This window comes from Geotrypetes seraphini, chromosome 1 (assembly GCF_902459505.1).
Source record: "Geotrypetes seraphini chromosome 1, aGeoSer1.1, whole genome shotgun sequence".
Classification (NCBI taxonomy): domain Eukaryota; kingdom Metazoa; phylum Chordata; class Amphibia; order Gymnophiona; family Dermophiidae; genus Geotrypetes; species Geotrypetes seraphini.
In genome coordinates this window covers 423,130,354-423,274,532 of record NC_047084.1, presented here as the reverse complement: position 1 = coordinate 423,274,532, position 144,179 = coordinate 423,130,354, and the positions used below count along the sequence as shown (strand labels likewise).

Genomic DNA, 144,179 nt, shown 5'->3' with positions numbered 1-144,179 from the left:
AGCGCCATCTCCGGATCAGACCTTCGGTCCATCAAGTCCGGCGATCCGCACACGCGGAGGCCCTGCTAGGTATTCGCCTGGCTTATTTTATAGCCAACCATATCTTTATATGCCTATCTCAAGGAGATATGCATCTAGTTTGCTTTTGAAACCTAGGACTGTCGATTCCGCAATAATCTCCCCTGGGAGAGTATTCCAGATGTCAACCACTCTCTGTGTGAAGCAGAACTTCCTGACATTGGTCCTGAACTTGCCCCCCCTTAGCTTCATTTCATGTCCTCTTGTCCGTGTCAAATTGGACATTGTAAATAATCTTCTCTGCTCTATTTTGTCAATTCCTTTCAGTATTTTGAAGGTCTCGATCATATCCCCACGCAGTCTCCTTTTCTCAAGGGAGAACAATCCCAGTGTTTTAAGTCGATCCTCATATTCCAGTTTCTCCATACCCTTCACTAGTTTAGTTGCTCGTCTCTGCACCCTCTCCAGCAGTTTTATATCCTTCTTTAGGTAGGGAGACCAATGTTGGACGCAGTATTCCAAGTGGGGTCTGACCATTGCCCTATAAAGCGGCATTATAACTTTCTCCGATCTACTCGAGATTCCTTTCTTTATCATGCCCAACATTCTATTTGCCTTATTTGCCGCTGCCACGCATTGTGCCGACGGCTTCAGGGTCCTATCTATCAGTACACCCAGATCTCTTTCTTGTTCACTTTTCCCCAGAGTTGCACCTGACATTCTGTACTCGTATTCCTTATTTTTACTGCCTAAATGCATTACCTTGCATTTCTCCACGTTGAACTTCATCTGCCATTTCTCCGCCCATTTTTCTAACCGACACAAATCGCTCTGGAGTTCCTCACTGTCCTCCTGCGATCTGATTGCCCGGCAGAGTTTTGTGTCGTCTGCAAACTTGATGATCTCACTGGATGTTCCGTTTTCCAGGTCATTGATATAAATATTAAAAAGGATCGGCCCAAGTACCGAGCCCTGGGGCACACCACTAGTCACTCTCTCCCAGTCGGAGAACTTCCCATTTATGCCCACTCTCTGCTTTCGGTTTTCCAGCCATTTGCCTATCCATCTTTGTATATCTCCCTCTATGCCATGGCTTTGTAGCTTCCTGAGAAGTCTTTCGTGTGGAACTTTGTCAAATGCTTTCTGGAAGTCCAAGTATATTATGTCCACCGGCTTTCCACTATCAATTTGCTCGTTCACCGGTCTCAAAGAATTGGAGTAAATTCGTCAGACACGATTTCCCTTTCCTGAATCCATGTTGACTGGGTTTCATCAAGTCGTGTGTGTCCAAGTGCTGAACTATGCTATCCTTGATCAGTGATTCAATCATCTTGCCGGGGACAGACGTAAGACTCACAGGTCTATAGTTGCCCGGTTCTCCTCTCGATCCTTTTTTGAAAATTGGCGTGACGTTCGCTTTCCTCCAGTCGTCTGGTATCTGACCAGTTCTGATTGACAGGTTTGCAAGTTTTTGCAATAACTCTCCAATTTCAATCTTCAATTCCTTCAAGACTCTCGGGTGAATTTCATCCGGTCCAGGTGATTTGTCACTTTTAAGTTTGTCGATCTGATAGTATATCTGGGCTAAGTCCACTTCAACTGTGGTGAGGCTGTCTTCTATTTCTCCTGCAAACACTTTCTCCGCTTCAGGTATTGTTGAGGTGTCCTCCTTCGTAAAAACGGACGCAAAGAATGAATTTAGTTTGTCTGCGATTTGTTTATCTTCCTTGATGTACCCTTTTCTTCCCTTGTCGTCCAGGGGTCCCACTGCCTCTTTTGCAGGTTTTTTCCCTTTCACGTATCTAAAGAAGGGCTTGAAGTTTTTGGCCTCCCGGGCTATTTTTTCCTCATAGTCCTGTTTTGCTTCCCTCACCGCCTTGTGACATTTCTCCCTAGTTTCCGATACCATTTCTGCATCCATCTATTCATCTTAGTCAGGCAAATGGTTGTACACCCCTATCACTATCCTTTCCACCTTTACACATGGAATTTCTACCCATAGGGATTCCAAGGTATGTTTTGGTTCCTGTAGAATTTTTAGTCAGTCAACGCATGGATGAGGCTCCGGTGTGAGGAAGAAGGATTCTACTTTGCGCACAACTGGATGACGTTCTGGGGGAAGAGCAAGCTATACAGGAAGGATTGATTCCACCTCAGCAGAGACGGAACGAGGCTACTTGCAAGCAACATCAAGCGAGAAATTGAAAAAAGTTTTTAAACTAGGAAGAAGGGGAAAGCCACAGTCGACCAAGAGTCAATGGTTCGGGAAACGGTATACCCAGAGGATACTATGCAGGAAGATTACGGGGAAGACTCACTGGATCATAGGCAAGACAGAAATCCTGACAGATCAAAAGGGACACAAGAGGGAAGGAAATGTAAGAAAGTAACAGGCCACAAACTCAAGTGTATGTACACAAATACAAGGAGCCTAAGGAATAAGATGGGGGAATTGGAAGCTTTGACACAAAAAGATAACCTTGACCTCATTGGCCTTGACCTAGAGCTAACACCCCTAGTTTTAGAAGTAAAAATTCTTGAAGACGTCTCTGGGTATCACGAGCTAAATGTATTTATTTATTTGTTCACTTTTATTGCCCGTCCTCCCCAAAAGCCCAGAACGGGTTACAATAAAATATAAATTAAGTACTTGGAACTTCCCTAACTGTCCCGAAGGCTCACAATCTAGCTAAAGTACCTGAGAAAACAATTGTGAAATAGTAAAGATATAACAATTCAAATAATAAAAAAAAATAAAAGAATAACATTAAAATAAATCAAAACCTCAAAGACCCAAAGCAGTCCAAGCAAGACAGAGTAGAAGTCCAATTGGGCTTTATTCAGTGTAAGGCTGAAGATTGCAGGTAGAAAGGAGAAGGCAGGTCACAACTGATATTGAAGTCCACTATAAAAATCACTGCCAGAGTAGGGACAGCCGCAGGCCCAACGGACAGCAGGGCCGATTCGTTGGGATCTCTGGCTATGTGATGTCTCAAGGCCACGCAGATATCCTTCCTCATCAAAGCTGATCCTCCAGAATGCCTCACAGCTCCACCTGCGATCTCCCGACATCTCCAGCTCCGCTGAACTAGACTCTGCCAGATTCAGTCCACAAGAAATAACAACAGCAAGTTCAGGCCATGTGAAGCGGGAAGGCCAAGATCAAACGCTGAAGACAAGAAGGCAGGTTGGCCACAGCAGATCCACAGATGCCAAATCTCATAGTCTCTAGCAAACCGTCTACACCTCAGAAGAAAGGTGCACAGCAGGTCCAGGACTCCCGGTGGCAGGGGAGGGATCTGCGCCAAAACAACCGCTGTCTCAGGGCCCAGCAGCCAGTCGCCTCCAACAGGGCTAACCGCTACACTCGTCTCTGGATACATTTGTATTTTTAGACCCAAGAAATCTTTCTGTTTATTTTTAAAGAAAAGTTTCAGTAACCAATTTTTATCTAGCGCTAAAGCAACCATCAGAATTAAAGTTGATGGTATCACTTGTTCTTTATCAGAAAGTGATGATGCTGAAATGTTATCAGAAATTAGGGAGGCTACCAAACTGGGCAACATGATAACGAGTGATTTTAATTACCCTGATATATTCTGGGTAAATGTAACATCAGGGCATGCTAAGGAGGTAAAATTCCTTGATGAAATCAAGGACTTCTTTATGGGGGCAACTGGATCAGGAACCGACAAGAGACAAATCAATTCTAGATCTACCCACCTCCCCCCTTTTACAAAACTGCAAAAGCCGTTTTTAACGCCAGCTGACACGCTGGATGCTCTGCGCTGTTCCCAACACTCTTAGAATTTCTATGAGCGTCGGGAGCAGGGTAGAGCATGGTGTGCCGGCCCGCGCTATAATCTGCTTTTGTGGTTTTCTAAAAGGGGGGGGGATTAGTTATTAGTAGACACATGAATTGGTGCAAGATGTAGTGATGTTGAGCCAATTAACAGTGACCATAACATGATCAGATTTGATATGATCTCTGGGGAAAGTACATGCAGGAAATTCAATATGATAGCATTTAACTTTTTAAAAAAGGAGACTATGATAACATGACGTGAATGGCAAAAAAGAAACTTAGAAGAACAGCTGCAAAGGTCAAAAATTTACATCAGCCATGAATGTTATTCAAAAAGCAAAACAAAGGGGGAGACCCATGGTGTTCAAAGTTTTTATTTACTCATTACCTGAAATGTACGTGTTTCGGCCTTGAAGCCTGCCTCAAGGGTCTTTTCCTCATTGTAGACTACTTTCTGTGATTGTCCTCTTATAATATGCAAACAATATCTGATTCAACGATGAGTGATTCAGTAAGATGACTTTTTTTTTTTTAAACCAAACTGCTGTATGCAGGAGCAATGTCTTGTGTAATCCCTATATGTCCTGTTTGTCTGTCCAATCAGATTGTTAGCTTTTCTGAGCAGGGACTGTCTATTGCATGTTGATTGTACAGTGCTGTGTATCCTTTTCAGTGCTACAGAAATAGTAAATAGTAATAGTAGCAGATTAGAACCATAAGTTCACTCATGGGTGGGGAAGAGAGAAGACTCAGAGCATAGTCTGCCCTGAAGAAACAGAGCCAGCTGGCAAATATACTTGCAATGTCCTCAACATATTATTACCTTTAAAAAAACAATATTGCTTCTCATCTGTTTTAAAGAATCTAAGTTAGCCATTCTGTTTTCTTTATATCTGAATTACACGCATTCCCTTGAAAATGTAAGTGGGTAAAAAAAAAAAAAAAAGGCAAGAAGCAGGATTCAAAAGCTCTCAAAAAGAGACCAGTTACTAAAAGATATCAATAATTGTATACCCCACTCCTCCTACAGACTGCATTTTTCTGGCCAAAGTGTTGTGGAAGAATGCCAGCCCTGTGGCACTAGGGGAATATTCTTTGTTGTTCATACAGAACTCAGATACATTTTAAACACTGCAGCCTTTGAGGAAAGTGGGAAGATGGATCTTGAACATGATTTATGATTACATTTTATGCATTCGGGCCTAATAATTATGTTCTTGGGCCTCTTTATGTGCATGATTTTTTTTAATGAGGAAAGCTTGTGGAGGGGCTGCTGCACCCAGACAACTGGATGATTTAAACTTGCATTGAAAGAAATAATTGGCACCAGTACTAGGCTGTGCAGTGCTTTACCAGTATTGTTATTAAACATGTTTGTTAAAATAAAGAACACAGCTTGTAGATCTGAGAAATCAGTCATACAAAGTAATGTTTGACATGATTTTGTTTAGTGTGTGCTAAAAGGATAAAATAAAACAGTCTAATGCACACCAGTGTGCCTCCTGAGATTTCTGATGTGCCGCGAAACACTGGCGAGGAGGAGAGTCGTCCACGCCGACTGCCTGCCCACAGGACGTGCCTCTCGCGGCGAGAGGCACGTCCTGTAGGAAGTCAGCCGGCATGGACGACTCTCCTCCTGGCTGGCGTCTCTCCTCTTCTCCCTGCACTTCCCGGACATCAATGCAATGATGTCACACATGCGTGTGATGTCATCGTTTCAACATCTGGGTGCCTTCTGGCCGGGCACTGCATTTAGTGTGCCGCCGGCCGGAAAAGTTTGCCGGACACTGGTCTAGTGGTTAGAGTGGCCTGGATTCAGAGCCCACTTCATTCTCCTCAGTTACAAACTATCTATAAGTCTTTTGGGGATAGGAAAAAACCTACCTTACTTAAATGTAATTCATTTTGAGCTACCAATGAAAAGATGTGAACATGAGAACATAAGAATAGCCTTACTGGGTCAGATCAATGGTCCATCAAGCCCAGTAGCCTGTTCTCATGGTGGCCAATCCAGGTCACTAGTACCTGGCCAAAACCCAAGGAGTAGCAATATTCCATGCTACCGATACAGGGCAGGCATAGAATATATATACGAGTCCCTTCTACTAAAGCAGTGGTTCCCAAACCTGTCCTGGGGACCCCCAGCCAGTCAGGTTTTCAAGATATCCCTAATGAATATGCATGAGAGAGATTTGCATACCTGTCACTTCCATTATATGCAAATCTCTCTTATGCATATTCATTAGGGATATCTTGAAAACCTGACTGGCTGGGGGTCCCCCAGGACAGGTTTGGGAACCACTGTACTAAAGGGTGTTAACCACTTATACGTCCTTTTAAAAAGCTACATGAAAAGTGGCCTTAGCGTGCCCTTATGCAGGTCTTTCAAATGCACTAAGGCCATTTCTTCCCACAGCCAGAAAATGGTCAATTTCCAATTTCCAGCATTAATGGCTCTGTGCTAATGCTAGAGAATCAAAAAAACAAAAACAAACAAAAAAACACTGTGGAGTGACGATGTTCCTGAGATGGACTTTATTAAAAATATCAAAGTTCCAATTAAACAATTAAACAATCTACATGAAAATAAAATGATCCACATAAAAACCTATAGGACCTAGTTCACTGAAAGCGTAGGACCCAACACGGTCCGAGTTTCAACAAGATAGTCTTCTTCAGGGCTCCCTGAAAGTCCTATGGTGGTAGATACGTGGAAAAACTGATATGTGGAGAGTCGTAAGGAGAACGCTGCTAGAAACCAAAGCAATAAGGTTTATATGTGGATCATTTTATTTTCATGTGGATTATTTAACTGTACCTTTGGAACTTTGATATTGTCAATAAAGTCCATCTCAGGAACATCGTCACTCCACAGTGTTTTTTTGGTTTTTCTTGGACTCTTTTCTCTGTGGATTTCATGGGGTCAATTCTCTCTGGTTTTCCTGTGCTAATGCTGCCATTAGCATGAGGCCGTTAGCCCTTTATTTGGCATTGTTGCTCAGAACCAACATGTGTCTTCTATGGCTCTTATGGGAGATCTGCATCTCCAAATGCCTGTTGCTCTCATTTAACATCAAGTTACGTAAAGCAGCTGTTTCACCATCTGCCAATTAAAGTCTTAAAAGAGAAGTGTGTGTGTGAGCCCTTACCACCGCTTATTTTGTGGATGACATGAGCTCACGCGCTTATCATGTGCTAGTGAGTTAACATATCAGTATTATTGATGCACTAACTGGTTAGCATAGAAATGCCCACTCTTCACCCACGACATGCCCTCTTCATGAAAAAAAAGCATTTTTTTAACACATGGTGCAAATCTACCATGGGACACCTCAGCACATCCTTTGTTGCTAGGTGCCATTTATAGAATCACACCTATCAGCACCTAAGCATTCTTAGACACTGGTAAGTGTTAAAATATTAGGCGCATTATCTTTTAGGCCAGGGTTTTCTTGGCCTTAGTGCACGTAAGGTAGGTACCTACTGGCATCTATGTGAAACCATGCATATCCACCCCAAATCTGCCCCTAACCATGGCAACTTGTCAGTAGGCACCTAAGTGTAGATGACTACCCCAAATTGGTAGGCGCCTATCTAATTTTTAAAATTTCTTTGTAATTTTAGTTGCAATTATCAGTGCTGATTAAACCAATAAAAAAAATTAAGCTAGGCACCTTGATCAGCTAGGCGTGCCTAACTTTAGGTATCATTTATAGAATCAGGGTTTAATTGACTAACACAGAACTGTACACATGAACCAGGGATAAATTAAATAAGTAAATATTTATTAAAATCTTAATACAAAAATCTCTGTAATATATTCACTGAATGTTGTGGACACCACTGGTGTCCACAACATTCAGTGAATATATTAGTGACTTTTATATTAAGATTGCTAACACCATGATCTTTAGGAAATATTTGAATATTTCCTAATTAAGGAAATTAATATTAGGAAATTATGTCCCTGACACCAGAATTCCTTGGTAAGAGTTTCCTATTTTAGGCAATTCCCCATCTGTACTGTATGGCCTTTAAGCATTATTAATGCAAAAACATATACAGTACTGAGGAATGAAGCCAACTACAGCTACCATACCTATGAAGGAGTATAACAAAACTCTTAGGCCTCCTTTTACGAAACTGCAATAGCAGTTTCTAGCACAGGGAGCCGCGCTGCTCCTGATGCTCATTGAGTTCCTATGAGAGTCAGGAGCAGTGTGGGCCATTCAACGCTGCTCCCTATGCTAGAAACTGTTATCGCAGTTTCGTAAAAGAGGGAGTTAGTAGAAAATCATCCAATAATATTCGCAGCATTGTATACCTAAACAGAGTGACATCCAATCTATTCAAAAAATGATATTTGGGCATCCTTACTTGTTTTCTTTTTTGTTTTTGGGTGAGTATAACAAAATACATTTCTTTAGTTGGTTAGTTTTATATCCCATCCACCCCAAAGAGCTCAGAATGGGTTAGTTTACAATCACAGTTTTCCAATATACGAGTAGAGCTACATTCATAGGGCCTCTTTTACGAAAACGTTTAGTGCAGGCCGCTGTGGTAAAGGCCCCAAAGCCCATAGAGATTTAAAGGGTCTGGGGCTGTTGCCGTGCGGCAGCCACTAGTGCAATTTTGTAAAAGAGGGGGATAGTGTTACAACATTGCATAGTTTTAGGTCAGTGGTCTCAAACTCAAACCCTTTGCAGGGCCACATTTTGGATTTTTAGGTACTTGGAGGGTCTCAGAAAAAATAGTTAATGTCTTATTAAAGAAATGACAATTTTGTATGAGGTAAAACTCTTTATAGTTTATAAATCTTTCCTTTTGGCTAAGTCTTAATAATAATAATACAGTCAAACCTCAATTTGCGAGTGTTTTGCAAGATGAGCAAAACACTCTCGCAAATCTTGCCTCACAAACCGAGCGTTGACTCGATTTGCGAACCCCCACCCCTGCAAACCAGCATCGCCCCCCCGTGAACCGGCATTGCCCCCCGCCAAAACCCATACTGTGGGTTGGTGCAGCGTGCCGGTGCCCAAAGAGCCTACCACTTGCCGCTGATTCTGCTGGGCCTCGAGCATCTGCGCATGCTCAAGGCCTTCTGGCTCCCACTTTCTCCGAGATTGTAATGAGATTCTTTGTGTGTCTAATCATTTAGCCATAGTCCACTAAAAGTATCACTGGGATAATAACGAAAGATAGAGTGGGGTTACATGTATCTAATCTTCATTATTATTTCAGGTTAGGTACAGGTCAATCAATTTATACCACATCTATGTCTCATCTAAACCAATGATTTCTTGGTATTTAAAGTTGTTGAACTAGGATGGATTGACCTTAACTTGGTTTAATTTGACTGTTTTGGTACAATAAACTTACAATTGCAGAAAAAACAGTAGAATTGTCCTGATCAGAATGATGTGCACAAATAAAGTGTCCTTCCACTCATCAAATATCTTTATTCATCCAATAGCTCAATAATTCTTCCAATGGCTCAATGACTCAACATATACATGTTTCGGCTAAACAGGCCTGCCTCAGGAGTCTTGAGAGTCTTCAACAATCTAATCAAATAGCGTTATGTATGAATCTACAGTCACTCATACGGTTGCTACCAAATCAGAGCATGTGGAACAGCGCACGGAGCCCAGGAAACATGCTGGGCATTCTGCAATAAACTTATAACCATATTCGGGAAAGCCTTATAGATTGCAATATAAGGGTCACTAAAATATAATCAAACCAATATATAAAATAGGTTATTCTCCTGTTTTACTTAAATTTTATGTAAAACCGCTTTGAATTTAGATATGGCAGAACATCAAATTTTAATAATTAATAAACTTGGAAACTTTTATGGGGGATGGGCGAGGACATAGGAGATTCTTTGCGGGGTCGGTGGGGATGGAGGGGATTCCTCACGAGGACTGAGGGGATTCTGGCGGGGACGGGTGGGATACAAGTGGGAATGGGTGGGATTTCTGTCCCTGCGCAATTCTCTAGTATAGCATTATAGTTAAGGAGGGTCTTGAGTAGAATGGACTAAAAATTCTACAGGAGTATGAACAAACCTTGGAATCTTTGTGTTGATCTTCACCAAGGAAGATGTGGGGAGCTCCGGTGGTTTAAGTGGTATTCAATTCTAATGAGCCAGAGAAACTGAATCAAATCTCTATAATACTGGAGTATGTAATGGATCAGTTTGACAAACTGAACAGTAGCAAATCATTTGGACCGGATGGTATACATCCTAGAGTGCTGATAGAATTGAAAAATGAACTTGCAGAGCTATTGTTAGTAATTTGTAATGTTTCTTTAAAATCAAGCATAATACCAGAAGACTGAAGGGTGGTCAACGTGACTGTGGCAGGGTGAAGTTCCTCTCCCAGGCCAGCAGAGGGAGCTTGGGTAGAGAATGACATGGTGACAACATTTATCACCGTTCCTGTTCCCACTGATAACCGCGGGAAACCATTTCCATGTCATTTTTTAAGGAGAAAGGGAAGAATCAGAGTATGAATGGTAGAGACTAATAAAGAACAAATGACAGAACATTTGCATAAGCATGGATTAATGAGAGAAACCCAACATAGATTTAGTCAAAGGACATCTTGCTTCACCAATCTACTGCATTTCTTTGAAGGGGTGAATGAACATGTGGATAAAAGTGAGCCAGTTGATATTGTGTATTTGGATTTTCAAAAGGCATTTGACAAAGTACCTCTTGAAAGGCTTCTGAGGAAATTAGAAGGTCATGGGATAGACTAGAATGTGCATAGGTCTCATCTTGCCTGAAGATCTCAAAAATTAAAAAACTTACATTTCCCTCTGTCAGTGGTAAAAACAGAACCTTCAAGAGATTTAGTCATTCTTTTGCTTTTAAATTAATCAAATTCTGGAATGCTTTACCACTTACATTAAGAAGTTTAGGGTCTTTTGCTTTATTCTGGAAAGCTCTGAAAACCTTTTTGTTTGCTAAACATTTTGGAAACTAACTATTCTAGTCTACTTTCCTTGTCAAGTTTATGTTTTATGTATTACGTTACTGTTAACTGAGTTGAGCTCCTCTTGGTTGATGACCCGGTCTATAAAACAAAGTTTTAGTTTAGTTTAGGTAATGTCCCATTATGGATTAAGAACTGATTGAAAGACAGAAAATGGTAGATATAGATGATCAATATTCTCAATGGAGAAGGTTAAATAGTGGGGTTCCCCGGGGGGTCTGTGCTGAGACTGCTGCTTTTTAACATATTTATCAATGATCTAGAGATAGGAATAACTAATGAGATAATTAAATTTGCTGAAGACACAAAGTTGTTGTTAAATTGCAAGAGGACCCTTTATGGGAATTCTTATGTTCTTATGATAAAAGGACCCTCAGAATGCTGTTTGAAAATATGTGAAGATGTGATGCTCAAGAGCTTTGCCCTGATACACTGTTTGGCGAAACCTGCATGTCGGCAGTAGTTGGAACTTGGCAATAGTTAGCATTGCGGCAGAATTGAAATATCTTCAGAATCATTAAGATAAGTGTTGTGAATATGGACACGAATATTTTTGGTTATGAATATTTGGAGTAACAAGATTATTTTTATGTTAAAAGGAGTACGTGACATGTTACGAACATAGGGAAGTTCTTCTTCACCCAGAGAGTGGTAGAAACTGGAACGCTCTTCCAGAGTCTGTCATAGGGGAAAACACCCTCCAGGGATTCAAGACAATGTTAGACAAGTTCATGCTGAACCAGAACGTACGCAGGTAGGGCTAGTCTCAGTTAGGGTGCTGGTCTTTGACCAGAGGGTCGCCACGTGAGCGGACTGCTGGGCACGATGGATCACTGGTCTGACCTAGCAGTGGCAATTCTTATGTTCTTATGTTATAAGACCAATGAGGAAGCTAGCGGTAGAAATTGCCATAGGTGATAGTTTGCCCTATGCTTGGAACCACTTCTGAAAATCTATCAAGAATGATTATGAAAAACAACTTTGGTATCATTATGATCATTTATGTGTTGGTTTGATTATATTTTGGTTATCCTAATATTGCATATCATTTGAGACATTTTTTGATTTATAGACAGCAATGTCATGCATTAAACATGACAAAATAGGTAGCAATAACGTCAATGCTTTAAAAGTGCCATTAATGAAATGTGTATGCAAATCTTGATTATTTTGTACATTTCTATATTTTAATGTAACACTATCAAGGAGGTCCTAGAGAATTTACTGCTGGATAAATAATCTCATTCTCTAACAAACAGCCAAGCCAAAACCTTGCAAGAATTTCAGTATTTTTTCCAAAATACATATCCTAAGAGATAACAGTCCTGGCAAGATTCAAGTCAGGCAAACTAGAAGCAGCCGTCAAAGCATTAAAAGGTCTACACATGAAAGAACTGCAGAATTATATTGATTCTCTTTCAGAAAAGGAAAGGGAGACTTGGTGATTATTACGTATACAAAAAGGAGATAGAGAAAACCAGAGTGATAGTGAGTTTCATATACTGTATTCCCAGCTAAGAGACTACTTGGTGATTTCAAGTATGCACTCTGGTTAGAATTGCAAACAAATGTACTTGTATATGGGTTCTGGTTTAGAGCTGGATGAAGTGCAGAGAGCCATGGGTACCTAACAAGAAGAATTACTGTGAGGTGGCTCCCATGAAATTTGAAATCTTCAGGTTTGCAGACATGTTTGTTGGTGGGGACTATGAGCCTGATTCTGTTTAGGACACCTTGTCTCAGCATCTGCCTAAGCGGCTTTTGAGAATCACACACGGGCATTCTATAAAAAAATAGTGTCTGTCCTAATGGACAGGTGCCTAACCCTGCCTAACCACCCAGATTAACTGGTGCCCATGTCACAGGCGCCATTTAGAGAATCGTGTTGCCGCTCAGTTGATTGTGGTAGAGAGATTCCCTTGCCGCAATCAGCTCAGTGGCAACACAATTGGTTGCTGAGGAATAGGCCATAGAACCCTAAAACCAAGCCTGGTTGAACCGAAATAAGACTGTGTTTGAGTGGAAGGGGGGATACCCATTCCCTCCCGCTGCCACCTGCGAACCCCCCCATATTTTAGACAGGTACTTATTCTGTATATTATAATTATAATAAGTGCCAATTAACATCAATAATTGTTAGCACCCAGTTATTAGCCCGTTTATTTGCTTGCACATCTTGGCAGAATGCCCAAATTTGGCCACCATATATAAAATCCGAGGGAATGTAGATAAGAACCAAACACGTTGCAAGTCAGGTAGGGCAGTACAATAAGGTGGAAGGAATATTTTGAAATGCGACTTAAGAAAATGATATGAATTTGTAATAGCTAAGAAGAAAAAAAAATTAAAAACTTTAAATTGAATCAGGTTGGGCAGACTGGATGGACCATTCGGGTTTTTATCTGCCGTCATCTATTATGTTACTATGTTATTTTTTTTTCAGTGTAATTGCTGCTCCCATCCTCCCGGAAGCTCAGAACGGGTTACAAAAGGACATAGCAAAATGAGAAACTCTTGCAAACTGTAGCTGTCTGGTGCACATTGCGTCTCCTAATGGTTATTGAAATGACAGCATTTCTTATAAAATAAATCAAAGCAGTATTTATTTTAAAAATCCTTTACCCTTTTTCCTCTCGTAACTTCCCATTACTTTCTTTCCTATCAAGATATTGTAATTCCTCCCGGACCTTTTACCCTACCGTATCTTTGTTTTTGTTATGTTAACCTCTAAATTTATGTGATTTTTATGTATTTTATGCAAATTCCTGGCCAACTAACTATAGCTGAATATTGGCCAGCAAGTCTTATAGAATAATTCCCAGATTTATGCACAAATTTTAATAAGTGCCAATTAGAACCCAGTTCTTTTTTTTTTCTCCCCACTTTGTTTGCAAACCACTTAGGGGTCCTTTTACTAAGGTGCACTAGCCAATTTAGCGCGTGCTAAACGCTAACACGTCCATTATATTCCATAACCGCATTAGTGTTTAGCGCATGCTAAATTGGCTAGTGCTCCTTGGTAAAAGGACCCCTAATTTTTAATAAGCAGCATATCAAAACCTTCTTGCAAACTTAAGCATGCAGAGTAATTTTAAGGACATGACTGGTTGCAAAACAAGGAGCACATAGAAGGCAGGATATATTGTCACCGGGCATGGCTGCACCTAAGCGGGTATAACCAAAACTGCTCGGCACATACAGCGCTGACCGAGCGGAGTTCAGCTTTTTGGAATGGTGTATCATGTAGCACAATGAGTTGCACAGTTTCTTTGGAATTCAATTGAAATAGTTGTTTTTTTTTATTATTATTATCAAAAGGGAAAAAGGCAAAACATTCCCAGCAGTTCAAACATATACATTGCAAAAACTGTTCATCCAAAATCTTAAGAAATCCTAGTCCAAAATTTCCCCAACATGAGACTTCCTCCACACAGGTTTCTCAATAGTCAGTAACACAAAACTCCTTTCAATGCTTTTATCAGTGTCAGGATTCAATATCAGAACCTCCAACCGTACCACAAAGTGAAAATCAAAACCAAAACAAAATGGCTTCCACTTTAGGCCTGGACCTACCCAATTCTCTTTTCCTCCAACTGGGCAACAGTTTCTCCAGACTGGGGACACCTTCATTTAGGGGTCCTTTTATTAAGGTGCACTAACCAATTTAGTGTGTGCTTAAGATTAGAATATAATGGATGCCTTAGCATTTAGTACGATAAATCGTTTAGTGTGCCTTAATAAGAGGACCCCTTAATTTCCACAAACATCCAATTTGTGTACTCTTTCTTCTGCCTCACTGTGCTTTCTTTAGTTAGCTAAACTCAGAGGCAGAAATGGACCTCCATCCACAATGACTGCTGGCTGTGGTTGCTCCCTAAATAGGACCCCAAAACCAGTAACACAATTAAAGGTCACTGCCCTGTTGTGCAATACTAACTGATACAGCTTCAAGAAAAAGAAAAGGAAATCCCCCCCACAAAATGTCTTCTTTATTTTCTCACTACAACTGTGGGTGTATTCAAAAGGTATTATAGTTCTAGCAAAAAAAATAAATAAATAAAACAATAGAACACAGAACTAAATTCTTTAGGCAGCATGCCACAGTCAATCCGATAGAGAAACAACTTAGTATTCCTGCCCAAACTTTGGGATACTTTAAATGCAACTTGACTTTTCTTTCAAGGTTTTAGAACAGTCTTAGCTCAAGCATACTCTGTCTCCATTAAATATTCCATTGAATCCCCATTAGCTTTCTCAGGCTCCATGCCTTCTGGCCACAGATTTTCATTGCTTTCTGATAAATTAGCCAGATAATCATCAGTCATTTCAGTGTCAGGAAAATAATTGCCAACATTAGAATGAAACCTGACCTGTGCTTGGATTCTGGGTTCCTCCTTGTTCTAGGAATAGGTTTCTCCTCTGCATTCCATTCTAAACCAAGACTGTAGCTGTTCTGTGGCTGCCTCCTTTCTGTTTCACCTGGCCTGCTCTTATTGGGACTCAGGAGATAAGAACCAATAAACTTCTTCCTTCAATGTTAGGTAATCTTCTTCTGTTACCCGAATATATTGTTATTCTTCACTGTATCCTGTAAGTACTCAAATCTTTACTATGTAATTCCATCGGATAAATTCAGATATCTTCTAATTTGTAATTCTCAACTGTATCATGGAATGTACATGAATCATTGTTATATAATTCTCTCGGTAATGTCCAGATATCTTCTAATTTGTAATCCGCTTAGAACCGCAAGGCACAAGCGGAATAGAAATCACTAATGTAATGTAATGTAACCAGGTGTGAATTGTTCCCTAATGAACTGTTGTGTGTGCTGATCCAAACCGGTCTCCCACTTACTATCATGTGTAACATGCTGAGCACCACCCCTGGGAATAGTCACTCCAGACCTCTTGGTTCCTTCCACTTTTTGATCACCCTTTCTCTACCCAGGACTAGAGGAATACAAATGGGATCCCTGCTGCTCACAGCTATAACTTGTATCTTTATTTCTGGCTCTAGGTTGAGGTACAATATGGCAGCTTAGAAAATGGTTTTATTTCTCCATGCCTAATTCTAGGAACAGACTTCTTTGTGCTGGCATCCACAGGCACAGGAGCTTCCCTGTAACAATATAGAGGAGTCTGCCTGCTGGTGTCAGTTTCATATTCCTGGGTAGTTCAAAACGTTTTTAATCAAACACAGTGAGTTAAATTGCTGCTTTTGCAAACATACTATGAACAGAAAGTACAGTGTGCTTCGGTCCACACCCCTTGATCCCAAAGGGACATTCAACATAATGTCAGTGCTCACTTGGCATACAATATCTTTGATTTAAAAAAAGAACAAGACTTTATTTAGTGGTTTCCTTAACATCAGTGGCTTAGAAAATTAGCAGAGAGAATTGGCAGGCTTTCTGAATCCTCTGAAATATCTCAGTTAAAAGAATGTGGATTATTGTCATTAGCTGGTGGTTTCTTAAACAACACAATTTATTCATAAACTTTTCCAGCCAAAATCATCCCACCATTGAATGTGTTCCACAGTTCCTTGAGGGAAAAAATATTTTAATCTAAACTGTACGCAGTATTTTCATCACATTGAATTCATGCTACAAAATGCATGCACGGTCCCTCTGGCTGCAGTTAATTATAACCTGTGCTCTAGAGCAAGATGGTTAAGTGATCTCATACAGGAAAAAGTATATGAGGATACTGGGGAAATTTCTAAAGAATCTTTCTCTTGAAGACCTGTGAAACTAGTAGGATTAAGTATCTCTGAAGAATCGGGAAGGTATTTGGAGATTTTGATACTCCAACAACCCTATTAATCTTTCCAGTAGGACCCTAGAATAGTTGCTGTGAGCAAGATCTATTTAAGTCTTGGCGTCCCTGAAGTGCCACTCAATATGGTCATATGAAAATCTCTCCTAAGAGTTTTAGCATGATGGTCAGATGGTAGCATGTTTCTGGATCTATCCTTGTGGACTGGGCATAGATAGACTTTATTGTCATAAACCAGTGTCTTTCAAACTGTGTGCCATGAAAAGATTCTGGATGTACCTCGAGAGATTCCAGAATTTTGCTTTATTTTTACAGATTTTCTTCATAAGTATACACTAGAATAGATGACATGTACATCACGAAGGCAAGAGTCTGTAAATGTTACAAGTGTCTGTCTGTGTGCGTAAGGATACAACTGCTCAGACAAGCATCATTCTTTGACGTGATTAGTGCTTGAAAACTAATGGCAAGTAATTTTATATGCAGTAGTTATCCTAACTTGAGCAACAAAGCAATCAAGACTTTGTTAACGTTTGGATCTTCTTATCTTTGCAAGCTTGGATTTTCAGCTTGGACAGAAATTAAATCAAAATAAAGAGAACAGCTACAGACTGGAGGATGATGGTTTGCTTGTCAACTATCAGGCTGCATTTTGAGTCAATTTGCACTGAAAAGCAAGCACATCCATCACATTGATTAGCAATTCTATTCTATCTACTTTAATTTCACCATTAATACTATTGCCTATACATGCATAGCTTAAAGAACTCTAAATAAATGACTCTCAAATTTAATTTTTTGTTGGTTTTTCAATTTTATAATTTCAATTATAATGTGCTGCACTTAGGGCTCCTTTTACAAAGCTGCGTTAGCGGCTTTATTGCACGGGACTTTTCATCACGCGCTAACCCCTATGCTAGCCGAAAAACTACCACCTGCTCAAGAGGAGAAGGTAGTGGCCGGCAGTTTAGCGTGCGCTATTACATGTGTTAAACCGCTACCGCAGCTTCGTAAAAGGAGCCCTTAGTGTGCCGGAGCTAAAAAGGTTTGAGAGACACTGTCGTATACTAAAATATTTCCCCTATGACTTTGAAAGCTCCATCCAACATTCTAGCTTAAAAGGCCAGTAGCTGGTTTCTGAGGAGCTGGGGATGAGAAGGCATCTATATGAAGAGAAAAGGCTCATAGGCTCTAGTTTCTTTCCTATGTGAATATCTGCAGCTGCTTTACCTCAAAAATAAATCCAGGCGGTGTGTGGATTTTAAAACTTATTTTGGGCAAAAGACCAGATGCTTTTGTGCCATGGCCTACTACTGACAGTTGAAAACCATCCATGGTCTTAGCCTCAGTTCTATGTTGTACTGAGGAATATACATATGTCATATGTCCCAAACCTGACCCTCAGTCCATTTTCTCACTGATTACACAGGGAAATGGTGACATGTCTAAAGGCTTCCTCTAGAGCAGGGGTGTCAAAGTCCCTCCTCGAGGGCTGCAGTCTAGTCGGGTTTTCAGGATTTCCCCAATGAATATGCATGAGCTCTATTAGCATACAATGAAAGCAGTGCATGCAAATAGATCTTATGCATGTTCATTGGGGGAATCCTGAAAACCCAACTGGATTGCAGCCCTTGAGGAGGGACTTTGACGCCCCTGCTCTAGAGTTACCCCTAAACAGTTACAATTCACCCACTATCTCTTACTACTTTGTTAGTTTTTCACCTCTAAGCTTTTACCCACTACTTCCATTGTATACTGGAAAAATTATTTTGCTGCTTGCCCAGATACTGTAATTGGTTCCTTTTGCACTTCCTTAGGTGTTAATATCAAAGCTCCTGTCATTTTCCCTCACCACCTGCCTTGATGATTTTTGTTACTCCACTACTGTGGTATTTACTATCAGTTACATTTGATATGGAGTATGATGCCCATTATAGACTGCATAACCAAGCAATCTAGTCTAGATCTTTGCCACTGTCTATATAGCAGCCTAGCGCGATCTTAAAATATGAGCCATGGAGCAGAATTTTAGAAAGGATGTCCAAATCCATGGCTATACATCAGATATGGATGCCTCATCTATATTCAAAAACAACAAGTCTCCCCTGACCCAAAATAAGGGTGGAGGGCAGAGGCCGCTGAACCAAAACCAACCTACCACAAATTGTTAAATATGAATGGGAAGCCCTCAGTCTCACAGCTTGCAGTGGGAACACATCCCTAATGCACCAGCTGTCACAGTCATACACCCAAAAACATCCCTGGGCTGCCCAATTGAATTAAAATAGTGCACAAGTGTGCTAAAAGTGAAATAAATATCAATAATATCACAAAAAAACTCTCAAAAAATACTGTGAATTGGTTCAACTGTCTCTGTCCCCCATCCGGAGGTCAAGTGGCATCCAAAATCAGCCGGGCTGGCTCAATCACGAGCAAGTCAAAAATATAATTGAAAGTACTTAGCTTCTCCGTGAAAAACCAGAGTACCGGGTAACCAGCTTGGAATGAACCTGTCCAACGGGGCTCCGTTTCAAGGGAAAACTCCCCTTCCTCAGGAACCAGCTGTGAATAGAAATGCTCTCAAGTAACCAGCCAGAGAATGGAAAGTCCGGATTGAAAATGGCCAGCTGGTACATTAGGGACTTGTTCTCACTGCAAGCTGTGAGACTGAGGGCTTCCCATTCACACTTAATTTGTGGTAGGTTGGTTTTGGTTCAGCGGTCTCTGCCCTCCACTCTTCTTTTGGGTCAGGGGAGACTTGTTGTTTTTGACATATTTGTAGTACTCCCCTTTTTTGGGTTTTTGTATTGTTCATCTATATTCAAACATAATCTACTGACCTATAGCCTATTCTAAAACACAAACTGGAATGCCCAAACTTGGAATAGGGCAAAACAAAGGGCATGGACCTCTATGTGGCAGCAGAGGAACATCCATATTATAAAATGCAATGGAGTAACTTAATGGTTAGAGGACCCTGCTTAGAATCAGGGCAGAGATCTAGAGATTGTAATTTTTATATCTCTTTTTTTTTTTTTTTTTAACTGTGAGCTGTCCAAGTACAGAAAAATATTTACTGTGACTTATGGCGTAAAGGAAGTCACAGTAAATATTTTTCTATACCTGGAGGGCTTTACTCCATTTACTGGAGAACTGCTCAATCAGAGCACTCTTCTGTAACCTGGATGTGCCAATTACTATGCCTAAATAACATTGTTCATCTTTTTGAGCATGGACATCCCTTCCCCTACTGCAATCAAAGCTAGATGGCCATTTTGAGGTCCTATCCTAGCTTTACCCAAATCACTTCCAGATCACTCCCCCTTGCCATATGGGTATATAGCAGTTATAGACATCAATATTATGACTTTATAAAATTGGTATTTGGATGTCCATGTAATATGAATGTCTAAATGTAGATAGTGCTTCTAAAATAAACACCTTAAATGATAGTAAAGGCATATCATGGCCTATTAACACCCTCAAAGATAAGTACAAATTAAAAAGGTAAGGGTCAGAAGGAGAAAAGTGTTAAACCAACTCCCATCTGCCAGTTTAAATTTTGGAAAGCAAGTTTGGCCTTAGGGAAGATGGGGAAAAGTTGAATACTTTCTCTTTGGGCTTAGGAATATGGTGGATTCAATAGAGAATGACACAGGGACAAACTTTGTCCCCGCCCCTGCGGGCTCTGTCCCTATTTCCGCTCCATCCCCGCAGCCTCTGTCCTCATCTGCACAAACCTCGAACATGTATGATTTTATATTTTAATATTTTAATTTAAATAATAAAAAAGGGGGCAATATTCTGTACAACTGTTGTTTGTAAATCACAAATAGGGCCTTTCATTTCAATCTGGTTTTGGTACAACATTCCCAAAGTTTTGGTTGCCTGTGTTTTTACATCTTCTGGGAAGATAAATGGATTGTCTTTCAGACATGGTTGTAGAAGAGAACCAACACTGGAAAATAAATGTCTATTAAACGTTGGAAATGTTCCTTGATGCCAGCAATGATGGATGAATCTGTTGCAGCTACAGTAAGATGCTTGAGCAACTGGGCATGTGATGGAAGGGGGGAAGACAGAAGAGGGCCATGGAGAGACAGTTAGGGAGAGGGAAAGGGGGCTGCTTTGGGGGGAGTTGTGTGCTGGGGGCAGCCAGCTTTGCTCGGGGGGGGGAGACAGAAGGATACAGACAGTGTCCAAGGAGACAGAGATAAAGAAACACAGACAGACAGACACATCTATTCTAGCACCCGTTAATGTAACGGGCTTAAAGACTAGTATATTATATTTGCATAGGGACTATGGAATACATTCTTGGCTTTCCTTAAGTAAAGAATGTGCCAGTAAGAGTGTATGGACTTTGTGAAGAAGCACTGCTGTTAAGATCTACAAACTGTAAATGTTCATGCTTATTTTAAATTGATATTAAAAAAGACCTGTTTCAAGAACTCAGAGTCCAGGCTTGGTAACATTTAGGTTATAAGCCCAAAGAGTTAAACTGTTTGACTAGCATTCAGGGTGTTGGCAGGTCAAGAAAGATTTCAAAACTTTTTTGTTTTGAAAGTTTAATCTTTGTAGTTAACAGGATAGCATCCTCCCTCACTATAATTTGTACATCCTAGATTTACGAATCTAGTCTCTTTGTGTGTTACTTATTTTGAACTAATTGTTGACTATAGCAGAGTATAAATGATTTTACTGTAACTATATGAGCTAGTGATCTCTGAGTTGGAGGGCACCTGTATTGCAATAGGAAATATCCTGCTTCTTGGGAGTCTGGGTCTAACCAGCCCATTCCTAGCTGTGTCTTATATTTCTGGTAATCCTAGTTCCCGTTTCCTGATTTTGCATTAGTTGCAATCTCTTTGGTTGACTTTGGGGTAAACCTGAAACTAAGGAGTTGCAATAATCAAGATGTGACTATACCAGTGAGTGGGTAACAAGTCAGAGGAACTAAGTATCAAGTACTACCCAAATCTGTCTAAGGGAAAAGAGAGACTTACCAATTGTAAATTGTGAGGTGAAAAAGACAGGTGACTGTCAAGCGTTACCTCAAGGATGCCAGATTAAGTCTCTGGTGAGACCTCATTTAGAATATTGTATACAATTCTGGAGACCACCCCTTCAAAAAGATATAAAAAGGATGGAGTCGGACCAGAGGAAGGCTACTAAAATGGTGCATAGTCTTTATTATAAGGCACATAGGGACAGACTTAAAGATCTCAATATGCATACTTTGAAGGAAAAGTGGGAAAGGGGAGATATGATAGAAACGTTTAAATACCTATGTGGTGTAAATGCGCATGAGTCGAGTCTCTTTCATTTGAAAGGAAGCTCTGAAATGAGAGGGCATAGAATGAAGTTAAAAGGTGATAGGCTCAGGAGTAATCTAAGGAAATACCTTTTTACAGAAAGGGTGGTAGATGCGTGGAACAGCCTCCTGTAAGAAGTGGTGGAGACAGAGACTGTGTCTGAATTCAAGAAGGCGTGGGATCTCTTAGAGAGAGGAAGAGATAATGGTTACTATGGATGGGCAGACAAAATGGGCCATGTGGCCTTTATCTGCTTTAGAATATAAGTTCAACATGAGGGCTGACCAAGAAGTCTTTCTCCTGGAAATGGGTAACTTGGCAGCTGTGCATTAGAAAATTTCCTAATGAACTGCTTCAAGTGGTTCAGGGCATACCTAAAGGAGTTTCTTACAGAAGTGACCCAGGAGAGCTTTACTTGTTTTCTCCTCAAAGAAAAAACCTTACACCGTGCAACTCCTCTGTTGGATGAAAACAGTTCATTTTTGTGCAAACCAAAAGACTTTGTAACTGCTACCAAGATTCCAGCTCTTAGTATTCCAGTCCAGGGGCTACAGCTACCTTTGCTTCAGTGTAGTAGGGTTGACAACAAAGGGGGCATCAAACCTATCCAACAATATTAGATTGTTTCTATAAATGGTGGGAGCTAGAACAGATTGGTGCTAAGCACAATTCTGTAAAGGACAATGAGATCAATGTTTAGGAATGCCACTGAGACACCCATGCCCCTGCCCCCTTTTGAGTTGTGCCCTATAGGATTTAGATACCTAGCATTATAGAATAGAATGCAGCCAGGTGCATGTGCAGAGCACAATTGGTGTCAATTGGTTTTTAGCAGTGGCATAGTAAGAGGGTGGGGGGTGGTTCGCCCTGGGCACTTTCTTGGTGGGGGCACCAGCACCTGTCCTCCTTTGTGCCCCCCTGCTCCTTCCTGCACCCCTCCGCCATGTGCGTGCACTCCTTCCCTTCCCTCATACTCCTTTAATTTTCCCGGAGTGAGCAGTATCATTAACTTGCTGCCCGCGTCGGTGTCGGTTCTCTCTGATGTCACTTCTGGGTCCAGCGCCTAGGAAGTGACATCAAATGGAGAGCCGACAAGGTGTGGGCAGCAAGCTTGTGATGCTGCTTGCACCAGGAAAATTAAAGAGGTACGGGGGGGGAAGGGAAGACGGGGTGCGCGTAAGGCAGGGGTGGGTGCGGGAAGGAGCAGGGACTAGAGAAGAGGGTGGGGAAGGGGCACCACTGCTCCGAGTGCCTCTCACCCTCGCTGTGCCACTGGTTGTTAGCATCCAGTTATTGCTCGTTCATGGCTCATTAGCCAATTAAGATGCCTTTGTAGCTCAACAGTGCATCCAAATTTGGGTGCCATATATAGAATCCAGGGGTACACCACCAATGATACTCCTGGTATGTGCTGAGGCAATCAGCTGTCTCTCTAGTAATGGGGTGGGGATACATTGCCTAATCCTAGTACCACGAGGGGCTGGAGGGTGTCAATGGCAGGTTGGGTGATACTCAGGGTTGGAGGGGTTATCACTGGGGGGTTGGTTTGTGATCAGGAGGGTTGGGTGGTTTATCACAAATGGTTTTAGCTGCCAATGCCCGTCTCTTAATTAACAAAATTGTCCTGAAACAAACATGTACAAAAACACAATGATAGGTAGGTAGATAGGTAGGGGAGGGTCATTGGGATGGGCAGATTAGATGGGCCGTGGCCCTTATCTGCCGTCTATTTCTATGTTTCTATGTAAAGCAAAAACACCTGCAAATGACACAGGAAACTAAACAAAGTAAAAAAAATTGTTTTTACTCATAAATCTCTATCACAGAATACTAGAGAATGTGGTGTTTATCAGTTCAATTCTAAAACCAGAAAGCCTATTTATAAAATTACTCTTATACTCATTCTCTTTAACTTGTATTTGGCGAAGACGTTCCAAGCTACATGTTAAAAGCAGGGACATCATCAATTTGCATACTTTTCCATTTTTCTAAATAAGGCTCATTGTTTTAGGTGAGTGAAGTATCTATGCAAAAATAAGAGGTGAAAAATGAGTGGCCACTTTTTCTTTAGATCAAAATTACTGGAAAGTCCATGAGGGAAAATTACCTTGCGACTTTGAAATTATATGGAGCATGAGCATAGCTTTCAAAGGGAACCAGTCACCCAAGACCTGCAGCTTTCATGTCAACTGATTCATAGAACAGTTCTGTTTCCAAAATGGAAAGCACACTGGACAACTTTCATTTGAGGCCGAGGCTGTCCTAGGAATCATACATGCAGTTCAGTCATTAAGGGCTCCTTTTATTAAGCCGCATTTGGGCTTTAACGCACGGAATAGCGCGCGCTACATTGCTGCACGCGCTAGACCTTAACGCCAGCATTGAGCTGGCGTTAGTTCTAGAAGCATAGCGCGCGGTAATTTCCTGCGTGCCCTAAAAACGCTAGCACACCTTAGTAAAAGGAGCCCAGTAAAAGGAGCCCTAAATATTTTAAAATTTCTGTGGAAGTTGTGGTGCATAGTCTGTGGTATATTGAATTAAGTGTCCTTGTTTTTAGAAAACTACTGTATTACTAGCTGTATGCAGATGTTCTTGAATTATAATTCTATTCCCAATGAATTATTGCAATTTTGGCATTAAATACATATTTCAGCCTTGTATCCATTTATTTGCAATTTATAATTTGTAATTTATTCATTTATATTCCGCTTTATACAAAGCGGGTCATAATGAATGCATACACAGTATAAAAATACAGTAAATAAATCAGCAGCCAATGCTCATATATATATACACACACAAAAAAAAACAACAACCCAAAAACAAAACCTTAGATTCCATACTTCATCTTCCAAAATAAATGTCATTTCAATAATCGCTTAAAATTGCACAGATGGCCACAAGGCTTCTAAATTGCATTTTTCAGCTTTAACGTATTAGTGAAATGGTACCACCAAATTTTGGTCTCAAGAAATGAGCAAGTTTATTGCTGACTGTTCAATTTTTTTTAAATGACTTGTGTAGGCTGTGCAAATATGTTTATCTAAAAACTGAATCTGAGCATATGAATATTGAATTACATGAAGCGGAAGTGTTTGATGTTCTCAGAGCATTGCCTGAATGCAGGAATGCAGTCGTGGGTTCTTAGCAGTGTCCACACTGCTCCTTCATCTGGAGTTTGCAGAGCTGCCTCCCATTCGAAAGTCAGAAGAGTGAGTGAGATTCTGTGGAGAAAATAAGGAGTTAGCTCAGTCTCCCACTGAAAATCGATATTCAGCTGGTATGGTGACCGTACTAAGGTAAACGCTGGCATCCGTGCTTAACTTAGGGCTCCTTTTATCAAGCCGCGCTAGCGGGGTTAGCGCGTTGGACATTTCATCACGCGCTAACCCCCACGGCAAGCCAAAACACTAACGCCTCGTCAATGGAGGCGTTAGTGACTAGCGCGGCAGGCGGTTTAACCCGTGGTATTCCGCGCGTTAAACCTCTACCGCACCTTGATAAAAGGAGCCCTTAATATATTCAGTACAATTATTTGTATAGGCATACGTATAAGTGCAGGATTTTCCTACTTCTAGACAACACCGCAGCCAAGATGTGTCAGTTAGGGCTCCTTTTACGAAGGTGCAATAGCGGTTTTATCACACGTGCTATAGCGCTGAAAATCTACCGCCTGCTCAAAAGGAGGCAGTAGCGGCAAGTGTGCATGGCAATTTTGCACACGCTATTCCGCGCATTAAGGCCTTAGCTCGCCTTTGTAAAAGGAGCCCTTAATTTCTGGCCAACCAAAATCAACACTAGCACTTCACCTTTCACATCACTATTGTGAACATTTTCAGTTAAATCTCTTTCTTCTGCCTGTGCAGGATTCTATATCAGATACCCAATTCCAGATTAAGCCTCAGTGCCTCCTCCCCACCTCATAAGCTCTGCCATTCCATGAATGTAATATTATTATTATTATTTACATACAGTGATACTCCTCCTTCTTTTCTTCCTACCTTCTCCTTCCTAAATACAGTCGATTACATTGTTTGCGTCTGTGCAGCCACGGAGCTCCAGTAGCAATCACAGATTCCTACTATATTTTAGAACTGCCATTTTATTTTGCGCTATAAAGTATTTTTCCTTCTGATGATAGGTGTTTCAGCACCATCTATTGGATTTTCATCTATACCCCTGAGGCAGGTTTCGTTTCTGAAGTCAGAACACAGACCAAGGAAAAACTGGTTATCATATGTGTTCTATGACTCAAAAGATGATTGTATTTAATAAACTCGCTTTTATCTCAGGTTGATGTGTACAGTCCTTTCCCCCATGATTCTCTGGATACCATGTCTGTCTCTGTATCATTATATCCACATTTTGACTATTGCAATTCTTTGCTAATGGGTGCTCCTAAGAAATATTTGAGATCTTTACAGGCTGCTCAGAACTCTGTGGAACTTCTAGATTTGAACACATTGCTTCTGTTCTTAAAGAATTGCACTGGTGTCAATTCACTATCGTATTCGTTATAAATTGATGCTACTTGTTTTTAAAACATTGGCTGGCAGGAAATCTTCAGTTTTGTAGACTCCCTGTATATTTATCGACAAACACGGAACTTACATTCCTTTAACAGTAACTGGTGGTCCCATCGGTTTATGAAATTCACAAGGAATATAGGAAATCTGCATTCTATGTGCATGGACCACAGTTTTGGAACCAATTACCTGAGCAACTGCGACGGCTTGGTGATGTTGACTGTTTCTTGATTCTGTTGAAAATGTTTTTGTTTAGGGAAGAATATCAATGCTGATTTTCTAGATTTTTAAAGTGTTTTGAATTTTATTAAGTAACTAGTCTTTAAGCCCGTTACATTAACGGGTGCTAGAATAGATGTGTCTGTCTGTCTGTGTTTCTTTATCTCTCGCTCCTTGGCCGCTGTCTGTATCCTTCTGTCTCCCCCTCCCCCCTGAGCAAAGCGGTCTGCCCCCAGCACATACCTCCCCCCCAAATGTCTCTCCATGGCCCTCTTCTGTCTTCCCCCCAGAGCAAAGCTGTCTGACCCCAGCACACCTCCCCCCAAAGCAGCCCCCTTTCCCTCTCCCTATCTCTCCATGGCCCCTTCTGTCTCTCCCCAGCACACCCCTTCCCCCAAAGCAACCCCCTTTCCCTCTCCCTGTCTCTCCATGGCCCCGTCTTCCCCCCCAGAGCAAAGCTGTCTGTCCCCAGCACATCCCTCCCCCAAAGCAGCCCCCTTTCCCTCTTCCTGTCTCTCCATGGCCCCTTCTGTCTTCCCCCCAGAGCAAAGCTGTCTGTCCCCAGCACACCTCCCCCCAAAGCAGCCCCCTTTCCCTCTCCCTGTCTCTCCATGGCCCCATCTTCCCCCCCCCCAGAGCAAAGCTGTCTGTCCCCAGCACATCCCTCCCCCCAAAGCAGTCCCCTTTCTCTCTCCCGCTGACTCTCTCTCTCTCCATGGCCCCCTTTCTTTGCCTGTCTTTCTGTCCCTCTCCCTGTGTCTTTCTTTCTTTCTGTCTCCCTCCCTCCCACTGTCTGTCTGTCATTTTTCCCCATTTCTCTGTGCAGCAGCAACAGCATTTCCCTCCTATCCCCCCCCCCCCTTTCCTGTGCAGAAGCAGTAGCGGTATTTCCCTTCCTCTCCAAGTCCCTGTGTAGCAGTAGCAGCATTTCCCCCATTCCCCTATCCCTTCTCTTCCCTTCCCCTTCCCTGCTCCGTTCGGCCCCTCCCCCTTCTTTTACTGCTGTTGTCCTGCTTGATCTGGCCTGCTCCTCACCCTCCCACCGCCGACAAACCTCCGGGCTCCAGCCGCGTAGGCAGCACTATAAACACGCTGCTTCGCGGCCTTCTACTGCTAATTTCCTCTGCCTCGTCTGTCTCCGATGATGTCATCAGAGACGCGACAGAGGAAATCGGCAGTAGAAGGGTGCGAAGCAGCGTGTTTATAGTGCTGCCTACGCTGCTGTAGCCTGGAAGTTTGTGGAGGGTCAACGGCCAGAGCGGGGCTGCTGTCCACCACTCGGTTGCTGCTACTGGTGCTGCCTACGCCGCTGGAGCCGAGAGGTTTGGAGAGAGCACAGTCGCGCGCCTTCAGCCACCGCAAATAGAATACTGCCACAGAAGCACACCTCACGGCGTCAGGAATCACGAATTTTCAAGAGCGCATGTGCGCTCTAGGGTTTTATTATTATAGATTGTTGTTTTAAGGTATTTGTTATAAATTATGTATGTTTGTTGGAATCCGCTTAGAAATTTTGATAGAGCGGAATATATAATTTTTTAAAATAAATAAATATCCAAGGGCTCCTTTAATCAAGTGGTTTAACGCGCGTAATACCGCGTGTTAAACTGCCGGCCGCGCTAGCCGCTAACACCTCCCTTGAGCAGGCGGTAATTTTTAGGCCAGTGCGGGGGTTAATGCGTGATGAAAAGTCGCACACGTTAACCCCGCTAGTGCGGCTTGATAAAAGGAGCCCCAAGTCAGCCTCTTCCATTCTAGTCACTAGATCTTGAACTTTACATCCCAAAATGCGAGCATGAGTATGAATAGATCTCAAGATGTTGCCATGTCCCCTTTTCTATAGAATTATATAGTGTTTTCTGCAAGTGTATACCTCTGATTCTCCAGAGCAAACACATAATATATTGTATTTTCAGTCTTGGACATGGCTTAATCCAAGCGAGTGCAACATCAGCAGATGTACAGACTGGAGAAAGTTATAATGGCAAAGTGAAAATAGAACCCAACAATTTAGAGAAGTATATTTGCTTTTTTTTTTTAATTGTATTTTGTATGCCAGAATTAGGAACCTACAAGTTTATATTAAAGATATATGGAATACTAGACAGGTATAAATCATGTCTGCTTCCTTTGTTATTACTATAAAGGGTCTATGTTATTAAAACTGACAAAACAGAGAAAATAGACCAATCATATGATAAACATAATTTGATACTGTAATTTGCAGTGGTTTGCTCATCAAATCACAGGCTTACAAAATTCACAAAGTGCATGCAAAACTTTCCAACATATACTGAAACTACAAGCATTGTGAACCTGCTCACATTGCAGGATTACATTTTGTGTAACATTCCGAATTTCCAAGAATGGGGACCTTCGGTTAAGACATTCTATGGGCACAAGTCTTTGGGATTCATACATTAGACAAGTCAGAGTCAATCAAAGATAATCATAAATATGGACTCTTCCTAGAAACTAAAGCCCCAACACATTCGGTTAGGTGAAATGTGGACAGGGCTTTAAACGAGAAGAAATTTAACATGTTCAAATGCAAACATGCACATAGATAAAAATAATTCCAACCATAGATGTTCAACACTGGATTCTATATTAGAATTTACTGCACAGAAAATGGATCTTGAAACCATTGTAGACAATATAGTGAAATTATCAGCATAGTGGGTGGTGATGGGGAAAAATAACAAATAGAATATTAAAGAAAATCTAGAAAGGAACAGGAGGACAATTTTGGATATATACTACTTATGGTGTGACTACACCATAACTAGTGCATGCAGTTCTAGTCAATCCCTTTCAAAAAAAAAAAAAAGAAAGAGACATAGTGGAAGATACAGAGGGGATCCTTTTCCTAAGCTGCAGTAAAAAGTGGCCTTGTACCATTATACAGTTCTTTCCCCGCACACTAAGGGCATTTCTACCACAACAGGAAAATCGCTGCACCACACACTCCCATACTGGGACAGACCGAAGGTTCATCAAGCCCAGTATCCTGTTTCCAACAGTGGCCAACCCAGATCCCAAATACCTAGCTAGGTCCCAAGTAGTAAAACAGATTTAATGCTGCTTATCCTAGGAATAAACAGTGGATTTCCTCAAGCCATCTCAATAATGGCCTATGGACTTCTCTTTTAGGAAATTATCCAAACCTTTTTTAAGCCCCTTTAAGCTGATTTCTCCACATTCTCTGGCCACAAATTTCAGAGTTTAATTACATGTCGTGTGAAGAAATATTTTCTCTGGCTTGTTTTAAATCTACTACTTAGTAGCTTCATTGCATGACCCCTAGTCCTAGTATTTTTGGAAAGAGTGAACAAGTGATTCACATCTACCCTTTCCACTCCTCTCATTATTTTATAGGCCTCTATTATATCACCCCTGAGCCATCTCTTCTCCAAGCTGAAGAGCCCTAGCTGCTTTAGCCTTTCCTCATAAGGAAGTTGTCCCATCCCTTTTATCATTTTTGTCGCCCTTCTCTGTACCTTTTCTAATTTCGCTATATCTTTTTTGAGATATGGCAACCAGAACTGCACACAGTATTCAAGGTGCGGCCGTACCTCGAATACAAAGTGATACAAAGGCATTATAACATTATCACAGTGGCGTACCAAAGGGGGGTGGGGGGGGGGGAGGTCCGCCCCGGGTGCAAGCCATGAGGGGGGTGCTCCCAGCCTTGGAGTCATGGCCCGGGAACTTCCCTTCTCATGGCCCGACTCCAAGGTTATCGATAGCCCCCCGACCATGGTCCAGCCTTGCCTTCTCTGTATCTTACCGTTCATTCTGTTCCCCCACGACCACACAACCCGTCGGAGCTTGTTGCGCTCTAATATCGGGCGCGCTTTAGTCACCGGCTTTCACGCCTGTCAATCAATGGCCGACTTCCTGTTTCCGGTAGGTGGATCGCGGCAGAGGCAGAAGCAGGAAAGGAGCCGCGTGCGAGACCAAATAGCAGTTTTTCAACTGAACCGAACAAGGTAAGTATTGCTATTTTGTTCGGTATTGGTGGTGTTTTTGCTAGTGCTGCCCGCCCCAAAAATTCTCCTCCCGAGTCCCGATTCACCATCTGACCCTCTCCCCCTAAAGCAGGATCGGCAGCGCTGCTGCTCCTGCTTTAGAGAGCGAGGGCGGAGGGTCAGTCGGGAAGTGCTGCAGGGTCTGGCTTCTCCTCTGGCCTCCTGCACCTCCCTTTACCTGATTACAACAGAGACAGTCCTGGGGAGGGGAGGTGCAGTCCTTTGGGGGGGCAGGGCTTCAGGTGGGGGTGCAGGCCTTCAGGGATGGGGTGTACCCCCCGAAGGTCTGTCCCCCTGAAGGCCTACACCCCAACCCTGAAGGCCTGCCCCCCCTTGAAGGACTATACCTACCCCCCCAAACTTCTGTACCCCATCCCTGAAGGCCTGCACCCCCACCTGAAGGCCTACATCGTGTAGGCCTTCAGGGCAGGTGCAGGCCTTCAGGGGGAACAGACCTTCGGGGGGGTTGCAGGCCTTCAGGGGTGACAGACCTTCGGGGGGGGTTGCAGGCCTTCAGGGCGGGGAAAGACCTTCAGGGGAGGGAGTCCTGGTGTAGAAGTACACGGAGGGGGGAAGGGGGTGTTAAGATACGTGCATATGCCAGACTTTGGGGGGAAGAAATAATGGGTCTAAAAACAGAGGAGTGGGAGAGAGATGGTGGAAAATGGGATTTAGGGAGGGAAGGAACAGAAAGGGAGAGAAGTTGGACACAAGGGATGGTGTGGAGGGGGGATAGAGATACTGGATAGGAGGATAGTTGGGGAGAGATGGCGGACCCTGGAGTGGTGGGGAAAGAGGAAGAGATGCTGGATGAAAGGATAGTTGAGAAAAGGTTAATCTGTGGATGGAGACGAAAAAAGGAAAGATGCCAGACCTGCGGGGGAGGGAAGAAAAACAGAAGGGGAGGACAGAGAGGGCAGATGGATAGTTAGCACGGAGAAAGAAGGAGACCCTGGCAAGCAAGACAACCAGAGCCTGGGACCAACAAAATTTGAATATTGACCAGACAACAAAAGGTAGAAAAAATAATTTTATTTTCTGTTTTGTTATTACAATATTTCAGATTTGAAAAGTGTATCCTGCCAGAACTGGTGTTAGACTGCAAACGTGAACTAGGATTTAACAGAGAGAGGAAAAGTCCTTTTTGTTTCTTTATTTTGTTTACGCCACAATGCCAGTGTGGTTAGGAGAAACCAAAGGGGGTGAAAAAGCTTTAAAATAAACCCACCAAGATGTTTGAAAAAAACACCCAATTGGGCAGGAAAATCAAATCGAATTGTAAAACCAATTCAATAGGCTGAATCGAATCAAAATTTTTTTTTCCTGAATCGGGCAGCACTAGTTTGCGCTACTGTCTTAGACTTTAGGACCTGGGAATGGGGAGAAATGACATCCTCAGTACTTTATAATGCAAGTGAAATGAGGATTTGGTCAGACTTTTGAAGGGTCTGCAGAAGAAAAATATTGTATAGGCCGGGGGAAATGGGAACTTTCCTTCCTTCTATTTTTGTGAATGGCAAGGCTGAGGATGTCAGAGAGTTCAGTTAAAATATGTACTATATAAGAAAATATAATAATGTGTTTTATAAAGTTTATAAGCATTGCTGGCCTACCCAGTGAGGTGTTCCTAGTGGTGGTGGTGGTGGCAGCATGTCAATGTGTTGAGAGGAAGAGGTGGTCTGGGAAATTCTGCTGAGCAAACTCCAGGCCCATTTCCACCCCCCAGTTAGTCCACTCCACTCAACTGGTTCACAGACTGAATGGGTCTTTGGGTGTTGTGCCTTGGTAGTTGTTTTGGGATCTCTTCCAGTGGTTTGTCAGTATCTCCTTGTGGTTGAAGGAAGGAAACTTTGTTAACCTTAGCATTGACCTTCAGAATATGTTTGTAACAGCGCTACTTGTGTGGCATTAGGCTATATAGTGATCGAAAGAAAAAGCCAGACCTTTGCACATTTTTGCACTATATGGTGGGTGTATGAGGAGATTCACATTTCCTGCACAGCTAAGTCTGTGTGAAGTTACCTTGTGCTGTATTTGACATCTAGCAAGGTCTCTGTTTGGAAGGAAAGATCTCAGCTATTTTTAAGAGAAGAAAAGGAATTTGGAAAATTTAAAAGTAACTTAAAAACATTTCTCTTCAAGGACGCCTTTGCAAACTAATTTTATTATCCTACAACCCCTTTCTATTTTATTTTATTTTATTTTATTATATTTTGTTATTTTGTTAACCTTCTGTATTTTCCCTTAATGTTTTCTCTTTACTTTAAAGATTTGTATTTCATTTCTCCTTACCTAATGTTATGAATATGTTAAATTGAGTGTAATTCTGTCCGTTTTTTAAGTATTTTTATTTATTGTATTGTCACCTAACAAATGTAAATTTTAAACTGTACACCGCTTAGAAGTATGATTAAGCGATTAATCAAGAAACCTAATAAACTTGAAACTTAAACTTGAAGTGGCCAGAAGTTATGGTAAAAGCAGATAGCTTAGCTGGTTTTAAAAAAGGTTTGGACAAATTCCTGGAGAAAAAGTCCATAGTCTGTTATTAAGACATGGGGTAAGTGTCTGCTTGCCCTGGATCGGTAGCATGGAATGTTGCTACTCTTTGGGTTTTGACAAGGTACTAGTGACCTGGATTGGCTACCATGAGAATGGGCTACTGGGCATGATGGACCATTGGTCTGACCCAGTTAGGCTATTCTTATGTTATGTTCTCATCTGTAGGGGCCTTTGTTTTCACTTCTTATTTTAAGGTATTTTTTTTTCTGGGAACTTATCAGTGTTTTTTTTTATAATGGGAACAAAAATGAAAGAGAATTAATGTGTGTGGAATGGGGGGGGGGGTAACTAATTTCTTCAGCTAAATAATTCAATCCACCTCAACCAGACATAGGAGAACTCAAGCACCATTCACACACCCTCCAACCAAAAACGTCAAAAGAAAAAAAACTGTTCGACAACCTCCTAACACTCGACCCCTAACTCTACAACCTATTGACCTCAACCACAGACTGCAAAACCTTCAAAAAGAAATAAAAACCCTTCTATTCAAAAAACACATAAAACCGAACTAACACAATCAGAACTGTCCCAAGCATCACCTGCAACTACTCCATATGTACTTCTGATGTCATGACAATTCAGACATAATTTATGTTATGTTTGGATTAATGGTTACATATATGAGGTTCAATAAAAGAAAATTTTCACTGCCTGTTTCTATTATGACCATTTATTCCGTTTCATGGTTATAACAAAAAATATTTTTTTACATGGGGGGGGGGGGGTGTCAAAAAAGGATGGGCCACATACCCTAGGTACGCCACTGCATTATCATCTTTGTTTTTCATTCCTTTCCTCATAATTCCTAACATTCTATTTGCTTACTTAGCTGTCACCACACATTGAGCTGAGGGTTTCAACGTATTATCAATATCGACCCCTAGCAACTTTTCCTGGGTAGTGACTCCTAACACAGAGCCCAGCCCACATGCTTTGATAATAAGTTGCACTGATTGTAGCCCTGATTGTTGAATCAGCTTCAGCTTGTCCAGTATACGTTTGCTTGTATTTTGATGGACCTTAAACTTAATATCATATTACACCAGCTCTTGAATAGTAATACCGACTGCCAGTTTCTGCAAGCGCTAATTCTTTACCCATCATGTACCGCCAACATGCTAAAACAATTACAAACAGTCCAAAATACAGCCATAAGACTAATATAGTCGCTGAAAAAATACAACCACATTACCTCAGCTTTCCAAGACTCACACTGGCTCCCAATACAAGCGCTCATACAACACAAATTCTACTGCACCCTATTCAAAGCCCTAAATGGAAATGGACCAAGCTATCTGTACAACCGACTAATCAGGAAAAACACATCCAAATCAAGGAGAACTCAAGCACACTTTACCCACCCCCCCAATCAAAGGCATGCAAAGCAAAAAAATGTGACGGTCTACTAGCTGTCAGAGCAGCAAAAATAGACCACCACCTCTCAAATCTGCTGACCACAACGCCCAACTACAAAACATTCAGGAAAGAACTGAAAACCGTACTATTCAAGAAATTTGTCAAATGATCTAACCAAATCGTATCGATCATTCCCAGATCCCGACGCATACTATAGCTATCAACCTTGTAATCTCCCTGGGAATGCCCAGGTTAATTTCTTGTTGTAAACCGCCTAGAACTGAAAGGTATTGGCGGGATAGAAGACATCAATGTAATGCAATGTAATAATTTTAAAGTTCTTATGCTGCTTTTAAAAGCTTGTTTTCTGCAGCTCCAGGGTGACAGCCAATGTTTTCCACACAGGGTTCCTTGAACATTGGAATAAATGGAATCAAAATCATACTCATGATTAAATAGTGGCATTTATATTTGTCTATTATAAATGCCAGTTTCAGAGAGCCACTGTTTACACATAGAGATACTGCACTGCAATATCAAGGGAATGTGGTTTGGGTAAGGCTAAAATCTGCATATGTATTCTCAGTTTTACAAAAGGAATTCACATTTATGGAGGAAAAAAAAAATCTCCACATCAGGTTTTATACCAGCCCAAAGGCATGAATCCATTTACAGTCTTTTTAGAAAGACCTCATCAGTAGCGTAGCAAGGGTGAGCGGCACCCCTTCCTTGTCCCTTCCCTGATCCCCCCCTGCCTTGCGCAAGCCCCCTTCCCTTCCCTCGTATTTCTAACTAGCTGATGCCCTGGCGTTGCACGGGTATTTAATTATAGCAATAACACTGTAAATGGATTCAAATAAAGATACTTTATAGTGGTGAATGAAATTATTTTTTACAGCTTTATAAAAAGTACAATATTCAAATTATAATGTGAAATATTTGACAAAATGAATACAATACAACTAACACAAAACTTGATTATAAACAACATTTTTAGTTTCACCTCCAGGAGCAAGAACATATAAATTCTTGGGTGAACCCACCCTTGAGCAAGCAACATAGAGTTGTCCATGGGAAAAACAGGGGGATCCTAAATCCACTCCACAGTATGTAATAGTCTGTCCCTGTGATTTGTTCATTGTGATAGAGAATGCAAGTCTCACTGGAATTTGCAAGCTCTTAAACTGAAAAGGAAGATGTGTTGCAAGTTTCATTCAAATCGGGCAAGCCGTTTTTGCGTTGGCAGCTTTTTACATTTTTTCCATTGATATGAATAGGTGAAATCTGATTTTCTGTTTGTAGCTCCGCCCACGTATGCAGGAGGGCCGTGAGACCCACAGAACATATCACCCCAGGTAGTGAGGGTTCTGCATACCAAGTTTCGTTCAAATCGGGCAAGCCGTTTTTGCGTTGGCAGCTTTTTACATTTTTGCCATTGACATGAATGGGTGAAATCTGATTTTCAGGTTGTAGCTCCGCCCACGTGTGCAGGAGGGCCGCGAGACCCACAGAACATATCACCCCAGGTAGTGAGGGATCAGCATACCAAGTTTCGTCCAAATTGGTCACAGTGAGAATGGCAGCTTTTTACATTTTTTCCATTGACATGAATGGGTGAAATCTGATTTTCTGTTTGTAGCTCCGCCCACGTGTGCAGGAGGGCCGCGAGACCCCCAGAACATATCACCCCAGGTAGTGAGGGATCTGTATACCAAGTTTCGTTCAAATCGGTCAAGCCGTTTGTGAATTACTGTGAGATTGGCAGCTTTTTACATTTTTTCATTGACATGAATGGGTGAAATCTGATTTTCTGTTTGTAGCTCCGCCCACGTGTGCAGGTGGGCCGCGAGACCCCCAGAACATATCACCCAATGTAGTGAGGGATCTGTATACCAAGTTTCGTCCAAATTGGTCACAGTGAGAATGGCAGCTTTTTACATTTTTTCCATTGACATGAATGGGTGAAATCTGATGTTCTGTTTGTAGCTCCGCCCACGTGTGCAGGTGGGCCGCGAGACCCCCAGAACATATCACCCCAGGTAGTTGGAATTACTGTGAGAATGGCAGTTTTTTACATTTTTTCCATTGACATGAATGGGTGAAATCTGATTTTCTGTTTGTAGCTCCACCCATGTGTGCAGGTGGGCCGCGAGACCCCCAGAACATATCACCCCAGGTAGTGAGGGATCAGCATACCAAGTTTAGTTCAAATCGGTCCCACAGCTTTTTACATTTTTCCCATTGACCTGAATGGGTGAAATCTGAAGTTATGTTTGTAGCTCCGGCCACGTGTGCAGTTGGGCCGCGAGACCCCCAGAACATATCATCTCTGGTAGTGAGGGATCCGCATACCAAGTTTCGTTCAAATCGGGCAAGCCGGTTTTGCGGAGGCAGTTTTTACATTTTTTCCATTGACATGAATGGGTGAAATCTGATTTTCTGTTTGTAGCTCCGCCCAGGTGTGCAGGTTGGCCGCGATACCCCCAGAACATATCACCCCAGGTAGTGAGGGATCTGCATACCAAGTTTCGTTCAAATCGGGCAAGCCGTTTTTGCGTTGGCAGCTGTTTTACATTTTTTCCATTGACATGAATGGGTGAAATCTGATTTTATGTTTGTAGCTCCGCCCAGGTGTGCAGGTTGGCCGCGATACCTCCAGAACATATCACCCCAGGTAGTTAGGGATCTGCATACCAAGTTTCGTTCAAATCGGGCAAGCCGTTTTTGCGTTGGCAGCTGTTTTACATTTTTTCCATTGACATGAATGGGTGAAATCTGATTTTATGTTTGTAGCTCCGCCCACATGTGCAGGTGGGCCGTGGGACCCCCAGAACATATCACCCCAGGTAGTGAGGGATCGGCATACCAAGTTTCGTTCAAATCGGGCAAGCCGTTTTTGTGTTGGCAGCTCTTTACATTTTTTCCATTGACATGAATGGGTGAAATCCGATTATCTGTTTGTAGCTCCGCCCATGTGTGCAGGTGGGCCGCGAGACCCCCAGAACATATCATCCCGGGTAGTGAGGGATCTGCATACCAAGTTTCGTTCAAATCGGTCAAGCCGTTTTTGCGTGATCGCGGCACATACATACATACATCCGATTTTATATATATAGATTATTCACAGCGGTGAGCAACAAGAACTTCAATGTGCTCCTTGCAAGCTCATTGCCTCTTCCTCTGATGTCACTTCCTATATGCTAACAAATGAAAGAACCTCCCTCACCCCAAGAAGTCTACAAAGATTAGGGAAAAGAGATGAAGTCCAACTCCAAACTAAGCAGAAAATGAAAATAATTCTATAATTTAATTTAAGAGCATTAACCGGACAAGCCCTCAGTCACACAGCAACCTCTGGAAACTCCAGGGAAAAGCTGTCGCGAATTTACACCCAGAAAGGTGTTAACTGCGAAACATCCCCGGGCTTGCTCCGGATAATGTTTGTGGTGCTTAACTAGTGCAAAATGTGCAATGTGTGAAAAAACTCAAATGAAAAAAACACACATTATCAAAATAAAGAAGGAATTCATCTCTTACCCCTAAGCTGGGGGCCAAACTGGAAAGTTAGTGTCCAAATCCAACCAAGCTCAAAAATACACAGGCTGTAAGGACTTAGCTTCTCCGTGTGTAATGGAAATGGTGATCCATAAGCAGTAAATGAAGTGAATGTCCAACGGACTCCGTTTCGGGGGTAAACCCCCTTCCTCAGGAACCGCACTGCTCGATGACTCTCAAGTTCGTGAATGAAGCAGGAAAGAAATGGCACTGGTTTGGAGAGGACGCCCTCTTTTTAACTCGCAGAAACAGAAACAGGTGAAATGAAAGAGTCAGGTGATCAAGCACCTGACCAAAGCAGCTTGCAAAGGAACTTGAGGCAAATCCTTTAAAGAAACATTCACACTTAATAAGTGTGTTGCCACTCTATATAGTCATTCAGACCATTAGGGGTTAAAGATTGAAGCTCGAATATCCAAAATTGTTCTCTGTGTTGAAGTCGAGTCAGTCTGTCTCCCTGGAAATCCTCAAAAACTTGCTCCATAACAAACCACCTGAGATCTTGAAAAGAGTGGTCGGCTAGTATGCAATGAGGGACCATGGGAGCAGTCATGGACCTCGTGTGTATCCGTGACCTGTGTTCTATGAGACAGGTCCTAATCGGTCTCTGGGTGCGCCCAACGTATAGCATGTCACAAGGGCACAGAATGACATATATCACCCAGTTAGACCTGCAGGTTGTTGACGATTTAAAACTGTAGCACTTTTTAGTTCTCGGGTGCTGCCAACTCTTTCCTTCTAAAGTAGAAGTGCAGATGTCACAAGTTGCACTGCATTTAATGTGTTGAGCTGTCACCGTGTCGATGTTCCTTGTGGTGTTGCTGGAATAACTGGAATGGACCAAATGGTCCGCCAAATTTCTGGCTCGGGAATAAGCAATCCTGGGAAGATCTTGAAAAGTGGAATGCAGTTGGAGAACGTGCCAGTGCTTACGGATGCTCCGTGCAACCCTGTTGGCATGGTTGGAGAATCTCAAGACGCAAGTGATACCAGACTCCTCTTGTGAGGAACCCGTGGGGGATAATAATAGTTCCCTATTGGCATACAGAGCCCGGTGATAGGCCCTCTGTAAAACCGAATAAGGATAACCCCTTTCCTGAAATCTGGTAAACAGTTCGCGTGCTTGTCTGCGAAATTCTGTTGTATCAGTGCACAGCCGTCTAACCCGTAGGAACTGGCTGATAGGGAGAGATTGTTTCAACCTGGTCGGATGGCAACTTGTATAGTCCAAGTAGTTGTTAACCTCAACAGACTTTCTGTACACAGTGGTCACTAAGGTGTGTTGGGACTTAATAACTGTCACATCTAAAAATGATATTTGACTGGCATTAGACTCCATGGTAAATCTCAGATTGCAATCTAAAGAGTTAAGCCAGTTGAGAAAATGCGGCAGTAATTCAGTTGGACCCGTCCAGACACAAAAGACGTCATCAATAAAGCGGCGCCACATCTTAACATAAGTGAACCAGATAGAGTCGTACAGATAGCGTTCCTCAAAACTAGAGACATACAGGTTTGCAATGCTGGGGGCAACAGCAGTGCCCATCGCTACACCATGTTTCTGTAGGTAAAACTGGTGGTCAAACTGAAAATAATTGTGATTGAGTACCAGTTGGGCTAGTTGTATAAGAAAATCAGCCCTCACCCGATCATGGTGAACATCCTGCATGAAAATCCTGGAAATTAGTTCCAATGCTGCTGACTGGGGTATGTTTGAATAAAGTGATTCCAGGTCCATGGTGACTAGGATATGAGAGTCCTGTATATCTGTCAGTTGTTCTATGCTGGTCAAAAAATGAGTGGTGTCTTTAAGGTAGGACCTAGCACTGCTTACTTGGGGTTTAAGGAACCAGTCAAGGAACTTGGACAAAGGCTCCAGCACAGTGCCCCTAAGGGACACAATATGCCTGCCTGGAGGAGGTTTTATCATTTTGTGGATCTTAGGCAAGATATGAAAAGTGGGACGTCTCGGAGAAGTAGATTTGAGAAATTTGGCTTCAGCTTTGGTTAACTGGCCCTCATCGTAGGCCATATCTACTATAGTCGCTATGGTGGAAATCAAGGTCTCAGTGGTGCCTATATGCGGCACCTGGAAGTGACATCAGCAGGAGAGATGACATAGTCGCGAGGAGCACGTTGAAGTTGTTGCTCGTGGCGATGAACAACTAAAGGTAGGGGAAAGAGGAGGCACACGGCGAGGGGAGGAGTGAGAAGAGGCGGGAGTACGGAGATGAAGAGGGGTGCTGGCACCCCCACCAACATGGCGCCCAAGGTGGACCAGCCCCATGGCCCCCCTCTACACCAGTGGACCTCATTTTGTCCAGGATTTTACACGAGTTAAGAGAGTCAGTCACCTTAACTCCACGTAAGTTTATGTCTACCTCCAAAATGAAATTGAGTCAAAATCTATTTATTTAATTTTTGTATTTAAATACCACTTACAGTCTAAGTGGTTTACATTCAGGTACTCAAGCATGTTTCCCCATTTATCCCAGTGGGCTCACACTCTATCTAATGTATCTGGGGCAATGGGGGATTAAGTGACTTGCCCAGGGTACCTTTACTGAACCCTTTATTGGAGTCTCTTTACTTAATTGGCATCACTTGCACATCTAGGCTTGTATAATGGGGTGCATTTATATTTAAAAGTTGTAAATCCATCTACAATCCAAGCACAGGGAAAGTATCCTACACTGCATGGCAGGTACAACCCTAACAACCTTTCTGTGCAGTTTCTAAGAACCTTGTTGGGGGGTTTTCTCTGCTGTCATTTACTATGTCGCTGTGTTAAGTGCTGACAGGTTCATGCTTTTTAGTTCCCTAGCATGTCTGTTTCTAAATTATGCTCCCATAACATATGCAAATGCACATGGACTCCTGCAGAGTGCTTTAGAAAAGACTCTACTCCGTATTCTATACAGGTCACCCAATGCTGAGTGTACAAATCTGTGCATGGAACCCAGATGGTGGAATTTGTCAATTAATGGATAATTGGAGTAAATTGGCACTTAATTTGCCGTACATAAGAATATCCTTACTGGGTCAGACCGATGGTGCATCAAGCCCCGTAGCCCATTCTCACGGTGGCCAATCCAGTTCACTAGTACCTGGCCAAAACCCGAGTAGCAATAGTCCATGCTACCGATCCAGGGCAAGTAGTGGCTTCCCCCCATGTCTTTCTCAATAACAGACTATGGACTTTTCCTCCAGGACCATCATTTCTTAAAACCAGCTATGCTGTCATCTCTTACCACAACCTCTGGCAACGTGTTCCAGAGTTTAAGTATTCGCTGAGTGAAAAAATATTTCCTATTTGTTTTAAAAATATTTCTCTGAGTGTAATTTTTGATGGCGTGAAAAATCGATCCACTTGTACCCGTTTGACTCCACTCAGGATTTTGTAGACTTCACACATCTGCCCTATATACTGTTCTATAACATGTATGTCAAAATTTTAAAACATGCTAGTCCAAGATGGAGGTGGGAATCCACACTAAGAGTTATTCTATAAAGGTGGCTTAGCATTAAGGCCTGGATTCTCTAAATGGCACCATTGTCAGCGGCTGTCAATCATGTGAAGGTTCCAAAACAATGATCTTATTTTTACTTTTAAGTATACTTGGAAGTCTTTCAAAACACAATAAAAGTCTTAACTCCTTCAAGTGTGCATTACTTCACTTTATATTTTGAAAATATTCTCTTCAGGCCTCAGCACCACCACTCCAGTGCACTAATAATTTCTCATAGTGGGAAGAATTACGTGTAGAATCATCACTGGCCCTTTAGTTCATATTTTTTAAAACTATTTCTTTACAAAACTAGCATTTCTAAATGTGCATTTTAATATTTTTTTTGATGAACCACTTATTTTTAGTTATTCGCTTTCAATTAATTCGACCCAGGAGAGGTAGACCCGACATGTTTCGCAAGTGGGAGTTGGATGACAAAAGTGGCCGTGGGGTTACCCTTGAAAAAGCATTTGTCAGTTGGTAAATGTATAACTTTGAATATTAGGCTTATGTTGATATTTGTGTTATAAATATTGCTTGCTAGACTGTTCTTGCAAGACAAAGTTATATCAAATAAAGAAAATAAAATAAAAATCCATCACAGGGCTGGTGTAGACTTCCATCAAGCCATTTGCTTTGTTGGCATCTTTGGTTGCTTCAATAACTCGAGAACATGGGTGGGAAGGAAGAGACCCCACCCAAAGAAAGAGCATGCCTTTGTTGAGCCTAGAGAATGACATGGTGGCGGTTTACCCGCGGCCACCGCATTTTAGCCGCGGGTCACCCACCGAAACGGGGAACGAAAACTAGCAGTCGCTTCGGTGACGGGGACAAGGCCATTCACCGCCCATGGGGCGGTGAATGGTCTTGTCCCCGCAGTGAGGCATGAAGGATTGCGTGGTCCCTGCAGCACACACCTGCCTGCCCAATCGATCCTAGTGTTTAGCCAGCTCTCTCCCTTCTCCTCACCTTAGTTTGTAGGTTTTCTTTTTTCGGCGACCCGCACGCTATCAGAGAGCCGCGCACCCGCCGCTGCTCAGTTTTGATCTTTTGCTCTGACGCAACCGGAAACAGGAAGATGTAGCAGAGCAGAAGATTGAACACTGAGCAGCCGCGCGTGCGCGGCTCTTTGGGAAAGCGTGCATGTCGCCGAGAAACAAAACCTACAAACTAAGGTGAGGAGAAGGGAGAGAGCTGGCTAAACAGTAGGATCCATTGGGCAGGCGAGTGGTGGCTGCGGGGACCGTGCGATCGCTCGTGTTCCCGGCTCAAATTGGAAGGAGGGAGTGAAAGTGAAAAGGATTCTGGGCCAAGGGGATGAAGACGGAAAGAAAAATCCACAGCAGGAAAGAAAGGGAAGGACAGGCAGGTGAGCCAGATGCTAGAAGCAAGGGGGGGGGGGAGGGGAAGAAAGAGGGAAAAAAGCTAGATGGGGTTGAAAAGAAGAGACACACTGGTATGGAAGAGGAAGATAGGGGAAATCTGGACACAGGAAGGTAACAGAAAGAGGGGAAATTATGTGCATGGGGCATAGGGACAGTGACATAAAGGGCTCATGCCATGGGGATGGTATATGGACACAGGGGGGGGGGGCAATGGCAGATACATAGGGGAGATATTAGAAATGGGGAAAATAGCACAGAAGCGAGATGGTTTGTGGGGATGGGACAGGGACCGAGCTTGCAGGCTCCAGTGGCTTGCACAAATTACATTGTAACGTGCCATGAAAATAAGAGGGAGGAAGGTAGATAGATAGGCCACGTGAGAGGAGCTGAAGGGTAGTAGAAAGGAACAGATGGTAAAGGAGGGAGGGAAGGGTGGTGGTGGAAAGGAATAGGACAGACATTGAAGGAGGGTGGAGAGGAACAGACCCCGAAGGGAAATGTGGAAGACAGAGTGGGAAGAAGACAGATGCCAGACTATGGGGGAGCGGAGGGAAGAAGATGGGTGCTAGACCAATTGGAGGGGGTGGGGGGTGAAGGGAGAGACACAGTAACAGCAAGTGGAAGACGCAGAGAGAAGACACACAGTGGATGGAAGGAATTGAATGAGAAGATGTGGAAAGCAGAAACCAGACAACAAAGGTAGAAAAAAAAATTATATTTATTTATTTATTTTTTGCTTTAGGATAAAATAGTATATTAGTTGTGTTGATAAAAATTTATAAACAAAGCCCTGCCAGCTGAACATCTCTTTCTCTAGTTCAGCAGCAGGAACTTTGATTTATAAGAAAGGAATAAGCTAAATATTACAGTACTAAGGCTTATATGGATGCAGCGGGGACGGTGACGGGGCGGTGAATGGGATGGCAGTGGCGGTGACGGGGCGGTGAAAGGGATGGCGGTGACGGGGCAGTGAAGGGAATGGCGGTGACGGGGCGGTGCAGAGGATGGTGGGCCGGTGATGGGGACAGATTTTTTTCCCCGTGTCATTCTCTAGTTGAGCCTAAAACAATGCAAGATCCCGCCTAAGCTGATGACTGAACCAGCTGTGTCTAACAAACAGGAAGTTGTTGATACAGCTGGCACTGAAATAGCCTCAAGCTTGGGAAGGTTTTTCCTGCAGTGCACCTGAGCTGAAGCAGGAAAAACAGGACACTGAATTGAACTTCTCAAAAGAAGGTTGCAGAAAATCAGAGGGGATAACTTTGGAAGAAATCTGGTAAGCGACTGGAGATTTGGAACATTTGGTTTTGATGAAATTGGATAAGATTGTGGAAGGTTCGAATTCCTTTCATGTCCAGGTAAAACAAAACTGTACGAGCAGCATAATAAAAAAAAAGTTTAAGTTCATTATGGGCCTAGGGCGCTAATCGGCCAAAGTTGGCAGCTTCTAAAGTCCATTCTTGAAAAATACGTCCAAAATACTTTTTTTTCGAGAATTGTCTAATTAAACATCCAGCTGTTTGATCACCCAGACCGCCAAGTTGTCTATCTTTATATTACATTCACGTCCCAAAAAATCATCCAAGTCCAAAACATCCAGAACAAGACCTTTTGGACGTGGGATGGGTCAGCAAAGTGATGGACTGGCCACCCAGACATGGCAACAGAGTAGTGGGGCACCTTACAGGGCAATGCTGTGAACTTTACAAATAGGGTACCACATAAACATCTCACCAGAACTCCCTTGCAAGTCATGGTGAGCCCCCCAAATGCTTGACTCAAGTTTCACTAAAAACAAGCGTCCCCTCCTGAGGAAGCTTAAGAACATAAGCATCTTGCCCAGAAGTCCGCTCACCCGGCGGCCCAACAGGTCCAGGACCTGAGCAGTAATCCTCTATTTATACCCTTCTATTCCCTTTTCCAGCAGGAAATTGTCCAATCCTTTCTTAAATCCCAGTACCGTACTCTGCCTTATAACGTCCTCTGGAAGTGCATTCCAGGTGTCCACCACACGTTGGGTAAAGAAGAACTTCCTGGCATTTGTATTGAATCTGTCCCCTTTCAACTTTTCTGAATGCCCTCTTGTTCTTTTATTTTTTGAAAGTTTGAAGAATCTGTTGTTTTTAGCAACTCAATATCTGGTGCTGGGGATCAACATTGGGTATTAGAATGATTGCCGATTTAAAAGCACAGGCACAGCGTTATAGACAACGGTACATCAAGATGAAACCTAAAGAGATAAGTTACTAAGGGCTAGATTCACTAAGCCCACCGATTGTGTTTGCGATCATGTACTGACCCGATTCACTAACCTCTGTGCGATCATCCTCCGATCCGATCTGTGCATGCAAATGAGGGGAAACGGCATGCAAAGTAAGAAGGCAGTGATTCACTAACCAAAATATGGAATACCGATCAACAAAGAAGCGACTGCTGGGGACCAGTCGCTCACATCCTTTCTGACTGCCGTCCTTCAAAAGTTTCTTTAATACTGACCAATAACACTGTTTCCCATGCATCAAAATCTCAAAGCACAAGCAACAAATATGCCTTTTAAAAAAATTAGTTTTGTCTTTCCAGCTATAGCGTCTTCCTTTTATATCCATGATCAATATTTTCTTGCTCCTTTAGCACACTTCTTGACTGCCGCCCTGCTCTCTGCCCCGACTCTCCTATTGCTGCCTTGCTCTCTGCCCCAACTCTCCTCTTGCCATCCGACTTTTCTCTTGTTGCCCTGCTCTTTGCCCCAACTCTCCTCTTGCTGCTCCGCTCTCTGCCCTGACTCTCCTGCTCGCCCTTCCCCGCAGTACGAGACCGTGGTTTTAACCCGCGGGTTAAAACGACGGGCTTGCGAAGTAGTAAAAAAAGTTTACAGTTCTGTAAGAATGCACAGACCATCTACAGGCAAAGAAGATGGTCTGCACGTGTTAGGATCGCTCTCTAGCAATCCATGTTGCTTCTGTGTGTGTGTGTGTGGGGGGGGTTGGTGTGCCTACGATAGGCCTACTTTGCATGCTGGCACGTTGAGAATCGGTCGCTCGGCCTTGGATCACCCATGGATCGGATCTATGGGCTTAGTGAATCTAGCCCTAAATGCAGATGATTTATGTCTGTAGTGTGAAATTTAAATTTCTCTTGGTGGAATGTGATTGAGAAATGCTATGATGGTCCCTGTAGCAGCCTGTGCTTGTTTTTAATTGTCTGAACTTGTGGTTCCTCTCGTACTGAGCAGGATTACTATCACAACGACGCATCATCAGTAGTGTAAAACTAACCTACTGTTCCGTTTAGGGGGGATTCTAACTTAGAGGCGTTCAGTCACAATCCCACAGATGGTACTACTCAGCCAAGCACATTCACCAATGTGTGTATGCGTGTATGTGCTTGGCTGAGGAGCCAATAGGGCAAAGCTATCATCTGTGAGATTATGACTGAACACCTCTAAATCAGAATCCCCCCTAAATGGAATGATAGGTTAGTTTTGATGATGCATCATTGCGATAGTAATCCTACTCAGTACGAGAGGAACCACAGGTTCAGACATTTGGTGTATGCGCTTGGCTGAGGAGCCAATGGGGCGAAGCTACCATATGTGGGATTATGACTGAATGCCTCTAAGTCAGAATCCCCCTTAACGGAACGATAGGTTAGTTTTACCCTACTGATGATGCATCCTTGTTTTTAATTGAGCATGAAGGTTGGTGGTCTGAGTACTTCGCTTGACATAAGATATTAAGTTTGTAGAAATTGATTATTATGGTGATTCAAGTGATATCCTGTGAAAGTTGAGGACCGATATGTTGTATACAGTTGTTTGATGTGGGATTGAATGGTAGGAAAATTCACTTGAAACATATTGTCAACAATAAAATATTTAGGAGGGTTTTTTTGTATTCAGTATGGTGATGATGCTGGAGGATCTCTCCAGAGTAGCATAGAACAGGTTTCTTTTTAGATCCGCAAATCATCAAATTGCTAGGACTTGAACACGAGTCGATGTCACCTAACGATATCATGCAAATGAACATTGTTTAGTAGGTGTGTCACAACAGAAAATGACAAATGCATAACACAATTCATTTTCCTCTTCCAGTCCTCAAAGAATAATGCTGCTTGTGAGGTAGAATGCATGTATGCTATGCATTTGGCATGAGTTATTTCTCTGAGGCTAGTGCCTCCTGTGGCAAATTAAGCTGCATAAAAATGCAATATCCTACCATAATAATATAGTAGATGATGGCAGATAAAGACCTGAATGGTCCATCCAGTCTGCCCAACCTGATTCAGCTTCACAGCACTGAGTCTGGAGGTGCATTATATTTTTCCACAACCACATGGTATTGGAAACCAGATATTTAGGATGTATCATATCAAGGACTAAAGACAAGAGTGATATCCAATCCAATCTGGGACAAAGAAGCTGGATGTACAGACCTTGGAGGAAGATTTTGATCCTATGGAAATGTCCTATATCTCTGGGTTTTGTAGAACTACAATTCAGGGTATTCTCAGGGCATATTAAACCTCCATGAGATTGAGTCCAATGGATACGTCATGACTCAATTTATACTGGAGACAATGTGGAAAATATTCAGTGCTATTTAACAGGCCCAAAATGACACCTGTATGTTAAATAGCACTTAGCTGACTAAATCTAATGTGAGCTGGCCGCTGAATAGTAATGCTTAGCAGCTAGCTGACTAAACATAAAATTTAAAGGGCTGGCTGGCTAAGTTTAGCAGCCAAATAGGGTAGCTTAAATGGCTAGTCCAGGGGTCTCCAAAGTCCCTCCTCAAGGGCCGAATCCAGTCAGGTTTTTGGGATGTCCCCAATGAATATGCATGATATCTATGTGCATGTACTGCTTTCAATGCATATTCATTGGGGACATCCTGAAAACCTGACTGGATTCGGCCCTCGAGGACTTTGGAGACCCCTGGGCTAGTCTATGTTTGGCCGCCATAAACTTATCCGGTCAGCACTTAATATTGGTTTAGTTGGTTAAATTTATAGCAGCAAAAAATAGACAAGTTTTTCAATGCTGGTCACCAGAAACAGCCTGGCACTGAATATCTGGGCTTAGCGCTGACCACAGGAGTCATCCTGGCAAACTCCCCCATCTGAATATCAGGCCCATTGTCTAAAGTGAATATTAACAGCAGATAGGGGGTTACATTTTAACACAAATTAGAAAACATTCTGTAGTGTACTATTATTTGGATTGAGCTCTTTTCTGCAGTAGCTCAAGGTGTTATATTCAGGCAGAGTAGATTTTTTTCCTTTTCCCATGGGGCTTAAAATCTAAATTTGTACTTAAGACAATGAAGAATTAAGTGACTTGCCCAAGATCACAAGAAATCTTCTCTATAAGTTGTGCAGGAATCTTCCACCTACAATCCTGTTAGTAAGGATGCTGTTTTGATATTACATTTTCTATAGAAAGGAAGAGGCAAATCTCTAGCAAATGAAAATATAGTACTTATCTTTTGTTTTGGTATTACTCCTGATGGTAATGTTGAATGGGGAGGGAATTTTATTTTTTGTATAGATTCTGATTGTTTATAAGAACATGGACAGTATTCAATACACCTAAAAAGAAGAAGAAAATATAGTACTTAAGCACCCCCACCCCCCACCCCCAGCAGCAGTATGGTAGCAGGATTAAAGGAAGCATTGATCAAGGAACAGGAGTAGGAGTAGGATTTTAACCAGATTTCCTTGGTTGTCAACAACATGCACTAACCATTAGATTACTCCTCCTCTCCAAAAGGTTGATCGTGATTGACCAGTAGATTGCAAAGGCAACGCAAGTCGATTGCGGATAGACTGGCGTTGCCTTTGCATTCTGTTCTCCCTGCTTCCCCGACGCCAGGCCTGGTGCGTACAAGCGCCAGGTCCACAGCCTTTCCCCCCTTCCCGACGTCAATTCTGATATCAGAGAGGAAGTTTGAGGCAGCCAGCGATTGGCTGGCCCGGAACTTCCTTTCCGATGTCAGAATTGACATCTGGGGGGAGGGGGTGTGGGAGCTTGTGGGCTCGGCACTTGCACGGGCCTGATTTTTGCGGTGTCGGGGAAGCAGGCTTAAATTGAAAGCGGTGGCTTGGGGGGCAGGGAGAGAGACAGAAAGAAAGAGGGGCAGAGAGAGGGAAAGAAAGAAAGGGGAGGGGGCAGGGAGAAAGGAAGAAAAATTTGGATTCATGGAGGGACAGAGAGATGTTGGCTGGGGAATGGAATGAGGTCTGGAGAGGAAGCATGCAGGAGGCAGAAAGAAAGAAAGACTGGATGCACAGTCAGAAGGAACTGCAATCAGATACTCATGAAATCACCAGACAGCAAAGGTAAGAAAGATGATTTTATTTTAAATTTAGTGATCAAAATGTGTCTGAATTTTCTTTAAATCAAAATGTGTCAGAATTTATATCTGCTGTCTATATTTTGCACTAAGGCACCCTTGTATTAAGCTACGATAGCGGTTTTTAGTGCAGGGAGCCTATGAGCGTCAGGAGCAGTGCGGGGCATTCAGCGCAGCTCCCTGTGCTAAAAAACGCTATCATGGTTTAGTAAAAGGGGAGGGTAGTATATTTGTCTATTTTTGTATAGTTGTTACTGAGGTGACATTGCATATTTTAAAGTCATCTGCCTTGACCTCTTTGGAAAAAACCTGAATATAAATGATAATTAACATTTTCTCTGCGTACAGTGTGCTTTGTGTTTTTTTAATTTTATTGTTGGTAGATCATTTTGACTTGGTCATTTTAAAAGTAGCTCGCAAGCCAAAAAAGTAAGGGCACCCCTGATCTACAGGAACAGGTGAAGGAAATTAGCATTTAGATATAACAATATAAAAAAAAAATCTGGGCGGGGAGTTGGTGAACCTGGAACCAAATTAAATTATCAACTATGCTCTAGGAAATAGAGCAAATTATTAGATTTACATTTGCTGTTGGGAAAAGGAAAAAGGTTACATTTGTAGAAATCAAAAGTTGTTAGGATTTTCTAGAAATTCAACAACTAGGCTCTAAGATTAAACTATGGTAGTTCAAGCATGTTGGCTATATCAAGATCCTGGGGTTGGGAGAGAGGGGAAAATTAGGATGTAGTTTTGTATTGAAAGTTAGGTTTACATTGAGGTATTGGGTTGGGGGAGTAGAGGGAAGACATCTTGGCCTGGATTCTCTATATGGTGCTGATATCGGTGGCCGCTTTATCGTATATCAATTACATGATGTCGCCATGTAGAGATTTGTGTTTCCTGGAAAGATAGGTTCTGGATATGCAGACCAGGATTTTCCAGGCCTACATTTCTGCCGCCTATCTTTGTCATAAAATCATACTTTATGGCACTTTATGATGCCTAATACCACTTCTGGAATTAGCCACACCCACAGTAGCATTAAGTGCTGTAAAGCACCTAAATAGGCACGATCCCGATGCCTTTTATTTAGGCACCAGTAGGTACTTTAACTTTAAGGGGGGGGGGGTTGCCATTTTAAATGCTGTTTCTCAATTAATTTTGGTACCGGTAGAGTGCCCAAGGGCTCCTTTTATCAAGCCGCGCTAGAGATTTAACGCGCGTAATAGCGCGTTAAACCGCTAGCCACTATGCCTCCTCTTGAGCAGGCGGTAGTTTTTAGGCCAGTGCAGGGGTTAGCGCGTGAAGAAAAGTTGTGCACGTTAACTTCGCTAGCGCGGCTTGATAAAAGGAGCCCTAAGTTTAAGCGCCGTTTATAAAATTTCCCCCTTTATGTACTACACAAGGGGTTTGGTCCCATGTAATTTGTGGGGATAGATCATATCATTTGCTTAGGTTCTGCATGTATTTTTGTCAGTGGAAAGTGATAATAATTACAATCATTACAAAAGTTGAATTGTCTGTGCTCTGCATTGTATTACTATTTATTTATTGTAAAAAACCTTTAATTCTATACAATCTGAAATTCTTGGCAGATCTCATATAAAATATAACAAACACATTAAAAAAACCCAAAAACAAACCACAGCGTATTAAATGAATGAGAACCGCAAGATCCAGGTATTTCAGGCAGTTTTATTGTCAAACAGAACGATGGCAATTTTTCTTTGTAAAGGAATCCCTGATGCTTTAGAAATGATGCTTGTTTTAACATTTTTGGGGGGGAACTGCAGTATGACATTTTAAAATAAAGGAAATAATTACAACAATAAATTAAGAAAAAAAAATATACAGAAGAAAAAAAAACACCCAGAATAAGAAAACCAAAGGACAGTAGTAAAGCTCCCCAGGGGCTTCACAATATGTTCTCCTCAGAGGTACCTTCTTTTGATCGTATATTTATATATAAAAGAAGAGTTTTGATTAATAACCTTTTTTTATCAAGTTTATCTAAGAACTTCCAAATTATCAGCAGATGAAAATATATGCCTTCCAGAAGATTTTCTTTAAACAACTTGCAAATTGATTGAACTCAAGCCACAAAGCACATAGTAGCAGCAGGAATGGGAGCAAGTACAAATTATATGCCTGCAAAATCCATTTTGTTTGTTAACCAAAGCAGTAATATTCATCTGAATCATTTTTGCTATGCTTGTGAAAGGACTGACTACCTATGGAATCTCCAATATGACGGGTATCATCAAACTGGTCCAAATCAGAAGGGGTGCAATGGCCAGGAACATCATCGGCCAAAGTATCCAGGTAACTCCCCACTGATATTCCGTCCATCCCATCACTGCAGTCCTGTAAACTGTTATAGCTCCCATGCAATGAGGTGTCTTGACTCTCCAATAAGCTACACAGACTGCCACTTATACTGCTTCCCCGGCTTGTAACTATGCTCTTCTCTTCAATCATCCACTTGATAGACTCAATGCTTTCGTTGATGATGAGGAGCTGGCGCATCAGTTTGACGTCGGTGGCTCTCAGATGAACCTGTGTACAAGACAAATATGATTCAATGATGTTTGCCCTCGTTTATTATACCCCAGTAAACAATGAGGGTAAAACCAAAAATAGAAGTTGATCAGCCAAAGAAAACATTTTCAAAAGCGGTACAGAAAAATTTCACTGAAAGTACCATGAGGACTACTAACATTCCATTCATCATGGTCTATACATTAGGTGTTGCTAGTCTAAAAAGAGCAATTTCTATTGTATGTCCCCTTTTCCTGAACATTTTAGCATACATGTCATATCAATAAAAAATTATAAATCTGTTTTTTCAAGTGCAACACACTAATAACTCCTAAAAATAGGCTAATGCTAGATCACGTATGTCTCTACAGAAGATTTTTTTTGGGTGGAGACTATGGATCCCAAGTGCCCGCAGCTATTAAAAATTAAAGAGATATTTGGAAAATTCAAAAATTTAAAATTAAAAAGAGGTATTTGGACCGATGATAGCCCAGACTGGTTCTAACGGCAAATAGCTGTGGGCACTTGAGATCCATAGTCTCCACCCAAAAAAATCTTCTGTAAAGACATACTTGAGCTAGCATTAGCCTATTTTTATTATTAATATCAATAAAATAAAATTAATTTTATTATTAAATTTTATTTTAAATAAATTTTATTATTAATATCAATAAAAAAGCCAATGAGCGCTCATATCTTGAACAATATAAGGAATGAAACAAAATGGAAATATTTGAACTGCTCTTCTTTAATGTGAATGCCAATCTGCATGGAACCTAACCATTCTACATCTTGTGCTTTGGCATGCACTACAGAAATGGTTCACCAACTAGTCAGCCTTATCTGTATGCACATTATATATTTTGCATCTATATGTAGCTACATATATAGATATACACCTGTGCCTAACTTTTGGGTACTGGACTTACGCCTGCTGAAACCTGGTGTAAATGTCGGTGCCCAACTTAGACGCATTCAATAACTGCAATATAGCTTCTTGGAACAACCCTGACACACCAATAACCACATCCCATTTTCAGATACACAGTATGATAGGCACCAATCATTATAGAACAGAGCATAGCCAGATGCACACATAAATCCTAACTGAGGTTGATTAACTGCAATAACTATTTGCTAATGCCCCATTATTGCTAGTTAAGTCCTTGTTAATCAATTAAGTTGTGCATGCTAGAGAATGACACAGGGAGAAATTTTCCCTGTCCTCGAGGAATCTCTCTATCCTCGTTCCGTCCCCACGAGCTCTGTCCCTGTCCCATTCCTGAAAGCTCTGTCCTCGTCTGCACAAACCTCAAACACTTTAAAAATCTTAAGTGTTCAAGGCTTGTACAGTTAAGGCAGAGCTTACAGCAATGGGACAAATTTGTCCCTGTGTCATTCGCATCGTGGGCATGTGCCTCAGGGCAACCCCATCAAAATTTTTTGTTTTCACACATAGAACAAACAAATTAACCCCTCAGGAAAATCCCCAAACCAGAATCTCATCATTCACCCGTACAAACACACCATCCTCACACACAGACATACTCTACAACCAAACCCCCATCAGCCAGACCCCCCCCCCCCCTAAACCCTCCTCGCTGGAAACTATAGGCAGATGTAGAAAAGCCTGCCATAAGGCCAGGTAGGCTAGTACCTCAATATTTGTAGAGTGCTTGTAGTAACTAAGCTCAAAGCGGGCTAACTCATGCATTTGATGTATCCAACAATCCAGGGGTATGGCCCCCGTCTGGGTCCAATATTGTAAGATCAATCGTTTGACTGTCAACAGCGTCAGGTAGATAAAGCGCCTCTGAGGAATCGTGAGGCCCTGGTCCTCTTAACAGAGTCTGATCTCCGAGCAATAATGTCTTATAATCCCACTCAATAGTGCGCTGGAGAACCAGCCTAAGCTACGCAAAGGAAAAATTCCACAAAGAAAGCTCGGGACATTCCAAAAAGGAATGAAGGAATGTCCCCGGGGCCCCACTGCATTTAAGACATGTGGGTGTCTCCCAAAGACCCATTCTAGCACCCCGGGCTGCAGTAATGTAAGCTCTATGAAGGATTTTAAATTGGGTCTCCTGCCAGGCCGCAGACTTCACGAAGGCATGAAGAGTGTGAAACAGTGTCAAGAAAGTGTCAGGGGTATAGTGGGAAGCCATATCCTGGTTCCAAGCATCGCACAACAAAGTCAAGTGCCCCTGTGACGCCGACGAACGCACCACCTGATACCAGAGTGCAAGTGAGCTCAAAGCAGACGGTGTGCGTAATAGGTATACATCCAGGCGTCCACAAGACCACTCCGCTCCATAGTGTGAGCAAAGACTCTGAAAGTAATGGCGGGCCTGTAAATAGGCAAAGAAGTGAGTTTTGGGTACATCCCACTTATCCTGAAATTGTGCAAAAGAATCAAATACCCCCGTGTCTGTATCCATCAGATGCGAGAGCGTTAGAGCCCCCCGCACTGCCCAATCAACAAATGGGGATCTCCCTGCTCCCGGTAAGAACTCCGGATTGCCTTGCAGTTGCAGGAAAGGCGATGCCCAGGGAGATTTCGACTGCGCTCGTCGCCACCACTGCCAAGCCTGGCGGAGAGGGTGCAAGAACCGAAGTTTAAAAGACATGTCCCCCCGCAATCCCCCCGGGGAATGCAGAAGGTTCAAGAAAGTGTAAGGTGCACTCCACCCCTCCAGCCAGCTCCGTGGAGAAAATCTGGCCGACCCTGTCACTCCCTCATGAATAAAGCGCATTAAAGCTGCCACGTTGTATGCCCGGATGTCAGGAAGCCCTAGCCCTCCCTCCGACTTAAAAAGGGTCAATTTAACATAAGCAATACGGGCAGTCCGACCGCGCCAGAGAAATACAGAAAAAAGAGAGCGAAGCCGTCGGATATCGCGCTGTAAGATCCAAAAGGGCACCGTTTGAATAGGGTACAGGATCTTAGGCAGTAAGATCATTTTGATGAGCGCCGCTCTCCCCACAAGGGACAGTGGAAGATCCCGCCACGCGTGACACAAAGCCTGAATCTTATCAAGTACTGCCAAGATATTACTCTGGTACATCACCCCAGGGTCTGGGTGCAGATAGATACCCAAATACCGCATGGGGGCGGTCACTGGAGGTATCTGCAAGCCAGAGTGCCACGGTTCCCACCCCAACCCCGTCAGAGGCAACAATTCCGATTTCGCGCAGTTCACTCGGAGACCAGAGAGGACACCGAACGCCGATACCAGCTGCAACGCCACCGGCAGATGAATGGGGGCCTGGTCCAAGAAGAGTAAAATATCATCCGCAAATAAAGTAATACGGCACTCCGATCCACCTATGCAGATGCCCCGTAGGGCAGGGCTGGTTCGAATCTTAATAGCAAGTGGTTCTATAGCTAGGACGAACAGTAGGGGAGAGAGGGGACAACCCTGGCGAGTGCCCCGGCAAAGTGGAAAGGACTGCGAAAGGCTGCCATTAATAATAAGCCGAGCTTGCGGCTCCATATAGAGTCCTCGGATCCAGGCAAGGAAAGTCCCACCCACACCATACTCCTGCAACACCCAAAAAAGATACTGCCAAGAAATGCTGTCAAAAGCCTTTTCCATATCAAGCCCGACAATCGCGGATGTACCCCCGCTCCCCCTATGCTCATGTATGGCGGTCAACGCTTTCAGGAGATTCATCGATGCATAACGCTGAGGTACAAATCCCACCTGATGAGCCTCGATGAGCTGAGGGAGAAACACATTAAGCCGAGTCGCCATAATAGACGCCAACAACTTAACATCTTGATTTAATAAGGATATCGGCCTATATGAGCCGACCTGCATGGGATCCTTTCCCGGCTTCAGGAGCAGGGAGATATGAGCAAGATTATGCGGGACGCCAGCCGCCGCAGTAGAAAGGAAGTTAAAATAATCATCCAATGGTTGTACAAGCAAGTCGGGCAAAAGTTTGTAATACTCCGGACCGAATCCATCGGGACCAGGCGATTTAGCAAGTTTTAGCTTTTTAATCCCCATTCGGATTTCCTCCGAGGAAATGGGAGCGTTCAATTGCTCCGACTGAACCTCAGACAACCTCGGTATAGGCAAATCCCGAAAGAAGCTATCTCGTTCTTCCATCGTGAAGTCCCGTTTCGCATAAAGTGCACTGTAAAAGTCAACGAACTGCTCTCGAATATGCGACTCCTGAGTGATGGTCTCTCCCCTCGAATTCTTAACCACCCGGATAATTTGCTTCTTCCGGTAAGGCCGAACCAGATTCGCTAAAAGTTTGCCTGCTTTGCCGCCCCATCGATAAAGGTGAAATTTTTGATAAAAAATATCCTGTCGGGCCCTAGCATCCATGATCTCGTTAATTTGAGAGCGTAGGGAACGAATCTTCTGACTATCTGGTCCCTGTAGCGTCACTCGGTGACGCTTGCGAAGCTCGGCCAATTGCCCCGTCAATGCGAGAAGTTTCTCCCCCTGTTGTTTCCGCCGTACAGCCACAAATTGTATGATATGACCCCTCAACACAGCCTTCGAGGCTTCCCAGAATACTGCCGGATCCACATCAGAGGTATTGTTATGCAAGTCATAGTCCTCCCACTTGTCTCTCAAATATTCTCGAAACTTCTGATCACTGTAAAGGGAGGCCGGGAATCGCCAAGTTTTATCACCCCTGCGCTCCGTGACCTCTATGGTCACCAGGACCGCAGAATGGTCTGATAGAACAGTATCCTCAATAGAAGCCCTATCCACTCGGTGAAAGAGGCCGTGGGATACCAGAACATGATCAAGTCTAGAATACATAGAATGGGGATGAGAGTAGAACGTAAATTCCCTATCAAAAGGATGGAGAACTCTCCAAGTATCCACCACCGCCAATTGAGTACAGAAAAAATTCACCCCTCGCTGCTTGTGATTTCGAGGTCTCGGCCTGGCAGGAGAACAATCAACCAGCGGATCAGCTGTGACATTAAAATCACCTCCCACAATCAGTTGGTAAGAAGGGAACTGCGCCAGGATGCCCAGCAGCCCAGAGTAGAAGCTATGGTCAAACATTCGGAGCATACAAATTGCAAAAAAGAAATTGAAAACCCCAAAGATCCCCTGCAACCACAATATATCTGCCCTGTTTATCCTGAATTGTTTTATGAACGTGCAAGGGCAAGTTTTTATGGACCAAGATAGCCACACCTCTCTGGCGGCCATTGTAGGCTGAGTACTTCACCTCCCCCACCCATTCCCGGTGCAACTTCTCATGCTCAGCACACGCGAGGTGGGTCTCTTGAAGGAAAGCAATATCCACCCGACGCTGCCGAAGCCATGTGAGAATTTTCTTTCGTTTAATAGGAGAGTGGATACCATCAACATTAAGAGTCACCACTGTCAAATTAACCATAGCTGTGCAGCATACAAAGCCACCGAAAGTGCCGCAATATAGCTAAAAAAAGTGAAAGAAGAGACCAGGCCCCTCAGCCAGGCCCGGCCCCCCTCAGATGAAGTGCCCACAGAATCCAGCAATCCCCTACTCTCTCCCCTCCCAACCATGCACACACCAACCAAACACACATCCACCCCCACACATCCACCCCCTTCACTCCCCCCAGCACTGCCCCTCGCCTCCCACCCCCTCCCCCTACAGCACACCCTGTCCCCCAGCATGCATTCCCAGAAACAGACCCCCAACCTACCCGGAGACCCCCACACCCCCTATGTCTACGTCCCCCCAGCACCACAGTGCAACAAAGTCAAACAGGCATTGTTAACAAGCAAAGGAGTACTGTCGAATAACATTGCAAAAATAAAGTCCAACTATGGTCATGGCTGGAAACTTCAGCAAGTGGTATAGGGCACCAGGCAGATCCAAATGCGAAAGCCCTAGACAGCAGTCCTCACACCGCCTCCCTCTGCCAATAGACTCAGTCAGTGCTGCTATACGGAAGGCAGGAGGCAGGAACAACAAATCCTCCCCCAGAGGCACTGCTGTTCGAGCGATGGAATATAAGACCCATAAGGTCCCGAGCAGGCAAGTCTGAAGGGAAGCTCAGTCCTAGCAGCACTTCTCCCAGCGCGATGAATTCCCAGGAGCCCGAAAGCCCCAACAGGCCAAACCATTCCAGGCCCGAAAAAAGAGCTCAAGCAGGCAATTTCTCCAAGAAAGCCCTGGCTTCCTCCACCGTAGAGAATGAGTGGTTCTGACCATCATGCCAGACACACAGGCGGGCTGGAAACACCAGGGCAAATTTGATCCCCCGATTATGCAGGTCGGTACAGCAGGGCGACATGGCCTTACGCAGAGCAGACACCCTGATGGAATAATCATTAAAGGCCTTCATACTCCAGGGCCCCCACCTTCCGGAACGCACGGAGCAGCGAGTCCTTCTCACGCCAATTTGTGTAGCGTGCAATAGCCACACGCGGTCTCCCGGCTCCAGAGACCCGCGCTCCAACGCGGTGGGCCCGCTCGCAGGCAAACTGGGAGGCAGCTCTATCAAGGCCCAGAGTCGTCGGCAGCCAGTTGCTGAAAACATCATAGAGCGCCGCCTCCGTGACCGATTCTGGGATCCCAATGAGCCGCAAGTTGTTCCTTCTGCTGCGGTTCTCCTGGTCATCTAGTTGGGCTGCCATCTCCTGGGTCTGGTGTTGCAGAGCCGCCACCTGTGCCGCCATGCTCGCGCACTTGTCTTCCTGATCAGACACGCGCTGCTCTACTGCATTCAGGCGCCGAGTATGTGAGTCAAACTTTTCATTCAGTTCCTCCACTGCCGATTGAATTTTGTTTAAACGATCAGCCAGAGCAGCCGACACCGATTTAGTAATGTCGGTTATCCAGTCCCCAGCCGGGATCGTAAAAGTAGCCTGGTCCGCCGCCATCTTGGAGGGGGTAGTCAGAGTTTTGTCCCGGGATCCCCGAGCCGGTTTTATAGGCATACCCGGTGCGCCACAATCTCCTCAGCACTTCGGGGGTGAGTGACACCGTTTGCACAGCAAAACCCACCGAAAACCCCCCCGGGGAAACCAGATTGCAAGCAATAATCGCTGATTAAAGAGGGGATGAGGCGGGAGCTCTCCACACAGACGTCTGCTTAGGTAGGCTGCATCACGTGACCCCCCGGCAACATGCCTTTTAATATTTACTTGATGTGGGGGAGTTTTTTGATTTATAACACGTCATTCTTTTGCTTTTTAAGCAGTTCCCCACTTTAGCTGACTTGGGAGTCACGTGTGTGTTTCTTCCATCCAATCACATCTGTAGGTCTGCAATTTAAATTGATGGTGTTCTGTTCGGTTCAGCGCCATTTCCTGCTTTGTCAATCCATGCTGTGCCGGATGATTGAGTCGGTTTCAGCGCAGTCCAGCCGTTCCTGAAGAAGGGGGTGTGCACCCCCGAAACGGAGTCCCGTTGGACGAATAATATCTTTGCTGGCTGTTTGTTTCCATGGAGGAGCTAAGTACTTCCTGTTGGTATTCTTTGCTTTGCTGGATTTGGATGTTTTGGCCTCCTGGACAAGGGGCAGAGACAATTGTAGTGAATGGTAAAGTGTGTTTTTTTTATTTATTTATATCTTTTTTCACACTTAGCACTGTTGGGTGCACTTTATTGAAAAAACACGGAGTAGAGCCCGGGGATGTTTCACAGTTAACACTCTTCTGAGTGTAAGCCAAGTGACAGCCTGTTCCACTGTGCTTTTCAGTGGGTGGCTGTGTGACTGAGGGCTCTCCCGTGTATTAAAAACTATTTGTATATTGTAGTGTGTAGTGGTATTGGTCCTACTCTTGTCTCTCTCCCTTGTCCAGTTACTATTCTTGGGGTTTGGGAGGTTTTTGCTTTTATATTGTCTAGTTTAATTGTGGCAGGGGATTTTAATGCTGTTATGGATCCTATAATGGACAAAAAAACCTAGTAGAATTATGAAATCATTAGGATTAGATAATTTGGTACAAAATTGTGATGATTTGAAAGATATATGGCAAATATTTCATTTTAATGATCAGGAATTTTCATTTTGCTCCCATGTTCATAATCTTTTTCAAGAATAGATTATATATTTGTTTCAAATAAATTAGTTCAACAAGTAACACAAGCCTCCATAGATCCAATTCTTTTGTCTGATCATGGTGGGGTGTGGATTAAAATGAAAATAATTTACCAAGATGATAGTAGACCTGTATGGAGATTTGATAATACATTGCTGGCAGAACCAAATTTCATTGAAGAAATTCAGTTAAAAATAAATGATTATTTTCAAATTAATAATACGGAAGATATCTCCATGGAAACTCTTTGGGATGCTTTTAAGGCAACCATGAGAGGGCAAATTATTTCTTATTTTGTCATACATTAAGAAACAAATTAAAAAACAATTTTCCAGTTTGGAACGAGACATAAAGTTATTGGAATCAAAATTGATTGACAAATGGGAATACTCTACATTACAAGATCTCTTGAAAGCCAAAGGGAAATATAATGAGATTTCTTCTAAATTGATAAGAAAAGATTTATTTTCTCAACAGGCATTGTATTATGGAAATTCAAATAAGGCGGGAATTTTATTGGCAAATTATCTAAAAGCAAAAAAACAGAAAACAAAAATAGTGGTGATTAAAGATGAAAAAGAAAGTACATATTCTCAAATTGGACCGATTTTAAAACAATTTTTACATTTTTACAAAGACCTGTATTCTTCTAAGCCTTATTTAGATAAAGAAAAGGATGGTTTAGAATGTTTAAAAGTAATTAAGGGACCAAAAATTCCAGAGCATATAAAAGAAAGTTTAGAAAAGCCAATATCACTAAAAGAATTGCAAACAGCTTTGAAATCCCTTAGAGTTGGATCCGCTCCAGGTGGTGATGGTTTCACAGTAGAGTTTTATAAATCATTTCAAAATATCCTATTGCCCTATCTGTTAAATTTATATCAGGTCCAACTAACTAATCATAGGTACTATGGCAGAATCTGTTACTATAGTTTTGCCGAAGCCAAATAAAGATCCTACATTAGTTTCAAATTACAGGCCTATTTCCTTAATTAATGTAGTTGGTAAACTTCCAGCTAAAACATTAGCTTTACGCTTGGCCAAGGCTCTCCCCTTTATCGTTGGTATGCACCAAACAGGATTTGTTGCTCAGAGACATTCCTCTAATAACACCAGATTAGCTTTTCACATGTTAAATTTAACAAAAGCTCAGGCCTTTTCTGTATCCTTAGATGCAGAAAAGGCTTTTGATCGGGTGGAGTGGACCTTCATGTATCAAGCAATGGAATGGTTTGGTATAGGTTTAAGATTAATACAAATGATCCAAACTTTGTATAGCTCCCCTGTTGCTAGATTATCTTAATAATAATTTCTCAAAGTGTTTTAATCTGCAGAGGGGGGGTTAGACAAGGCTGTCCTTTGTCTCCTTTATTTTTTGATATTGTATTAGAACCCTTGTTATTAGCTATTCAGCAAGTGGAGGAGATACAGGGTATTTCTTATTCAGATCGGGAATATAAAGTTTCTGCTTATGCGGATGATATACTGCTTCATTTGAGAAATCTGGAAACAACCATTCCAAGCTTATTAGAACTGATAGAGAAATTTGGAAAATTTTCAGGGTACAAGATAAATTGGAGTAAATCAGAAGTTCTTCCAGTTAATGTCCATTGTACAAAAGGATTATTTGAAACATTCCCCTTTCTATGGAAAGAGAACAGAATAAAATATTTAGGCATTTGGATAAAAAACACGTTGGAAGAAACAATGAAAGTGAATGAAAATTTTTTATTACAGAAGGTAACAGAAATGTGTGAGCAATGGAATCCTTTACATCTGTCTTGGTGGGGGAGAGTCCAAACTATTAAAATGATGATTTTACCTGTGGTTTGTTATCAAATGGGTATGTTACTGGGTTTTTTTTCAGGGTTTTTAAAATAAAAATTTAAATTGTATTCTCACAAAATTTATTTGGCTGGGAAAAAAGGCTAGAATTGCTTTAGTATCTCTACAAAAACCGATTACAGAGGGAGGGGTAAATTTTCCCAACTTCTATAGGTATCATCAATCCTATATTATGTGCCAAGGTATGTATTGGATCCTCCCAGAGCCTGTTGATAATATCCCAGATTGGTTTTGGTTGGAATGGCGCCTCATGTTTCCTTTGTGATTATTCCATGTACTTAGTATCAAAATGCCTAGACTATATAAAGAAAATAGATTACTTGTAGACACATGGAAAACAATAAGATATGTGAGCAATTTAACACCTAATCCAATTAATAAATCAACAAATCAAACTATATGGCTGAACTCCAAGATTCAAATTGGTGGATATAAAGTCATCTGGAAGCATTGGATGATGACAAGAATACGTGTATTAGAAGATGTTATTTATAATGGTAAACTGCTGGAGTTCTCACAGTTGCAACATAAATATGGTCTTAATTCACAAAGGTATAGATGGTTGCAACTGAAGCAGGCTATTCAGGCGGGGTTCCCTGAATGAAAAAATCTCACTAATCAATATAGTTTAAAGTTCTTATGCTTTCAGGTAGACTTCCTGGGATATCAGGCCAAACAGTGGTACAAATTAATATCTGGATTTATAAATAAAAAAAAACAAAAAATGGTCTTCGGGTCTTTGGAGCATTGAGATCAAGCATCAAATTACAGTGTCTCAATGGTCACGTATTTGGTCTTGGAGGATGAGATGTGCAATGTCTGCATCTATGAGACAAACTTGTTTTTTTCTATTACATAGAGCATTTTGGACCCCTGTTCGTTTACATAAATTAGATAGCTCTAAGGCTGATAGATGGCACTGCAGTCTCGAAGCTGGGATTATTCTATTGTCCATTTATTATGACATTTTGGAAATCAATTTGGGACCAAATTAATGTTTATTAGACAACCCAGTGGCATTATCATATGATAGTGTACTGTTTGGTATGGCAAATGAGAGCAAAAAGTCAGATTTCTTCAAATAATAACAAATTATTACTTATAATGACTGGGGTTGCCATTCAACAAATTACCTATAATTGGAAAAACTAGAGTAGATTAAATTATAATTTCTGGTGGAATTCCTTGTGTCATATTTATAAAATGGAAAGATTTATTGCAATACAGTGAGGATGTTTTAGGAAATTTCAAGATGTGTGGGAGCCATTAACCAAATATTGTACTGATTAGATGACATTTTTTCCCTTAAATTTACAGGTTCAATTATGAGGGTGGAGGGTGGGTAATTTTATTATTACATATTGTATAAGGTATTTGATTATATAATAGGAAAGGATGGGAAGGGTGGGAGATAAGAGAATATCATTTGTATTATTGATGATTATTAAGTGATATATTTATTGTTAATCTGTTTTAACATGTTGACACACTTATTGTAAGTTTGAAAATGAATAAAGAATAAAAATTAAAAAAAAAAAAAAAGAATAAAAAAAATTGGATCACAGTACCTGAAATAGTGATAGATTTAGGGGATTCAGCTTTCAAATTTCTAGTAAACAACAGAGCTTTGGTTTTAAGATTAAAATATAGTCAGTTGGTTTGTAGCCATTAAGCGACAGACAATAGTACCCACAGGCCTGAAAGCCACCTAGAGTTTTTAAAGATATTCTCTAAAAATAGCAATCTATTCTACCCTTAACAAATACATTTCTGGATAATAAATGCATTAATCTACTATACATTCTGTGACCTAGTGCAGACTTCCTTTCCCGCCTATAATGCTGAATAGGAACAATACTCAAGGCATTATACCTATTCTCAGGAATGTTCTCAAACACTTGTTAGTAATTTGGATTCATTATGTTTCTGTCTTTAAGAAAGAGGAAGAGAAATCCGTTTCACCTTAGTCTGTTGATGTGTCTTGCTTACAATGCATAAACAACAAAAAGTGCACCTGAACTGGCATCATGTCAGACAGGAAATATAACAATCCATGTAATCTGCACTTACAATGTCAGACCTTTCAGACATTAAGAAATCCGAGGCATTTTACAGATCTGCTGTGGGTTATTGCAGCAACCTTCTGTTGGCTCCGTTCAAGTCCACACCATGCAATGTTAAATATCAGAAGAGGTGAATAATCATTACAACTTTGGCTACTAACTCCAGTATCTCAATTGTCAGGCTACTTTCAAAAGGGACAAGGAAAAACAGAATATTGATATAGATATATATAATTATAAATCATTCCAGTGGAGTATGCAAGAGCACAAAATGATGAGGATACATTACAGTCTTTGATGAAGCAGATATAAATACAAGAAATTTGGAGTAAGAAAATTTTCCAAATGGGAGAGGAGAAACATTCATAGTTCTAAGAGCTGGATAGAAACTCAAGAATAAAAAAAAACACTACCATTCATAGTTAAGGGGGAGCCTGTCTGCATCCTGGTACTCAACAGGAAGGATACTCCATCGTCAAGTGACTGAAAGGCCTAGATCGGGGGTCGGCAACCTGCGGCTCCAGAGCCGCATGCGGCTCTTTTCCACCTTTGCTGCGGCTCCGGTAGTGTGTCACGCAGGCATGCAGTTACAAGTCCGGCGTCGCGGCGGGAAATAGCCATGCTGAGCAGTGAGCTCAGCACATACACAGATGAAAGCCTTGCTTGCTGATTGGTCCGGCGGCCCCGCCCCGCCGTGCCGCCGGACCAATCAGCAAGCAAGGCTTTCATCTGTGTAGTGCTGAGCTCACTGCTCAGCATGGCTATTTCCCGCCGCGACGGACTTGTAAGTTGCATGCCTGAAAAAGAAATCATCCTGGCCGGGGTCGGTGTCATGCTCCGGAGATCTACAGCCTTCCTATCTCCCTCTCCCTTCTACCTGCTTCCGGCCACATCCCCTGCTCCGCGGCTCTCTTCGGCAACTCAGCAGCAGCTTCTGACGTCGGGGCCTACCCTCTGCGAGTCCCGCTTGTTTCAACTTCCTTTTTCCACAAAGGCGGGACTCGTAGAGGGAAGGCCTCAATGTCGGCAGCTTGTCTTGATCACTGCTGCTGACGAGTTGCTGAAGAGAGCCGCGGAGCAGGGGGGTGTTGCCAGGTGCAGGTAGAAGGGAGAGGGCCAGATGCAGGACTCGTGGGTGAGGGAGGAGAAGAGAGAGAGAAAGAGAGAGGGGAGGGAAACAAAAGGAAATCTTTCATACTGGGCTGGGCCGGAGTGGAGGGAGGGTGGAAAGATTCTGGCTACAGGGTGCATTAACAAAGGAAAAGGGGGGAAAGCTGAAAATGGAGATAGTGACACAAAGAAGAGAAAGAGTAAGCAGGACCTACTGAATAAGGATAGAGATAAAGAGGGGACATGAAGAGGAGGTGAAATAGAGACATAGAAGTAATGCTGAAAAAGTGGGGGGGGGGGATAAAGACATTGAAAGGGCAAATGGTGAACATGGGGTAAAGACAAGGACAGAGACAAATGAAGATTCTGAAAAAGTGGTGAGATAGGGATATAGGTGAGATGGACACAAAGAAGGGTGATGCTGGAAAATAGGTGGAATGGTAATTCTGACAGACACAGAAGGGAAATGCTGGATCAAGGAGAGATGGGGCTCAGGCTGGATGGAATGAGGAGAAATGCCTTGTTGGCCCGGAACTTCCTCTCCTACGTCAGAATTGACGTCAGGGAGCGGAATGCTGGTCAGCGCAACACTTCTGCAGGGAAAGCTTGGGACGGTGGTGGCTTGGGGGCTGTTCCCCGATTGCGGTGGCAGCAAACCGAGTGGCTTGGGGGACGGCACGGAGACAGAAAGAAGGGGGAACAGGGAGACAGAAAGAAAAAGTTGGGGGAGAGAATGAGGTCTGGAGGAGAGGAAACATACAGGAGGCTGAAAGAAAGGAAGAAAGATTGGATGCACAGTCAGAAGAAGAAAGTGCAACCAGAGACTCATGAAATCACCAAATAGCAAAGGTAGGAAAAATGATTTTATTTTCAATTTAGTGATCCTGTATATAGCATTAAGATAAGAAACAATATATGCAGTGTTAGATTTGTTTTATAATGGTTTTGCGGCTCCAAGTTTTTTTTTTTCTTTTCGAAAACGGGTCCAAGTGGCTCTTTATGTCTTAAAGGTTGCAGACCCCTGGCCTAGATGAATCCCAGTGATAGTTATTGAAATAAATCTGCAGCCACATAATAAGACTATGAAATTCCAGGGAAATACTTTAAAACCAATAGGAGTAAATATTTTTTCACTCAAGAGAACAGTTAAGCTCTGGAATGTGTTGCCAGAGGTTGTGGTAAGAGCAGATAGTGTAGCTGGTTTTAAGAAAGGTTTGGACAAATTCCTGGAGGAAAAGTCCATTATCTGTTATTAAGGCATGGGGGAAGCCTCTGCTTGCCCTAGATCGGTAGCATGGAATATTTCTACTCCTTGAGTTTTGGCCAGGTACTAGTGACCTGGATTGGCCACCGTGAGAACGGGCTACTGGGCTTGATGGACCATTGGTCTGACCCAGTAAGGCTATTCTTATGTTCTTATATGATAGAGCAAAATGAGATTTTTTTTTTTGGTGGGGAGGGGGAAGGGAGGCACTAGGGAATTAGTCCCATGGCTATGACTGGACATGGTATCAAATTCCACCCCAGTAGTTCTTTATTGTAAACACAAAAAAATGATGTTATACCTATCTGCCATCCATAGGAACTATTACATTCCACAATCTCTTCATCACCCTTAAGATATCCTCTGTGCTTGTGATATGGTTGTTTTTCCATCACCTTCACTGGAAAGTTCTTATATGTTAGATACTTGGGACTTGGGTTGGCCGGTGTAGGAAACAGGATACTGGGCTGTCCCAGTATGGCAATTCTTATGCTGTTATGTTCACTACCCTTCCCATAAAGATTTCCTTAAATTACTCCCAAGTCTATCCTCTTTCACCCTGATCTTACAATCCTTTGTTCCAGAATTTCTTCCTTTTTTTTAATTTTACTGATAGAGGTTTAAATACACCCCACCTTGACTAATCATTCTTTTTTACAATTTTATGTACGTAAATTATGTAAACCGTTTAGTTTTAAACGGTATAGAAATTTTAAAAATAATTTCTTAAAAAAAAAAAAAAGATCATTCATTATTTTAGTGGCCATCTTCTGGATCAACTCGGGTCAATGCAGAAAGCTATTAGGAAGCACAGGGCACACTTAACACAGATTATACACATGTGTTACTAGCCATACAATGCAAAAAAGGGGTTCCGAACAGGGAGTTAATTTGCACAGCTTACATGGGTTCAAATTGTATTAAACTGAATGGAAATGAGGGAGAGAGAGAACGTGAGAAAGATAAACAGACACACTGCCTATCTATCCTGCAGGTGAAAATACTTTCAGAAGGTTCTATGGGTTTTTGCATGGTTATTGAAGCCTTTTGTTTTGCTCTGCAGTGATCCTTGCTGCCCTTCCCTAATTTTGTCACCGTAGATGCCCATTTAGTCTGCTTAGTGGTTAAGCCTGTCTGTTGAGGTCTCATCTACAAATTGAGCTAGTGCACTGCAGAGAACATTAGCAATTGTGAAATTCTACTGCATACCGTTCATATCGGAAATGTAAGGCATGAGGGCTCTTGGTAGTACTGATGGTAAAATCTGTGAGAATGAGATCCCCACCATACCCTGGTACAGGGCTATGGTGATCATTCCCATCATGGTATACGTAAAATTAACCTGTCTGGAGAAATTAACCTGGGAAACTTTAGGATGATCATGACTGCTGAGTTTAAAATATCAACAACAACAATAATAATAATAAAAAAAATTATTTTAACCCGATATGCCTTGAGAGTTCTTAGCGGTTTACATCAACAAGATCTGCCAGATGCAGATGAAATACAAACAGAAATCACTAATGAATTGCTTAGAATAAGTCATATTCATATTTGAATTGAATTTATAATTTAGAATGGAACAATCTCCCAATAATATGTAAAGCAGCAAGTAAATTTGACCACGTTTACACAATTGTTAAAGTGTCAGCTATTTTGTTAAATGAGGCATGTGGGCTGAATTGTGTGTTAAAGAACAAAGAGAAATGGGGCTTGGCGTGTAGCATGCCCTGAACAGCTTCTAAGGTTTAAGTGTAACGATTTTGGTTTTAGTAGTTCCACGAAAATAAGACCTACCCCGACAATAAGCCTTAGCAGGATTGTCGGGGTAGGTCTTAACATAAGCCCTACCCCTATAAAAATCCCTAGTCCTGTTTTTCACCGGCAGTTTCCCTTCCCTCCCTCCCATCCCTTGTGCAGCAGAACCTTTGAGCAAGCACTGCCTCCCTCCCTAGCACCCGCACTGCAGCCGAATCCCCATCCTTCCCTCCCTCCCATCGGAACCCTGCCGCGAGCCTTACTTATCTCCCTAAGCAGTGTCGGGCAGGCAGCACTCTAACAGGCTGCTTTGGCCTTGTCTGTCCATGAATTCATGGGCTCGCTCAAAGGTTCTGCTGCACAAGGGATGGAAGGGAGGGAACATAAGAATAGCCTTATTGGGTCCTGCTGCACGAGGGATGGAAGGGAGGGTAGGATAGAAGCTGGGCAAGGGCCCTGCTGCACAAGGGATGGGAGGGAGGGAAGGGAAGCTGGGCAAGGGTCCTGCAGCACAAGGGATGGGAGGGAGGGGAGGAAAAATGCTGCACATGTGGAGAAAGAAAGGAAAGAGGAAGAACTGGGGTGAAGGAGAGGAAGGGAGAGATGATCATGTGCACACCTTGAAAAACAAGACCTAATGCCTTTTTTGGGCCTAAAATTAATATAAGATACTATCTTATTTTCGGGGAAACATAGTATGAATTTTTTGTAAGTATTATATGTTTATGTTTTTATTGTGTATGCATTTCTGTGATCTGCTTTGTATAAAGCAGACTATAAATAAAAAACAAGCCAACCATAAACCACATTAATAATGCCACAAAATGTCGAACTAGAAAAGCAAATGGAACTATAAATTCAGGATTTTTTTAATGACTAATGATAGCCCTTGTTGAGGAAGCAAGACAAGAGTTCCAAAACTTGTTTCCTAGAGCTCTTGAAGTCTTTTCCCCCTATAGAAAACTTTGTTAAAAAACTGACAATTAGTGGACAGGATATCGTTCTAAGATTGATGGTTTAGCCATTTTCAGTAGTAGTTTTGTACATATATCTTGAGTTTAAATATCAAAACATTTTGGGGCAGGAATTTGATGGTTGGGGGTGGGGATAGAAGATGAACTGAAGGAGATTAAGACTGAAGGCTCATTCAAGGTGTCCTTTAACCTTGCAGTGGACCAGAGGCTAAGAGACCCTAAGAAGTCAGTGTTCAAATTTTAATAATAGCATAAATTTTCATTTTATACTATGTAAGTCATCTTACTTTTGGTCGCATTTGCTTTAAAAAATTATCCATCAGTGTATAATAGGAGATATTGAAATCCACAAATTGGTCACATGTACATGGTGTCTGGAGAAAAAAGGGACCTCCTTACACAGTTTCAAAAATATTTTGCAATATTTAAATATTTGGTATGACCTTTGAAAATACATTAGTATGATGGTTTTCTTCTTAGTCGATTTATAATTTGTGTTCAAAAGGTTCTCCTTCACATCTGACACATTCATGAAGTCTTCAATGCCACTAAGCTGTTGGCTCAATGAATTCTGGGATTTCATTAATAAAGAGCTCAACTGTTTTTTCCAAATGGCACTAGAGGTTTTTAGCACGGGCTGGCAAGGTAAATGCTCCGACGCTCATAGGAATTCTATGAGCGTCAGAGCATTTACCTCGCCGGCGCACACTATAAACCTCTAGCGCCATTTAGCAAAAAGGAGTCTTTGATGTGCTGGAGCTCCATCCTGTTGAAAAATAAAGTACTCAGAAATGTCACAAATTTCAGGCAGAAGTTTCTGCTGCAAGAGGATGTTCCTGTTTTTCTGGACACGGGGCTAGATTCACTAAGGGCATGGATCTGATCCGATCCTTGAGCGATCAGATCCGATTCGTGTCCGGGGGGCTATTTCACAAATCGCCCTCATGCATAGGAGGGTGATCGGAATCACGCCCCCAACCGACTGCAGGGATCGCTGAATAGTGATCCCGACACATGTGTTGGCCCTCCGTTGGCAGAGCTTTTTACCCTATTTTTCGCAAGCCCGTGGTTTTAACCCGCTTTAAACCCGTGGGTTAAAACCACGGGCTTGCACTGTGGGAAAGAGAGCAGATGGGGCATAGAGCAGGGAGGCAGAAGGCAGGGCAGTCGGAAAGGACCTGAGCAACTGGTCCTCAGCAGTCGCTTATTTTTGGATTGGTCAGCCCAGTCGATGTACCTCATTTTTTTTAGTGACTCGCTTCCTGTTTACATTTGAATACCATTCCCCCTCATTTGCATGTGTGGATCGAAGGATGATCGGGACAGAGGTTAGTGAATTGGATCCAGAGGGAAATTGGGTCATAAAAAGTTCGCTAAGTTGTCGGAACTTGATTGGTGGGCTTAGTGAATCTAGCCCACAGTGTATATTATTATACTGAAACACTTCAAGCAAAGAGGTCCTTTAACTAAAACTTAGCATGTACTAATTCCATTAGAACGTGCTAAGGCTCCGATTCTATAAATGGCACCAATCCATAACCCTACTCTCCACCATCCTAGCCAGCAGATTAGCTATTCCCCTTAACTGTATCCATGTTTGTCTGTTTAGATTGTAAGCTCCTTCAAGCAGGGACTGTCTCTTTTATCACTCTGTACAGCGCTGCATACAACTGGTAGCGCTATATCGATGCGATTTTGTCGACGCAACACCTCAGACATGGTCAGTCTGCTCTTAACCCATGCGGTACCGATGACATCACCGATAGGCAGGGCCAGCACTGTTGCAATGGGAACAGCAGTTCGGCAGCTAGGAGCAGAAGAAAAGGAGCTCACATACACAGAAAGACTCTCTCACAGGTACTCAGTGTGTTGGTCACCTGTTTTGCCGACAGGACCTGTTTTGCCTTGCAAATCGGGTTTCTTCAAGGTAAATGCCAGTATTTAATATGCTGTCATTGACCTCCATCGGTTACACCTGTTCTTCCTTTTTAAAACTTTTTACCCACTCCTAAGCCTTTCATTGATTCATGGTGCTCTGTCCATACCGAGTCAATATCTGATGGTGAATTTCCACTGGTTTCACTCTGTCTGCCCAAAGAAAGTGCACTACTAACACGTTGTTCTTCGATGATGCAATCTTGCAATGGAGTATCCATGTTTCTGACCTCGTAGCTGCCACGTGACTAAAAGCCAAGCGCTGCACCGTGCATGGACGAACTATTCAACAAGCAATGTACGAGTACATAAGCTGCATTTCGCTAGCTCTGTTCCGGTTCTTGCATAATTTAACGATCTGCCTTTAATTTTTGAGTCACTTGTAGAATTCTGGATCATGCAACTAACTTGCATGCTAGGAAAAGGTGCAAGTCGGTGGTCTCAAACTCAAACCACATTTTGGATTTGTAGGCACTTGGAGGGCCACAGAAAAAAATAGTTAAATGTCTTATTAAAGAAATGCAATTATATATGAATAAACTGTTTGCAGCTAATCATTGTATATACCAAGACCTCAAACATCCACCTCAAACACTGTTGAGCTCTCCCTGCACCACTGGTGTTCCGGAACAAAGCTCATTTAACAGTGTTCAAAAATAACACTGAGGAGAAGAGCAATGGCCCCTGAGAAAATATGCCAGTGAAATGGCTGGGTAGCCGTTGGGCTATAAGATAAATGTTCCTCCTTAAACCATTTATAGCACCACTTAGATGCATTAGAGTATAACCTGCATTAAATAACAAGACCGATGATGAACATGTCACCCCAGGAAGGACACGAAACAAGTAGTGTCTTTGGTGTTTGAGATCTTGGTATATACAATAATTAACTACAAGCAGTTTGTTCATATATAAACAAACTATTTTTCCATTCATCAATTAAGATTATTAAAGAAATGACAATTTTAATGGAGGCAAAACTCTTTATAGTTTATAAATCTTTCCTTTTGGCTAAGTCTTAATAATAATATTGTAATTTATAGCTAACGAGACATTTGATCAAGAAACTGTTTATTTTATTTTTGTGATTATGAGAAACATACCGAGGGCCTCAAAATAATACCTAGCAGGCCACATGTGGCCCCCCAGGCTGCGAATTTGAGACCACTGGTGTAAGTCCTCATGTCCAAAATTGGATGTGGGAACTGGCACTAAGCACTATTCCATAAAGAATGCTTTGCACAGAATATGTTTCATAGTTTAGCATCGCCCTGCCTGGTACCTAAATTCAGGTGCCATTTACTGAATCTGGCATTAGTATAATAATAATTTTATTTTTTATATACCGCCAAAGCCATGATAGTTTGAGGCGGTTTACAACAAGAGGCGCTTGCCAATCAGCGAAGCAGTTACAATACAAAGAGATTGAAGTAGTTAGAATAAAAATTCAAAGAAGTTACAAAGTCTTTGGTTACATAAAGTCACAATGTGGGGATATCGAGTACATGTGGATAAGAGTTCAGGAGAAGGTTTAAGAGTTCTAGTTTGTGCTAAGTTTAGTAAAAATTGGCTCCTGAATAAATCAATCTGACCTAAAGAGGGATGCCCCCCACAGTTCACCCTGAAAAAAAAAGAAGGGCTGATGTTCAGCGGCACTAAAACAGGTACAGTACCACAACCAAATCTGAGCATCTCCAACTTTAAACAGATGACATATCTATCAAGATTCAAGCCTGCTATTTGACTGCCACCAACCAAGAGATATAGGTTATACCTAGAAGGCCAGATTCTTTTTTTTTTTTTTGTTCATAAAATTTTATTGATTTTCCTGGCAATGAAATAAAACAGTGTTAGTGCAAATCCGATACTCTCTTATAACAAAACATGGTCTTTGCTACTTGAACGTTGTAAATCTGACTTTTGATGTTCTCCTCTTTCATCTAAACAGTTCTATACTCCCATGATTTGTAAAACTGTTACATCATGTTATGGTATATATTTCATATCTCACAACTTGTACCAATATGTATGTACTGTCTATTCTCTATACTATTTCATTGAATCCTTATACTGTTGCTTACATTTGGATCTGCTGTATTAATCGCTTTCCCCAACCACATTTATCCCTTATATCTTCTTCTATGCAATTTGATATACTTGGCATGTGTTAATACTAGCTACCTTTAGATTCTAATCATTGGCACTGAAAATTCAGCACCGATAAAAATTCAGCACACCAATGCTCTGAGATGAGCACTCTTTTTAAATTAGAGTTGAGCACCAAATTCAGAGCTCTGCTTTGGGCACGAGGACTTATGTCAGCTAAAACCAGGTGTAAATTCCGGCATGTAAATTGGGCAGGTCCCCACTATTCTGTAACACTGAGCACATGCTTTGCGATTGCCCCTTACCATCCCATGACCACGCCCCTTTCCGAGGTGTGTGCAATCCAATTTAAGTGCTCATAGTTACAGAATACTACGTAGTCAGATCAGTACCCAAATCATAATTAGTATGTTTATTCATAGTATTTGATTAAACGCTTATCCAGCAGTACAAAGCGTTGAGCAAAGTATTTAAAAATTATAGGAAGACAAACATTTCTGCATTGTAAACCTATTGCATTAAATTATTGGGCAAACCAGGACTAAACAGACAAACTATGGCCATTAAAACAATAGGAGAAGTGTTTGTTAGTTCCAATAAATAAATTGTTGGAGCCCATTAACTAATTATTTTGAACACTGATCTGGGATCCACATCCAATGTTGAACTCCTATATTTGGGTGACCTTTATAGGATCTGAGGGAGAACATTTTATTTATTTTAAAAAAAAACTTATATACAACCTAATATCGAAGCTGTTTCCATAAAATAAAGATACATTTGAATGTCACCATTTTTTGTGGAACTTTTTTTGCCACCTCTGGCCTGTGCCAAAATCCCTTCCCTTTTAAAACACACAAATTCTGTCTGTTCAGAAACTCAAACAGCTAAAATTTGTGGGCGATATGTGGGGGAAATGTTTTTAAAGTTTTAAATAAAAATGTTGGTAACCATGTCAAAACCACCTTTAAAAGTGGACCATTTTCTTTATTACCTAGAAACTTTTAAATAAAAGCATACAGTATGAAGTCAGCACCCGCTGCAGGTTGCATCATTGCTTTCAGTATTGTCCCAAAAGTTCCTAACTTGCAGATGGCATCTGTAAGAGTTATGCTCAGTTATTTCTCAGTGAAACCGGCATTTCTCTCAATTGCTGACAGCAATGAAATTTCTATAGGAAATTAAGAATAGCCTCACTGGGTCAGAGCAATGGTTCATCAAGCCCAGTAATGTGTGTATGGCCATTTTGTGGGGGGATGGGCTGGGGAGGGCTTCAGTGGCTAGGAGGGTGTAGATGGGCTGGAGTAGGTTTTAACGGAGATTTCGGCAGTTGGAAGCCAAGCACAGTACCGGGTAGAGCTTTGGATTCTTGCCCAGAAATAGCCAAGAAAAAAATTTAAAAATTTAAATTGAATCAGGTTGGGTAGACTGGATGGACCACTGTCATCTACTATGTTACATGTTACTATGTAGTAGTCCGTTCTCACGGTGGCCAATCCAGGTCCCTAGAACCTGGCCAAAATCCAAGGAGCAGCAACATTCCATGCTACCGATCCAGGGCAAGCAGTGGCTTCCCCCATGTCTTGGAAAAATCTGTAAAATAAGGAGCTGAAAATGCTTACGTTTCAAGGAGGTGTAAAAAAATAGCATTTTAGCTTTTAGGCATAATTTAATGGCATATCTTCCTAGAAACCCTTGGCTAGATTATTTTATGAAAACAGAGTGTCTCAACAGGTGGCATGAAGCTGGCAAAGTTTCTTTCTAAATAACACCAATAACTCATCCCAGTAGACAAGCAAAAAAAAACTCCCCAAAACCAAAAACATAGGAATTCCTGGTCTCTGGCAGAATGTCGGCTTTCAAACCATGTGCTATATACTAGAATACAGTAACTGTACTTAAAAAAAGGTTTGCAAAATATGCACCTTTTCTTTTCAGCACTATTTTCAGTAAGCAGTGTAAACATATATTTAAGATGTCTCTCCTTGTAGAAAATTAAGGGGGTGGTTTGCATTATAGAAAGTTTTTTTCTTCAGAATATAATTACACTTCTCCCTCCATATCCACGGGGGTTAGGGGCAGAGCTGGCCTGCTAATATTAAAAAAAACCGCAAATAATATTTGGGCTGGCTCTGCTCCTAACCCCCGCTTCCCCCTGACTATTTTAAGCCCCATAAGTCCCCCCTTAAGCCTTTGTCTGGTGGTCTAGCGGGTTTTCGTGGCAAGAGCGATCTTCCTACGCTCCTGCCCTGTGCAGATCGCTCATAGGAAATGGATGCCCCAAAAACCCGCTAGACCACCAGGTAAGGCTTGGGGGGGGGGGGGGGGTAAGCTTACGGGGCTTAAAATAGTCTGAAAAATTAAAATGTTTTTTTTGTTTGTTTGTTTTAAAATCACGAATAACCGAATCCACGGATGCTGAAACCGCAGTGGACAAATGAGCCAGTTTACTGACATATCCAAGAAGGAATATAATGTTATACTATGTTTGCTTAAATAGCAAGTATTTTATCTTTTTTCTTAATACAGTGGTACCTCGGTTTACGAGTGCACCGGTTTGCGAGTGTTTTGCAAGACGAGCAAAACATTTGCAAAATCGGCGCCTCGGAAACCGAGCGTGCCTCGATTTGCGAGCGGCGCCTCCCGTGATCCAGCACCCTCCCCCCGTGATCAGGCATCCTCCCCCCGTGATCAGGCACCCTCCCCCCCCGCCGCTTCTTACTGTCATCTGGGCACCGGCATGTCCTGTGAGTTGGTGCCGGTGCCCGAAGATCGGCCTCCTCTTCTTGCTAGGCCTTGAGCATCTGCGCATGCTCAAGGCCTGCGAGTTCACAGAGAGAACATGAACTCGCAGGCCTTGAGCATGTGCAGATGCTCAAGGCCCAGCAAGAAGAGGAGGCCGATCTTCGGGCACCGGCACCAACGCACAGGACATGCCGGTGCCCAGATGACAGTAAGAAGAGGCGGGGGGGGAGAGGGGGATCGCCGTGGGGGGTGCCGGATCACAGGGGGGGCCTTCGGGGGGAACAATGCCGGTTCTTGTGGGGGGCGGGATAGAGCAGCGCTGCTGGCCTTGGGGGGTGGGAATGTATCAAAGCTAGTTTCCATTATTTCCTATGGGGAAACTCGCTTTGATAAATGAGCATTTTGGATTACGAGCATGCTCCTGGAACGGATTATGCTCGTAATCCAAGGTACCACTGTATAATGTTTCTTTTGGCCTGGAAGTGCACTCCTACTCCTTTAGGCTTCCAGTTCATGGATTTCATATCTCGTCTTTCTGTGATTTGCTTCTTATAGGCTATGGAGTGGAGTAGCCTAACCCTTACCTTTCATTACAGGAGCTATATATTTAGCATAGAGGGTACTCCGTTTCCAAAAGAAACATCCTCTGCATCCTCTGATCTAATAGTGCATGCATGAACAATAACCTCCCCCAACACACACTAATTCAGATTATTCCAGTCATTTCAAGCAGAAAGTGACATGAAATATAGGAAATGTTTCAAACAAATTTACATCCCTACTCTGTTCTTCCTTCTGATGGTCTTTAGGTGGATACCTGTCTCTTCACCTTTCAACAGTGCTGCGACTCTTCCTGTAAGAGACAGTAGTTATTTGGGCACTTTCAGTGTAACAGCATTCTGTTTAGTACAATGCCACAACTCCTTCAATCCCACAAATGCACAGAAGGGTATATCTCATAGGTTGAGACATGAGATGGGAATTTATTTGCTTCCCTGCCAGGGCAGCGAGTGAGTTAAAAAAAAAAAAAAAAGAGGATGATATATTTCAAACTCCTTGACTGGGAAGCGAGGGAGGTACCTGGGAGACAGGTCACTTCTGCCTAAGTACTGAGTCTATTCAGATCTGATGCAGGGGTACACCTTGCTGGCAGGTCCCTGTCACAGCTCCGAGTCCTAGGTCTCTTTCTTCTTTCCAGCTGGTACCCTGGCTCCAATGCCACTACTAGACTGTAGTCTCATTTGATCACACGTAGGTTGGCTGCAGGCTGTAGCTCAGTCTCTCTCAAACTGTGTGCTCCGTTTAGCATGTAGCTAGTGGCTAAATAGTTCACGTAAGATATTGCACCCAGGCTGTGTAGACACCCTCTTTGGGAGACCATAAGAAGCTTCTTCACTGCAGACTCATTTAATAGCAGGAAGACATTGGTTCCTACATATTAGATCCTTTTATAACCCATCCAAATTGGAGAGGGGACTCTGTTCAAAACTGGCAAGCAAACCTATTCTCTATTACCTCATAATGGGAGCTTAGGAGCAGGGATTGCAACATGATCCTCTCTGTGGGTACAGAGGGGTCAATTCTTTAAGTGGGCGCATCCCTTTAGGTGCCCCGAGGGTATGTGGTAGGAACTTATTCTTTAATGGCAACTGGACTCCCAAGCTCTGTACTGGAATACTAGAATAATCTAGTACAGTGGTCTCAAACACGTGGCCCGGGGGCCACATGCGGCCCGCCAGGTACTATTTTGAGGCCCTCAGCATGTCTATCATAATCACAAAAGTAAAACAGTTTCTTGATCATATGTCTCTTTAGCTATAAATGACAAAAGGAAAGATTGATAAACTATAAAGAGTTTTACCTCATGCAAAATTGTCAATTCTTTAATAAGACATGAACTATTTTTTCAGAGGCTCTCCAAGTACCTACAAATCCAAAATGTGGCCCTGCAAAGGGTTTGAGTTTGAGACCACTGATCTAGTATATGCATGCATAACATTTAGGCACCTCTGTTACATTAACCCAGTAGCATAGTAAGGGGGGGGGGCAAAGACGCCTTCCCCCATACATTTAAAAAAAAAACCAACAAACTTTCCTGGCATGAGGTTGCTGCCTGTGTCAGCATCTCTGACATAACTTCCGGGACCTGCACTTAGGAAGTGATGTCAAAGGGTGAGTTGACACTGATGTGGGCATGCTGCTCACACTGGAAAAGTTAAAAACAGACGGGGAAAAGGATGCGGTTCAGAGGGTGGGGGAGGGGCGCTACCACCCCAGGCGCTGCTCACCCTTACTACGCCACTGCATTAACCATAGACCTGGCATAAATGTGGATATCTAAATGCAACAGGAAAGTAACTTACCATATTCTGTAATTTACATATGCAAATGGGAGTGCTGCTCCTGTCCCCTTGTATTACGGCCCAGATAGCCACAATAATGCAAATATTCAAAAAAAAATTCATAAGTCAGGAGGAAAAGACCACCAATGCCAAAACATTCTATGCTGTGTGTGTTTAATTCATAGGTCCAGATTTCACTCATGGGTCATCAACCTCCCACATTACTTTAATGAAGCATTTATTTTTATTTTTTCATTTTTATTTTCATTTATAGATAAAACTAACAAATCAGAGCTGCATTCAAAAGCTGTACTGCAAAATGGTCCAAAATATAAATCATTTAAAAATTATAGCCAAAAACCTGTGTCAGCCTGATGGAGGCCATCTGTTTCATATAACAGTTTCCTCAGGGGCTGTATACTTCAGGACTAAGGACTCCTTTTACAAAGCCGCGATAGCAATTCCTCCGCGGCAAATGCACCAAAGCGCATAGGAATTGAACAGGCTTCAGTGCATTTGTCACAGGGGAATCACTACTGTGGCTTTATAAAAAGAGCCACAAAATTTAGAGCCACAAATTAAGACACAAACTCCTGAATTCTATATATGGTGCCCAGATTTGCACGCCCAAATATGTACGTTTGCCCAAGATAAGATGCACATACAAATTAATTGAATAATGAGTTCAGAAACATCAATAATTGGGTGCTAGCCACCATTAATTGATAACTGACATCCTTAAAATTCAGTTGCGTATCTGGCTGAATGCTATTCTATAATGCTAGGTGCATACTTCCCATAAGCCTGGATTCTCTAAACAACGCCTGTTTTTTAGGTGCTGCTAAGTGCCCAAACTCAGTGAAAAATGCTGTTTAAATAAGGGTTTTCACTGATTTTCAAGGTGACTACTGGTGCCTTAAAAAAAAAAAAATAATAAAGTCAGAGCCAGAATCATGCCTCCACAGGTGCTTTACGATGCGTAACACCACTCTAGGCGTGGGTAACGCCAGAAGTGGCATTAGGTTCCCTAAAATGCCTACAGGAAAGGCCCAAGAAAAAGGATCTGGGTGTCATCATAGACAATACGACGAAACCTATCGCTCAATGTTTGGTGGTGGCCAAAAAACCAAATAGGATGCTAGGAATTATTAAAATAGGGATGGTTAACAAGATTGAGAATGTAATAACACCCCTGTATCACTCCATAGTGTGACCTCATCTGGAGTATTGCGTTCTGTTCTGGTCTCCTTTACCTCAAGAAAGATATAGTGGCACCAGAAAAGGTTCAAAGAAGAGCGACCAAGATTGTAAAGGGGATGGAACTCCTCTTGTATGAGGAAAGACTAAAAAGGTTAGGGTTCTTCAGCTTGGAAAAGAGACAGCTGAGGGGAGATACGATTGAAGTTTACAAAATCCTGAGTGGAGTAGAATGGGATCAATGTTTCACTCCTTCAAAAATTACAAAGACTAGGGGACACTCGATGAAGTTACAGGGAAATACTTTTCAAACTAATAGGAGGAAATATTTTTTCACTCAGAGAATAGTTAGCTCTGGAGCGCATAGCGTAGCAACATTCCATGCAATCAATCCCAAGGCAAGCAGTGGCTTCCTCCACATCTGTCTCAACAGCAGACTATGGACTTTTCCTCCAGGTAATTGCCAAAACTTCTTAAACCCAGCTAGGCTAACTGCTGTTACCACATCCTCTGGCAATGAATTCCAGAGCTTAACTAATTTTTCAAGTGAAAAAATATTTGCTCCTATTTGTTTTAAAGGTATTCCCGTGTATTGCAATATCCAAAAAATCGTAAAGAATCACTAGCATTAGTAACCAACTATAGACCAGTAGCATCCATTCCATTTTTTTGTAAAGATCATGGAAGGACTGGTACATACCCAATTGATGGAATATATTGACCAGTTCTCTTTTACATGAAACTCAATTTGGTTTCAGACCTCTATTCAGTACGGAGACAGTAATCACGGCCATCTTAGATAATTTACGTTCCTTGTTTAGTAGAGGCCTTAATGCCTTGATTATGCAATTTGATATGAGTTCCACCTTTGACTTAGTGGACGGGAAACTATTACAATGCTTAGATGCTATTGGTATCAGAGGCGAGGTGTTAGACTGGTTCTGAGGTTTATTACATCCTGCATCTATCAAGTACGCTTTAACTACAATCTCTCCGACACTTGGAGTAATCCATCTGGCATTCCACAGGGGTCCCCACTGTCCCCACTACTTTTCAATGTTTACATGTCATCACTAGGTACGCAATTGTCCCAACTAGGGATAAAAATTTTGTTACGCAGATGACTTCACGATCATTATCCCATTCACTACCTCTCTCTCCGAAGCTACTCCTACGGCAACAGAAGTACTAAATGTGATGGAACAATAGATGTCTGAATTTAGACTGAAGCTAAACTCAGAAAAAACAAAATTCTTCGTAGCTTCGCCACACCCACTAGATACTAAAACATCGCTGCACATCAACAAACTTAGTTACACTATCCAATCTACTTGGTCTAATCATGAAAGACTAGGTGGACTCTTTGGTTAGAAAAGGTTTTTTTTACTCTCTGGAAGCTTCGGTTCATTAGAACATATTTTGATGCTTCATCATTCAGAATTATGGTACAATCCCTTATACTAAGCCAACTTGACTATTGCAATATCGCCTATCTGGCAATTACCCAGAAGAACTTGCAGCGATTACAGCTGGTGCAAAATATGGCAGTCATGCTGATTTTTGGGCTGAAGAAGTTCGATCATGCAACTCCTTCCTAACCGACTCCTGCACTAGTTGCCAATGGAGGCACGTGTGAAGTTTAAGTTCGGTTGTTTCTGCTTTAAGGTACTTTTCGGCCTAGCCCCCAGATATATATCTGACCTTTTCTCTTTTTCAACCAATCAACATATGAGAAGCTCAAATGTGAATTTTGTTTCTCCACCGGTTAGAGGATGTAAATTTAAAAGACATCATCATCTCTTCTCACATCAGGCAGCATTATGGGGTAAAGATCTGAAACAATTACTCATGCTTGCGAATACCTATGGGGAATTCAGGAAACACCTAAAAACATATCTTTTCCTAAAGTACATAGGCAGCTACACTGCACAATCTTTCCCCACAAATGATCGCTAAACTTCAACTCTGTTAGTACTAATCAATCTGTAACATTTTTAATCATTGTAAACCACATAGAACTTCACAGTCCTGCGGTTTGTAAACTGTTATTATTATTATGTATCATTGAGTGTCTTTTTTTTACTTTTCAAAGGGTGAAAAGTCAATTCACTCTTACCTGTTCTATATTACTTAGGATTTTGTAGACCTCCATATCCACCCTCAAGCATCTCTTTTCCAAGCTGAAAAACCCCAACCTCTTTAGCCTTTCCTTATATGAGAGGCATTCAATTTCCTTTATCATTTTGGTCACGCTTCCTTGAACCTTTTTTTAATTCCACTATATCTTTTCTGAGATACAGCAACAAGAATTGTGTGCAATACTAAGATAAGGTTGAACAAAGGCATTATCTCTTGGTCTTATTTACCATCCCTTTCCTATTAATGTTTTGGAGCTAAATTGGTATATTTTTACCGACTCTAACACCAAGATTCCAAGTTAATTAAAGATTTGCTCTCTCGCCAATAAACAAAGTTATTTGAGCAGCCTACAATCTAATTATGATATAAGAATGAGGAGATTGGACAGAAAGGTAAGTTAGGGTTTAGAACCACAGTGTTTGATAGAAAAGTATCAGGGGTAACACATGGGGGAGGGAACTAAGTCCCCTAGTAACCTTTTGAAGATAGGGAAGCTGGATTAGGTGTATCCACCCAGAATTGTTTCCGATTCCATCTCCATATCTCCAACTCCAACAGCCCTACTCATGCTTGCCCAAAACTGTAGGTGGCACATCCTACAAGTGAGCTTTGGAGCCTCCTCCCCAGTTTCTGCCCTAAACCAGTAGTGTAGCCAGACCTCATTTTTTGGGTTGGCCTTGGTGTGGACTGGGTGAGCCTGACCACGCATTTCCACTCATCGTCCTGCCCAAACAGTAAAAATAAATACTTTGGCTGGTGGGGATCCCCAGGCACCGTCAGCCAAACATTCCTCTCTGAAGTCCTGAGTAGACTCATCTTCCTGGCAGTCAACGGCATATTTTCATCTGTCGACACCAGCACTCCCCCTCCCGCACATACTCAGTTCAACTGGCATCCCTCATGCATGAATGCATGAGGGATGCCAGTTGAACTGAGCATGCGTGGGAGGGAGGGGATAGTGTCAGTATTGGCAGTTGGAAATAGAGAATGACATGGGGACATATTTGTTCCCATCCCCGCAGGAACTCAATTTTTCTGTTCCGTCTCCATGAGTTTTGTCACTGTCCCTGTTCCTGCCCCATTCCTGTAAGCTTTGCCTTAATCGCACAAGCCTCAAACACCTACGATGAGGACAGAGCTTGCAGGAATGGGGCAGGAATAGGAAAAAAAAAAAACTTGACAGGACAGGAAAGTGAGTTCCTACGGGGATGGAGAAAAATTTGTCCCCATGTCATTCTCTAGCTGGAAACACTGCTGAATGCCAGGAGAATGAATCTGCTTGGGATTCCAGAAAGGACTCTTCATCTGGTAGAGCCAATAAATACCCTTCCAGCTGAATTAACAATTTGTATCGCCACTGGGTAGGCCCGGCCCACCTGTGGATACACCAATGACCTAGACTGGCACATCCAACACAAGCCTGTTGGTAATTTCCCAGCAGACCCCATGAAAGAGGAAGATAAAAATCCTAGTCAAAACAGTACTGCTTATAGATTACGCTACTGAAAGCAAACAAAATACAAATTATGTTGGACTATGGCTTTAACAAGCTTCTAACATACCACACACAAGTCAGAAACACTAAACCAGCTGAGTTCAGCTCCAGAAATGCAAACATCTAGCATATGGTGGAAATGAATCCATAAGAAATTAGATATTTCCCCACTGGTCTTATATTAACTAAAAAAACCAACACCACAAAAAACATATTTGAAGGTGGGATTTATTATCAAAGTGATCCTAACTTAAAAAGAGAATAGCCTTGGCGTGCTTTGCTTCATATGCAAATGGTTACTCTAAAATGTTTATTGTTTTAGCAGCTTCACTTCAAAGGACATGGAAAAAATGACAAATGCGAGTCCATGATTTCCTGGCAGGCTTCATTATGCAGGTGCAAACATTTCATACGAAAGTGGCAAGAAACAGCTACTGGTGTCAAAAAGTGTTATAGCAGATGACAAATGATTAAGTCATTAAAATGCATTTCTGGCTCAGTAGCTATGAACAACCCCTCCCCCCCCCTTTTTTTTTTTAATCATCTGCAGGCTTCAACACATCTGCTTGCATAGGTAAGCCGATTTTCACTGCTGGCAAACTAGCCGCTGCCGTGAAGCGACGACAGCTTCTTCAGCTCGGTCAGTGAGGGTGGCATTAGCCAGACAAGGCCTGGAAGGCAGCAGCAGAGTAACGTGGAGGACAGTGAAAGGTGTGACGAGTACATGGAGATGAGACAGGGAAAGAGTGTTACATTGGATGATAAAGTGAACCGGGTGAGGGAAGAGAGTAGGTCCAGGAGCCATTTCTCCTAAATGAGAAATCCTAATCATATAGCCTCCAAGACAAGCACAGCATTTGCAAAACAAGCAAAACATTTTCGCAAATCTTGCCTCGCAGACCGAACGTTGACGCGATACGTGAGCCCCCATCCCCGTCCGCCTGCACCTTTACCGTGATCAGGCACCGGCACGCAGCACCAACCCACAGGACGTGCCGGTGCCGAAAGAGCCTGCCGGCTGCCGCTGATCTCTGTTGGGCCTTGAGCATCTGCACATGCTCAAGGCTTTCTGGCTCCCGCTCTCTCCGAGATTCTAATGAGATTCTCGGTTTCCCCGAGGCACCGGCACCTGTACTGGCAGCGACAGGTATGTATCTCGCCACAGCACACTATTGTGCTGCAGCAACAGTTTGCGATTCACTGGCCTACATGTTAAATGCTAGTCATGGACTTAGCTAGGACGCTGATTACAGGTGCAAAAAAATCTTCCCACTTAATTTGTCAGCTGGTTAGAGAAAAATTGCATTTACTGTGCGTCATCATCTAAAACAAAATCAAGGAAGTTCAAGTTTGCCATAAAAATTTGGATTTCAGTTCTGTTCTAGCTGCAGGGGGAGGGAAAAAGCACAAAAATAAAAGTAATGATAACTGTTCCAGCCGACTCTGAAACCTGGGCATCATTCCAAGCTTTCACGCACTCTTTTTGATTCTGAATGTAGCCCAAAATACAAAACCAAACCCACCTCCATTTTTACTGTTTCCACAATTCACATTAGTGACACACAAAACAAAGTGAATACTGTAAGTAGTTAACATGCTGTGATAAAACTAACAATTTTATTTATACGAAAAATGTCTGACATTTTTCTCCAACCAACACTACTTTCTGATTGCCACAGGACTGGTTTTTCAAGTTGTTCAACGTCATTGACGCAGACTGTTCAGAGCAATCAAATATGTTTGTAACATTAGTTTTATATAACATCAAAACTATCGTAAAACAAGTTTCTCACAAGTCACTAGCAAAGTCATCCCCATATATTGGTGAACTCAAAATCCTTCTTAAAACGATCAGTGTCACTATAGTCTACAGTGTTTTAACAAACATGAAAAACAAAGAAATCCCCCCCCCCCCCCATCACCACCTTTTCTTTGTGAGCCTTTTTCAGAGTTTACTGAAATTTTGTGCAATACGAAGGCTTGGCAAATTTTCCAAAGTATTTGATTAGCTTGTATTGGATCTCCAGAACTGAGGATACTTTCCAGGGTAATTTTAGTGACGCTAGGAGAGATCATTGATGCATTGCCTCTATCTCAATTTTTGCTTGTTGCTGGTTGAATTGGTAGTGACTAATTTTAAAGGTAGAGACATTATGGGGCCCAGTCAAGTTATAGAGTTTAAAAAATAATAAATTTTTTTGGAGGTCGTTCACTAATCTAGCTATTAGTGCAAGCACTACCTGCTGGAGTTAACACAGGACCACACATAGGCAATTCTATATAGTCTGTTAAAGTTAGGAGCCTACATTAGTGCACCTAGTCAATGGAGATGCCTAGCTTACAAGACTAAGGCCAGGATTCTCTAACTGGGACCAAATTTTTGGCACCCAAGCTCAGGGAAAAAACCCACAATAAACCCCTCAAATGCTATTCAAACAACATTTTTAGCCGAGATTCAAAGCGCCTATTGGCACCTAAAAAATTGGTGCCGGAATCACGCCTCTGTAGCCGCTTTAAGCTGCCTAATGCCACTATGAGCGTTGCTAATGCCGGAAGTGGCGTTAGGTGGCCTAAAGCGCCCACGTAGATGTGATTCATGACAAAAGACGGGCGCCAGAAATGTAGACCTGGAAAACCGTACCCTACATTTCAGGCGCCTATCTTTCCCAGAGACATGGGTCGCTATACGGTGCAGTCATGTGATTGACATGCGATCAGTGGCTGCTTTTTAGGTGGCTGCCGATATCAGCACAGAATGGAGAATCCGGGCCTTAAGTCTGCGCCAGTAATTGCCACATATTAACAAATTGCACTTGATTGGATATTGGAAGCAAGCATGGTTAGAGAGTATATCATGGGTGCGCTCTGAATGTAGGCACCTAACTTAGGAGCACACATTTAGGCCAAGAAAACCTGTGCATAAATAGGGTACATCTAAAATCAGGACGCCTAGAGACATCAAGGCCGTTTAGTCAGTGCTAAACGTGATTCTATAAAGTGTGTCTAACTTTTATAGAATCGCACTTAGTTTTGCATTAGTCAGTGCCTAGGTTTTAGACGCTATCTATAGAATCCAGTTCTTACTGCCTCCTATTTAGGAGGCATTTGGTGCTCTCACATTAACACTGCATAATCCAGTTAGCATGTGTTAATCAGAATGCACTAGCCAGATAGCGCAGGAAAGACCACATTCTGCCCATGACGAGCCTCCTCTAAAAAAAAAAATTTGTAAAACACAAAGGGCTAGATTCACTAAGCCCACCGATTAAGTTCCGACCACTTAGCGACCCCTTCGTGACCCGATTTCCCTCTGACCCGATTCACTAACATCTGTCCCGATCATCCTCCGATCTGCACATGCAAATGAGGGGGAACGACATTCAAATGTAGGCAGGCAGCGATTCACTTTAAAAAAAAAATGAGGGACACCGGCTGGGCTGACCAATCCAAAAATAAATGACTGCTGAGGACCAGTCGCTCAGGTCCTTTCTGACTGCCCTGCCTTCTGCCACCCTGCTTCTCTGCCCCGATCTCCTGCTCTCTGCCTCCCCAATTTGGCCTTTATCTTCCCATGTTTCTGAAAAACTCTCTCTCTCTCTGCCGCCCTGGCTCACTTGCTCTCTGCCTCCCCGACTCTGGAGTTACGAGTAAATGCCGCACAGTGCTGCCCTGCTTCTGCCCTGGCCTTCTCCCACAGTGCAAGCCTGTGGTTTTAGCCTGCGGGTTTAAAACGTGTTAAAACCACAGTTTAAAAAGTGTTAAAAAATAAGTCACTGCTCTTTAAGCATGCACATACCATCTACAGGTGGTCTGCGCATGCATCGGGATCGCTATTCAGCGATCCGAGCAGTCGGTTGGGGGGGGGCGTGATTCCGAATCAGCCCCCCCCCCGGCCATGGATCGGATCGCTCACAGCTCTTAGCTCGTGAAAACAGGGAAATGTCCTGTTAGCGCACGAGAAAAGGCTTATCGCAAAATGCTTTAACTGCACGTTAGGGCTTATACCCCTAAATGACTCCTACATCTTAGGAGTTAGAATGATCTGGGTAGTCAGGAAGAGAGCTGAAGAGAGATATTAAACAGTACAGTTATCAAAGTGGCTTACTGTTAAGCAGTTTTATTTTGCCACTAACTTGTGCAATTTCAGCACAGGTCCCATTTTATGCAATGACGCATCATTACTCATAATTAGGTTTAAAATTAAAGCAACACTTAACAGTAACCTTGTTATGCTATTTGGAATATATCAGATTGAATGCTTTGAAAGAGATGCTGCTAGCAAAGAATTACTTAGCAACAATTAATGGTTAACAGTGAAGTTTAGTGTAAATAGTTCTTGCAGGCAAAGAGGGAAGGCATCTTTAATGATAAGTTTAGATCTAAGCCAACTTCTATTCACATTTGAGAACCCTTGACACAGGCACATGCTGAAACATGGCCATGTCAGATCTGTGAATGAATAACATTTTTCAAAAGTGACTCCTGCGGTGCCGTAGTCTTCTTGGCTTTCTTCACTCTGTCTTGTTAACAGTAAAATAACATGTTGAAATGGTAGCCCTTGTTGATAACGGCCCTCCTTCAATTTTATATGATGGTTTGAATCTTTATGGATGTTTTAGATTGTAGACCATTTGGTCATATATAACATTTAATAAAAATAAAAAGCACCTGGAGAAAAAGAAGAAACCGTGTCTGAAAGTTCAGATGAAAGCTGAGTGGGAGAAAGCTGGAAGCGGTTGCGGGGGGAGAAGGGGGCAGAGCATTGAGATATTAAAAAAAAAAAAAGAAGAAGAAGAGGTGCTCAGAGGAAAGAGGAATGGAAAAGTAAAAAGTAATTAAAAGGAAACAAAGCTATCAAACAAGAAAAACAATATTAAAAAGCCAAATAAAAATTTCAAGCAAACTAACTTCTCTTTCCATTACCCCCTGCTTACTCTCTCCATCACCCCCCTCCCCCATTAAACAAAAACAAAAAACAACTAAAGTGTGAGGAAAATAAAAGGAATGATTCTCTGGCTCCTAAAATGTTTTGACTGGTGTCTGCATTTTCTACATATTTTTCAACCATTGCATATCTGATTTATAAATTAATCTCTAGTATTTTGTAAGGTAGAAAAAAAAAATCTATTTGTTACAGAAAAAAAAAAATCTACTTTGTACAACAGATGTGGGAAATGTGCCTGTATGAATACCGAGGATATAAAAATAGTTCTCATTTGTTTCTTGTGGTTAAATGGAATACGATATTCTGTTATTTAAACTGCCAGACTAGTTCTGTAATATGTTTACTTGGATTTCCTACTAGGTAAAAGTTTGAAGTGCAAATGAGGTCTTTGAAATACAGAAAGAATAGGTTACCAGACTTCAGGGAAAGCCCGGACATATCCTCTTTTTAGAGGACTGTCCGGGTGTCTGGATGGATTTTCAAAACCTGGCAGTTTGTCCAGGTTTTGCAAGGCCCCATGCTCGGGGTTGTGTCTGAAAGGCAATGATATCACACACATGCGCATGTGTGACATCATTGTGTGGCATCCGCTCGTTCTCGGAGAACCTCCAGAGGTGTCCCAGATTCTGGGAAAGAGAAGAGACAAAGGGCTCCTTTTATCAAGGTGCGGTAGGCGGTGAACGCGCGGAATATCGCGAGTTCATCCGCCTGCCGCGCTAGTCGCTAACGCCTCCATTGAGGAGGCGTTAGTTTTTAGGCTTGCCGCGGGGGTTAGTGCGTGATGAAATGTCCGACGCGCTAACCCCCGTAGAACGCCTTGATAAAAGGAGCCCAAAGTTTGTGTGTGGGGGGGGGGGTTGGGGCAGATTGAAGAGGGGTCACGTGTCCTTTTTTTTTTCTTCAACAAATTTGGTAACCTTAAGAAAGAAGAATTTGTCATCAGGCTTAAAATACATGAAATGTCCAATATTTTATGGAAATCTAAAGAGATTTCAAGGAAATGACTAATTTGCTCTTGCAATTAACCGTGAAGAAAATATCAACACAATCACAGAACTTGGTTAAATATGGCGATAAGATGCTGGCCTTAAACTGAAAATTTGATTGATAGGAGATGTGGCAAGATAGCAACAGAGTAGGATGTGGGTGTACAGCTCTCTCAATGTCACCTTTTCCTTCTTCTATGGCAAAGAAGACTTTAGGAACTCCTCTACATTATCAGTCATCTGTTGAGTCACTGTAGCAAATCACCAGCTATGTTCAAATACATACAGGTGTTTCTACATTGTAGGAACCACAGCAGAATCCTTGCTTGAGCCATATACCACTTACCCCCTCTTCTACGAAACCGTGTTAGCAGTTTCTAGTGTGGGGAGCTGCACTGAATGGCCTGCGCTGCTCCCGACGCTCATAGGAACTCAATGAGCATCAGGAGCAGCAAGGGCCATTTAGCACGGCTCCCTGCGCTAGAAACAGCTAGCGCGGTTTTGTAGAAAAGGGGGTTAGTCAGAATTACTCAAAACATCCATCTGGACTGTAGAACAATGAGATGATTTGGTCTGTGCTGTGAAGGGGGGGAGGAGAGGTGAGGATGAATTCAAAATGGCCTGAGTAGCCTGAGAAGGAGGTACATTTCCTGCCTCTCATAAGAAGTGATTTCATGGCATTTGGAGAAGTATGGATACCATCTTATTAAACTGGCAAACACAAAAGCATTAGCTACATCAACAGTGGCGTTAGACGCTGGTAGGTGCCTCTGGACGCACAATTCTGGTGTCATTTAAGCGCTGGTAGGCACTTTGAATTTTTATTTAAATACTGTTTAAAAAGGCATTTCCCTCTTAACTTAGGCACCGGAAGAGCACTGTCTATAGAATTTTCCTCTTACTGTCTTTGTATCAATAACATTATTTTTCTAGATTAGTGTTGCTGTACCTTTACATTATTTCACATTGGAAGCAGTCTGTAATGGAGGGATCTTCTGTATAAAGTCTAAAAGTTGGAACCAAATGGAAAACTGAAACATTATCAATAACACTTTTTTTTTAAACAAAAAGTCTAGAAATTTAAAATTTGCAAAGTTAGGCACCAAACATTTAGAAACTTGAACTATAAGAGACCTTGGTATGAAGACCTCGAGCAACATCAATTACCGTATTTTCGCGGATATAACGCGCACCGTTGTAAAACGCGCACAGGGGTATAGCGCGCATAAATCACGAAGATATGTAAAAAAACTTTTCTATACCGCGCTCAGGCATATAACGCGCATGCTGCCCGACTCTCCTCTGGCCACCCCGACTCTCCTTTCGCTCTCCCCGACTCTCCTCTGGCCACCCCGACTCTCCTTTCGCCCTCCCCGACTCTCATCTGGTTGCCCCGACTCACCCTGACTTTCGGTGCACTGCCCCGACTCTCCTCTGGTTGCCCCGACTCACCGTTCACCCGCCCTGACTTTCGGTGCACTGCCCCGCCTCTCCGTGCCTGTCCCCCTTGAAGTCCTGTCCCCCTTGAAGGTCTGCCTGTCCCCCTTGAAGATCTGCCTGTCCCCCCTTGAAGTCCTGTCCCCATCCTGAAAGCCTGATGCCCCCCCTCGACGTCCGATTCTTCTCCCCCCTCGGCAGGACCACTCGCACCCCCACCCCGAAGGACCGCCAACTCCCCGACAATATTGGGCCAGGAGGGAGCCCAAATCCTCCTGGCCACGGCGACCCCCTAACCCCACCCCGCACTACATTACGGGCAGGAGGGATCCCAGGCCCTCCTGCCCTCGACGCAAACCCCCTCCCCCCAACGACCGCCCCCCCCAAGAACCTCCGCCCGTCCCCCAGCCGACCCGCGACCCCCCTGGCCGACCCCCACGACACCCCCACCCGCCTTCCCCGTACTTTGTGTAGTTGGGCCAGAAGGGAGCCCAAACCCTCCTGGCCACGGCGACCCCCTAACCCCACCCCGCACTACATTACGGGCAGGAGGGATCCCAGGCCCTCCTGCCCTCGACGCAAACCCCCCTCCCTCCAACGACCGCCCCCCCCCCAAGAACCTCCGACCGACCCGCGACCCCCCTGGCCGACCCCCCCACCCCCCTTCCCCGTACCTTTGGAAGTTGGCCGGACAGACGGGAGCCAAACCCGCCTGTCCGGCAGGCAGCCAACGAAGGAATGAGGCCGGATTGGCCCATCCGTCCTAAAGCTCCGCCTACTGGTGGGGCCTAAGGCGCGTGGGCCAATCAGAATAGGCCCTGGAGCCTTAGGTCCCACCTGGGGGCGCGGCCTGAGACACATGGTCGGGTTTGGCCCATGTGCCTCAGGCCGCGCCCCCAGGTGGGACCTAAGGCTCCAGGGCCTATTCTGATTGGCCCACGCGCCTTAGGCCCCACCAGTAGGCGGAGCTTTAGGACGGATGGGCCAATCCGGCCTCATTCCTTCGTTGGCTGCCTGCCGGACAGGCGGGTTTGGCTCCCGTCTGTCCGGCCAACTTCCAAAGGTACGGGGAAGGGGGGTGGGGGGGTCGGCCAGGGGGGTCGCGGGTCGGCTGGGGGGCGGTCGGAGGTTCTTGGGGGGGGGGGGCGGTCGTTGGAGGGAGGGGGGTTTGCGTCGAGGGCAGGAGGGCCTGGGATCCCTCCTGCCCGTAATGTAGTGCGGGGTGGGGTTAGGGGGTCGCCGTGGCCAGGAGGGTTTGGGCTCCCTTCTGGCCCAACTACACAAAGTACGGGGAAGGTGGGTGGGGGTGTCGTGGGGGTCGGCCAGGGGGGTCGCGGGTCGGCTGGGGGACGGGCGGAGGTTCTTGGGGGGGGGCGGTCGTTGGGGGGAGGGGGTTTGCGTCGAGGGCAGGAGGGCCTGGGATCCCTCCTGCCCGTAATGTAGTGCGGGGTGGGGTTAGGGGGTCGCCGTGGCCAGGAGGGTTTGGGCTCCCTCCTGGCCCGATATTGTTGGGGAGTCGGCGGTCCTTCGGGGTGAGGGTGCGAGTGGTCCTGCCGGGGGGGGGATGTATCGGACGTCGGGGAGTCGGCCGGGCAAGAGGGCTTGGGCTCCCTCTTGCTCCGATCGTGGATGCGGGTGCGGGTGGGAGCGCGTGCGAGCGGTCGTTCGGGGTGGGGGTGCGAGCGGTCCTGCTGGGGGGGTGAATCGGGCGTCGGGCGGGGTGGGAACTATGTTTAAAAACTTTTGTATACCGCGCTCAGGCATATAACGCGCGAGGGGTATGCGCGGTACGTAAAATCACGTATAACGCGCGCGTTATATCCGCGAAAATACGGTATATTAGCAAAACACACAAACGTGACCATCTCTTGAAAAGGGGATTAAAGTAGTGGATCGAAAATATTGAGAATAGTCGATTTTTCATCGCATGGGTCCATAAGCAGCCTGTAAAAGTTACATATTTGAACTCCTTTAACCTTTTAAAAAATATTTTTCACATAAAAGGATGGGGTTTAGATTGTTGTATTAGAAGCCGTTTGCCGTAACAAACGGCCTTTTCCCGGAGATGATCACAAATGCATGACAACACCATCATCCTGCTTTGCCTGCCACACTGTTTCCTATTATAAGTCCTGTAGCAGACAGGCATTAGCAAAATGCAAACTGGCAATAAGACTCCCTTAAGTTTTGTGGCTGTAAAGCAACAATGAACAACTACACGGAAAAAGAGAATATGCAAAAGATGACATGGATGCCTGGTGTTGAATAAATCAATGCTTTTGTGCCAATGCCACCGCCATAAGGAACACTTCCTGATTTCTATCACCACATACATCAATGAGGCAACACCCTTCACAATCCTCTGATTATGCTACAGTATAGGCTGCTACCCAACATAAATAGGCATAAGTTTTTCCAAAACAGTTTGAATTTGAAATGCCTTTTGAGTACATGCATATCCAGCTTACTGGAGGGCAAATTAAATGGCTGCATATTTTGATAGTACAGTACTCCCCTGAAATTTGTGGGGGTTACGTTCCAGGAGCACCCGCAAACTTCAAAAAACCACAAATATTGGATGCGGGGATCAGAGGCGGGAGAGAGCTGCAGGAGCGGTGGCTCGCCACTTTGTTACTTTTTTTTTTTTAACTTGGATCTCGCTGGAGGTGCCAAGGACTTCTGCCCGTCTGTAGTTGGCTGCCGATATGCTTTGCCTCCTGCCATCTTGTGCTTTTGGGACTTTCTCTGGAGTCATTGTAGTCTAAAAACACGCATGGAAACCCTCCCCCCCCCACAAATGACTTGAGTCCGCAAATTTGGAACCGCAAATTCGTGGGGATATACTGTATGTGATTCTCATGGGACCACGTTCAATGAAACTGGAGACCTCCCTTGTCAGCACACACTTTCAGAGGGAAAGGGGGACTTGTATACCACCTTTTTTTGTGTGGTTTTGACATTCAAAGCAATGACTTGCCCAGGGTCACAAGGAGCAGCACTGAGGTTTGATCTCACAACCTTTGGGTGCAGAGGCAGCAGCTCTACCAGTAAGCCACACTTTTGGAGAGTAAAGACTCATGGTATTTTATATACAGTAAACCCCCGCGAACACAGTTCGCAAATTGCGGACTTAGTAATTCACGGTATTTTCTGACCACCACTTCCTGGTACTAAAGTCATGGTCACACCAATCAGGAGCTGCTTTGACATGCTATCTGGCATAAGAACATAAGAACTGCCATCTTCGGATCAGACCTTCGGTCCATCAAGTCCGGCGATCCGCACAAGCGGAGGCCCAGCCAGGTGTACACCTGGCGTAATTTTAGTCACCCATATCCCTCTATGCCTCTCGTAAGGAGATGTGCATCTAGCTTGCTTTTAAATCCTAGAACGGTGGATTCCGCAATAACCTCCTCTGGGAGAGCATTCCAGGTGTCCACCACTCGTTGCGTGAAGCAGAACTTCCTGATATTTGTCCTGGACTTGTCCCCCCTTAGCTTCAGTCCATGTCCTCTTGTTCGTGTCACATTGGACATTGTAAATATTTTTTTTTTCCTGCTCTATTTTGTCGATTCCTTTCACTATTTTGAAAGTCTCGATCATATCCCCTCGCAGTCTCCTTTTCTCAAGGGAGAACAATCCTAGTCTCTGAAGACGTTCCTCGTATTACAAGTTCTCCATACCTTTTATTAGTTTCGTTGCTCGTCTCTGCACCCTTTCCAGCAGTTTTATATCCTTCTTTAGGTTGGGAGACCAAAGTTGGACACAGTATTCCAAGTGTGGTCTGACTATTGCTCTATAAAGCGGCATTATAACTTTCTCCGATCTACTCGCGATTCCTTTCTTTATCATGCCTAACATTCTATTTGCTTTCTTTGCCACTGCCGCTCATTGTGCCGACGGTTTCATGGTCCTATCTATCAAAGCAGCTCCTGATTGGTGCAACCATGACTTCAGTACCAGGAAGAGGCAGTTGGAAAATGTGCTCAGCTTCGTAAGCACAATTTAAGCACCCACCAGCGCCCCAGCTGCCCTTTCCTGCCTTTGATCAGCTGAAAACCGCATTTGCGGTTTTTTCGACATTCACAGGTGTTCTGGAATGGAACCCCCATGAATTTTGGGGGAGTACTGTATTGACTTTCAGTGGTACAACCAAAGCAGTTTATATTTAATTATATGCAGGTACTTTCTCTGTTCCTAGTGGGCTCACAATCTGAGTTACTTGTACCGGAAGCAAGGGAAGGTTAAGTGACTTGCCCAGAGTTACAAGAGGCCACAGTGAGAACTAAACCCATTTCCCCAGGTTCTCAATCTACTACACTAATCATTAGGTTACTCCTACAGTAAAGGCAGAAAAGTTGAGGTAAGATATAAGGAACTATACCATCAGCCTCAGGTACCTACCACATAAATCTATATACAACTGTCTAATATTACTTTTGGCCAAAAGATATCTGGGTAAGATTAGCATGGACAAGGGGTGCTCAGGGGGCAAAGCCAAAGGTTGTGGGTTCAAGCCCTGTGCTGCTTCCTTGTGACCCTGGGCAAGTCATTTAATCCTCCACTGCCTCAGGTAATTTAGGCAGATTGTGAGCCTGCTGGGACTGATAGGGGAAAAATACCTGACTGTAAACTGCTTAATATACTTTGTCCAAGCAAATCTCATTCCCTTTCCCCTAGTTTAGGTATGCAGCTGCTATTCCCATAAATTTATCAATTTAGTAGAATTTGTGTGGTCCTAGTTAAAATAGGCATCTGCTCTCCTCTCCAGAACACTACTACATAAGGAATCAAGTTTCAAGTTCAAGTTTCTTTATTTTTGATATACCGTCTATCAAAACAAGTGTCTAAACGATGTACAATATAAAAAGATTGTAGAAAATAATTAAAATAGGTAAATAAAAGCAATATTTTATCATATATTAAAAATACTAGACAAATTCACATTAACGTATATGGAACAAAAGGGAAGTTGGGGAAGGAAAAGTTGTTTAAAATACATCGAAGTAAAATTAATTTAAAAAAAAAAGGAAGGTAAAAGGGGAGTGGCAAAACATTAGGATGGGGATCGCTTCAGAAGAAGCGTTTGATGTTTCAGGGCTTCACAGAAATTAAAAGTTTGAGAAGCGGAAGCTGGTACTAAAGAGTAAAGGCATCTTTAAAGAGAAAAGTTTTGAGTTTGGTTTTAAATTTTTCAAGAGAATTCTCTAATCAAAGATCTAATGGGAGGGCATTCCACAGAGAGGGGACAGTAACTGAAAAAATGGCTTTACGAGTAGTATCTTAAAACAGTTTGTGTATTAAAACATTAAATGGTTTCAAAGAAGGTTTGGATAGATTCCTAGAAGAAAAAGGGATTGGGGGGTATAGATAGGTATAGACCATTGCTCAGGCAATGGGCCTGATGGGCCGCCGCGGGAGCGGACCGCTGAGCAGGATGGACCTATGGTCTGCCTCAGCGGAGGCAACTTCTTATGTTCTTATTGACGGTATGGAAAGTAGGTTTTGATTTTTAGAATGCCTTGAGCGAAATCTATGTTTGTATAAAAATGTAACACAAGAGCAATTGAGAGAGAGGTAATTGCTGGACCACCACAGGATTTTTTTTTTTCTAAAAAGTATTTTATTATGTGGTTTAACTGGTGGTAAATTTGGATTACTGATGATGATGTGATGGCTCCTAGAATACTCTCGGGATGCAGTGCCAAGAGTATTCTAGCACTAAATTTATAATATGTTACATTAGCTTTAAGTAGTAATTGTTTTTATAAGCAGCCTATGTGGCATAGAAGTGGTATTTAGGCATGCCTGACCACTCAGACCAGCCACAGAAGTCTTGCTTGCCCAGTTAAATCACACCGAATATCAACTAGTTAGTTTTTACAAAGTAGATGTGGTAGAAAACTGGAACGCTCTTCCGGAGTCTGTTTTACGGGAAAACACCCTCCAGGGATTCAAAACAAAGTTGGACAAGTTCCTGCTAAACTAGAATGTACGCAGGTGAGGCTGGACTCATTTAGAGCTCTGGTCTTTGACCTGGGGGCCGCCGCTTGAGCGGACTGCTGGGCACGATGGACCACTGGTCTGATCCAGCAGCGAAAATTCTTATGTTATGTTCTTATATATTAAAAGAAATGAAAACCATGCTTAGGCCTAGATTCTGGAGAGCTTCTCAACAGCAACCCATGCCTCTGTACAGCACTTGTCAACAGTGGTCTTGTGCTCTACTGGTCACTATGGAGTGCTTGCTTGCAATAGCATGGTCAGCAGTTCAAATTCAGTGAGTCAACTGGCTGTGGTAATCTTGGTGGATTAACACAGTCAGCCATCCTGCAAAACTTAAAAAATGATCAGTGCCAACTGCTTGTCAGGTAGCTGGCACAGCACAACACAATAGAGCACTACTCCAGACATCAGCAGAATGTGTTTCATGAGACAATCCAGGATGCTTCTTTTCCATTCAGAGACTGACTGGCTAGTCTCCATGAGCCATCCTGTGCCACCCTCTCTTATCTTCCACCAGCATGGAAGTATGGGCTCTGCCATCTATTTTAATAATAATAATATGAAGGATATGAATATATTTCATCAATAACTATATAATAATTTTTGATGGGAAAATGTGTTGATCTATTTATATATTTTTAAGGATTTTAAGTGATGTATAAAGTGTAAAATTAATTTTTCTTGTATTCACTTAATGAAAGTGTTAAAAATGAATAAAGATATTAAAAAAAAAAAATAATAATAATAACAACAGTTTATATACCGCAGGACCGTGAAGTTCTAAGCGGTTTACAAAGATTAAAAGATGGTACAAATTGATCGAACTTAACAGAGGTGAAAGATAGTGGTTAACAGTTCAAGGGAACCGTTATTGAAGAGAAAGAATTGTACGGGTCAGCTGTCTAGATACTTCAGAAACAGATATGTTTTTAGGCGTTTCCTAAATTCCCCATAACTGGAAGGCGTGAGCAATTGTTCTAGATCCTTACCCCATAGTGCTGCTTGGTGTGAGAGAAGGTGTTGATGGTGTCTTGAGTTTACATCTTCTAACGGGGGGGGGGGGGGGGGGGGGAAATGAAGTTCAAGTGTGTGCTTCTCTTAGGTCTGTTGGCTGAGAAGGAAAAAAGGTCAGTTATGTATTTAGGGGCTAGACCGTATAGTACTTTAAAGCAGAGACAGGCGAACTTAAACTTTACGCGTGCCTCCATCGGTAGCCAATGCAGTTGTCGATAGTAAGGTGTCACGTGAGCAAACTTCTTCAGCAAGAAAATCAGTTTGACCGCTGCATTTTGTATTAATTGTAATCGTTGCATATTCTTTTGGGAAATTGCTAAATAGGCGGTGTTACAGTAATCAAGTTGACTTAGTACAAGGGATTGTATCAAAATTGTAAATGCTGACATATCAAAATATGCTCTAATGGATCGAAGTTTCCAGAGAGTGAAAAAACCCTTTCTGATTAAGGAGTCTACTTGGTCTTTCATGGTTAGGCACTGATCTAGTGTTACACTCAATACTTTCATAGTAGTCTGAATAGGATAACAAGCTTATTGATGTATAGTGGTGTTTTGGTGTCAATCGGATGTGGCGAAGCTATAAAAAGTTTTGTTTTTTCTGAATTAAGTCTTAGTTTGAATTCAATCATCCATTGCTCCATCAAATTTAGTGCTTTTGATGCCTTGGGAGTAACTTCCGATAGAGAATTAGCAAATGGGATGATCGTAAAGTCATCTGCGTAACTGAATAATTTTATCCCCAGCTGTGTCAATTGTGCACCTGGGGATAGTGGTGACCCTTGCGGTACGCCAGATGGATTGCTCCAGGTATCGGAGAGATCATAATTGAAACATACTTGATAAGTACGGGACATAAGGAAGCCTCAAAACCAGTTCAATACCTCTTCCCTAATACCAATAACATCTAGGCATTGTAGCATTTTCCCATGGTCCACTAGGTCAAAGCCGGAGCTCATATCAAATTACATGATCAGGGCATAAGGCCCTTGCTGAACAAGAGACACAGATTATCTAAGATAGCCGCAATTACTGTCTCAGTCCTGAACAAAGGTCTAAAACCGGATTGAGTTTCATGTAAGAGAGAGAACTGATCAAGATATTCCATCAGTTGGGTATGTTCCAATCCTTCCATGATTTTTACAATACTTTATTCAACCACTCAATTGTCCAACCACTGACACAAGTAACCCCTTAACCCTTCATGTAAGCATAGGGATGAGAGTTATATTTCTGGTGCTGAAAATGGCTGCCGAGACTTCCAGCCATTTTCAGCGCCAAGAGAGCACAGGCAAGAGCGAATCAGAATTGTTCCTACCCCAGCACCCTGCTAGACCACCAGGGAAGCACAATAATCCTAGGGATCCTTTTGCTGGGTCCAGGGGGTGAGGGGGGCAGTGCAACTGCCAATTCTGGATGGAAGAGGAGGGACGCTACTGAGTGGGTAGACTTGAATATAAACAGAGACCCATTTTGGGGCCATATTTTTGGCCCAAAAGTCTCAATTTATATTTGAGTATCTATGGTAATGGATATTAATTTCATGGCCCTAGAACATGTACAATGTGTGTGCACTAAAATGTTCTAATGCACATTTTTAAAAAAATAAATAAATACAAGAAATAAAAAAAATCAGATTAAAAAAATAAAATCTGAAAACAGAAAAAACTACGTATAATGCCATTAAATACCAAAGTGAGAGCATATACACACACATACATACAAACAGCAGACCTCACAGATTAACCTGAAGAAAGCTGTAGCATGATGGCTGAAACCTCAGTTCTACCTCACCAGATGTGGCGAAACCTGAAAAACTGCAACAATCATAATGCCAGCCATGGAAGCCTATGAAAGCATACTTTAATATTATTTACCATGGAATCAATTTTATTAAAAAAGGGACCTATTTATCATTCAGTCGAGTTGATGGTGATATTGTTTGCTAATGTGCTAGCTCATTTTAGTAAATCTAGCCCTTCGTGGTGAGATTTTGTCTTTCTAGACAAATCATGGGAACATTGTGCTTTTGATTTTGGCCAACATCTTAGAAACATAGCTATATGACGGCAGATAAAGGCTAAATGTCCCAACTAGTCTGCCATAAGAACATATGAATAGCCTTACTGGGTCAGACCAATGGTCCATCAAGCCCAGTAGCCCATTCTCACAATGGCCAATCCAGGTCACTAGTACCTGGCCAAACCCAAGGTGTAGCAATATTCCATGCAACCAATACAGGGCAAGTAGTGGCTTTCCCCTTGTCTTTCTCAATAACCAACTATGGACTTTTCCTCCAGGAACTTGTCCAAACCTTTCTTAAAACCAGCTACGCTATCTGCTCTTACCACATCCTCTGGCAACGCGTTCCAGAGCTTAACTATTCTCCGAGTGAAAAAAAATTCCTCCAATTGGTTTTAAAAGTATTTCCATGTAACTTCATCGAGGGTCCCCCATCCACTATCTTTTCCTCTCCTTAAGAGATCCCATGTGCCTGTCCCAATCTTTCCTGAATTCAGACACAGTCTGTCGCCACCAGTTCTACTGGGAGCCTATTCCACGTATCTACTTACCTATCTGTACCTTAGATTACTCCTGAGCCTGTTACTACTTAACTTCATCCTAGGCCCTCTCATTTCGAAGCTTCCTTTCAAATGAAAGAGACTCACCTCATGCGCATTTATGCCACGTAAGTATTTAAATATCTCTATCATATCTCACCTCTCCAGCCTTTCCTCCAAAGTATACATATTGAGATTTTTAGTCTGCCCCCAAACGCTTTATTCTTACAGTATTTTTTTTTTTTTTAGCATACATCTTCTAGGACCTGAAGCAAGAAATCTGTACACTAGGACCCTTGCATGTGTGGTACAAATAAAAAGCCCAGAATGACATTGGCCAGAGCACACTAAAAACTCCACATGTTTCTGCATGTAAATAGATATCCTTTATAAGCACAGGAGAGTTTAGTGTGTGCTTAGTAAATAACAATGGTAATTTTACCCTCTATATTTAACAAGCACTCGTTCAATGAATGCTATTCAATACCTGTCTCAAGTAGCTGTATGATACAGAGAGAGCTCCACTAACTAAAAAATGAGAACCGGAAAACTAAAGGTAATGGAAAGGAGATAACATGGTACAGCTGTACCCAAAGGCCCCTGAAAATGAATATATTTAACCACAGTTCTTTTTGCCAAAACAAACACAGCTAGTGCACTTTTTTTTTTTTTTTACAACATTTTACATAAATATTCATACTACAAACATCTTCTCAAACAATAATATCTCACAGCGATTCTTCAAGTATTGCCTCACACCTCACAATGTTTATGTTTATTTAAAACTTGATATCCTGCAATTTACAGAAAGGCCAAAGCAGCTTACAAATAATGAAAACAAAATAGATCAGAAAAGAACGCCATAAGTCACAGAAGACCTAATCACACATGCAAAAATATCGATTAAATTTTATATTAAAATATAGCAACAGCAAGCGCAAAACAAACAAACAAAAAACTCTTTTAAAATGTTGGCTCCAGAATGTAAAATGGTATAGTGATGTCATTCTGGTGTGGGAAAAAGCAGGTTCCAAAGTACAGTGATCCCCCGTGAATTTGCGGTTTCACTCATTCGCGGTATTCTCCGACCGCCTCTTCCTGTATTAAAGTTGGGCTACACCAATCAGGAACTGCGTGTCAAAGCAGCTCCTGATTGGTATAGCCCAACTTTAGTACAGGAAGAGGCGGTTGGAGCATAACGCGAGTGATTTCCTTCTGAGAATTATTCTCATCACTGCTGCAATTATTCTGGCTACCAAGATCAATAGGCTTTAAAAGATACTCCATTCTCAACAGCAATGCTTGTGGGGAATCCAGTCCCATACTCAGACCATTGGGTAAGTGATGAAACAGTGGACTCGCACCTTTCTTTTGCTCTCTTCTGTAATATGAAAAGAAAGTTTCCATGGAATAGCAGCAAAAGTAAGAGTAGGAAAGAGTAAAGAAAGCATACTGATATACATTTATTTACTTAGAAATATAAATCTACCCTCACCCATAAGGCAAATGTATTGCCAAGTGGTAGGTTAATAGATTACAAAGGCTTTTTATCGTTTATTAAAATATCAGCCAAGAAAAAGCTAAAATCTACAAACATTCAAATCTTTAATCATTTATTTATCAAAACATTAATATTATGAGCTCCTTTTACAAAGGTGCGCAAGCGTTTTTAGTGCACGCTAGCCCAAAAAACTACCACCTGCTCAAGAAGAGGTGGAAGCGGCTAGCGTGCGCTATTCCGCGCATTAAGGCCCTAACACACCTCTGTAAAAGGAGCCCCATATTAAATAAGACATTAAGCTCACACAATGAAACAATGAAAGCCGTCCCCCAACGTGTAAAAGTTCTCCATAAATGTCCAAAGTTGTCTATAAAAATGCATAAATATTTTCCCAAATCCTTGCATCCGATGTTCCAATTGAATTGTCACTGTGCTGCAAAATCCATCACATTGTCACAATGTCAAAATCCATCACATTGTCACATTGTCAAGCGTGACTGATGAAGACTTTTTGAAAGCAGATTTAGTGCAACTTGCTATCTATCAGGACTATCGACCGTGTTCTAATGGGAGAAGGTTTGAAGATGGATTTTGCAGCAAAGTGACAATTCAATTGGAACACTGGATACAAGGATTTGGGAAAATATTTATATATTTTTATAGACAGCTTTGGACATTTATGGAGAACTTTTACACGTTGGGGGAGGGTTTTCATTGTTTCATTGTGTGAGCTTAATGTGTCATTTAATATAAGGATGACAACTTTTTAATATTTATAAATGTTTGACATGCATTAATGTTTTAATAAATAAATGATTAAAGATTTGAATGTTTGTAGATTTTAGCCTCTTCTTGGTTGAGGTATTGAATTAATTGAAGCTATAACAGTAATTATTATTGTTCCGTTGTGTTTTTGGGTTTATTAAAAATCAGTAAACCATCTAGCTTTATCGGATCAAGGCACTTTACAACCAAATAAATAAAAATAAAAACTTATCTTAAAATACCTCCAAGGCAAGCAAAATGAATCCTATCCTTCTCTTTCAGTTGATCACTGAAAACATGGATAAAAAAGTAAGCTTTTGGTCTATCATTAAATGCTTTCAAACTTCCTTCAGCACAAATTAATCTAGGAATCTTATTACAAAAAGAAGGATCCAAGAATAAGAAAGCACTTTCAAAAATAGAACCCCAGCATGCTTTTTCAACAGGTGGCACCACCATTCTGTGATCCTGTAGACACCTTAAGATAAACAGGGAATTGTATCCAGTCAAAAGAGCGTGAGACAATCGCACGCGGACAAACTCGCCCAGACAATCGCACACAGGAAGTCAGCACACTGGATTTAATCACTATTTTAAAGCACTTGGAGGGGGTGTCTGGTGGGAAACACTTTACTTAGAAATGTTGGCGCTCCCATAGGAGGTGGAAGTTGGTAGAACCCCCCATTAAAGAGGAAACAGTAATTTTTCCCTAAAAATCAGGGAAAAGGGCTGTTTCCTCTGTAATGAGGGGGTTCCACCCCCCCATCTGGAACACAAATATTTCTAAATAAAGTGGGGGGTTATCAAATGAATACAAACAGGAATAGATGTGTAGTAGATCTGGAAAGATTCTCAAAAGACAGTTTGTGAGGAGCTAACTAAATTAAAAATAGACAAAGTGATGGGGCCTGACGGGATACATCCTAGAAAAAGACTTGGGAGGTATTGGTGGATACAACGATGAAGCCAGCGGCACAATGTGCAGCAGCCTCAAAGAAAGCAAACAGAATGTTAGGCATTATCAAAAAAGGTATCACTATCAGAATCCTACCCCCCACTGGAGAACTTTTAAAATAGTGTTTAAATCCAGCACGCTGACATCTTGCGCACAATTGTCTGGGCAGGTTATAAGTGATATCAAAGAAACTTGTTTCAATTTGTTATATGGAATTATATAGTTGAGCAAGTTGTGTTACAATACTATTTTGAGGCCCTCGGTATGTTTATCATAATCACAAAAGTAAAATAAAACAGTTTCTTGATCATATGTCTCTTTAGTTATAAATTACAATATTATTATTAAGGAAAGATTTATAAACTATAAATTGTCATTTCTTTAATAAGACATTAACTATTTTTTCTGAGGCCCTCCAAGTACCTACAAATCCAAAATGTGGCCCTTCAAACAGTTTGAGTTTGAGGCCACTGCCCTAAACTGTACCATTCCTTCGGGTTTTTGCAGCCCAAATGAATGACCTTACATTTCTTACCATTAAATTTTAGTTGGCAAATTTCAGATCACTTGGGTGCAAACATTTATGCTAGTCATTAACCTGGCATAACTGCTGGTGCCTAACTTTAAAATAAGAAAACCTGAATTGTACTAGAACAGCACTAATATTGTGAAGGGAAAAGTTCTAGATCAGTGGTTCCCAACCCTGTCCTGGAGGACCACCAGGCCAATCAGGTTTTCAGGCTAGCCCTAATGAATATGCATGAGAGAGATTTGCATATAATGGAAGTGAGAGGCATGCAAATCTGCTCCATGCATATTCATTAGGACTATCCTGAAAACCCGATTGGACTGGTGGTCCTTCAAGACAAGGTTGGGAACCACTGTTCTTGATGATACTAGCTTGAGGCAGAAAAATGTGTGCTGCAACAATATATATATGTATATAACACTAATATCAGTAATAATAAAAACTTTTTTTGTAGTGAGAAGATCTCAGTGTGGATTGGTCAGTCAAATGAACGGAAACCGTTCAATCCTTCAATCCGTGCGCAGGTAGCAACCCAGCACACCACACCATCATAGAATCTTACTCGTGTGTAGTGAATCAAAATAACAGTGCACAAAAACACTCGTGATAAATCATACAAAATTATATTAAGTTGCAGTAACACATTAACTAACAAGGTAGAATAATTGCATAGTCTATCCAAAAAGACTTAAGTGGACGGCCTGCAAAAAGCAGAACTCCCCAAACGAGTTTCACAAGTGGTGCAATTGCAAAAGCTGTATTCCAGGAAACAAAGATGGTTCAACTGATTCAGTTTCGGAAATAATCCTTCTTCAGGAACCTGTCCTAAATGAACTTCCAAGAGAGAACGCCCAGATTAGAAATGGCAGTTGGAGAGGAAGCACTCAGTGAGTCACATTTGAACAAGGAAAGGGGCATGACATCATATCCAGGAAGTCATAAACAAGAAACACAAAACAAAAAGCAAAAAAGGAAAACAGAACCGGATCCCAAACTCATAAAATAGAATACCATTCCACACTGGGTTTCTCCTCTCCAACTGCCATTTCTAATCTGGGCATTCTCTCTTTTTTAAATCCTCCGTACCTTTTTCTGCTCCCCTCCTCACTCGCCCCCTCCCTCCCCCGTGTACTATTTTTATTTTTTAAAATCCCAGCAGGGCCCCCCCATACCTTTTTGGACTCCCGGCGCTTCCCCTGCTGGACGGCTGCAGCAGCGATAGGCAGATCATCGAACAAGGCAGGCGTGGTCTTGCGCCGCTCCGTGAATGGCTGTCTTCAGTTCTCGCGAGAACTGACAGCAACCATTCACACAGCGGTGTGGGACCAGGAAGGCGCGCTAGAAGCTCGCGCCTGCCTTGCTTGCCGCTCTGCCTCTAGCTGCTGCAGCCATCCAGCGAGGGAAGTGCCAAGAGTACAAAAAGGTACCGGGGGTGGATGGGTTGTAGTATTCGCTCCATAAGATGCACCCTTATTTCCACTCACTTTTTTTGGGGGGGGAAAGTGCATCTTATGGAGCAAAATATATGGTAGTTATTCAACAGATTTATTACTGTAATCATAAAGAAATACGTAGCATTCAAAACATTGCAATCCATAAGATCATATTGCTCCTTTATTGAAGCAGGCTCATTGGTTACCAGTTCCTCAAAGGCTTTCGTATAAAATTATTTTGTTGGTATTTAAAAATTTAATGACAACTGAACCATCTTATCTTTCGCAAATCTTGATCCCATATTCATCATGTATAACACTTAAATCTTGGAATCAGAAATAGTTATTCCCTCATGTAAAGTGGTCCATGAACATATACGACATTCTTCTTTTTCAGTTTGCGGGCCTACTCTTTGGAATTTCTTACCCAAAAATATACGAATAGAATATAATTAGGAATCTTTTAAATCAGAATTAAAGAAAGCCTTCTCTTTTTAGCGATGCTTTTATGTATATAAAATTTGTAGATTTGTAGTAAATTGCTGAAAAAGAAAATACAAGCACATTGCCTTAAACCTTATGTTTTAGCCTTTCCCTTCTTTTTTAATGAATGTATGTCTATTATTTACCCTCACTGTCTAGTCTTTTAAATTGGCACATCCCTTAAATATTATTTAGAATTGTAAGCCGCCGAGAAGATTTTACCAAAAAGTGCGGAATCGAAAGTCTTCATAAACTTGGAATATGCATGAGACATATTTGCATGCCCGCCACCTCTATTATATGCAAATCTCTCATGCATATTCATTAGGGATATCTTGAAAACCTGACTAGCTGGGAGTCCCCCAGGACAGGTTTAAGAAGCACTTGTCTGGACAATTACCTTTGTAACTTAACAGCAAAGACTGATGGGTCTAAGCACGCACTAATTTATTCAGCTCTCATAAACTCTGGTCTCTTTTGACCTCCTCACCTGGAGTGTGTCAGCTCTCCTAAATACTTCCCTACATGCTAGGCTTCAGCTATATACCCCCTAGAAACCAGCAGGGACAGCCTACAGAAAAAGATTTGAGCAACTTAATATAGCTTACTAACATCATTTTCCTATCTTTCATTTAAACAAGCCAACACTTGTTAGCCACTGTATTTTTGGCTTTTCATACATGAGAATGCCATCACCGTATTATAGGGGTCATTTTTCATTGTTCTCATGCTAAATTGTTTTGCGCTACTCATTAAAGTGACTTTTTTAACACACACGTAAATTGTTTAGAAGCTTACATTAAAATATTTTAGCCCTTAGTGACTTGAAACGATCATCACTCAGTCAGCGCTAAATAAAATACCCAATGGACAATGCTTCCATCCCATGAACTTAAACTGGCCCCATGGTTTGGACAAGAACCCTCTTCTAGTGTTTAAACTCGTCAGATAAGGTTTTCTTTCATGTGCCTTTCTTACAAAAAAAAAAAAAAAGCAACAGTAATTTTTCTTGTTCTGAGACAAGTAGTCAAATAAATTTGCTCTTAACATACAGGCCAGCTTACACACCCTGTCATTTATTATAAAGGAGAAAATAAAAGCCAGAAGAACAGAATGAAAACAATACAAAGAGGTATTAAAAACATTGGTTGTACTTGTTACTAATATTTTAAAGGTTTAAAAATATACTTTAATCACGTTAATGTTAAGCCATGAGGTAAACAGCCTAATCTAATATGGCAAATAACCCATAGCCAATCACCTTTTCCACTCTCATCCTGGGATGCCCAGGATATCAAATTTCATGCCAATAAACAAAGATTAATGTATCATCCCAATATGTTTTCAGAGTAGGAAGGAAATCGGTGAAGGAGCCTAGGGAGCAACACAGCTGTCCTTTAGATCTGAATGCATAAGTTTAACCATTTGATTGTGATCAGGTATGCTAGCAATATCTCACAAGTATTGAATCATAGCAAGTGTGACTGGTGCTGGTGCAATGTGAGTGTGCATTAGGAACTAGAGCGCACACTGAAGACTGGAGCCAGGCTAGGAATTTTTTCTTCTCTTACAGCGCTTCTCCTTCATACTTCGAGGTCACAAGATGCGACGAACACAGCACACAGGCACTGCTAGCAGATGAACTATACAGGTCCTGGGGCCTCAAGTCACCGTGGCCAAGGCAGGTTACGCACCTCAATGCACTCTGCTGAGCACTTCAATGAATGCAGACATTAGCATGAGTTTTCATGATCATCTGCAGCCGACAGCCAATAATGCCAAGGATGAGGTTCATCTTTTCACCATAATGATATCGTTAGCTATTCATATGATATTATATTGTTGGAAAGATCTTACCAAGGTTGACTTTCATATGTGGTGGAACGCACTTTGCCTAACCGGCAAATATGAAAAAGTGTACGCTGAAAAGTCTAACTCTTTATCTCATTTCTTTGCTATATGGAAACCCTTACACGACTACATTGAAGCTTAACCTTTTGTATTCTTTGCCTTGTGTTTTATGTCACACTTAACGCAGGTCTTATACATTTCTTCATAATTCTGGTACTTGTGCATGTCTGGAGAAGCGGGATCTTTATGTACTCCAAATTGTTTATGTATCTCATGTTTCAGTTTTTTTTCTTGTACTTATTTAAAAACCAATAAATCTTGTTTGAACTAAAAAAAAGAAAAAAAAAAGCTGCCAGTAAGAAACCCTGAAGTCTCTCAAACGCCCAAGTGTTTGAGAGGTGTACTGGTGCTACAATGGCCAGAGTTGGAGGTAGTTTACTTTTTTGCTCCCTAGGCTCCTTCACTGATTTCCTTCCTACTCTAAAAACATATTGGGATGATACATTAATCTTTGTTTATTGGCATGAAATTTGATATCCTGGGCATCCCAGGAAGAGAGTGGAAAGGGTGATTGGCTATGGGTTCTTTGCCATATTAGATTGCAAATGACTGCTGTGCTGCCCCCTCCCCTGTAGATTGTGGTGGAGACCTTCACTAGCTTCTCTTCTGCCCCAACAGTAATGTAATGAGACCCTGAGGGCTAGATTCAAGAAATGACGCCCAGCGTTAGGCACCGAGACGAACCGTGCTGAGCCAGTATTCTCTATAAGGGCACTCTGCACAGCGTGCCCTTTACAGAATAATACTTTAGGGTGCATTTTAGGCCGGATTCTGCAATGGGTGCTGGTATCAGCCAGCACCTCGGCACCAGTCGCAGAATCACAGCCACATGTAAAGTTAAGACACCGCATGTGTAGGCCAGGGTTCTATTAGCCTATACTTCAGGCGCCTACTTTACACAAAAATCATGTCCATGGGGTCTCCTACAGTCACTTCCGGCACAAGTCAAGCTCGCTTTAACCGTAGGCACTGGTAGATGCCTCTGTGGATGAGAAATAGGCGGCTTGTTCTGTAGGTGCCTACATTTTATACAGTTTATTATTGGTTTTAAATGATGCGGTTAATTACCGCATCGTTTTTTGCCAATTAAGTTAGGTGGCGGTAGGATGCCGACCATCACCTAACATTCAGCATCCCTACGAGAATCAGGGTTCTTGTGCTTAACTTTGGGTGTGAACACTTAGGTCTCCCATAGGCTGAGGTAAATGCTAGCACCCAATGGCAGTTAGGTGGCAAATGTAGGTATTCTATAATATCATATCTAATTTCTAGAACACCTCTGACTGTCCATGTCCCTCTCATGGCCACTCCCCCCCCCCCCCCATTGAATTTGTGTGCTATGAAATTTAGATGCCCATGTTTGCAGAAAATGAATACAAACAGGAATAGATGTGTAGTAGATCTGGAAAGATTCTCAAAAGACCGTTTGTGAGGAGCTAACTAAATTAAAAATAGACAAAGTGATGGGGCCTGACGGGATACATCCTAGAAAAAGACTTGGGGGGATACAACGATGAAGCCAGCGGCACAATGTGCAGCAGCCTCAAAGAAAGCGAACAGAATGTTAGGCATTATCAAAAAAGGTATCACTATCAGAATGAAGGAAGTTATCCTGCTGCTGTATTATCGAGTAATGGTGCGCCCGCATCTGGAGTACTGCGTCCAGTACTGGTCACCGTACCTTAAGAAGGATATGGCGATATTCGAGAGGGTCCAGAGAAGAGCAACAAAGACTCCGGCAAGTCCACCACCACTGGACATCTTATTTACAAATGTGGTGGCATTGATAAGAGAACCATCGAGAAGTTCGAAAAAGAAGCTGCTGAGATGGGAAAAGGTTCCTTCAAGTATGCCTGGGTGTTAGACAAACTGAAGGCAGAACGTGAGCGTGGTATCACCATTGACATCTTTCTGTGGAAGTTTGAGACTAGTAAATACTATGTCACCATCATTGATGCTCCTGGCCACAGAGATTTTATCAAGAACATGATCACTGGCACATCTCAGGCTGATTGTGCTGTTCTGATTGTTGCTGCTGGTGTTGGTGAATTTGAAGCTGGCATTTCCAAGAATGATAAAGGGCATGGAAAACCTTTCATATGCTGAAAGGCTAGAGAAGCTGGGGCTTTTTACCCTGGAAAAGCGGAGACTTAGAGGGGACATGATAGAGACTTATAAAATGATGAAAGGCATAGAGAAGGTGGAGAGGGACAGATTCTTCAGACTAGCGGGGACATCAAAAACAAGAGGGCATTCAGAAAAACTGAAAGGAGACAGATTCAATACGAATGTTAGAAAGTTCTTCTTCAGTCAGGGTGGTGGACACCTGGAATGCGCTTCCAGGAGAGGTGATAGGACAGAGTACATTATTGGGTTTCAAAAAGGGATTGGATGACTTCCTGAAAGAGAAAGGGATTACAGGGTATAGATAGAGGGTTACTATACAGGTTACTTCAGGATTAGGGTATAAACAATTTAGGTGGTGGAGAACTTACAGGTCATGGACCTGGGGGGCCGCCACGGGAGCGGACTGCTGGGCATGATGGACCCCTGGTCTAACCCGGCAGAGGCAATGCTTATGTTCTTACTCAAGGAACTCAGAGAGGTTCTGGCAGTATCGTTGTCTCATCTTTTCAATGCTTCCTTAAAGTATGGTGTGGTTCCAGAGGACTGGAGAAGAGCGGATATGATCCCTCTACACAAAAGCAAAAGTAAGGAAGAGGTTGGGAATTACAGGCCAGTTAGTCTGACCTTGGTAATGAGTAAATTAATGGAAATGCTGGTACCTGGGTCAATGGAGGGTTAAGTGACTTGCCCAGGGTAACAAGGAGTGGAGTTGGGATCAAAGCCACAACCTCAGGGTGCTGAGCCAGCAGCTCTCCTCTAATTACTGCCAATAATTGATTGTTATTGCATAATTGACTAGTTTACACATAGATCTGGGATCCATGCCCAAATGTGGATGACCTATACAGAATCTTCTATGAGATATTGTAAGTCTATTGCAAGGCTGGAAGTCAAGAAGTTGAACTAAAAAAAAATTCCCCGTTTGAAAAAAAAAAAAAAAAATTAATACTTTTTACATTTTCAAATCACTTTATACATTTGAATTAAGGCTGTACATCGATTAACATATTTAATCACATGATTAATCACATAAAAAGCCCCCTTCATATTTCCTCCAATCCAATTCTGTTGCCAAATCTTCCATACCAGAGATATCATCTGATAACACACAAGTACCAGAAGGAAGCGAGACACCATCAGACACAAATCTCTCCTACAGCAGTATAAAGTGGCACTGGGCAGTTTGACTTAAACGGAAAAGAGCATAAGAGAAAATAAGTGGGAGACAAGATGGCGTCTTGAGCAGGACGCCGAGAGGAGCACTTCCCTCTTGCAGGAGAATTTTTCTTCAACTTTACCTTTAAAACGGCATTTCTCATGCCTAAAAGAAGAGGAAAACCGAGGGGTATCCCTCTACCTACCTCAGGCTCCTCGATGCCGAGGCAGACTGTAATAACAGTGTTTACAGTCCCTCCTTCCATATCGGGCGTTTCTGCTGCTGTGGAGCGGGAACTCCACAGCTTGGACAGCGAGATGTCTCTCTCGCTGAGCCCACGAAGACCGCATACCCCTCCCAAACCCAGAGAAACTTCGCTGCAGCAGATCTGGCAAGAGGACTCTCCCGGTGTGTGGGGGGAAGCTTGCTCTCTACCCGAAGTGAACCCGGAAGTGAAAACAACAACAGAAACGCTGACTTCGATGTTGGAGAAGCAGCATTCAGGGGGAGAGGAACCGTTGGTAGCCAGCGGTGGGGAGGTTGCAGGAGCCCAGAATTCTTTCGCTGGAGCAGGAGCCGTACCAAAGTCGGCTGATATCTCCCTCCTTGGACCGTTGGTGAGACCACAGGCTGTTACCCTGGATTCTATTTGGTCTGCGATCGAGAATCTTCACCCGATATGTTCTAACTTTGTTACTATAACTCAGAATTCTACTTCCAGGATAAGTTCCTTAGAGACTAGTAGAGGTGTAGTAGTGCCAGGAAGCTTCGAGCTGTAGGCTGAAGAGGGAAAGAGCCGGGATTGTAGCTTCCACTTTGGACGGACGAAGACTCTCTGTAGCCCCCCCCCCCCTTCCTCCTGAAGGGCAGAAGGCTTTCTTAGGCTGAAAAAAAAAGAAAGAAAGAAACAGGAAATATTGACCAGGAAATCCATAAATACAATACACCAGGTTTCACTGGCTGCCTGTCAAGAGTGCAATTCAACCATCTCACACCTCTCAAGGCAGCACTCAGACCAAGTAACGCCTCTCAAGTTCACGTTCAAGGAGAGCTGGTGGAATCCAACTGCGGAGCCTCTCCACTGACCATCCCACCAATGTCTAAACCCACTGACCCCTGGGATATCAAGTCAGCTGGGAGCCAGCCCAGAGAGAGGCACGCGTGCACCGCGCCGCCCCTCCCCCGAACCTGCGGGGTAACTTGCTTGAATCGCCGCCTGAGCCCAGCCACTTCTTGGGAGCCAGCCCAGAGAGAGGCACGCGTGCACCGCGCCGCCCCTCCCCCGAGCCTGCGGGGTAACTTTGCTCAAATCGCCGCCTGAGCCCAGCCACTTCTTGGGAGCCAGCCCAGAGAGAGGCACGCGTGCACCGCGCCGCCCCTCCCCCGAACCTGCGGGGTAACTTGCTTGAATCGCCGCCTGAGCCCAGCCACTTCTTGGGAGCCAGCCCAGAGAGAGGCACGCGTGCACCGCGCCGCCCCTCCCCCGAGCCTGCGGGGTAACTTTGCTCAAATCGCCGCCTGAGCCCAGCCACTTCTTGGGAGCCAGCCCAGAGAGAGGCACGCGTGCACCGCACCGCCCCTCCCCCGAACCTGCGGGGTAACTTGCTTGAATCGCCGCCTGAGCCCAGCCACTTCTTGGGAGCCAGCCCAGAGAGAGGCACGCGTGCACCGCGCCGCCCCCCCCCCGAACCTGCGGGGAAACTTGCTTGAATCGCCGCCTGAGCCCAGCCACTTCTTGGGAGCCAGCCCAGAGAGAGGCACGCGTGCACCGCGCCGCCCCTCCCCCGAACCTGCGGGGTAACTTGCTTGAATCGCCGCCTGAGCCCAGCCACTTCTTGGGAGCCAGCCCAGAGAGAGGCACGCGTGCACCGCGCCGCCCCTCCCCCGAGCCTGCGGGGTAACTTTGCTCAAATCGCCGCCTGAGCCCAGCCACTTCTTGGGAGCCAGCCCAGAGAGAGGCACGCGTGCACCGCGCCGCCCCTCCCCCGAACCTGCGGGGTAACTTGCTTGAATCGCCGCCTGAGCCCAGCCACTTCTTGGGAGCCAGCCCAGAGAGAGGCACGCGTGCACCGCGCCGCCCCTCCCCCGAGCCTGCGGGGTAACTTTGCTCAAATCGCCGCCTGAGCCCAGCCACTTCTTGGGAGCCAGCCCAGAGAGAGGCACGCGTGCACCGCGCCGCCCCTCCCCCGAACCTGCGAGCTTTTCAGGGTCATTGTCAGTTGAGCCCCGAGAGAGCTCCAGAGGGTCACCGAAAAGTCTCGCAGAGAGTCCTTGAGGGTCACCGAAAAGTCTCGCTGCCCCTGTGACTTTACGAAACAGAGAAAAGGGGAAGCTTTCCTCCATCCTGCTCACCCTCCCACTTCTCTGTTCCAAGTTCCTCCTGCCCCCGCCAAATTTGTATCTCATTGTACTTCATTGTATTTCATTGGATTCTATTAGCTGCTAAACTGTACTCCTTCCGAGTTCAGTACATATGGTTCAGCCGCCAAATTTGTGTTTCATTGTATTTCACTGTATTTCTTGGAATCTGTTAGACGCTAAACTAAAAGGAACACAGTCTCAGATAGTAATCCATTCTCATTGCTGGGATTCGGGATTAACGCTCACTCCCTCCTGTGTTGTCCTCTAACCGCTCAGTTCCATTCCCAATAAACGTTAAAAAAAAAAAAAAAAAAAAAAAAAAAAAACTTGACACCTTTCCACACCCTGCTCCTGCTTACTGCTTCTACCTGTCTCTGTGCTGTCGCTAAGTCTCCCCCCACTTAGCATTTTGTTCCACACAGGACCCAAACAAGCTCTGCCTCTCAGCTTAAAAGGCTTCCCAAGTTCCATCATGAAGCCTCCCTTCTGGCTTCTTTTTCTCTTTCTCTGCTCTTCTCTTAAGATCTCCCTCTGCCTGATACCCCCCTCCCCCAACATACCAGACTCCCCAAATGTCACTATTACCTGCCCCGGCCTCCAAATTCCCACACTGATGCGCACCAGAAGTCACTCTTACAAACAAAAACACCGCAAAGCCAACCTCGCCTCTTTAAAGCCTGTGCTCCCCGCCAACCTTCCCAACCACGCCCCTGACTCTCTAACCCCAGTCCCGTTACTTTACTGCAACGCCAGATCCGTATGCAATAAGACCCAAATTGTGAAAGACCTTCTCGCGGACTCTGATCCTGGATTCTTCTGCATCACAGAGTCCTGGATCACCAAAGACGATCTCTATACACAAAACGAGCTATGCCCTCAGGGCTACCAAGGCCTCTTTTCTCCTAGATTAAACCGAAAAGGAGGCGGCCTGGCACTCCTCTACAAATCTTTCTTTGATGTTCAGCTCCTCGAAAAAGGCACCCATCATTCACTAGAATACATGTTAGCCTCAGTCAATGATGAGCTCCATCTTCACCCACTGGGTATCTTATTATTATATCGCCCACCCACCCCCTGGAGCAATTCCTCCGAGCTTGTTTACAAGACCATATCTAACGCGTTCCTCAAGTTCCAAAGACTACTGATCATCGGAGATATTAACCTCCACCTCGATGACACCACCTGCAAGGATGCATCTGATTTCAATATTTTCCTCACATCCCTTGGCTTCTCCCCCCCTGTTCCCTCTCCAACCCATGATAGAGGCCACACACTAGACATCATCAGTTTCCTCGATCTCACGGATTACAAAACTTCGACCGACGACACCCGTTGGGACCACGTTCCCTGGTCCGACCACTTCCTAGGAACCTTCTGCCTCCCCATCTTCATGTCACACCTTGGAACCTCACCCCATACCTCTAAGTCCATTACTTTCCGCAAGAAAATTTCAAGTGATCAGTTCTGGTCCAAATTCCTCAACAATCTCTCATCCAAGCCTAAGCCTTCAGATTCTGCGACCAACTGGCACAATTGGATTACTCTCTCAAAATCCATCTATCACTCTCTTGCCCCGCTTTCCACCAAAACCGTCACCTACTCCCGTAAGGCCCCCTGGTACCTCCCATACCACAGGGTACTAAAACAAAAATGTCGATCCCTGGAACGCATCTGGAAAAAATCTAAATCCCCCACAGACAAACAAATCTGGAGAGTCAACATTAAACTTTACAACAACACTCTCAAAAATGCTAGGAAAAACTTCTATGGTGACAAGATCTCCAGATCAAACAACCAGAACAGCATGCTGTTCAATATCTGGCGCTCCCTAATCCCCAACACCAACCCTTCCACACTCCCCTCCTCCCCATCAGCCGACCTACTAGCAAACTTCTTCAATGGAAAGGTCACCGCCTTAAGAAGCTCTTTCCCCCCCGTAGTCTCCTACAATTCTCTAGTGTTCACCACCCCCATTCCCACTCCAAATGTCATCACCCCTGTCCCAGTCAATAGATCCTGGACTGCCTTTGAGCAAGTATCCGAATCTCAGGTCCTCAAGCTCTGCCAGAAATTGAAATCCTGCAATTGCACCTTGGATCCATTTCCATCCTATCTATTTGAGAAAATACCCGCACAGGCCATCTCATCTCTCACCAAACTCATAAATTCTGCCCTATTATCGGGCCTCTTCTCACCTGAAATGGGACACATTGCATTGACCCCCCTACTGAAGAAAGCTGACTTAGATCCCTCCATCCCATCCAATTACCGCCCTATAGCGAACATTCCGCTCCTAACCAAACTGCTTGAGTCCATTGTCTCCTCCCAACTCTCAGCCTACCTGGAAAGATTCTCTACCCTCCTACCCTATCAATACGGCTTCAGACCCAACTTCAGTACTGAAACCCTCCTGATTTCCCTAATCTCGAAGATCCAACAACTTCATTCTCACAAAAAATTTGCCGTTCTCCTTCAATTCGACCTCTCTGCAGCCTTCGACGTTGTCCATCATGACATTCTAATCTTCTTACTCTCCGAGATAGGCATTAGCTCCACAGTTCTTGACTGGTTCTCAAACTTCTTACGCTCTCGCTCTTACAACGTTACCAAGAATGGTACCTCATCCTCCCCGTGGAAACCGACATGTGGAGTCCCACAAGGCTCCCCCCTATCTCCTATCCTCTTCAACATTTATATGTCCTCCCTGAACCTCCTCCACCTTTCCCCCCTAGAAACACTCTACACTTACGCAGACGATATCCTGGTCCTCCTCGAGACCGACGCAAACCTCACCAATCTCGCAGTAAACATCTCTTCTTGCATAACCAACCTTCAATCCTGGGCCCTCGCTGTACAAATGAAACTGAATGAGTCCAAAACCAAACTACTCTGGCTTGGCCCTAAACTTGATCATCTACCCACCTCCATCCCACTGCCCACAGGCTCCTCTCTACAACTGGAGTTCTCTAGCAAAGTCCTGGGCATCACCATAGATTCCTCGCTATCCTTCAACGACCACCTCAATTCCCTGATAAAAAAATGCTTTTACAGCCTTCACATGCTGAGGAAAGTGAGGTCCTGCTTCCACCAAAAACACTTTGCCTTGCTCGTACAGTCCATCATCCTCTCCAGATTGGATTATTGCAATTCCATTTACCTTAGCTTAACAAAGAAAAGCCTCCACAGACTCCAACTAATCCAGAACACAGCGGCCAAACTTATCTTCTCAAAAAGTAAATTTGACCATGTCTCTCCGCTCCTGTCCAAGCTCCACTGGCTTCCTGTCATCTCCAGGGTCCACTTTAAATGTGCCTGCTTAACCTTCAAAATCCTCCACGGCATCCTTCCACCTCTTATTCCTCTAGCCTGGAATTCCTCAAATCCATCCTTCACTAGATCCACGCAAAAACTAAAATTATCCCTCCCCTCCTTAAAAGGTATCTCCCTCGTTGGTAAACTCGGTTCCTCCCTCCACTTCAGAATCGTTCAGTTATGGAATAGCTTCCCTTCCCCTCTCCGCAACTTGAGCCCCCTTCTACCATTCCGTAAGCTTCTGAAGACCTGGCTCTTCTCCAAAACGTAACCTCATCCCCTCCCTAGTATTATCACACCTTTCCTCTCTTCTTACCTACTTCTATAAATCTATTGGAGTTCCGTTCCTTCCCTAACCTTGTAAACCGTGTCGAGCTCCACCCGTGGAGATGATGCGGTATATAAACCCAAGATTTAGTTTAGTTTAGTTTAGTTTAGACTAAGAATTTAATTACCAAACAAACAACAGATAAAATGATGATTTTGAGGAAGATTGAAAACCTGGAAAACCAGCAGAAAAGTTTGAATTTGAGGATTCTTAATTTTCCGGTTGCCAAGTTTATGCCACCTCAAGAACTGTTTAGGAACTTTATGTTGAACTAGTCTTTAAGCCCGTTACATTAACGGGTGCTAGAATATATGTATGTCTGTCTTTCTTTCTTTCTGTCTCACTCCCTGCCCTTGTGTCTTTCTTCTTTTCTTTGTCTCCCTCCTTCCTATTATTTGTCTTTTTTTCTATTGTCTCTCTCCCTGTCCCCTATGCAGCAACATTTCTTCCCCCCTCCATTTCCCTGTGCAGTTGTGTCAGATCCGTGAGGAGGAGTGAAGTGGCTTAGAATTGAGTGTGCTGAATTCTAGGAAAGGTGGCAGTTGGGTGAGTAAGTGTGCCAGATTGGGGGTGGAATGGGAGCAGGGCAGTTGGGGAGATACAGTAAAAAAAAGGATGTTTATGGGTGAGGATAGAGGTTTGAAAGTGGTCACTGAGGGAGAAGTTGGTAAACAAATGAATTGGATGGGAGGAGGGAGATAGTTTTGGTGTCTGTCAGAGCAGTGGAAGGAAAGAGCAAATGAGTGAATGTCACAGCAGTTGAGGATGGGAAACAGTTTTGAAGTGTGTATGTCACATGGAGCCAGGGCATTAGAGAATCTGGATCATACTGAGAGAGAGTGTGTGATCAGGAGTGGTGGTTTGAAAATAAGTGTGGATGGAGGGATTGGGAGAGTATGAATCAGATGGAGAGAGGAACGGAATTGGGTTATTGGGAACATTAATTAGTGGGAGAGACAGTATGGAATGATTAGTGAGTTTGCTAAGACATTGGCGAGTAATAAATGTGTAGTGGGAGGAGGGGAGAAGTCTGGATCGGAAGCATACTGGATGAGTGTGAAGGGAGGTATTTGGGTAGTGAATGAGCCCTGTCAATTTGAGGAGAAGGTGAGGTTGGTGTTTATGCAGCATTAGCCAAGTCCACTGTGTTTTCCTTCGGAAGTTGTTCTGCGGGGGAGAAGGGGGAGGGAAGCACAGGGGGAGTGTCACACGTCTTCCGCTGGCCTCACACTCCAAGAGCCCCCCTCTCTTCACACGCATTCGGAGACCGGTCTCTCCTCTTCCGCTTCTCCAACCCCCTGCCAGTGCAGCGCGTCTCTCCCCGTGTCCTCCCTGTGCGCGCACGCTCGTTCGCTCTCACGTTCAGAGGAGGGAGGGTGCGGAGGCTGTCGCAGGGGTCTCAAAGGCCCTTCCTCCCCCCCTTTGCGAAAGTTGTATGAGCGGGTTGGGCGCGGCGTGGGAGGCCCCAACTGCCCCAGCTGAGTTGCCATGTGTGACGTAGGTAGTAACCGCGCATGCGCATAGTTGTATAAATTTTTTTTTTTTTGTAGTTGAAAGCCGCCGCAATTAGGGTTCGCCGGCCGCCAGCACTCAGCCGCACCGTGAGAGTCGGGTGAGAGCGGCTACCCCAGCTGTGTAATTTTTTTGTTTTTTTTGTTGAAAGCCGCCACTGCAGCTCCTCTTGCAATCCGGGGCCGCGCATGCGCACTCGTCTTTTCGCGACAGATCAGGGAACATGTTTTTTTAGTGCGCATGCGCGGCCTATCATTTTATTATATTAGATGTTTTAAATGTACCAGAAGCAAGTCTTCCTCCGACACAAAGAATTTATTATTTAAAACAAGTGCAGAAAGAAAAAGCTTCAGCAGATGAAAATGCTCAATTAGATGTTTCCGCTATTCTGCAGTCTTCTGATATTGAAATTCAGGGAAGAGCAACTTTATTGGTTTCGTTGGTATTTCTTCAAGATAAAGAGATGTTGCTGAAATTATATTTTAATTTAAAGCAGATTACCTATTTGGGAGAAAGGGTATATATATATTTCCTGATGTCTCGAGGTGGACGCAATCCAGGAGGAAAGAATTTTTGTCTTATAGATCAAAGGTGATTGCTTTGGGGGCAAGTTTTCAGTTGAGATTTCCTTGTAAATGTTTTGTCTCCTATCAGGGGAGCAAATATATTTTCTTTGAACCTGCCCAATTAGGTTTTTTCCTTGAAGGTAAAGGAATCTCCACACAGTCCGAATGATACAGGTTAATTCATGCGGTATTTTTTTGGGGATAGGATAAGATCTAGCTGCTCTATTTCTTAATATTTTTATTTCCTTTTGTATATTTCCCCTTTCCCGAGGGGTTTTATTTTCATCTTGTCTCTTCTCCTCAGGTTGTGGACTGTATTAGATGATTTATTATGGATGTTTAAATTTCAGTTCTTTGTTCGTGTTATGACTAAGAGAGTATTATATTTCTGTATTTTCCTTTAAACATCTTTGTATATAGGATGTATTAAAATGATAAATAAATAATAAAAAAAATAAAAAAGTTTTGTAGAGCAATCAATTCATTGAACCTTTAGGTAAACTGTTAATAGTCCATAATCCAAATGCAGTATAAGGACTAAAAAAGAGAAAGATCACAGAGATCATGGACATCCTCCATAGAGGGTTGGGGGGGGAGGTAGAAAAACTGCTGTACAAAGTGCCTCCTCTTAAAACAAAAAAAGAATTAAAGGAAAGCATACTCCAATCATTAAGGGAAATTCTAGTGCAACAGGAATATCGGTCTGTAGAAAGCTTAATTTACATATTCTTCTGCTCCTCCTCCTCTCACTCTGGGGGTGACAGGTCAAAATCGTACGAGACAAAGCCGTGCCGACAATGGAGCGCCGACATCCGCATTCTGGATTTAAACAGTATTTTAAAGTGCTCCGAGGGAGTGTGTGAGGGGGAACCTCCCACTTTATTTAGAACTGTTGGTGCTCCCGTTGGGTTGGGGGGAAACCCCCCCCCCATTAAAGAGGAAACTGTTCTTTTTCCCTAAAAAACAGGGAAAAGGGCTGTTTCCTCTATAATGGGGTGTTTCCCTCAACATGAGCGCCAACAGTTCTAAGTAAAGTGGGGGGTACCCCGTCAACCCCCCTCCCCCTTGGGGTGCTTTAAAATACTGTTTAAATCCAGCATGCAGATGTCCTGCGTGCAATTTTTGGTGTTCCACTGTCGGCGAGGCTTTGTCATTTCGTCTATGTACCCATTCTGGGCTGTGCTCGATTTCCTTAGTCTTACTCTCTAAAGCAAAGTTGTAGGAGCTTCTCTGTTCTGCTTGCGTTTAATTTCCTTGTTTTTCAGGTTTTTCTCCCTTAAGGTAGGCTTTTGGTGTTGCAGAAGCTCTCAGTTCCCTCGAGACATCTCTGGCTGCGAGAAGATACAGACTCTAAGGGCAGAGGTTTGTAGCCCACAGGCACATGCTTTACATGATTCCCATGTGGCCATCTTGCATTAACAGTCCAAAGGCTCAGGGATTCTTACCTTGGGAGCAGATTCACCCCAAGTTTCAACTGCAGTAGGTTTAAGCGCAGGCTGTGTGGCTTCCATAACAGTTTTGTATCAGGATTGGGACCAACTGCATTCCTTCTCCCTCAACGATGTGCATACTCGAGTGGGAGTCGGAGGGTCCGGTCCCATGTGGAGACTGAACAGCAGTCCAAGAAACAAGCCGGCTTTCCCTTTGTCAGGCTTGTCCGAGGCAGAAATCTTCTCATACCTTCGACTCTAGGCTCTCTGTGAGCAGTTCCCAGCATCCCGCATGGCACAGCGAGTAAGGCTGTTCCAGCCTATGGGAAAATCAGTATGTGTGTGTTGAGGGGGGGGGGGGTTTAAGGGTCCTTAAATTTACTTTTACAGGTTTCTGAGGCTAGGGACAAGGTCTCCCACCTCCATAAACCTCTTCCCTAATTTTTGTGCATTTCATTTTTCCCATTCAGAAAGCTGCTTAGCGCCGAGCAGCAGCAGCAAAGGGTGCTCCTACTCAGTACCGCTCAGTGACTGATGCCGAAACTCACGGCAGTGACTGATTGACCGGGATAGCAGTGGGGCAGGAACGTGGAAAGCTTGCTCTTGACCGATACACCTCTGGACCACCAGGGATTCCAGCGGCAGAGGAGGTATGATGGACATGGCAGGGAAGGGGGACAGGGCGGCGAGGGAGTGAGGGAAGGGGGCTGTGTGCAGTGCCTAGCAGGGAGGGTGTGCTGGGTACAGATCCTGGCAGGGCATGGCACTTGAATATTAAGCGCCCGACTTATGGTTGACCCAAATATTTTTCCTCCTTTTGGGAGGAAAAATGGGGGTATCTGCTTATATATATATATGTCTAAATCTTTTTTTAAACCCAGTTACACTAACAGCTGTTACCACATCCTCTGGCAATGAGTTCCAGCGCTTAACTATTTGTTGAGTGAAAAAAAAATATTTCCTCCTACTTTTATTTGTTTTAAAGGTATTTCCATGTATCTTCATTGAGTGTCCTTTAGACTTTGTAATTTTTGAAGGACTTAAAAAAAAAAAAAAAAAAAGAAGATTCATTTTTACCCATTCTACACCATTCAGGATTTCATAGGCCTCAATTCTGAGAGTTATTATTATTATTATTGAAGGGCAATTTTTTAACACGTGCTTAAATTAAAGTGCTAATTGTGTACCAATGTTTATTTATTTATTTAAAAATTTTATAGACCACTTAAGTCTAAGTAGGGTTACCAGATGTCCGGATTTCCCTGGACATGTTCTTCTTTTGAGGTCATGTCTGGGGATCTGGACAGCTTTTCAAAACCTGGCATTTTGTCCGGGTTTTGAAAAGCTTCTGGCAATGAGTAACATCGTGTCACGCCAGTGCGAGTGCATTGCTTGTTGCTCATGCAGGTCAAGGGGAGCAGGGAGGGCCCTGAATGGTGGGGCCATGGGTCTGGATTTTCCATTTGGAAAATCTGGTAACCCTAAGTCTAAGTGGTTTACATAAGAACTTAATGTTAATATAGCTCAGATCACAGTTTACAGAAGACAAGCAATTGTGCTCGTAGTTAGTGTTTTCATGGGCAAATACATGTATAAGTGCCAGGCGCTATTCTGTGAGTAGGTAGCATCCAAAGGCGATGTATGGGTGTTCTGCCTCGTGATGCATACAACTTATAATATACTACGAATTGCACACACTACGAGGCACACTCAAGCGTAGCAACTTACGCCTTCCATTGGCACAAGTGTACTGGTAAGTGCACCCCAACGCCATTATAGAATTGGCACGACTATGGTATTGAAACCTTAGTGAATCATCTTTAGTGCTTACATTACAATGGCTGCTTGCAGAATCTGTATCAGCTCCTTCAACAACTGAATCCCCTCAGGGCAATCATAACTTTATGACAGTGTATCGCAAACTGTGTGCCGCGGCACACCAGTGTACCTTTTGAGATTTCAGGTGTGCTGCGACACACTGGCGAGGAGGAGAGTCATCTGCGCTGCCTGACTGCCAGCAGGACATGCCTCTCGTGGCGAGAGGCACGTCCTGTAGGAAGTCAGCCGGCGTAGATGAATCGCCTCCCGGTCGGCATCTCTCCTCCTCTCCCCGCACCTCCCAGATCCCTCCACCGAAGCGGGTCGCAGCCAGATGGGCCAATGCCAACATGATGATGTCATGCACGCACGCGATGCCATAGCGTCGAAGGCATTGCACTTCTGGGTGCCTTCCAGTTTGTGCACTGGATTTAGTGTGCCACTGGCCGGACAGTTTGCGAGACACTGCTTTATGAGAATTGTTATCTGTTCACTCAGTATGGGCTAGGGGAGGGGAGGGTCATTAGGGTGGGCAGACTGGATGGGCCGTGGCCCTTATCTGCTGTCTATTTCTATGTTTCTATGTTATAAGTAGTGTTTCATGGGTCAGTACCTTCTTCCTGACTTTGAAAGCATTTATTCTCAGTATACCTTTAAAATATTTTGTTGATTTCAGTATAGGCCTGATTTCTGTGGGGGAGGGGTGACAAATCTATTGCCTATCCATTAGTTTCATCCAGGAGTTCTCTTTATACTAAGAATTCGATTGCTTTCATTCATGCCAGGTCTTTGTTTTGATTCTGATTTTCAGATGTGCCTCAGTCTTGAGTTCTACCTTCATTTGCATGGGCCTGAGTTACAATACAGCTCACTGCAAGGGGTTCACTCAGAATCCCTCCTCTTAACAGGGGTCCACTCTCAGGATCCTCCATCTCTATGTGGGACTCATTCTCTAATAAGATTCTCTCTTAATATCCTCTTCCCTCCCCCCCCTCCACTACAGAAGAGTTAAGATCTGTGGGGCACTCAAAAGTAGCAGCCTAACTTTGACCCTTCTGAATTTCTAGGCAGTTTATTATTGAACTAGCAAAACTCAACACAGCAAAACAGTTGGGAAAAATATTTAAAAATCCTGGATGTCAGCCAGGAATTGCAGAGTCAGCAATTTTCTTTCAATTTATTATTTCTTTTGTTTGCCTCTTTTGTTCTTTTTCTGGTCTATTGGCTTTTATCTTTTATTGCAGTAGCCAAGTTTTGTCTTTTCCCTCTCTTTTGACTGTCTTCTTTTCTTTTTCCTAATTCTGGATGTTGGCCCACCCAGCCTCTAGCTGTAGCAAGATTGTTTTTTCGGTGTCAGGTCAAAAGCGCGCCAGGATAAAGGCGCGCCCAGACAATTGAGCGCAGTGCGCGCCGCCACGCCGCTCTAAATTATTGTTTTTAGTGCTCCGACGGGGGGGGTGTGGGGGGAACCCCCCCCACTTTACTTAATAGACATCGCGCCGCATTGTGGGGGCGTTGTGGAGGGTGGGGGGGTTGTAACCCCCCACATTTTACTAAAAAGTTCAGTTTACAGTAAAATGTGGAGGGTTACAACCCCCCATAACGCCAGCGCGATGTCTATTAAGTAAACTGGGGGGGTTCCCCAACAAAAACCACTGTCGGAGCCCCTAAAAACTGTAATTTAGAGTGACGCAGCGGCGTGCGCTGCGCTCAATTGTCAGCGCGCGCTTTTGTCTTTCGCGCCGTTGTCTATGAACCGTTTTTTCTTGTACAGGCCTAAAGGACTGCAGTTGCAGATCATATTGGCTTGGTCTCTGCACTGTTATAGCAACTTTTCTGTCAAAATATCATCATATTGCACCGCACATGCTCGGAGGCCCTCCAGAAGCAGCCGAGAGCTCAGGGCCTTATAAAACCAGGACAAACTGCCAGGTTTTGGAAATCCATCTGGACACCCGGAGAGGACATTTATGGGTTTTCCCGGATGTCTGGTAACCCTATTTCAGCCCCCATCACAACCTAGGGTTACCAGCCCCTAGACCCATCTCCCAGGCCCGTCCAGTTCTACCCATCCCCGCCCCATTATGGCCAGTCCTGTCCCCCGCTGCCTCCACGCATGTGTAGATGTCCTCCTGCCCAATGCGATTTCAAGGAAGCTTTTCAAAACCTAGACGAATTGCCGGGTTTTGAAAAACCGTCCAGACCCCTAGACATGACATCTGGTAACCCTAATCACAACCTCTTTATGTGTGGAAATGGGCATAATATCAGAGCTGCCAAGTGGGCCTAATTTTTGAGAGGAAGATTTTAAACCTGCTCTGCCCAGTCCCGCCCTTAGACCCACCCACTTCACCTCCTAGCTCTACCCCCCTGACAGACCTCAGTCACAGCACCAAGTGGGAGAGTGTGGTGCAGTGGTTAAAGCTGCAGCCTCAGCACCCTGGGGTTGTAGATTCAAATCCATGCTGCTCCTTGTGACCCAGGGCAAGTCACTTAATTCCCCCATTGCTCCAAGTGCATTATATAGATTGTGAGCCGGCTGGGACAGAGAGTACCTGAATAAACTCATGTAAACTTTTCTGAGCTCTTCTGGGAGAACGGTATAAAAATGGAATAAATAAAGATGCCCTCCCCTTACGGCAGCAGGAGATTCTTTAATAAAATGCTATTTTCTGCTACAACGGCACCAGTTTCATGATAACAGCTGTGCTATTTTGCAGTTGGATTAGTTTAGGGCTCTCTACTGAGCCCTGTGCTTTAAATTCTCTGTTACTTATTATTTTTCTCCCTCCCTATTGTTGTTCTTCCCTTATATGTTTCCTTCACTATCTTTTAAACTTGTATTTCTTTCACCATTCCCTTCCTCTTGAGTCATGTTTTGTTTTGTGAGTTATGTTTATATTGACTGTTTCCCTTGAACTACTGTAATTTAATATTTTAATATGTTGTACATCGCTTAGAATGTGGAATAAGCGATTAATCAAATACAGTGGTACCTTGGATTACGAGCATAATCCGTTCCAGGAGCATGCTCATAATCCAAAATGCTCGTATATCAAAGCAAGTTTCCCCATAGGAAGTAAGGGAAACTTGCTTTGATATGTTCCCACCCCCTCCTCCACGAGGCCAGCAGGGCTGCTCCCTCCCCCACAAGAACCGGCATTGCCCCCCCCGAAGGCCCCTCCACGAACCGGCACCCTCCCCCCCACTGCCATCGGGCACCCCCCCCACCGCGACCTGAGGTCCCCCCAACCCACCCGAACCCTCTTCTTACTTTTCTGTAGCCTCCGCAGCGGTACCAGCATCAGCATGTCCTGTGCATGCTGGTGCTTGAAGATCTGCTTCCTGTGCTGGGCCTGAGAGTTCACGTTCAACGTGAGAGTTCACGTTCGACGTGAACTCTCAGGCCCAGCACAGGAAGCAGATCTTCAGGCACCGGCACCATGCACAGGACATGCTGGTGCCAGTGCCGCTGCGGAGGCTAAAGAAAAGTAAGAAGAGGGTTCGGGTAGGTTGGGGGGACCTCAGGTCGCGGTGGGGGGGTGCCCGATGGCGGTGGGGGGGTGCCGGATCGCCGGGGGGGGGCTCGCAAATCGAAGTGCGCTCGGTTTCCGAGGCGCCGATTTTGCGAATGTTTTGCTCGTCTTGCAAAACACTCGCAAACCGGTGCACTCGTAAACCGAGGTACCACTGTACTTAATAAACTTGGAAACTTAGTTCTTATCACAAGATTGGTCAGTGGTCTCCAAAGCACAGCCCCCGAAATCCTCCATTGCGGCCCTCACACAGTTGGCTTGAAATGCTCTTCAATTCGTGTAAACGCATTAACTTTAATCTCACCCAGTTGATATAGCAACTGCAAACAATCTCTTACGTGTGTTGCTTCTGTTGACTATCCAAAATAAAGTGAGTTTTTAACAAAGATCTTTGAAGAAGTGTTGTAGAATCAATATTAGTATTCATTTTTAATGTTCAATACCCAGTCTACCCAAGCAGGTCAAGGCGGTTAACAAAATTAGTAGTTTGTGTAAGCTTGAAATATTTTGGTGGCCCTCAAAGCTTTGTCGTAGTCACATTGTGGCCCTTTTCATAAAAAAGGTTGGAGATTGCTGCTTTAACACATCTACTGCTGCTGATGGAAGTTCTTGGCTCCCCAGTGCAGGAGATGACCCACAAAAGCAGGAGTCTCTCACGGAACGTGGGAGACTTGGTGGGTCTGGACCATATAGGTAAGACGTGATAAGCATATTTCTTAAAGTTGGTCAAGGTCATGTAACACATAGGAGCAAATAGAACCATAAATATTTACCCCGTAACGGAACATACCTTAAGAATTTAAACAGTCCACAGATAAGGCATTGCTCGAGAATGAGAAATTAGTTTTCCATATTAGACCAATGATATTTATTTATACTTAAAGGTGACAGATTATAACTTTTATTATGAGCCCTCTTGAAAAGTAGCTACAGCTCTATTTGCTCAACAGGTAAGCTCAGGGCCGGTTTTACCATTAAGCAGAATAGGGAGTTACCTAAGGCAGGAGCTTCTAGGGAAGGCAGCAAAATGCAGGGACAGTAATAGTAAAACAATAGGTTTTTATGCCATCATAACTCAAAGAGCCATTGGTAATAATGGCACTTTTACCTGCAGAGAGGATGGGCAATTGTCAAATAGCCTAGCTACCTGGAAATATGGGCTTTAGAAATTGCCCTCATAATCAAAAACACACCCATAACACGCCCCCTGGAAGTCTGGATGTACTACGGAGAAACATTCCGCTAGACATTAGGAAAATGGATTTGATTATAGCCACTTAAATGTTCCGGTGATTAGGATGTCCATGTGCCAACTTATGGACATCTCAGGTTAAGGGGTTGGAGTAGTTGCCGTACAGTGAGAGATTAGAGAAACTGGGCCTCTTCTCCCTTGAAAAGAGGAGACTGAGAGGGTACATGATTGAAACATTCAAGATAATGAAGGGAATAGATTTAGTAGATAAAGACAGGTTGTTCACCCTCTCCAAGGTAGAGAGAACGAGAGGGCACTTTCTAAAGTTAAAAGGGGATAGGTTCCGTACAAACGTAAGGAAGTTCTTCTTCACCCAGAGAGTGGTGGAAAACTGGAACACTCTTCTGGAGGCTGTTATAGGGGAAAACACTCTCCAGGAATTCAAGACAAAGTTAGACAAGTTCCTGCTGAACCGGAACTTGCAAAGGTAAGGCTAATCTCAGTTAGGGCACTGGTCTTTGACCTAAGGGCCACCGGATGAGCGGACTGCTGGGCACGATGAACCACTGGTCTGACCCAGCAACGGCAATTTTTATGTTCTTAATATTTAAAAATTGGTGCCAATTATTCATTTTTACATGTTCTGGGAAGGCTATGTTGGGGTGACCATGATTTGATAATTAAATTGATCAATTATTGGGCAAATGGGTCAAAGGGACCTGGAAGTACAAGATTTAAGAGGGTCTAGCACCGACATTGAACCTATAGTAAGGTACCTAATGTCTGTGCACAAGCCCTGGGTGACCTCAGAATTCACAATGCGGCATCCTTCTGAGGGTACTGGATACCAAACTGGGATTTTGGCACTATCACCAATGCCTCATCTGGTCCAGCAGGAGGGGGGACCTTTCTCATGAGGGGAGAATACCGGATCACAGGTGGGAGGGAGGGAGATATATCATGTTGTGGGTGGGGGGTGCCAACGGCACAAAGTTGGCTCAGGAAATTATAATCCCTTGATCCAGCCCCGTTTCCTAAGAAAAAGCTTGAAAAGCCATTCAAAGCAATACCACAATAATCCCAAAAATCTCTTTTATATTCAAACATACTACCTTAAGGCAAAACATCTCACTCAGCAGGCTGGCACTGCATCAGTCATTTGCAGGTTCTCGGCTTCTAACAGCAGGCTCAGAGACGGAATCAAATGCACTTAAAGGTTTTCAGAAGAGACACCCAGGGTCAGAAGTGCTAAAGTACCAACAATATACTGTACAGGCAGTCGGTGCAAGGGTTCAAAGGGACCTGGAAGTACCAGATTTAAGAGGATCTAGCACCAACAGTGAACTTATAGTAAGTTACCTAATATCTGTGCACAAGCCCTGGGTGACCTCAGAATTAACAATGCTCCCCCAATATATCTTGCTTTTAAATATAACATTAAACACAAATCATGAGTGCTGCTTTGGAGCATTTAAAAATATGTATTGATGGTTCTTTTAGTTTGTGTGACTGTCAAGACCTATTATTTTTCTTTGGCTGCAACTTCCCCCTCCCCCCTAAGAAGCTGTTGCCCCCCTAGACAATCGTCTAGTCTTACCTAATGGTCAGGGAGGCTTTGAATATAAATGACCTCTCGGCATAATGCAGCTTGCTCAATATTATGGATGCCCGGCACTCTCAGAGCTGGCTCTTATGCTTAATGAAGTTTTCCTATGTTGTATCACCAGGGGAAAAGCTTGGCACATCGGATCGAAAATTGGGGTGGTGGGGGAGCACTGGTACACCTGAACCTCAGAAAGGAATGTCATTCTGCCACTGTCACATGGAATTGCTGACTGTCTGGGAGACATCCCTCTTCTTCTTGTAAGCCTTACCTGTCTATAGACTGCTAGGTTAAAGAAAAAAAAAAAAAAAAAAAGTACTGTATTTACTTACCATTTCCTGTTTCAAAAGGTGGATCCTGGTCTCCAACCTGTCCAGGGCACTGGAGCTCTGCAAAGTGGCCGGCGTTTGAGTAAACGTGGGATGATCGTCCCTGGCTTCCTCTCGCAGGGATTTTAGCAAGCTCTCAGGTACCTTGCGCCCCAGCTTGATCTCTATGTCTCTCAGGTCAAGCAATGAAGAATCTTCCATTTTCTCAACCGGGGGGGGAGAGTCCAATAAAAACCCGAATAAGACTACTAGTAAAATAAATTATCTGCAAGAGTTTTACAACAAATCAGGGCTGCGCTCCATACGATCAGCTACAGCCTCTGGTTTGGTTTAATCCGTAGCTGCATGTGTCAGACGGCAGCCAGAGAAATTATTTTTAACTTTCCGACTGCTGAAAGTAGCCATGCAACAGGAGAGGCAAGCTCCTTTCTCCCCTTAAATGTTATTTCTCAACAGCAAGCAAACAGGTTTCTGCCTTGGAAGGAGGCAGCTGTCAGCTCGCCGCCGTCCATGTGGATCGGAAAAAGGTTGCATTCAGCGTCGCTCGAACGCCGGTTGTGTGCACTCTTCGGCGCCGCCAGCCCTTCTCTTCAACGCCTGAGCTGTGTGGTCATTGCACGGTGGACACACGATATACTACGGCAGGTCAGCTGCAGGCTAACCTCCGCCGTGATGTAAGCAGACTGCACTGCTTACACACCAGACAGTTTGATCCTGTGCATTGTGTTTCCGGATCTGCTGTAACTTTACACCCCGCCCTCCCCAGCAGGTGGAGGGACGAGACGGTCCTCCTACCGTAATCCTCAGAGCAGAGGAGCACACACTGGCTTTGTACCCTGACTGCAAGCGTAAGGACAGCTGAGCTGTTTAACTTTTGGGGGGGTTTGTTTTAAGACTAAGAAAAGTCAAGGGTTAATATGTACAAAAAAAAAAAAGTGGGGGTTGCATAGGTACAAAATTCTCTTTCTTGCTGGGTTTGGCCCAAATAAGAAAGGAGCTGGCACGAGATAAAAGGTGTATGTGTTAACTTGCTACCTCTTTCTTTTTAACCTGGAAGGGTTGGGTGTAGTCCAGAAAGCAATTAAGTAAAGCCAGTCACGTGCAGCATCCAAATCAGTTTTTTAAGGATATCAACCATATAAGGAGCACTTAAAGACTTAATTGTTTTTTTAAAAACCCTGATTAAAATGGAAGACCTGTTTGTAGTTCTTTAGCACATGAGTTATTTGCCTACCTCAGCACTTAAAAGGGCTTTAGAGCTAAATTAGGCGTAAATGGATGATGACATTTCTTTCAAAACCAAAATGTTGGATGAACCCTTGCAGCGTCTACCGCACAGAGATGTCGAGGGTGAAACCATCCCAAAGAGTGAAATTTTCCACACCAAGGAGTGAGGTTGAAGGCCAGAAATAAATTTAGAATGATATAAATGTCGTATTGCTTTGCAAATGAGTCAAGGCAGCATTAAATGATATGGGCTTTTCTTTGGTGTTTCTGGGAGAATATAGACAAAAGTGGGGAGCCAACTGTGTGCATTTTTTTTAGATAAAAATTGGCTTCCACCCAGTAGTTAAAAGTATACACATCACTTTCAGAGCACATGTGCTTGCAGTAAAGAGAAAAGGGACAGGGCAGGGGGAAGCAGTAGGCAGGAAGGTGTGCTCAGATTTCTTCTTACTGATTAGACCAGTGAATTGCAAACTGTGTGCCGCGGTACACCAGTGGATCTCCTGAGATTTCAGGTGTGCCCCGACACATTGGCGAGGAGGAGAGTCGTTCACGCTGGCTGACTGTCTACAGGATGTGTCTCTTGTGGCGCAGATGACTCTCCTTCTCTGCCCGCACCTACCGGATCCCTCCAACAAAGTGGGTCACAGCCAGATGGGCCTCCATGCATGTGTAAATGTCGACATGATGATGTCACATATGTGCATGGCATCATCGCATTGACGTCCACACACTTCTGAGTGTCTTCCGGCCGGGGCACTGGTGTGCTGCTAGCCGGAAAGTTTGCAAGACACTGGGTTAGACCATAGGTGTCAAAATGGGGAGGGGGGGGAGGCACAGGGGCCATGGCCTCACCAAAAATTGGTGGTGGCTCTGCTCCCCCACCTAATTCCTCTTTTGGCCACTGTAACTTTAAATCATCTGCGTGTAGAACATGTTCTTCTGTACTTCCTTCTCCCCTCCCTCTAGCGGGACCCTGCCGCACGACCTCTCTCTTTGGCTCCCGACTCCCACACACCTTCTCCCCCATGTTTGTTATTTGAAATCTTCTGGTCATCATCAATGAGATCATTATGCTGTCGTCGGCCTGCCCCGGAAGTTTTCATTCAGCGGTGATTTCCTGTTTCCGCATAGGCAGGCTACTGGTGAATGAAGGGTTCTGGGGCAGGCCGATGGCATCACGCTAATCTCGTTGACGCTGCCTGAAAGATTTAAAATAATAATGATGTGGGGAGGAGGTAGGTGTGGGTTAGTTGGCAGCTGAAGAGAGATGTCATGCCGCAGGGTCCCACTGGGGGTGGGAAAGAAAAAAGAGCATATGCTACTCGCCACGAGCTGGGGGTAGGGGTTTGGGAAGGCAATGTTATTTTATCACTATTTGGTAAAAAGGCCTCTTAGTGTGGCACAGTGGTTAAAAGCTACAGTCTGAGCACCCTGAGGTTGTGGGTTCAAACCCATGCTACTTCTTGGGACCCTAGACAAGACACATAGATTGTGAGCCCACCAGGACAGACAGGGAAAAATGTTTGCATACCTGAATAAATTCATGTAAACCTTTCTGAGCTCCCCTGGGAGAACAATCTAGAAAATTTAATAAATACAATAAATAGTTTAAATACCTTTGCTTACCCAGTTTTGGGCTTAAATGTATTCTACACATTTAAAACCCAGAGACCTTCCTCCTCCGTAAATGAGCACCTTCTTAACTTCCATTGTTGCTGCTATGTTCTGCCTCCTTATCTGTGCATGTGCAGGCTCTGTACTTTCCCTCCCAAACTCCTCTTACTGCTCCAGAGTCTGGTAGCGTCCCAGGGAGCTCTAATCATAACCCTAGGAAGAAAGCAAGTTGTGCAAGGCATTGGTCAGCTTCTGAAATAAAAACAAAAAGTCAGCTCCAATTGGCCACTGAGCTTGCACTTTTGATTGGTCACTTCTTATTATATCCAGCCCCAGCCATTTTAAGCAACCCACTAAAACAACCATTATAATTTAATATCGTTCTAATGTACATTTTTAACGTCAATCATATAGAATAATTATTCATTTGTAGACCAACCAATAAAACTCTCCAATAGTGGATGTTAAGAAGTAGGATGTTTCAACGTACAACTCAATAAGAGGACACAATATCTGTTGTGTTTAAATTTGCAATGGCGCCAGCAGAAGTGCAGGATGGAGAACAAAGCAGAGAGAGCAAAGCAATAGGCTCTCTGCACTATGAAAGGTAAGCCTGATGAAGCAGACTTCTAGACCAGGGGTGGGCAACTCCAGTCCTCGAGGGCTGGAATCCAGTCAGGTTTTCCGGATTTCCCCAAGGAATATGCATGAGATCTATTTGCATGCACTGCTTTCAAAGCATATTCCTTGGGGAAATCCTGAAAACCCGACTGGATTCCGGCTCTCGAGGACCGGAGTTGCCCACCCCTATTCTAGACGCTTGAGCTTTGGTGCTCTGGGCTAGTGTAACACCTGGTTCCTGTCTTAAAGTAGTCTTGGGTGGTTATCCCAATTAGGGTAGAGGGGTCTTTTAAAATGCCTGATCAGAAACTATAGTAGACAAGGAGATGAATGCTCATTCAAACTGACCAATTTTCTCTCTGAAATATGTATTTCTTTGGGCTCTCTGAGTTTCTTAAAGTGTTATTATTGCTGTTTTTCTTTTTCCTAGTTTTTAAGTCAGAGTATATGGATACAACATTTTCTCATATTTCTTGTTCATGCTCTTCTTGATTTTCAAGCACCAAAGAGAACTTCTTTCTGGCATTCATCAGTGTACTATATACAGGGGTAAATCAAAAAGTAAAGGCAAAATACATTTAACAGCTTTAACAGAAGTAACTATGAACAATTGAACATATCACTTTTCCACATAGTCCCCATGCAAGATGACACATTTGTTGTATCGTTCAACTAGCTTCTGCATTCCTGCAGAGAAGAAGTTTTTTTGGCTGCTGCTGAAGCCAGGTGAGCATTGCTTCCTTTACTTCATCAGTTTTTGTCTTTTGCTCTCCAGGTCATAGTGATACACCCATGTCTCGTCGCTGGTGACAATTCTCTCCAGAACTGTCGGATCTTCTTCATACCGTCTCAGGAACTGGGTTGCAATTTCCACACACTGTTGTTTGAGCAGATCAGTAAGCTGTTTGGGAACCCATCGTGCGCAGAGACCTTCCTGTATCCCAAGTCATCATGCATTATAGTGAATGCAGATCCATAGCTGATTTCCAAATTTGCAGTCTATTGATACACCGTTATCCATCAGTCTTCTCTTATCAAGGCATCTGCCCTATCAACGTGCTCTTGTGTATGTGATGTTGATGGACAACCAGAACAACATTCAGCGGTTACACCTGTTATCTCCACTTTAAACCTTTTTACCCACTCATAAACCTTTTGTTGATTCATGGTGCTATGTCCATAGCGTCCATAGAGTCAAAATCCAACGGTGAATTTCCAAAGGTTTCACTCTCTTTGCCCAAAGAACAACGTGCAGTAATGTGCTTTCTTTGATGGTGCAATCTTGCAATGTAGCGTCCGTGTTTCTGGCCTCATGGCTGTCACATGACTAAAAGCTGAGCGCTGCACTGTATGTGGATGAACTATCCAACAGGCAATCTATGAGTATATATGTTGCATTTTGCTAGCTCTGTTCCGGTTATTGCAAAATTTAACAATTGCCTTTCATTTTTGATTTGTCCTCATACACGCAGTGGCGTAGTAAAGGGGGGGAGGGGGTAGTCCGTTCTGGGCACCATGTTGGGGTGGGGCGCTGATACCCCTCCGCCTTTTCCCATTCCTCCCCTACACGCGCATGCCCTCCTTCCCTTCCCCCTCCCCTCTAGCTGAAGTTGTTCGGGTGGTCAACAATGGGCTCTTCGCGACCCCATCGGCTCTCCCGCTTCTAGGTGCCGTGCATAGGAAGTGACATCAGAGGGAGAGGCGAAGGGGTTGCGAGGAGCACGTTGACCCCCGCGAGCAACAACTTCAATTAGAGGTACAAGGGAAGGAAGGGGAGTGCAGGGGGGAGGGATCGTGGAAGGAGCAGAGGGGTGTAGATGAGGGTGAGGGAGGGGCGCCACTACCCAGGGTGCTTCTCACCCTCGCTATGCCACTGTGCACATGTAATATATTAAGAAATTCTTTTTAATCAGACCAATGACATCAATACAATTGGAATTCTTTCTGTATCTTTTTAAACAATGTCTTGGTCTCTGACTGCATCATCTAGTACAGGATCTTCTATCTCTCAATAGGCTTATATGGAGCAGCCATTTGGTATTAACACTTCCCTGCCATTTTTCTGTTTTATCACGGTCTCCAGTTTTTGTGCTTCTGGCTCTCTTTTGGTTGTAATGAGAAGGTGTCAGGTGATTGCAACATTTTTATTATCTGCAATTCTGCTGGTATCAGGATCCTAGCGTTTTTCTGATAGTTTTTTTTTATACTGATTATACAGTTTGTAATAGAAGATCTATGCTACCTTGTTGTGCCTCTTTGACATCAGCATGTTGCACTAAGCAATAAGATGCATAACCATTTCTAGTTCTGCTTAACAGAATCTGCATTTATATATCTTACACATTATTTCTTTGCTAGCTTCGATCCCTTTTGTCTGTATGTGAATACAATTCCAAATGCTGCAGTTCCAAAACAGGTTTGCATTACTCACATAAGAAGAATATTTACAAGTCCTTGGCAGGAACATAAGAACATAAGAACTGCCGCTGCTGGTCCATCGTGCCCAGCAGATCACTCAGGCGGCGGCCCTTAGGTCAAAGACCAGTGCCCTATTTGAGTCTATGCATATGTTCTGGTCCAGCAGGAACTTATCTAACCTTTTCTTGAATCCCTGAAGGGTGCTTTCCCCTATAACAGCCTCTGGAAGAGCGTTCCAGATTTCTACCGCTCTCTGGGTGAAGAAGAACTTCCTTACATTTGTATGGAATCTATCCCCTTTTAACTTTAGTGAATGCCCTCTTGTTCTTTTCACTTTGAGAGGGTGTACAATCTCTCTTTCTCTACTAAGTCAATTCCCTTCAATATCTTGAATGTTTCGATCATGTCCCCTCTCAGTCTCCTCTTTTCAAGGGAGAAGAGGCCCAGTTTCTCTAGCCTCTCATTATACGGCAACTCCTCCAGTCCCTTAACCATTTTTGTCGCTCATCTTTGGACCCTTTCGAGTAGTTCTATGTCCTTTTTCATGTACCGCGACCAGCGTTCGACACAGTATTCCAGGTGGGGGCGTACCATGGTTCGGTACAGTGGCATGATAACCTTCTTAGATCTGTTTGTGATCCCCTTATTAATCATTCCTAGCATTCTGTTGGCCTTTTTTGCCGCCGCCATGCACTGCACAGACGGTTTCATTGACTTCTCTACAAGTACTCCCAAGTCTCTTTCCTGGGGGCTCTCTCCGAGTATAACACCGGATATCCTGTATTTGTGCATATTTCTGTTACCAATGTGCATCACCTTGCACTTATCCATATTGAACCTCATTTACCATTTTTCGACCCATTCCTTATTGTGTTTGTGTCTCATTGTAGGTCTTGGCAATCCTTCTGCAACCTCACTACTCTGAACAACTTTGTATCATCTGCAGATTTAATCACCTTATTCGTCGTGCCAATTTCTATGTCGTTTATAAATATGTTGAAGAGCACAGGCCCGAGCACCGAATCCTTCGGCACTCGACTCATGATGCTTTTCCAGTCCGAGTATTGCTTATTTACCCTCACTCTCTGTTTCCTATCCATCAACCAGTTTTTAATCCATGTCAGTATTTCACCCTCGATTCCATGGCTCTCAATTTTTCAAAGTAGTCGCTCATGCGGGACCTTGTCGAATGCCTTCTGAAAATCCAGATATACAATGTCAATCGGGTCACCCTTGTCTATCTGCCTGTTTACTCCCTCGAAGAAGTGCAGTAAGTTTGTCAAGCAGGATCTTCCTTTGCTGAAGCAGTTCTGGCTGGTCCTCATCAGTTTGTGTCCGTCAAGGTGATCGATGATGCGGTCCTTTATCAGCGCCTCTACCATCTTCCCCTCAGGGTATTGAGTGCGGTATTTTACACCTTCTGTTTTTTTAATGATTTTTGTATATTCTGTGGAATAAAAAAAATCTTAATGGAATAAAGATAGTCTGGGTGGCGGCAGCAGCAGCAAGAGTGGCAACAACATAAGTGGGTAGTGAGTGTGCTCAGTGTTCCTGCAATTCATGTGTTAAATCAGGATAAGAAAAGTTTATTGTAGAGAAGATCAACTTTACTATCCTCACTTCCCAAGCCATTCCCTTTTCTTAAATAGGGTATGGCTCATCTACACCTGGTATGGTGGTCCAGACTTTTTCCTGACATTCCCAATAGATACCGAGAGCCCAAATAACATACTTGAATTGAATGCAAAATTGGAACAAATTAGTTGGTGGTTAAAAGACAATATGCTAGCACTTAATATCATTAAACCAAAACAATGTTAATCCCCTGGAAGGATGGCCTCATTCAGAAAAGTCCAATTGTAATTAATAATTACACCATTCGATCTATAAGTTCAGTCAAAATCCTAGGCGTCAATCTTGATTACAAACTAACTTATCACGATCAGATTACTTAACCATCAAAAACTGCTTCTTTAAATTAAAAATGATTACCGTATTTTTTGCTCCATAAGACGCACTTTTTTTCCACCCAAAAGCGGGTGGAAATCTCAGTGCGTCTTATGAAGCGAAGGTGCAAAATTTGAATCCCCTGCATAGCTGCAAAACACCCCGCCCCGTGCACCAGCTTTTAAAACACCGCCCGCTGCTCCCCCCTTACAATTGCAAAACACCCCTCCCCCGCAGGTGCACCACCTTTCAGCCGCACCACCTTTTTAAACACCACCTCACCGGCCCCCCTTCAATTGCAAAATACCCCTCTGTGCCACAGCTACACCACCTTTTTAAAACAAACTCCCTGCCACCGCCGCTGTCATCGCTGCTGTAGCGTTTTTTAAGTCTGGTGGTCCAGCATATATCCCTCCCTCGATAGCTCTGTATTGTTTCCCGGCAGCAGGCGCATGAGTCAGGAGCACGGTGGTCAGGCCCAAGCTTTACATGCTCCCAGCTTGGGCCTGCGCCGCTTTCTGAATGGCTGGCAGCAGTTCTCGCAGGATTCGCGAGAACTGCTGGCAGCCATTCAGAAAATGGCACGGGGCCAGGCGGGAATGCGGAAAGCTCGCACCTGACCTCCGCACTCCTGACTCGTGCACCTGCTACCCAAAAATAGTACAAAGCCTTCGGAGGGAGGGGAGAATTATAAAAGGTACGTTTTTTTTTTTTTTTTTTTTAAAGGTACAAAGGGGGATATGATAAAAAAGGTACAAAGGGGGGATATGATTAATATGATTAAAAAGGTACAAAGGGACTATGATTAAAAAGGTACAAGGGGATATGATTAAAGGTATGGGGGATGATTTAAAAAGGTACTGGGGGTATGTGGGGGATGATTTAAGGTACTGGGGGGCATGTGGGGATGGGGATGATTTAAGGTACCTGGGGGAATGTGGGGGTATGGGGCCTGCCTGCCTGTCACTAGGCCACTCGGCCGGCCTGCATGCCTGCTCTGTGCCCTGTCTCTGCCTGCCCTGTGCCCTATCCCAGCCTACCACTAGACCATCAGAGGGGGGAGAAGGTACAGAGCCTGGCAGGGAGGGGGGACAGGGTGCAGAGCCTGGCAAGGAGTGTGGATTTGGGTGCAGAGCCTGGCAGGGAGAATTTGGTTCAGAATGTTTTTTTTTCTTGTTTTCCTCCTCTAAATCTAGGGTGCGTCTTATGGTCAGGTGCGTCTTATGGAGCGAAAAATATGGTAGATCTTTAGCAAAAATACTTGATTCAGCATCCCTTACTATATTAATACATTCCTTGGTCATCTCAAAATTAAATTACTGCAATTCCTTATACAATAGTTTGCCCCCCAAAGAAATACGACATTTACAAATTATTCAGAATACAGCTATAAAAATACAACTATATAAATCATTCCGCATAGGATAACTTACAAGTTAGTGCTTTTGACATTTAAAATCTGGCAATCACAACAACCTATTTTTCTCGACAGACTGCTGTTGCCTTATGCTCCATCAAGAACACTTAGAGCAGCAGAACAAAATCTTTTAACAATTCCATCATTGAAAATCATAAATACAAGAAGAGCGGAGATTTTCTCTATAATAGCCCTTCAAATTTGGAATTGTCTCCTGTCTTTTTTAAGGGAAGAAAAACCTTTTCTATTTAATGATGCTTTTCAGAATTAAGTTCTGAATTGGTTAATATTATCCACTAACAGTGATAGATAGATAGACTCTCTAAAATACCAGAAACTAGCCTTATAAGGCTAAAACCCTTCCCTCCCGTAATGTGTTTACCTTGAATGTCTCTTTGCTTTTAAAAATTGTAGTTCTCCCCTTTTTTTTCCTTGTAAGTTAGTATTAACGTAAGTTTTGTCTATATGTCTTCTTTGTATATATCATTTATTTTAATGTAAATCGCTTAGAAATTATCTAAGTGTTTTATGAAATTTTTAATAAAACATGGAAACTTGGAACTCGCCCTAGAGGGTTCAGGAAGCAATGTGGGGTGGGGGTCACAAAAGCTCCCCACTCACACCTGCCATTGTGGCTGTCTTTCCAAACTGGCACTGCTGACCCTCAATGGTAATCTCGCAGTAATCTCAGATGGCCTAATAAGGAGTGCATATCCTAACTTTGAAACATAAACCTCCCAGCTCTTAACAACTCCTTCTGACATCAATAACAGAAGCTTCCCAACCCCTATAACTCCTCCCAGAATCAGAAGTACAACCCTCTCATTGCCCTGAGCTTCCATCCCTTGGGAAGGTTTCAGCACCCTTCCCCACCCCATCCCCTTGACTCATCCCTCTTTTTTATTGGAGGTTCCTAGTAGCTAGTGAGGGCCTTCTACCCCATTGGTGATTTGGGTTCAAAATGACAGCCTTGACCCTTACTGGTAATTCCACAGTACTATCGCTAAGGATTGAGCTGCTAAGTAAGAGCAATACTCTTTATTTGTTTGATTTGTTAGCCAGTTCTCCCAAAGGAGCTCTGAACGGATTACATATCAGGTAGTCAAGCATTTTCCCTATCTTTCCCAGTGGGCTCACAGTCTATTTAATGCACCTGGGGCAGTGGAGGATTAAGTGACTTCCCAGGGTCACATGGAGCAGTGTTGGTTTTGAACCCACAACCTCAGGGTGCTGAGGCTGAAGTTCCAACCACCATGCCACACTCTCCTCCTTCAACCTCCACTCTGTTCTCACAGTACTGTTTCATCCTTTCTCTTACACAAATCCAAATGACTCAGCTATAGATAACTCACCAGGATTTACTATGCCTACATTAACAATTGGAACTGATTCCTATGCAACTTTTCAAATAATTCTCAGGGTAAATTCAAAGTGTAACACACCCTATGAGTATGATACTGTCTCTACTTTCAACCGAAACTCAATAACTCTGGTCCATTTCATTTCATGATTATCTTCATTCTCTTTCAGCCATCTACAATACCTTTTTTTCTGTAAAGCAGTCCCACTATAATTCCATAAAGCTGTTACTGCTTGTTCCACCAAATTTCTAAAAGTATTAAGAACATAAGAATAGCCTTACTGGGTCAGAACAATGGTCCATAAAGCCCAGTGGCCCGTTCTCACGGTGGCCAATCCAGGTCATTATTACCTGGCCAAAACCCAAGGTGTAGCAATATTGCATGCTACCAATAATGGATAAGCAGTGGCTTCCACCATGTCTTTCTCAATAACAGACTATGGACTTTTCCTCCAGAAACTTGTCCAAACCTTTCTTAAAACCAGCTATGCTAATCGCTCTTACCACATCCTCTGGCAACGCGTTCCAGAGCTTAACTATTCTCTGAGTGAAAAAAAATATTTCGTCCTCTTGGTTTTAAAAGTATTTCCCTGTAATTTCATCGAGTGTCCCCTAGTCTTTATAATTTTTGACCGAGTGAAATATCGATCCACTTGTACCCATTCTACTCCACTCAAGATTTTGTAGACTTCAATCATATCTCCCCTCAGTCGTCTCTTATCCAAGCTGAAGAGCCCTAACCATTTTAGTCTTTCCTCAAACAGTATTGACAACTAAAGTATGGAATGAAACCTTTCTGAGAAGTAAGTGAAAGCAGACCATTTTTTTTTTTTAACAGGTATTTCAAAGCACAATATTTCTGTTATCAGTCCACACAGAAAAAAAATTTAGGAGTACTAAGCCATCTATGGATAACACAGGCCAACAAAAAAAAATTGTTCTTGGTGCCTTGAGCTTTTTTTAACCTGTTCCTGGGGTTATTTAGGGTACTGATTCAGAAAATTGCATTGGAAAGACCACATCCGCTCTAGTTTCTTAGATATGGTTGGATTTGTTAATTTTTATACCACTATTTAAAACAGGGGTGCCCACACTCTTTGGGCTTGCGAGCTACTTTTAAAATGACTGAGTCAAAATAATCTACCAACAATAAAATAAAAAAAAACACTAAGAACACTGTACGCAGAGAAAATGTTAATTATCATTCCTATTCCGGGTTTTTTTCAAAGAGGTCAAGGCAGATGACTCTATGCACTGTCGCCACAGTAACAACCATGCAAAAATAGACAAATATACCCCCCTCCCGTTTTACTAAACCACAAAAGCAGTTTTTAGCGCGGGGAGCTCCGCTGAATGCCCAACGTTGCTCTCAACGCTCATAGGCTCCCTGCACTAAAAACCGCTATTGCGGTTTAGTAAAAGGGGGCCATAGTGCAAAATATAGACAGCAGATATAAATTCAGACACATTTTGATCACTAAATTTAAAATAAAATCATTTTTCCTACCTTTGTTGTCTGGTGATTTCATGAGTCTCTGGTTGCACTTTCTTCTTCTGACTGTGCATCCAATCTATCTTCCCTACTTTCAGCCTGTATACTTCCTCTCCTGACCTCATTCCCTCCCCCAACTTTTTCTTCCTCTCTCCCTAACCTTTCTTTCTCCCTGCCTCCCTTTCTTTTTTTTGTCTCTTCATGCCCCCTTTCTTTTTTTCTGTTTCCCTTCTTTCCTTCTGTCTTCCTGCCTGCCCCTTTCTTTCTTTCTTCATGCCCTCCCCTAAGCCACTGCCGCCGCCATTTGGGAACAGTCCCTCAAGCCGCCGCCACCACCATCGGGTAACAGACTTCAAAGCCGCCGCCACCCGAAGCTCTACCTGCATCGGGCCAACCAGTATTCCTCTTCCTGATGTCAATTCTGCCGTCGGAGAGGAAGTTCCGGCCCAGCCAGGCAGCGATTGGCTGGCCCGAACTTCCTCTCTGATGGCAGAATTGACATCGGGGAGAGGAAGGCTGATCGGCCCGGTAGATTGCCAAGGCAAAGTGAGTCTATCACGGAGCCCGGGATGGGCTCCGCGATCGACTCACCTTGCCTTGGCGATCTACCAGTCGATCGCGATCGACCTATTGGGCACCCCTGATTTAAAAGATCTCTTCTGTAGAGACAAACATGAACATTGGGCAAAAAAGGATTGGCATCCGAGGGAATATATGGTGGTTGGAGGACAAAATGTAATTAATGAACATTGGGTACCATGAGATAGAATCATACTTCCACCACTTCATATAGAGCTAGGCCTGATGAAACAATTTGTAAAGGCTTTGCATAAAGACATTTCATGCATTGAATACATAGTGTTTCAAGTTTCAAGTTTCAAGTTTATTAAATTGTTTGATTAAACGCTTTTCCAATTTCAAAGCGTTTTACAAAATTAAAAACAGAGTTTAAAAACAAAACTAACTTATACATAATGTTATACTACACAAACTAGGGTAACATCCTTTGGACAAAAGAAAACTGGAAACAGTGGGAAAATAGGGAAGAAATACAATTTTTGTTTAAAGAGAACATATAAGGAAAACACATTAGGGAGGTAGGGAGTATAAAAAGGCCTAAAAAATGTCATTATAGAAGTATAAAGGTATATATTTGTCATTATAGAAGTATAAAGGTATATATTTAAGGGAAAAGAAGTTAACTGATATTATTGCTCAGGAATTAACTGATATAATTAAGAAAGAGAACTATTGGTTAAATGCTTCTTTAAAAAGAAGACATTTTAAGTTCTTTTTAAAAGTTTGCAAATCTTGTTCTAATCTTAAATACAAAGGGAGAGAATTCCATAACATTGGGGCAGTAACAGAGAAAATAGAAGCACGGCGGGTTCCAATAATTTTCAGTGAAGGAACATTAAGGGTAGATTGAGAGGCTGATCTGAGAACTCTGGATGAACTGTAAGGAATCAGGAGCCTATCTATAAAAGCAGGAGTATTGGTTTTTAATGTGTTATGAACTAGAAGAGCTAATTTATAATTAATCCTGTAAGATATAGGCAGCCAATGAGCATTTTGTAATAGAGGTGTGACATGATCAAACTTTTTGGAACCTGTAATAATCTTTATTGCAATATTTTGAATGAGTTGAAGACGTCTTATATCCTTTTGGTAAGCTCCTTTTAATAAGGAGTTACAATAATCTAATTTTGCGATAACTAAGGAGTGAATTAATGTATTAAGGGAAAATGAATCGAGAAGTGGGGCAAGCGAACGGATCATCTTTAACCTGTAGAAACAATTTTTAACGAGAGCGCTGATGTGTGCTTGGAAAGTGAGATTGTTGTCTATTAAGACTCCCAAAATTTTTGTGTTAGTTGTTTGATTGAGGGGCTTATTGTCAATTATTATTGGACTGGTAAGTTGAACTCCTTCTTTCCCTGAGAAAAGCACAGTGGAAGTTTTAGTTATACTTAGAGATAATTGGTTGTTATTTAACCATTCGTGAATTTTGGCTAACTTATGATTGATTTCTGATATGTCATGTGAACTGTTGGGATCAATAGTGTGCAAAAGTTGAAAATCATCTGCATAGGCATATACTGTAAAGCCTATGGATTGACAGAGTGTTAAAAGTGGGGCCAAGTAAATATTGAACAGTAATGGTGAAAGTATGGATCCTTGAGGTATTCCATAATTGTTTTGGTACGGCTTTGAAAAAGCATTGTTGAAAAACACAGTGGAAGATCTTTCAGAAAAGTAAGATCGAAACCAATCTAAAACTTGATCTTTAATGCCAATGGATGAAAGGCGCTGTAGTAGTAAATAGTGATCGATAGTATCAAAAGCTGCAGCTAAATCTAGAGAAATGAGTATAACCGATTTATGTTGGTCCAGAAAATATTGAATAGTTGTAACAAGACCTAATAAAGAATGTTCAGTAGAATGATTTTTCCGAAATCCAGTTTGATTAGGATGTAAAACCTGAGTTTTGTCAATGAAGTCTGATAATTGCTGGAATACTACCTTTTCTGTAATTTTGGCTAAAAATGGTAAACTCGAGATAGGACGATAATTTGAGCATTCTGACAAACTTGATTTAGTATCCTTAATGATAGGAAGAAGAACAGAATGCTTCCAATCAGTTGGAATTGATGAAGTGGACAGACTCGTATGAATAATTTGAAGAATAGCTGGACCAAATACTGAGAAATAACGTTTGAGAAGAAAAGGCGGAAAGTATTCTAATTTTGACCCTTTGAGATTTAATCCTTGAAGTAGCTGTTTTATTTCAGTTAAGGATGGAAGGGTAAAGTTTGAACATGTAGCATGTAGTGACATATTATTTGATTTTTTGTCGTCATCTAGATTTCCCGTTAAATCATCGGTTAGGGGTGAGCTAGCATTATTGATTATGTTTGCTCTTATTGAAGTTATTTTAGTATGAAAAAAATTGGCTAAACAATTAGCAGAAGGAGTATCAATTGGGGAAATCATTGGTTTATGTTTGAAGATTGTTAAATGTTTTAACATTTTAAAAAGCGCTGAGGTATTCTTGGTCTTAGAAATTTTTTGAGTGTAATACTGTTTCTTTGTTTTGTTGATCATTTGACGGTAGTGTTGGGATTGCTGTTTATAATTGTCTAAATTGATTTGAGTTGGTTTATTGCGCCATTTACGTTCGATTGAGCGTAACTGTCTCTTTAATAAGGCAAGGGAAGAATTGTACCAAGGGTTTTTTTGCTTTTTGGGTGTGATAGTTTGAAATTTTATAGGAGCTATTTTATCAATAAGGGATTGGCATGTATTGTTCCAAATTAGAAGTTGGTCATTTGAAG

General features: G+C 43.0%; 1 protein-coding gene across 1 annotated transcript; it reads right to left on the bottom strand.

Moving 5' to 3' along the window:
• Positions 1-51,096: 51,096 nt before the first annotated feature.
• LURAP1L (leucine rich adaptor protein 1 like) lies at positions 51,097-129,712 on the bottom strand. Its single transcript, XM_033918876.1, has 2 exons — positions 128,749-129,712; positions 51,097-51,977 (listed from the first exon to the last, which is right to left on the bottom strand). The coding sequence occupies exons 1-2, from the start codon at positions 128,944-128,946 to the stop codon at positions 51,591-51,593; spliced, it is 585 nt and encodes a 194-aa protein (XP_033774767.1). The 5' UTR covers positions 128,947-129,712; the 3' UTR covers positions 51,097-51,590.
• Positions 129,713-144,179: the final 14,467 nt, after the last annotated feature.

What these genes read in the sequence shown, in the direction of transcription:
- LURAP1L (XM_033918876.1), bottom strand. Translation starts at nt 128,946, where the DNA reads ATGGAAGATTCTTCATTGCTTGACCTGAGAGACATAGAGATCAAGCTG. An exon ending in ACCTTTTGAAACAGGAAATG is followed by an intron (nt 51,978 to 128,748) that starts GTAAGTAAATAC and finishes TCTTGTACACAG; the next exon opens with GTTCATCTGAGAGCCACCGA.